Source organism: Lethenteron reissneri, chromosome 29, assembly GCF_015708825.2.
Source record: "Lethenteron reissneri isolate LAM-NWPU_2019-01 chromosome 29, ASM1570882v1, whole genome shotgun sequence".
In the NCBI taxonomy this organism is placed as follows: domain Eukaryota; kingdom Metazoa; phylum Chordata; class Hyperoartia; order Petromyzontiformes; family Petromyzontidae; genus Lethenteron; species Lethenteron reissneri.
Genome location: NC_083807.1, coordinates 11875135 through 11997030, shown reverse-complemented (window position 1 = coordinate 11997030; position 121896 = coordinate 11875135). Strand labels below are relative to the sequence as shown.

Sequence of the window (121896 nt, the reverse complement as noted above, 5' to 3'; positions counted from 1 at the left end):
TGTTAAGGGAGAGAGAGGAGCCGTGATAACGAATTCACACGCACACCGGGGCAGAGATCGCTCACGTCCACTCAGCCATCTTGCTCAGGGAAAGCAACGCCACTTCCGCCTCGGCCAACCCATGCGTGCTGACGTCACCCACCGTGCGTGATAACGTCACTCACCCTGCGTGCCGACGTCACTCCACCCCCTGCGTGGTAACGTCACCCACCCAGCGTGGTGACGTCACCTATCCTGCGTTGTGACGTCACCACCCTTGCGTGATGACGTCGACTCCTCCCCCCCCTGCGCGCCGACGTCGCCCACTATGCGCGCCGACGTCACCCCGCCTCCTGCGTTGTGACGTCTCCACCCCTGCGTGATGACATCACCCCCACCTTCCGCTGCGTGGTGACGTCAACCCCACCCTGCGCGCTGACGTCGAAACTCTTGCCCCGCGTAACCATGGCGACGACGGGGACGCGCCCCCTCCCTTCCTTTCCCGCGCAAAGCGAGGCGTGACGTCAAACCGCGCGGGTATGACGTCACATTGCGTGGGTATGACGTCACGCGCGGCTTGACACTGCGAGGCTCACAACTTGACAGGCGGTGGCGGGCGGGGTGCCATGGTCCGGGCCGGCCGCTGCTGCCGCTGCTGTTGCCGCTGAAGCTGTTGCCGCCTGGCGCCCCCCTCCCCACTCGGCTCCCCACCGGCAGAGCCGCTCAGAGACGGCGACAATGACGCTGATAGGAGCGAGCGACTTCGTGGCGGAGGCGATGGATGATTACAGCGCGCCCACCGCCTCGGACTTCGGCAGCCGCATCGCGAGCTGCAGACACACCGTGAGCACGTTGGAGGAGGTGAGCCGTGGTGTTGTGGTGTGGTGGTGGTGTTGTGGTGGTGGGGTTGTTGTGGTGGGGTTGTGGTGGTGTTGTGGTGTGGTGGTTGTGTGGTGGTGGTGGTGGTGAGCACGCTGGAGGAGGTGAGCCGTGGTGGTGGTTGTGGTGGTTGTGGTTGTGGTGGTGTTGCCGTGGTGGTGGTGTTGTTGTGGTGGTTGTGGTGTGTGTTATGGTGGTGGTGAGCACGCTGGAGGAGGTGAGCCGTGGTGGTGTTGTTGTGGTGTTGTTGTGGTGGTGTTGTGGTGGTGGTGAGCACGCTGGAGGAGGTGAGCGGCGGTGGTGGTGGTGTGGTGGTGGTTGTGGTGTGGTGGTGTTGTTGTGGTGATATTGTTGTGGTGGTGTTGTGGTGTTGTGGTGGTGGTGAGCACGCTGGAGGAGGTGAGCCGTGGTTGTGGTGGTGGTTGTGTAGTGGTGGTGTTGTAGTGGTGGTGGTGTCGTGAGTGGTGGTGTTGTGGTGGTGGCGAGCATGCTGGAGGAGGTGAGCGGTGGTTGTGGTGGTGTTGTGGTTGTGGTGTGAGTGGTGATTGTGGTTGGTGGTTGTAGTGTGAGTGGTGTTGTGGTTGTGGTGTGTGTGGTGTTGTGGTTGTGGTGTTGTGGTTGTGGTGTTGTGGTGGTGTTGTGGTTGCGTTGTGGTGGTGTTGTGATTGGTGGTTGTGGTGGTTGTGTCTTTGTGGAGAAGTTGTCTGTCGTGAGGGTTTGTGATATTGTTGGGATCGCGCTGTTTGGGTGGTGGTGGTGGTGTTGGTGGTTGGAGGTAGTTAGTGTCAGTGGAGTTCTCTTACGACAACTGTGATTTTTTTTGGGATCGCGTCTTTGGTCGCGGTAGAAAAAGGTGGTGGTGGTGGTGGTGTAAGGAGGATGGGGTAGGGGGTATCAGTGAAGTCAATGGAGAAGTTGCTGCTCTGAGGGTTGTGATTGTTTGAGTCTCTCTGTGTTGAGTGGTGGTGGAGGTGGTGACGGTGGTGTAAGGAGGAGGGGGGGGTATCGGTGAAATCAATGGAGAAGTTGCTGTTCTGCTGTTGTGATTGTTTGAGTCTCTCTGTGTTGAGTGGTGATGTTGGTGCTGGTGACGGTGGTGTAAGGAGGATGGGGGGGTATCGGTGAAGTCAATGGAGAAGTTGCTGCTCTGAGGGTTGTGATTGTTTGAGTCTCTCTGTGTTGAGTGGTGGTGGAGGTGGTGACGGTGGTGTAAGGAGGAGGGGGGGTATCGGTGAAATCAATGGAGAAGTTGCTGTTCTGCTGTTGTGATTGTTTGAGTCTCTCTGTGTTGAGGGGTGATGTTGGTGGTGCGGGGTTTGTCCGCGCGCGGTCTCCGTAGCGAGATGTCAACAACGCGTGACGCTGTTAACACGTGCGGCTATACGCAATCACTGTGTTATACATAACATTGTGTTATACACAATCACTGTTATACACAATCACTGTGTCATACACAATCACTGTTATACATAATCACTCTGTTATACACAATCACTGTGTTATACACAATATTGTGTTATACACAATCATTGTTATACACAATCACTCTGTTATACACAATCACTCTGTTATACACAATCACTGTGTTATACACAATATTGTGTTATACACAATCACTGTTATGCACAATCACTCTGTTATACACAATCACTGTTATACACAATCACTCTATTATACACAATCATCGTGTTATACACAATCACTCTGATATACACAATCACTGTTATACACAATCACTCTGTTATACACAATCATCGTGTTATACACAATCACTCTGATATACACAATCACTGTTATACACAATCACTCTGTTATACACAATCATCGTGTTATACACAATCATTGTGTCATACACAATCATTGTGTCATACACAATCACTGTTATACATAATCGTTGTGTTATATACAATCACTGCGTTATACATACTCGTCGTGTTGTAACGCGGTTATACATACTCATTGTGTTTTAACGTGGTTATACACAACCATTGTGTTATACACGTATTATACAATGCAGCCGAATCTATAACAATGCTAACACTCGGTGTTCGAGTGACGTGTGTAACAACACAGTTCTAGACAATGTTTGATTATAACAATACTGCAACATAGGTAAAGCATGCACCATGAGAGTACGTGTGACAATTCTATATAAGTTGTGATTTTAACATTGGTGTACTGCAATAGAAATGTACAAGATGGCATTGTATAAAATAATCACGTGTGTGTGTGTCACAAGATGTGAGATCTTAACCATAATTTCGCCAATAGTTATGTACAAAGCATACGACTGGAAACAATATTAAGTGTACGGGTGACACGTAACGTAACAGGTTATACACCATATGATTATAGCGACGCTGAATACGTACTTGCAATTTAGCATGTAAAATATAGCGTGTGTCGGTGAATGTGGAATTACAACTTCAGTTTTTGTAATAACAATACGTGTGTTTAATTATACTGACAAAACAGCATGGTACGTATAGCATGGAAATAAGAAACCCTGGTTGATATGTGAGTGATAACACGTTTCCCTCGCTTTACGTGGTATTAAATGCACACACAGTAGTACACACACAATACACATACAGATACACACACAACACACACACAGATACACACACAGATACACACAACACACACACAGGTACACCACACGATACACACACAGCACACACACAGGTACACACACAATACACACAGTAGTACACACACAGGTACACACAGTAGTACACACACAGTAGTACACACACACACAGTACACACAATACACACACAGTGCACAATGTTGCCCCACGTCCGACCGCATAGCCGCCCGCATACGAGTGAATTCAAACCACAACAAATTTTGGGTAGAAATAGGTGAGCCGCATCTTCGCGAAACCGCAAAAACCCAAACCCGCATGCAGCTATATAGAAACCTGCATTAAAGGTATGGAGCAGTGGCGTAGTGGTTAGCACATTGCGCTATGAACCTGGCCACCAGAGTTCTAACTAACGAGTTCTAACTAATCTTCTTGGTTCTTTCGGTATAGTCACGTAGAAGGGAAGTAATAAAATAATAAAAATAAAACATAATAAAATAAAATAATTCTCACGACGTTTCGGCTACAACGCAAGCAGCCGTCCTCACCTGAAGACGGCTGCTTGCGTTGTAGCCGAAACGTCGTGAGAATTATTTTATTTTATTATGTTTTATTTTTATTATTTTATTACTTCCCTTCTACGTGACTTTACCGAAAGAACCAAGAAGATGAATCCCTGCAGTCACGAAAGCTTTAAATCGAGAGTTCTAACTAACTAACGATGTTTTATTATTTTACCGGTTAATGCCCAGCTCAGCAAAGTGGCTCATGTGGACATTTGTCGCAACGAAATACTGTAAACGCACGTTTCTAAATGTGGAGGGGAAAACTCTGAGGACCCAGAGAAAAATCCACACGACCACGAGGAGAACACGCAAGCTGCAAATATACATCCGTCAGGGTCGGGATCGAACCCTCCTACATACCAGGTGCGGCAGGTCACATATCCGATCCACCGTCGGTTTCCGGCTGCCACTAAAATCAGTGACGAGTGATATCTGAACCTGCCGGGGGTACCCCCTTCATTGACCAGCGTGGTGAAGTACGGTTAAACAGCCCATGTGGCGACACGGAATGGGAATGGCTTTCATGTTATCTCCATATATATGAAAAGCAAAGCTGGGATTATGTGTGTCTGTTCAAAATGTTTAGCGTACTTCCCGACATGCAACAAACTTTAAATTTGCCATATGGGTACTTTCCAGACTGTACACCATGTAAACATTATTAAAATACACTTTTTTTGGGGGGAGGGGGAGCTCAATAATGCATTTATTTTTTGCACGGCAAGTGAGCTGTGACGTCACATCTGTCACGTGACCCGCGCACGTGGAAGCGTAACGCATTGTAGTGTAGTGGGTAGCGCGCCGCGCTACGAACCCGGCGACCCGAGTTCGATTCCCGCTCACGGCCACCACTGGTGACGATTATTTGAATCCGGTACTGGGCCTCCCCCTAGGTCGACTCAGCCTCAAACGAGTAACTGCTGTGGTGTGTGAACATCGCCACTGGGGAGACAAAGGCGGCCGGGCGTCGTGAATCCAAGTCCCGGGCGAAGCCGGGTAGTACAGCTAGTTTATTAGATAAATACATTAAACCGCGCACGAATACTTGTGTGCACAATCAGGTCTCCATTTGAAAAGAGTCTTTGAAACTGTGTGTGTTCTAGCTTGTGGTTGCACAACCATGAAACAACTTGGACTTCAACGGGACGCACACACACATGCCTTGCCTTCACCAGCTACAGCGACTTCCAGTAAAAGCATTACGCCAATGAAATTGTTACCTCGGACATCTCTACCAATAATATCGCCGCAGGATGTTGGTAGGTGTGCGCTGAATTTCTCGCCAGCAGCTACACGAGTTTTGGCTCGTAAGTAACCAAATCGAAGTGCTTGTCATGTCGCAGAGTCAACCGCTGTTAACCAAAGGGTATAGATGGAGCCCTGAAATTCTCTGCTGTGCCAGTGGTCGGGTCTGGAAGCAGAGAATATGGCTTATTCATCCCTTTATGCAATGATGTGTTACATGTCTTGAATAGGGTCATACACGAGCCTAGAACATGTATACCAAAGACATCATGGCCAGGTCTTTTGAATGCCAGGGATGCTTGCATCCTAGGGTTACAAGGTAAACATGCCATACTGTGTGTTGGTAATATTTGCAATTTATTTCCGCTTGCGTGTTATGAGGGTGCCTTGGCTTGGCTCTCTCAAGAAAAAAAATCGTAGATTCTGAACCCTAAGAGCAAATGATGTTACTCCCTGCAGCGTGTGTTGTTTATATGTGGTGTGGACTGTGGGGTCTTGGGTGAAGTGTTGCGCCCGAAATGTCGTGATTTATTTTATTTTCTGCCTACGTGACTTTACCGAAAGAACCAAAAGCTTCAAATCAAGACTGAGTTCAATTCTTGGCGATTTGCAAACATCGTTGGTGGACATTTGAACTGGTCCTGATCCTTCCCTAGGTCAACTGGGTCTGAAATGAGTACTTTGTAATGTGTGTACCATTTTTCGATTTCAAGCTTTCGTGACTGCAGGGATTCATCTTCTTGGTTCTTTCGGTAAAGTCACGTAGAAGGGAAATAATAAAATAATAAAAATTAAACTAAATAAAATCAAATTCTCACGACGTTTCGGCCACGGAAAGACAGCGTCCGAATGAACACCACCAAGCTTGGTGGTGTTCATTCAGACGCTGTCTTTCCGACAGCCCCGTTCTTCACCTGAGGACGGCTGCTTGCGTTGTGGCCGAAATGTCGTGAGAATTGTATTTTATTATGTTTTATTTATATTATTTTATTATTTCCCTTCTACGTGACTTTACCGAAAGAACCAAGAAGATGTGTTTACCACTTGACCATGCACACACACACACCATGGTGTTTTCAACATGGCAGCGTTGAAGCATGTGCTCGTGTCATCTTGTATTACGTAGCCATGGGTGGGGTGTCAGATTGGGGTGTGTTGGTTTTCATGTTTTACTTAGCAGTGAGCAATAATGGTGTTGTCATAATGTAATGTGGGGTGTGCTCCTATAAAATAGTGCTTATTACAACAGACGGATGGCCCATCACCAGCTCTTTGGCCCTGAAGCTGTTTGCCATTCTGAAACGTAATATCACAGGAACGAATTAATGTGTTGGTGGAAGCTGATTTTTAACAGAATGGTGGACAGTGTTGCCTTTACCACCAGCAGTAGCAACCATGATTAGGGTCTCCTTAAGCATCACCCTTTGCCTCACCATGCAACAATCCATTTGTCTCCTTCACACGAGTCGAGTAAATTGTTCCATCTCCATAGTTCTCCATCTCCATCATCTTGGGTGTGTTTTCCCTGTTTGACGTCCCCCAATGACAGTGCCTTTCCTGTAATAACAGAAGTTTGGGACGAAGTGTCCCCAGAGTAAGCTTTTGGTCGCTGTTCAGTGACAATGCTAGTTTTGTGTCACTGGTGTGAATTCCGCACTGCATGGTACCATGTAGGTCTGACCTCTCGCTCAGGAGAGATTGCCTTGGGGTCTTTCCCAATGGTTCTTGGCGCTAGAGAGGAGAGCATGTGAATGAGAGTAGAGCAAGACAAAAGGGCTAGGGGGTAGACGGCAGAGGTCGCAAACGGGTTTTGATTCCTTACCCGTACCCGGCCGCACCAGGGTCGCAAATGGGTACCCGTACTTTACCCGTACCCGGCCGGGTACGGGTAGGGTAGGGTACGGGTATCGGGTACCTGATTGCGACCTCTGGGATGAAGCCATGTTGCAGGCGCGGGTGGGTTGATTCTAGGAACTTGAATTGTGAGAAGAGACGACGTTGGGAAATGAGTGACAAACGGTGACTCACCAGTGACTCACGGCCTACCCGTACCCGGCCGCACCAGGGTCGCAAACGGGTACCCGTAACGTACCCAGCCGGGTACGGGTAGCCGGGTATCAGGTAGGGTACGGGTATCGGGTACCCGGTTGCGACCTCTGGTAGTCCAGTCCATGGAGGACCTTCAAAACACTGATCTTCTAGTTCACTCAGAAATGATTGTGGAGTTATCCGAAGATTGGGGTGGTGAGTCTCTGATCCAAGTACTCATCAGGGTTGACCTGGCTTCACCTCGAGATATGACCGGTGCATTCAGGGTGATCTTTATGTAAGGCAAATTGAAATGTCTTATTTGCACAAGTGTCTAATTGTTATCGAATAGCCTTTGAAGGGCAAAAACGCCATGCTCTTGCCATTTATATTTGTTTGTCTGCTTGGTTTTTTTTTCAATTGGTGCTTCTGACTTTAGATAATGTAAGCGTGTGTATCGCTTAATATTTTTCATACCAGACAATAAGTCTTTTAACTTAGCAGAGGGCTTTAGGTATTTCGTGGCACATATTTTGAATGACTGACATAGGAATGCAACGATCCGGACATATTTCTCATATCCGAACCTAATGCTCTGCCATCGCCATGGACAGCGAGTAGTGTGGGTGCGGACAGGCTGTTCTCAAAAAACATGACGGTATGTGAAGAGTGGTGTTTCATTATCGCGGTTCTGGAAAGGCGGCGTATTGTTGCTGCACTCAGGTTACTGGCCACACAATAGACTATTACATAATAACCCTCTCCCGACAGGTGTGATCATTGATCAGCAGGGTGTCTGTCGTTGGAAATCTTGCACAAGGTTAAGCTGTGCGTTGAGTCTATATCATCGAGGTATCATCAAACATTTACCGATGGCTCATTGACATGTTCCGTCGTGTCCCTAAAGGAGAACCACGATTTAATTATTTTGTGCGAATACCACTTTACAGAGGACGCATCGGACCTCAGGGTTGCTGCTGCTGCTGCTGTGCGTGATTAAGCTACTGCACCGTTATAATCTCTGACAAGTAGGGCAGGAATCGCATAACAACAAAGGCTCGTAGTGGAGGCATTTCGAGTGCCATTAAGCATCGGCGCTTGCAATATCGCGCTGTGCATCTGCTGTTAAGATAGCGCCGTGCGGCACACACACACACACACTGCAAGTGCTTCTTCCTGGCTGGTTTACTCGCCGTGGCACACATTCCGTTGCGCAGCGGGATGATGAGTGCAGCCGTTAACATTTCACTCTGCTAACCACCAGCACATTACCAACTGCGATAAAAAAAATTACCCGCGGATAGTGTGAGAGAGCTCCAAAACAGGATAACATCCACAGTTTCTTTTGAATTGTGCACTGTAAACAGTTTCTTTATGGTGTCACGCTGTGCTTTTTTGATTGGCCATTGGTGTCATGACAATATTTGTAGAAATGTTAGCTCTTTTAAAATGTAAAGCACTGCTTCAGGACGTTAATATGCACCGTGCATTAAAGCACTCACACCAAGCTGAAAAGCAAAGGAGGATTTGCTGCGACGGCCAGTCTCCAAAAGCTTACACCCAAGCCCCACATTCAGCTGGTCACGCATTCCACAGGCGGAAGCATTTGGTCCATCCATTCTTTACACAAGCGCCGAATCAATTGCGTTGCATCTCTTGTCACATTCACCGCGGATTGGTACGCTCCAGAAGCAGCCCATTTCATCCTTGTCCAGTCTGCCTCCGTTTATACATATTCACACGCTCCAATATGTTTGCGTATTTCTCCTTTCACCATGGTGAGTTTGTTCAAATACAGCACAGCGGTGTTTCCCACCGCAAAGTGACTTTAGCACATAGCCTGGGTGGCACGATGTTCATCCTGCTGCGAAACGGATCTAAAGAAAAACACTAGTGTTCTGTCTAATACGGCCCTCATGTATGCACTCTTCAACGTTCATAAGTTTAAATTGGTTTGCTCGTATTCGGGGTGAAGTGGGCTTGTTTGGGCTGGTTTGGTGAGTCCCAAGTCGGTAAATTAAGGTCTACGATGTCGATGTTGCTGATGGTGGTTGCGTGCATTCCTTAGCTGCTTTCAGCAAAAGTGTTTAATTTCATTTGGTTTTATTTACTCTGCTATAATTTGAAATGTTAACCCAGGAAATCCCCACTGAGTGTTCACTTGTGTTTTAGGAGGGCTTCTGCTAAGGAGTTTTAAGCCAATTTCTTTCTGGGTACATTTTTTAATGCTATTTGAGCCTTAGCAGGCATTTCCGCAGAATCTAAAAAATTATTGCATTTCATTTTGGTTCTGTACGAATATTGTTGAATGTAGTCTTTTCCAAAGGCCACTTCCTGCGACCCACCACAGCGCAAGTGTAGGTTCCCTCTGCCTATTTCCAATGCTGACATTATGGAACGAATCTATTTAAATTTCGTTAAGAAGATGTGAAAACTTGGAGGGACGGGCGGAAAGGTTGAGGGAAGAGTTTGTTTTCACCCCCCTCCCCCCCCAGTTAATATTCTTTGGGAATTTCTTTCGATCTTTAATATGTTTATAATATGGCTACGTATCGGGTAGCAGAGGGAAGTGAAGCACTCATTGCATTCTAATTTTAAGCTGAAACATCTATGCTCCTTTCACCGAGCCGCAACTGACTGACCAATTTCCTGAACTGTAGTAAAAATAACCCCGACGATCCGCATGGCGTTGGAAAGGTCCTCATCCAGCAGCGGATTGACGGGGCCGTACGCGGACATGGGCACTGAAGGGGATAATGTTGGTGTTGGCTGTTGTCCTCGGCTAACTATGGGAGACTGGTGGCACCCTCGCTTGGAGCAGCTCCCTGTATTAGTACCCTGTCCCATTGTCACATGGTGCACGTCGCTCTTGGTCCCCGTGACCCCCCGCCCGACACGTGCGCTCCTCTTTGTGCCAGCGGTCGTTGAAGCGCGGCGACTGCTGTGCCGAATGACGAGAGGAAATAACTTAAATTAGACATTAATTCTAGATTTGAAGCTTTCGTGATTGCAAGGATATTCAGGGCCTACCTTGTTTCCTCCCACCCTCAACCAGTATATATACAAATACTGTGTTCTTGGAATTTCTCTCACTTGATACAGCTATCGTGCTGTGACGGTTCCACCTGAAGACGGAGGCTTGTGTTGCCTCCGAAACGTCGTGATTTTTATTTTATTTTACTTTTACTTTTATTAATTTAAATTTTTTACCTACGTGACTTTACCGAAAAAACTTAAATTAGACATTTTATAGTAATGCTCACTGCTGACGGGATGTATTGTCTGGGCAGTGATGATGGGCCATGCAGTCAATTTGAATGAACAAAAATGTGTTTATCCATGAAAGCCTCACTGGGGCATAAGAATAAATTGGGCACATTGCTCTGCTGCTTTTCTTTATGAATTGAGATTTCTTAAAGCACTCCCAACTTGCTCTCGTGCACCTCTTTACTTGCTATCACGTATCAATCAGAACTTTGACGTTAATAAATTAAATGGAATAAAAGCTGAAAAAGTGCTCAAAGAAGCAGGGAGAGAGGAATCTTGGGAGTTCCACTGAGAGACGGGAAGAGGCTCACATGGATTAGATGCATCATTTGGGAGCAAAACTCATGCATACTTTGCGATGACACTCAAAGTTTTACACAGATTGGTTTCCTGACCCACTTGCTGTACTGCCACCTCCCAGCATGTTTGGAGTCAGATTATTTACGGGTCTCTGTGATTCACTAACTCCCCGCCTCCACAGTTCTGGATCACAGGCATGCCTGCCATCATGCCCCAACTTGCATTTATTGGTGGCAGACATCCTCTGCAGGAATGGACAGCAGAAGAGGGACGTGGCTTTGATGCAGGACCGTCATTTAATTAGGAGTTTTGAATGTTTGAGGTTTGCTTGATCGCCTTGCCTGTCGGCTAACAACAGCTGCACTGAGCTCGGTAGATGGGCTCTGGTGGCCCCCTCCAAGTACCAACGTCAAGTGCAAGCCGCTGCATTTAATTAATGCCGATTGCACGGGAAACTATAAATAATTATTAAGCTGAGAGCGATGCTGCAAGGAGATTAAAGTGCAGAGGCTCATATCTCATCCCGAGCTGAGAAGGAGCAATGGGATTGTCTTTACACGGACGCCTTGTGCTATGATTGATTCGATTTTTATTATATCCCGTCTTGTTTATATATATGTATCGCCCTGTGTCACTCAACTGCTAGGTGAGGGTGTGTCTACATCATGCAGGTTGTGGGGTGTTGTTTGACTAAGCCTCACCACACTGGTTAGCACGGGTTTGTGAATGCTGGAGAGCACACGTGTGGATTTTGATGCACAGCCCTCTGCTACCCACAACGTAGCCCCAAAATCGATAACACCTGTTTGTTAAACAGTTTTATTTTATTTTACCAGGTAGGGCCCATTGAGCTCTATAGCTCTTTTTTTCAGAAGCGACCTGGCCACAAATGATAGCTCAACGCAGCTGCGTATCGTGTGGAAATTTATAGCAGCCAAATACTCTGAACGCAAGTTAATTCTAAATGTGGAGAGAAAAACCAGAGGGCCCAGGCAAGGTAGTTAACATTTCGCCACCGTGGCGCCCAAATGCGTGGTGGGTGCAATTTACAACACCTATGCAAACACTGTCCAGGTTGAAATTTGCTTAGCTTGCGAGATCTGATGAGATTGGACGTGGTGATTTGGTCATACGGTATACACCACTGTGTTACAAAACGTTCATTCTTTTCGAGTAATATTTCCGGCTTTGCATTCTTCCTCTCGATCAGCGCAGAGGGGACAAATGGAAACATTGTTCTGAAGGGACGGGGTAAGATAACACTGGTCAACAAAAAAAACATTTTTTTCTGGCCTGGACTTTTGCAGCTGTTTTAGACTAATTTCAGGGTGCTGATTATAAATCTGATCTCAGATTTTCTTTATGACATCTCATTTTTATGCTATCGGCATACCCCATTTTCATTGATTTTACCCGAAATTAACTCTGTCACTTATGATTTCAAGTTGTTGCGAGTCAGTGACTGCTTTAGTGTTAAAATATGGTGCTGTATTTTTAGGATAGTGTGTTTATAATATCATTTTATGTAGATATCCACATTTATTTAATATTTTTCTTCTGCAGTTTTTATTGAAAATACAATATTTTTCGATTTAAAGCTTTCGTGACTGCAGGGATTCATCTTCTTGGTTCTTTCGGTAAAGTCACGTAGAAGGGAAGTAATAAAATAATAAAAATAAAACATAATAAAATACAATATTTGATATCTCAAAAACCTGATGTGATAGACAAAAACTGATGCCAGATTTGGAATCGGCACCCCAAAATTACATTAAACCCGTTGGAATACCTTATGCCAAAAAAAGTGTGTTGACCAGTGTAATGTTTTTGCTCGGTGTGGCAATTCCACGCTGCCCCCCCGGGGTCGCTGACGGTGCGAGCGATAAGAGCTCGCGGCGATTGATGCAGGTGATCTCTCTCGGCTCGCCACAGCTCGAGTGGAAGCCAGAGCAGGCGCTGGGTTCGAAAAATCCACAGCCGTCGGGAGATTTACCACTGTGCATCGGCGCTGCATGGTTAATGCCCAAGCAGGGAGTAATGGAGTCAATAATCGATGGAACGTTTCGTGATTCGGATAATCGGATCATGCGCCCTCTTACAATTGATGTGGGTCACGTGACCCCTCTCTCTGCCTTGTTGCTGTTATCTCATTCGGCTAAACAGTGAGCGGTGTGTAAAATCACCGCTCTTCAAAAGAGATTTTCAGATTCATCTGAAGATGGAATCCAAAGAACGTACAGCTCTTAGCGTGTAGATATGAGCCCAGGTTTTGTGTGTCCAGGCTCTGGGTTTCGACTTTGAAGCTCTCTGATAAGGTATTAGACTTTAAAATCACGGCCAAGCAGGTCACCATAGCTCACTCTCATCGTGTCAATGCGTTGCCGAATCAAGACGTACAGGACTGACGTCACAAAAATGCCGTGAAAGTGTGCCTGACCATGATTTTAAAGTGCGTGTCGTTATTAATGCTGCTTCAAACCAACGTTAGGCACCCCAGGACACGCAGACTAAGTGCGTAGCTACAGAGTAAAAGCTGTTTGTGTTGTGTGCTGTGTCTTCCTTCAAGCATTACATAGACTGTTTTTCTGCTTCCTCTACGGCTTTATTTGCAGTTTTAACCATTCAACCCCGGTGCTTGGATATCCCCGTCGTCTGCACAGTTGTCACTGCGCCAGTTTGCATGAAGCCGTCAGTTTGATTTCTGCATTGGCCGCCAGATAACTTCTGCACGAAATAAATACAGTGCTGTGAGGGTAACAAGTGTGGGTTGAAACCGCACACTCTTTTGCTTGACATGATCCATTTCTCGTCTTCCCTTTTAAACTTCCTCTTTGCAATCCTCTTTGCAATCCTCTTCTCTCATTTGGCACTCGACTGGCCTTCGCCTTGCGTAGCTCGTTAGATCCTCGCGAGTTTCCGTACGTCATGACCAAGGATTACACGGTGATATTTCTCGTATATACTTTCTAATCGTATTAATGTACTGCGTTCCACCGGCCTTTTGTCTGTCATTGTTACTGAACGGCCTAAATAAAAATTTAACACCGTGATTCAGGAATATACTCTGGAAAACTGGATTAGTCTGCAGTTTTGAAGCTGACCGGTTTCATATCTATTTACAAAAATCAGCAACCAGTGACAAATTGATGATTATGGCAATGGTCAGCAGCTGCTGCCCTGGTGCAAAATAAATCGTCTAAGAGGACAATGATCAACTTTGCTGCTGTGCTGTCCGTGGGCTCCACACTGCCGCCCAGTAAATGATGGTTCTGTGTGTGCGGAACCCCGTGACCAGCTGTACTGTATGGAAAGGACGGCATCCTTCCCGCACGTCACCCATGTTTATTGTTCAAAACATTCTTTTTTCCAGGCTTGCGCCCAATCGCTCGGCCACAGGGGCTTGGAGAGGCAGGCACTTTCCGAACATGCGTGCAGCCAGCCCCCAGCCGCAGATAAAGGGCATGGCTCTCGCCGGAAGCGGAGCTTAATCGGCGCCCGCCGAATATTATTCAGTCTCCCCTTAGCTTTTCCTCTTGGGCACGTTTCCCACATTGCAATGCTTCTCACACTCCAAGGCTGTGAGCCATACAGCAGTCCGCCTTTCCGTGTCTATCCAAATTTGTGTTGAGTCGATCGGTGTAAATGGAAATGTGCTCTCGATTTACACTAGGGATTGGTTTGGGAGGCTATGCGGTATTGCTAGCCATTACTTGATTAGTTTTTGGCTATTGCCACCAGTTGGCTTTGAAACATTAATCCTGCCTATATATAGAATGAAAATAATTAATAATAATGTTCTACCCTGTGTCAATCCACTGCTGGATAAAGACCTTCCCACGTAATTATCAGTCATTGCGGTTTATAAAATGTAGCGCAGAACTGCTTCAGATGTGACTGTCTCCGAATGTGATGCAATGTAAAATAAAATGATTATCATTGGCATCAATGCCAGGCATCGTTAGGAATCAAACTCATGTTACTCGTGTCAGAGTGCAGTGGACGCACTGCCACCACTGCTAATGTTATTGTTCTGATAGTCAAATGAGGAATACTTTGTATAAATGCATAATGCCAACCTTGAAGGGTGGGTTAAAATCAGAAACGCGGCTGTTCCAAGTATATTGGTACAATAAGTCGATATGGTTAGACTTCAGGTCACTGCACACAGTAAAAAAAAGAGGCATCATCCCTTTTTAATCCTTGGTATCGAGCGGGATATATGACGATGACGTAACGCTCGTGCCAGTGACAGGGTTTTTGTGGAACGTGCAGTATAAATAATAAATGAGGATGATGGTGGCGGGTCTGGTTGTCTCCACACCCAACCTGTTGGGGGGCATTAAACCTGGCTGGCTGCCTCTCTACAATCCATAAAGTGAATTCCACAGCTCTCGCGCCTTATCTTGACACCGTCTGTTAGGAGAATGCTGCATTTCTTGTTCATTATTTCCCAGCATACTTCTGCATGATGGGGGGGGGGGGGGCAATCTCGCTGCTGTTGTTTGGAGTTCACATGAGTGCTTGCTATCCACTCGACCTGCGGAGCAAGGTAGGAGCACACCAGAATACAATTTGGATTCATAGAACTTGCAAATGTAACCACAGCTCCAAAGCCCTGTACAAAACCAATGTGCGCATATTTATTTTGTATCTAGAAGCAGTGTCAAGTCCACACTTGAGGTTGTAAGTGTGAACTTTGAACAGGGGGGGCTTCATAGCATGGATGGCTAAGGGATGTAAGTTACAGACTGTGCGAACGGCGTAGGTGAATGAGCGACCTCTCACTGGCCGAGTGTTGAGTGGGGGCCTTAGTTGCTGAAGCAGAATGTGCGTGGAGGGGAGTAGAGCGAGATGAGAGGGCGGAGGCAGGAAGGATCGAGTCGCTGGAGGATCTTGAAGACCGTTAGCGGAATCTTGAAATTGATATTCGTAACCCCTTGGGCAAAAATTACACCTCGGTGTCTCACGGGTAGAATCACCTTTATTTTGGTGAACCTACATTTAATTATTTGTGAATGTGTTTGAGCCGATAAAGCATGATGGTGTGCACCACCTCTCTTGCCATGCGAGCTCCGCTGACGCATTTTAAGGTTGGATCAAATTAAATAGCAAATCCGCATTTTGTCATGCGAACCGGGCGGTGGACTATTCCCCAAGGAGCTTCATCCACGTCGCTCCGAGCTGCTCGGTGACACAGGGCCACGTGGCCACCACCTCTGTGCACTCTCCCAGCAGGCCCATTGTCGGTACATGGCACCGTCCATACAAGACCGGCGTGATTGAGGGTTTTCGTTGCGGTTGTGGTGAGTGCTTGGGTCGGGGAGGGTTTCGGGGTTACATAGTTAGACGAGGGTTATATTTACTTAGGTTTTGGGGTGAGGGTTAAGTACGTGAAGTGTAAATGTTCGGGTGAGGTTGGGTCAGGTGTCGAGTTAGAACCGTGGTAGTTGTGACTCAAGTTTAAATCTAATGCCGAGGCTTAACTTGAGCCATGTTATCAATGCATCGTTTTTATCGATAAAAATATTCATGCACTCACAATACGTGCTCCGAGTCCTGCTTGCAGAATCGTTATTTATCTCGTGTGTCCAATTTGTTCACATAAACCCTGCAGCTACCAGAGATGCCACTTTTACTGCAACGGTAAAATGATCATTTACCCTTGAATCAAAAAGCCGTTCAAAATAATGACAATTCCGCAAAACCTTAGGGGGATTTAATCCTTACATGTTGCATGCCTGTTAATGTGAAGGTTCAAGGGTTGGGCTTGGGGTTGCCCGCCGTTCAGGTGACACGGAACCTCGCTTCACATCTCAGAGTCACGGACATTTATGTGTCTGTGAAAAATGGTGTGCGTTTATAAATTGCATTAGCATTAGTATTATAACAAAAAAACACCTTTTACAAGGAATCATATCTGCATTAACCACAATACTTGTGGTCAGAATGCAAACAAAAAACATACTCTGATAAGCAATGCATTGTCAGAGTATGTGTTTTTTTGTTTGCAGAAAAAAGGGGAAAAACTAATTCTCATATTTTGCTACTGGCAAAGGAGGTCCCATGATGTTGCATTAGTATTATTAGGTTCGTTATAGCCACAGCCATCTTTGTTATTCGTAGAACAAATACACACATCAAAATAAAATAAATCTGAAAAAGAAAGCTTCGCTATAGAACATGATGGATGCAGCAATCAAAGGCAGTGTACTGGAAAAGCCTGTTAAGACGTATATTAATAGCCCTGATGCTGATATAAAACTGGCTCTGGTCGACTTGAACAGAACTCACATCACATAGTGATTGCTGCATCCTGCCTGGGGGATATAGAGGGCATATTTTTGTTGTTGCTTTGGTTGGTTCTTTTAGGCGCCTCAGTGGCAAGATGTTAATGACCTCTTCTAGTATACGCGTGTTTGTAGGTTCGATCCTGACCCTGACTCCTGTATATTTGTAGTTTGCATGTTCTCTCTCCCCGTGCGCATGTGGATTTTTCTCCACGTCCTCTGGTTTTTCAACGTGCGTTTAGAACATTTTCCTGCTCTACATTTCAACGATGATGATAAACCATTGTATTGAGCTACCGTTTTGGCCAGGTAATGTCTAGAAAAGAGCTATATAGCTTAGTGGGCCTTACCTGGTAAAAAAAAAAGTTTAGTTTTTAGATTATTTTGCGGGAAGGAACGTGCTTTGTCGTGGGGGCTGTCTGGCCGTGAACCAAGCATGGTAGCCACGCTGGCCACCGCACCCAGGCCCGTGCATGCACGGCCATCTATGCCTGTGTGTCTGTGGCTCCCTGGCAGCCTCTTTTACTGCATTGTAATTGTAGTCGCTGTGCACACGTTGTGGCTTGCAAGAGAATGGATGCTGTACCCGTTGATGGACAGGATGGAGCAGTGGTTGGTGTTTGAGCGAGTGCGCGAGCACCTCTGTGACTTTGAAATTGAGCCGCAAAGTCAGCCACAGTTATGTCATTTTACTTGTTTGGGATTGATTTTTATTTATTTATCACAGTTATTCTGCTGAGTATCTTTATAATGATAGGCGTAATGGAAAGCCTGACCAAATCTTAAGACCCTTTCATCAGCTGTGCCCTGCATTTGAGATATTTCGCCAAATCCTTTTTGTTTTTTTGCATGTGGGAATTTTACCCATTGTACAGAAACAGTGGGCATATTTATTTATAGAGAGAGGCAGTTGGTCATAGACAGATGAAATAAGTAATATTTAAAAAAACTTTTTTAAAACACGCTTTAATCAAATGTACCGTACTAGTAATGGCAGAACTCCACGACTCCAGGAAGTGGCCCCGAGGCTTGCCATAACGTAAGGGACCGTGGCCATTTACAGCCAACGTCAGTTTATCGTGGATCATTAGAGCCAAGCCGAAACATAACATGTCAAAAAGAATGTTTTTAAATATATGCTTTTTTATGATAGAATATAGTATTGTCATCAGTATGACATAAGTATACCAAATTTGTAAAGTGTGATCATAACACCCACACAGCACTGCTGTTGACATCAGAATCTCTATTTATCCTGGAGGAATCCGATGAGCTATAAATCTATTTTTGCACATATGTCCAGTGGGGCTGAGTCAGAAATGTACAACAATAAACCACAAAAACCACGATACGAGTGCAAAGTAGAGAAAAGGTAAGCAAGTCACCAAAGATAAATACAAATAAAGTATATACTTGAAAGTACAAATTGCATGAAAATGTAATGAGCGTTGCTCACATGCCACCACTGATGCGCCCAACATGCACAGGGAATGTGGGGGGGGGGGGGGTCTGCCTACAAAATAAAACGCCCCCACATTTGAATATATAATTCGTATTTTAAAAAAGTACGCCAATAACGATTAATTCCCCCCCCAGTAATTAAATTAATTGTCACCCCAGTCGGGGGCTGATGTGGCTGTCATGCCGATTCAAATATTTTTCTGGTAATCTTTCAGCATTGGGATGTTTGGCCAATACCAGTTGCATTGTATGTGTTTTTGTAGTTATGGGGCAGGAAACCGAAGAGCCCGGAGAGGAAACCCCTGTAGAACAGGGGGAGAACATCCAAAATCCACACAGAAAGATGCCCCGAGTCAAGAATCAAACTCAGGACCTTTTTCTGTGAGGTGCGAGTGTTACCACTGCGCCGAACCTGAATTGTCACGAATCAGCGTCGCTGTTTTATTGAAAACTAAAAGAGTTTGCCTTGCATTTACTTCGTCTCACCGTGGTGGTGAGATGTTAACTACCTCGCCTGGCACGCAGGAGGTCGTGGGTTCCATCCCAACCCTTGGCAATGCATGTATATTTGGAGTTTGCATGTTCTCCCTGTGGTCGCGTGGATTTTACTCTGGGTCCTCCAGTTTCTTCCTCCAAATTTAGGATCAAAATGCATTTAGAGTATTTGACTGCTGTAAATTTCTGCATGATAAGCCACTTCGTTGAGCTATCATTTGTGGCCAGGTTACTTCTGAAAAAGAGCTCAAATGCTCAGTGGGCCTGACCTGGTGAAAGAAAAAATAGTTTATCGTTTATTTACAGTTTTGTATTCGGCATAATTGTAACATTAGCTTATCATCTGCTTGTAATTTTCATTAATCAGACATAATCTGGTCTCGTTTGGGAGGGCCTTCATCCAGCACCCATCACCATTTCTCACGATCTTTGCAGCGTAATAATCCACGGAGCAGCTGCACGTGACATGATTTCGTCGTTCCACCTCCCGCGCCTGGTGGACATCTCCTTGGGTGTGTTCCCACCTTTGGCTGTCACTCTGTCATTAGTGTCAACGTCGCGGCCATCATCACGTCTGGCAGCGCGTTTTGCTCAAGGCCACATACTTTTCTTAACAGTCACCATTTCTCCCAAGTTGCGTAAATCTATCCATTCCTATTTTCGTCTCTCTGTGTAATTCCAAGCGTGCAGTCTTCCATACTTGACTTAGCGTTTTGCAGTTTTTTTTAATTTTCTTTTGTCAGTGTTTTTTGTTTCGGTAAAATATATCTTGGCAAGTGATACAAAGCTAATTTTACACTTTCGGCACATTCATATGTTCCTGATGATGGTAATCGATTGTTATAATTGTGACAAAGTCTCTGCAATAGTTACCAATTGAAATGACGTACGATGCAATAGTTACCCATTTAAATGACGTACGATGGAAAAGAACTCCTGGAAATGATGTGTACTTAATTCTAAAGGTTGCTACATGGGCTCAAGATGGACATGAGCAAGACAAACATCAGTTACAACAAGTTCACCGAGCAGTTGAATGTATCTGACGGAGGGACACGTTGCCAAAACACATTCGCGTATGTTATACCGAGAGCAGTTATTGAAGGTGTACTGGTAGCTTGGCTACATACGGTGTGAAAGAAGTTCAACATACACACGTGAACATTCGGAAATAAAGAGGTTGACAAGAGCTGCTTGGGTTGCTTTTGTAAAATGTAACTTAATCTTGAAAGGCAACAGTCAATATAATATAAACGATTCGAATAATTTAGATTCCCCTGCATCGGCAATTTAATGCACTTATCGTGAACTCACTGTTGGTATTATGTCACTGACACATGGATACATTTGGGTACCCAAAATATACGATTCACATTCGGCCCAAAAATGTCCTTTCCTGCCCCCCCCCCCCCCCCACGTGTTTTATGGGCTGCTGAGCATGCACAATAGTCTCGTTTTGCCTCTAAATATCCAATGGTCCACTTATATCTGAAGTGGAAGCCCCCTTTGACAGCTTGGTGGTAAATTGTATTTGCAGACAGTGATGGGGTAGGGCAGGCTGGGGCGTAAAGGAGTGAGCAGCACAGTGGCAGTAGTGGTGGTGGTGGTGGTGGTTGATGGTGGTGGTGGTGGGGAAATTGATCGCTGCCTTGCTGTTCCACGCTCCCACATTCACTGTGCGTCCCCCCCCCCCCCCGGGAGCGTTCGTGCGTCGTGTTTGACACCGAGCAAGTCCGTGGAATGGTCCGCGCGGAATGAATGTACCGAAGAGAGCTCGACAAAAGATAAATATACAGCAATTGTGATGCTTTCTGGTTATTTTATGCAATGTTAATTGTCCCGCGTTCATGAATGGCTTTTTTTCTTGCCAAAGCACCAAGCAATTCAACAACATTTGGTTAACATGCCCACACCCTGCTGATAAGGTTCTGAGAAGGCGAAACCAGTACACAGTTTGACCGCATGCGCAAATGCTACTTGAACATTTTGATCTAAAAGCCTTTCGGCTGATGGGACAGAAATTGACATCTTGTGTTTTTATAGTGAGACACATTTCTGTATGTTGATTTGTTTATTTATTATTTTATCACAGACATTTCTCCAAGACAGTGCGTGGTGTTTTATGCTTGGCACGTGGTTCAAACCCCATTTATCTACTGCACAGTACGAACAGGCGGCACGTGACACACGAGGCGAACGCAGTTCTGCACGGTGACTGGCGTGTGCTGCGAAATGCAGAGACACATCACTCAACCAGTAGGTACGGGTGGCGCATGCCTGCCTGCCTCAAGCGTTGCGTATGGCATTGTCTACTGCACAGCTTGAGTGAGCGACGCTTGCATGTACTGCACACGGGGGGTGCCAGAGCTTAGGCAGTGCCCCCCACCCTGAATTATGAGAATATTTATTTATACTGGAGGAATCCGATGAGCGATAAAGCTCTTTTTCACAGATGTCCAGGAGGGGCGGGTCAGAACGTTACTTGGGGCTGGTCAAAAAGGTTAAAAGTCTCTTTTTTTATATATAAATAGAGAAATATAAATAGCGAATATTTCCAGGTTAGGGACATTGTTGACTGTTGATGGATATTAGTGGGGCTTGGGAAGGACACGTTGTTGGAAGGGACGCTTGACCGGTGATCGAGACTTGCTTACGATGGAGTGGCAGCCGAGAACGGGCCAGGGGTGGAGGGAATACATCGACTCGTGTGCAGGCACGAGATGGATTGTTACATGGCCGGAACCGTACGAGATGGAGACTGCATTGGAAAGGCCTTCATGCATAAGTGGACTGCTCAAGGTGGATAAAGATAAATCTGTCCTGTATGAATAAAAATCTAAATTTACAAAGTGCCTTAAACAATCTTCCACTGCATCGGTTAATTTAATTTCAAAACATAATTATTTGTGGATAGACAACGAGTGTATTGAATCTTACGTGATAATTGATTATAGTTTAAACAAATAATATGCAAATGTTATGTTGGTATGGCATTTTAGCTAATAGAGTGAGAAGCAACTGTACAAGCAAGACCGGGAATGATGATAAGCGATTACACGATATTGTGTAAACGAGGAAACAGAACCTAGCTTTGAATTTAATTGCATCTCCAAATCGTGGCAATTCCATCAACTCGTAATAGGGGGGGAGGGAGAGAGAGAATAGTTGCTTGCTTACCAATTAGTCTCCAATCTATTACTCTGTAATTAGTATCCAGGAATGCGGTCTGTAACACACTACTCCAAGTCCCCGACTCCTCATTCATACTCCGCTACTACGAAGTCTCAGTACGTACGGCAATGACAACACGGTATGGAGTACACGTACACAGACTTAATGAGTGCGGTTTAACGTAGACACTATAGGAACAACATCACCTAGGCAGGGATGTATAAGTTTTCACTCCTGCACGAGACCTATTTAAACACATTCCTGCGGAGGGAGCTGGTAGGAACGTTGGGTTGCTCGGTCAATGGCCAGGGTCAACGGCGGCGTGGTGTATTCCGCAAACATGGCCGACTGTGAGGGCGGGCACAAGCCGGCGTGAGGAGGTTAAACGTTGAGTTTTATAAGGGCACCACGGAGTGACCAGCCCCTCCTCACCCAGCCCCACCCCTCCCACCCCCCACCCAACCCCACCCACCCCACCCAGCCCTTTTCCACCCTCCCCTCCCCACCCAGCCCCTCCCCACCCTCCCCTCTCCACCCAGCCCCACCCCTCCCATTTTTGGATGCTCGACGGACGGACACAATAATCCCCTGCGGGCTGGTGGAATCAGGTGGTTCCTACCAGTATTATTTACACCACACTTGGATTTGTCCATAAAAGCACGTTTGATGGGTACCCATCCACGAGGCTTAACTGGGTGTCAAGGGGAACGCCTCCCTAATCACCTACACGGTGGCACGAATTACGATGTTGCATGCTTGCAAACATCTTGAACCACCGGCTCCACTAAGAACTTGGGCTGGCAGGTTGTGTGTGTGTGTTGCCTGGTGTCCTTGGGACACTTGAGCCTCTACGATGCAGAATATAATCTTCCGTGTTCTGGGTCTCTTGATCTCAACCCTCACATTCCCTTGCTTATATAGCCAGATCGCCTTCATTATGAATAACAACAAAGATAAAAAGACAATATCTGGTTCATACCTCTGTCTATCCACTTAAAAGTTTGCAGTATTTTTTGTTCACATCACCCAGTGGCCCCACAGCCTTCTGGTAGTGTGTACATTTTAGCAACATCGATTCCATTAAAATAAACCCGAGACCAGTTTCAACACTCATTGTCATTGTCCCACCAGCCACATCAGGTTGAGTTGAATCAAGGCTGGTGAACTGTCAGCTGCTACAGGCAAGGACCGTCTCTTTTAAGATATTGGTTCAAGTCTAGATTTGAAGCTTTCGTGACTGCAAGGATTCATACTCTTAGGTTTTTTCGGTAAAGTCACGTAGGAGAAAAAAAAGTAAATAATAAAAGAAAAGCAAAAAGTGCTCTTTTTTATTATTATTTTATTATTTACTTACTTTTACCTGCGTGACTTTACCGAAAAAACCTAAGAGTATATTGGTTCAAGTTGAAATAAATACGTTGTACGAAGTATATTTATCTATTTCGTTACTTATGTTCACCACAGTGCTGCTCATGACTTGTATTACTTTGTTATGAATGGCTCACGTGTTCACTACCATTCTCCTGTCTTTTTTTTGCTTTGGTGGCTGTGCAGCACTGCTCTCACGATTGGAGGCCCCTCTTGCTCCTTGAATCCAACACCCCCATTTTACCTTCCCATTATTTTTTCTCCCCATTTAAACGCATCTCTGATTAGCATGGTTGGCTACGTGCGGCAGAGGTCGCAACCCGGTACCCGATACCTGTACCCTACCCGATACCCGGCTACCCGTACCCAGCCGGGTACGGGTACCCATTTGCTACCCTGGTGCGGCCGAGTACGGGTACGGGTAGGCCGTGAGTCACTGGTAAGTAACTGTTTGTCACTCATTTCCCAACGTCTCGTCTCTTCTCACAATTCAAGTTCCTAGAATCAACCCACCCGCGCCTGCAACATGGCTTCATCCCAGAGGTCGCAATCAGGTACCCGATACCCGTACCCTACCCGTACCCAGCCGGGTACGGGTAGGGTACGGGTACGGCCGGGTACGGGTACCCGTTTGTGACCCTGGTGCGGCCGGGTACGGGTACGGATAAAGAATCAAAACCCGTTTGCGACTTCTGACGTGCGGTGCGAAATAAATTCAACATACATCCGGCCCTGCAGCCGCCTATAGCAACTAGCCTATGACCAAAGCGCCCAGAATGCACCCACATTGTCAGCCCTCGGAAGCTAAGCAGGTGGAGCCTGGATAGTGCCTGGATGAGCGACCACCATAGTTGCCTGCGATTTACCAGGAATTGTACTTTTAACCTCGCAATTAAAAGCCCTTTTTTTTCCTATGAGCTCGGATAAATCATGGCTCGGGGAATAAGATGGGATACTATATTCTGAAATGTAATTAACATAATGGTTCCATGAAAATCAGTACCATAGAAGTAAAGCAACATTTATATTTCTGTTTCTTACAAAAAAAAACAACAACGTGCAAGCACATGTGTATTTATGTCTGGCCAACATACATTTAGACGCGACTTTCGACAGCATAGACAGAGTCGGGTCATTGGAGCTGAAACGGCACTCGGAAATACCCAGAATGCATTATTTATGTTGTTGTTTCGCTGAAGAATTTAAAAAAAGGCTGAATCGTGCAGGAACCCAACGCTGCTTTTAAAGCGCATGAATACTCGCCAGGCAGTCCACAAACGGTGCATGCAACACCGCGCGTTATTATTTAGAGTGCGTGGGATTATAGCGGCTTCTATAAGCGGCGCATGCATTAGTGGCGCGCACATGCGCTCCAAACCGTATATCAGCCGCGTTGTCGCATTCAGAAAATACGCCCCGGCATATGCTGCACTTAACATCCAGTAGTATTCTGTGTGCGGTGAGAGTACGTGCGTAAAAATGTCCGTGTGTACACGGTACGGCGTGTACATTTCTTATTTATCGCATGCATACAAGTTGGCGTACCGTATTACACCGCGCGTTTGCATTACGTGGGGCAGGATAATTGATTTTAGTTGGGTTTGCCAACGTGATTTTTTTCGTGGCTGCCAAAATGTCTTGGATTACTGCACCTAGGGAGGTCTAGCAGCGATGGCTCTTATTGACATTGTGATTCAAGTACAGTACGTGTGGCGGGGCCAATTGAGCTCAAGTTTATCTGAATGTCACTTTGTAAGCACTTTTTTTTTTACCACTTACACATTTCTTTAAATATCAACCTTCATTGTGAACTTTGGAACCACTCGACTGAAATTTAGCATTTACGTTAACTATGCGTCATCGTGTAGTATTGAGAACAACGCTTACAAATACACGAGTCCCATTTGTCCATTTTAAAATTAAATAACAATTTTAGCTCGGTAGCCTTTGAGCTTTCGAGAGCAATGTTGCCCGACGTAATTTGTAACAACTGGTCCACACATGGCTGATTAAACAGTCGCGAATGAAAACGTTGGTCCAGAAAGTACATTTGTTGATGGACAAAAATTATATATTTATATGAAAAGACAGGCACTTGTCGGCTTATTAGTATAACTTGTCATAGTTATATAGCCAAACTTATCAACATGTATGGCGGCCAATGAGGGCTCCATCAACGCAGGTATTCTCCCCGAGTTTCACCGAGTCTCGGAATCTCATCGCCTTTCTGAATCTCGCCGAGTCGCACCAAAGTCTCTGAGCCTCACTGCGTCCCACCGAGTCTCTCGCTGTGCCTCACTGCTGCATCTGGTGCGAGCAGAGCCCACGTTGATTGAGTGGGGTGGAACCACGAGAAAAAAACACACTCGGAGAAAAAGCACTCAGGAGCCGTAGGAATGCATGGAATTTGAAAAATGTGTTCCCTTGGAAGAAGCTCGAATGTGCAGGGAAAGAGGCGCAGAATATACGAGGAGCAGCGCGCGTGATGCAACAGAAATGCGTACGCAGTGAGATATCACATTGCACGTGGCAGGGTGGTGTGTGCTGGCAAGCCACTTGCGTGCGGCAGGGTGGTGTGTGTGTCAGAGATGCACACCATGTGGGTGAGCCAGTACAAGCCGTGCATAACAGGGTGGCTTGTGCGATGGTGGCACGCGACATGTGGAGGGGTTGGCGCTGTTAGGAGATGCATCCTGCACGTGGCAGGGTAGCTGTGTATAGTCTGCAGGTAGCTGTCGTGTAGCGGTTAGCGCGCTGTGCTACGAACCCGGGGACCCCACGTCGATTCCCGCTCACAGCCAACACCAGTGATGATTATCTGAACTGATCCTGGGCCCCTTGTAGGTCTACTCAGCCTCAAATGAGAACCTGGTGCTGTGTGTAAACATCACCACAAATGAGACAAAGGTGTCCTGGCGTGGTTTTGGCCACCTACTTCCTCGTGTGCTGTACCGGCCTTCATAGATGCTCGCTAATAGCACTTGCTGGCCCAACACTCTGTTAAGGCTCTACGAGGGATTGTATATATTGTTGTTTGTGAGCAAGATGCATGTGGCAGGGTAGTGAAGTGTCTCGGACGTTCACACTTTCCTGTGGCAGGGTGAATATTCCACAAGCAGCAAACTGCACGTGGCAGGGTGCTGGTGGTGTGACACAAAGGCACGCTGACTGTGGCAGGGTAGTGATGTGTAACTTAAGGCACACTACACGTGCCGGGTGTGGTGGCATGTCACAGCCGTACACCGCGGGTGGCAGTGTGGTTGTGGTTGTGCCACAACACGTGGCAGTGGTGGTGTCACAGGATGGGAGCTGTGCGAGCGATGCGTCATGGTGCGTCACGGCGTGCTCCTCCTGGCTGTGCCCAACTCTGAACTCTCAGGCGCTCCGCATGGCTCCTGTCATCGCCTCCACCCCCTCCTCCTCAAAGCCCCGGCACTAAACAAACGCGGCATCAATAGAAGTGCTCTGTTGGCATCAGTATTTTCTCCGTCATTGGCATTTTTTTTACGCAGACAAACCAAGTTTATCGAACTGGCGTCGTGTTCAATCTGATCTGTATTAATGCGTTTATAGAGCTCGCACTCGTGAACAGGATAAAGATTTTGACAAGTGATGGGAAGGGATGATTAAGCAGTTGAGTATTGTTTTGCTGAAGATGATGGGGCAGACATCTGAAATTCACATGGAAACGGTGTTTTGCAAACAATGTTTTTAGCTTTCAGCGCACTGTGAAGTCATATGAAGCCATTTAAAGTGCAGTCACCTTTGAAATAACTTGAAGTGAACTCGCTCGTAAGAAAATAACTTATGTAGGGGGACACATTGACCTTCACGTCCAACCTTTGTAAATCTCGTTTCTGCCAACTTATAGTTCCCTGCGCTGTGGCATCTTTTCAAACTGACCGCTGAGACGCATGTTTGTGATGCCGTTGGGATCTCGTCTGTCAGCTGTCAGATGAAGATCACAGCTGTATGGCGTGTATTATGTGCTCCAAATTTAAACTTGCATCTCTGTTCTGAAGAAGGACCATTACTAAACACGGATCTTTTTTCGGTTACAATGCGATTGAATGATTTTGACGATTCAGGGTCACGATTTTCTTGAAGAATCACTTTGCTGCCTGTATTTGCTGGATAAGTCATGTAAATCCTTTTTACTTATAAAATATACATATCAAAATCATCAAATTCTACATATTTGTGATATGATGCCTGTATTGTATTGGTGATGGAAGTAAAGTAGTATCAGTTGGTTCCTTTACATAACCATGGATTATTCAACTGGGGTCTTTAAATGTATTTTTGGCTTCCTGCATAAGAGTATCCTGAGCTGATGGGCCATGTGACATCACGGGTCACGTGTACAGACGTTACGACTTCACACGATATAACGTCTGCGCAAGTTACCACCGATGCGTATCTCTTGTCTCCAGCTCGCTCATTCTCTCTCTTTTATCTGGCTATCACCTCACTCATCTGTATCTCTTTGTCAAGGCGAGAAATATCTCTCAGCAGGCCATAGCTCGGCGAACAGCTCCAATGTGGCCTGCGGGACCGCCAGTGCAACACCATCTTGTACAGAATTGCCTTGTCATGCATTTCATGTGTCATGTATTTGCGCTCACTCGCCACTGTCCCCACGCCAGCTTGGACTGCTCTCCCCGCTAGCTAATTGATCCTCGCCCGCTTGTGGCTAGCACCGAGAGCTTGACCGATTACTTTTTTTTACATTTCACTACCTCAATGCAATTCGCACGAAACTTTGAGGCTGAAACCCGCACGGCCTCTCGGAAACGCCAGGCGGTGGGTGATTTTCCCCGTTAAAGAAAGCGCTCCATTAATGATCTTTGTGCATTTTTTGTTCGGCCGTGGCTCCCTGGGGAAATGATCCAATTGCGCCGGTCACGGAAAGCCCCGACGACACTGACCGTGGAGTGGGCGGGTGGGGATGGGTGTGGTGCTCGAGCAACGCCCCGTGTGTGCGTGTGTTTCTCTCTCGTTGCCATGTTTATGGGCAAAAACCGGTCAGTCCTCTTGCAGATGAATGCCTGTTCAAGTAAGTTTAGTCCCGGGAGTTGTTTGGCCATACTTCGCCAAGCTGAATTTCGATTTAAAGCTTTCGTGACTGCAGGGATTCATCTTCTTGGTTCTTTCGGTAAAGTCACGTAGAAGGAAAATAATAAAAATCAAACATAATAAAATAATTCTCACGACGTTTCGGCCACAACGCAAGCAGCCGTCTTCAGGTGGAGAACAGGTCTGTCGAGAAGGCCAAGCTGGTTGAGCGGTTCGTGAAGGGCATGGCCTCGTGCTGGTAAAGATGTCTTTCTGCCGTCGGTGTTAGCTGTGGAACTCAGGTCGCTGGGTTCATAGCGCAGTATGCTGGCAACTGCACTGACATTTCACCCCGGGACTTGTACTAAAGTGATATTCACCTCGGCAGCGTGAGCTCATTATGCCAAACCTAATCACAGTCCACCATATACTTGTATATATTTTTTTATTTTTCCCGAATGAGTGTATTGCAATTGTGCTTTTGGCATCTTGTCAAGAAACTGAATCAATTCTATTTGGGACTCGCATAGCAGTTGCATCATCCTCTATGAGAGAATGGCCTTGGAAAATTACGTCACAGAATATCTTATGAAGTTACTTTAATGGATTTCTTTATCAGCAATAGGGTCAGACTTTTAATATCGATAGAGCTAGTTAATCGCTTGTTAGTCTAACATGAAAAAAAATCTTATGGAATTCAGCCAATTTAAATGAAACCAAATTTCATATCAAAGGCGTGTTTGGTGACTTGGCTGAGACCACCATCTCACTCCACGTAAGAACTCACTCTAATCTTTGGTGGCCTAAACCTGGATTTGAACCCAGGGGCTAAGTTTGTTGTCTCAATACTCTGACCCCTGAGCCTCCTGGACATCTATCTACTTATTAAATCCATATCTTATGCTTATAAAACCTAGTAATAGGTTTTTACCCTTTCAACTGGTACAAAAACCTATTACTATATTTTGCCACTGATAAAGGAGGTCTCATAATGTAAATACTTATAAAACCTGTTAACAATATCCCAGAGTCCAATGCTACCCAGCAGTGTGGGATCCCACCGGGGACACGGTTAGGCGTGGCGATAGTGGGTGGGTTTAAAGCCCCGTGGTCCACACCCGCCAGCGGGATATTGTATTTGACACAGGCGTGGCTATTAACAGTTTAAGTGTTCAGTGGCGGTAGGAGGTTTTAACGTTTTGACTCTTCGGAATGGCGCCCTGGTCCAGTGCAGCGAGTGTGGAGTTCCAGGAGACACGGCGAGGCGTGGCTGTGTGGGGGGTCGCCGTGTTCCGCAGCGGTGGTGACGGCGGCGGCGGCGGTGGCGGCATCCGCACTGTCGTGCGGTGTTTAGGGAGAGGGGCCGGCCGGTTAGGAAACTGCTCGTCTTCTGGCTTCCTGTTGTTTGCTCGTGGGAAGGAAGTGGCCCGTCCTGCCTTAAATGCCGCCCCCCCCCCCCCCAGAGCGAGGCAGAGAGACACGGCTGCGTGCAGTTAGAACCCCGCATGTTTGCTCACACTTTGCGCTCGCTTCAAAAAGGGGGGCGCCACGGTGGTGAAATGTTAACTACCTCGCCTGGTACACAGGAGGTCGTGAGTTTGACCTCCACCCTGACGCCTGCTGCTGTATATTTGGAGTGCGCAACTTCTTCCTATGGTCATGTGGAGTTTTCTCCAGGTCCTCCAGTTTTTCCCTTCACATTTATAAATAGTATTTGGCTGCTATAAATTTCCACATGAGCTATCATTTGTGGCCAGGTCGCTCCTGAAAAAGAGCTACAGAGCTCAGTGGGCCTGACCTGGTAAAATAAAAATAGGTACAGTTTTAAGTTTCAAAATATTTATTATTAATAACTCACTGCTTGTCGTTATTTTATTTTACGTCAAAGCTGTTAGAAGAGAATGTGCTTCCTGGTGCTAGACTTCTCCATTTTGAGCCCTCGTTTTACATTAACATAAAGGGTGTCAGAACATTACCATGCTAACCTTAGGTAGAGACCATAGGCACACAACTGGCCCTTGCGGAGTCGATGGGTTCACTTGGAGTGAAAGCGTTAGGGAAAGTAAACTGCAGTGGCAGGCCTTGTGTTTTACACCTAAGCCTTCAGTGCTATCCTCCCGCAATTAAACCGCCCTCGAATAACCGCACCATGACACTAGGGCTATAGGCTATTGTCATTCGACATAACCACCCCATATTCACAGTGACGGTAACCTTTATCGAGTGTAGTAAAGTGATTTAACACGAGGCTCAAAACCTATGAGAGTTACAATACACTTATTGCAGAGACATGAGTACATGGTGACTGAAACCATCAGGGATGTACCACTATTACGCAGTATGACAGGATGCTGCATCACAAATAGACATCGCATTGCCCAAATCAATGTCATTGCCAAAGAAACCAGAACAAACTCACAACAACCAGTCACATTTACTCATACGACCACCAAGCAAGCAAAAATGCTGTAAAACACCAATAACACAATCAGGATTCAACAGGCTTCCCCACAGATTCCAGCCAAGCTGCTGGGCCTAAACGCACATGCCACCACGCGCACTCAAAGCACAGCCAGGCCACTGAATCTGAATGTCATTCACACCAGCAGCAACGATCTAAAGCAAGCAATCATAATACACAGCTAGTAACAGGCCCGGCGCCAGGATGAAGTCTATCTGTTTATCGATCTCCTCCGAGTTTAAATAAATCTCTGATGACAAAATTTGCGCACGAACGACGCATTCCCGCAAGCACCCGATGCTCCGTTTAGAAGTTTTATCTCATATTATTATATTATTCACCATAGAAAGATCGATAAAGTTGTGCGCTTACCAACGTAATCGAATGTCTGTCCCTGCGACATGTTGATAGTGATAGCGTATGTGGGGAGAATGGGAAATTGTCGTCGTCGTTGCAAAACAAATGGCAAAGTCGTGCCAGTGGCGGCCAAGACGATGCAGATCGATTCCAATGTAATCGAACGTCTGTCCGCGCCCTCTGCATGAAAACGACGGGAAGTGCAGCGTTCCTCACAAATAAAGTTAGGCGTTTATTCTTAGATGATGATGATGCTACTTTACGTGCTAGCTAGTTTTAATTCAGTTATCTAACTGGCCCTCCGATGACGCCACGCGAAAAATGCTAATGTAGGCGGCTAGGCCAGCTAGAAGGCTCCGGCGTGTCAAAGAATACGCCCAACATGGCAGACTCGAAATCTGATTGGCTCAAGAATATGCCAATCAACAACATCGTCCCCATTTGCTTCAACAGCAGAAGGGATTCACTCGAAATTCTGAAGGCCTCAGGGTAGATTTTTCACCCGGAGACAGCACAGGTGTAAAATCTGATTGGGTAAAAGCTCTTATTTATATGAGTTGCACTGGAAGCAGCGCAACTGAGGGAGAGAGTAGCAATGAAATGACGTTAATAGACTGATGGGAACGAGCTTTGTAAAATACATATAGCATTAATGAAAATATATATCTCCATATATATAAAAGAGAAATTTGTGAATGTGTGTCTGTTCGAAATGACTTCCCGACATGCAACAAACTTGAAATTTGGCATGTGGGTAGTTTCCAGACGGTGGCGCAATAATGGATATACAGTATTTTGCACGGCAAGTGAACTGTGACGTCACATCTGTGATGTCACCTGCATGCGGAAGCGTCACGCATCCCCCCCCAACCCTCCGCGAGTAAAGTGCCATACAAAAGTGTTGCAGGTCTAAGGCGTTCTTCACGCAGCATTGCTGCTTTATTATTTGAGTCGTTCACTGCCGTACGCACCCTGAAAGTTGTATGTGTCTGCAGCAAGCGCGTGTATGTGTACCTATGGACGCGCGCGCGTGTGTGTGGGGGGAGCGGTAGTGTCGTGGTTAGCGCGCTGCGCTACGAGCCCGGCGACTCGAGTTCGATTCCCGCTCACGGCCACCACCAGTGACGATTATTTGAACCGGTCCTGGGCCTCTCCTAGGTCGACTCGGCCTCAAACGAGTAACTGGTGTGGTGTGTGAACATCGCCACTGGGGAAACAAAGGCGGCCGGGCGTGGTGAATCCAAGTCCCGGGCGAAGCCGGGTAGTAAAGCTAGTTAAATTATAAAAATATAATTTTCTGATTCTGAAAATGTCTAGGCCAGCAGAGAAGGCCTTGCTGGCCCCTGACGGCCCGCCTCTGCGTGACCCAGAGGTCGCAAACGGGTTTTGATTCCTTACCCGTACCCGTACCCGGCCGCACCAGGGTCGCAAACGGGTACCCGTACCCGTACCCGGCCGTACCTGTACCCTACCCGTACGGGTACGGTACGGGTATCGGGTACCCGATTGCGACCTCTGGGATAAAGCCATGTTGCAGGCGCGGGTGGGTTGATTCTAGGAACTTGACTTGTGAGAAGAGACAAGACGTTGGGAAATGAGTGACAAACGGTTACTCACCGGTGACTCACGGCCTACCCGTACCCGGCCGCACCAGGGTCGCAAACGGGTACCCGTACCCGTACCCTACCGGGTACGGGTAGCCGGGTATCGGGTAGGGTACGGGTATCGGGTACCCGGTTGCGACCTCTGGTGTGACCCCTACAGCCACTTGTTCACCGCAGCATTCATAAACAGATTGATTCTTTAATTTAAAAAATCATGGCCCTGATTCGTAATAATTAATTGAATCTCCGGGAGTGAACTGATTTCAGCCGGAGTATTTTACAACACAGCGAAAAAGAAAGGGAAACATGTTTAGCTTTGTCGGGGTAGAATTGTTGCTCCTACTTAAAATTTTAAACGCAGCTCGTGGTTGCAACGCGTGCCCATGTAATCCATCGACTTGGCGGTGGATTTCGTTGGACCTTGCAGTGATCTCAGCCCTTGCGGTGCCTGCAGCAGTCTGTACAACCAACGAGCAAGGTCTCTGGTTTCTGACAGGCGCGGTCAACGTCAACGGAGCAGCAATCCTGCCGACCGACCGAGCGAGCGAGTGCCGTGCGTTTGTCATACGCCGGGCAAACAACGGCATGGGGGCACGCACGTCGGCACGGGCAGCACTCGCCGGGTCAGGGCGAACAATGGCGAGGAATTGCGCTTGGGGGAAAAAAGAACGGGGGAAGTGGGAGGATGGACGGAAATTAGTGTTGTGCACAAAATCGACTGGAACGCGCCTTCTGGGAAGGTGTAACGTGACCTCCTGTAAAATGCGTGGAATCTTATTTTATTCTTTATTTGTTCTGCTCTTGCGGCATTCAAACGCTGTACAGTGTAAGGGCGATTGTGCGTGCGCATTCTGTGGGCTTGTGACAATGCGTCTATTTAAAATGGGAATCTGCTTTCGCGACCTGCCCATTGAATCGTGCGTGTGAGAGTCGATTATATTCGATTCATCTCTATCGCATCTCGTTTGTTCAAGCCAACCCTGCAGCTACTGCAAGTGGCCACAATGGCACACAGGGAATCACTACTTGCATGGAATCATGACCCCAAATTGTGGCAATTCAATCTAATTAACGGCACAGCTGACTGTAAATAAATAAACTTTTCCCAATCCACTGCTGGATGAAGGCCTCTCCATGCCATGTTGGTCATTGTACCAAGTTTTTACATGCTGATCAGTAGGGGTTGGTGAAGGTGGGGAGCATCGACTTACAAGCATAGTAATGTACAACTAAAATAAAATGCATTTCCCCCTGTTGACAACATCAAGTTCAAGTTCATTTATTAGGTATAGCCCTGTGAGCCATTCGGCTCTTGAATCGGGTGCAACCGCAACAAACAAAAAACAAAAACATGAACAAAAAAACATCTTAAAGTGAATATGTGACTGAGTGCAAACAGAAAATCCAAGAAAAGACAGCAAAATATTGCAGAAAAAACACCGTACACCAACGCTGTGTGCAAAAATCCCAGTGGGATGCAAGTCAAACAACAACAACAAGACAACTTAGATTAAGGCCATCAGTCTAACTCTGTACTACAACAAACAAACATGGCTAAACCAATACACTTTTCGAAATCACCAAAATAAAGCCATGAAAGCAATGAAACAGTGAACATGGCCCCCCAGCAGCCTGCAACACCTTTTCTATGCTTGGTGGCCATCCATCCAAGCATTATGGAGACTCAATCCTGCTTAGCTTCCGAGATCAGGCACATAGCAGGTGATTTTGTGTCACAGACATCCCACACCCTTACCCAATTTAACCAACTTCTTAAATAAATACATAGAGCGGTTAAAATCAGCTTTGTCGACAGAAGCGTTCCATTTCTGCCCATTTAAACGACGAATCAACCCTTCGTGGTTTGACCCTAAAGTTTAAATGTAACTTTCCTTCCCATTGATGGTGGCACCGAGGCCAGGCCGGGCCGGGCCAGGCTGCCCAAGTTAAACGGCGTTGCGCTCGACAGCGTTTGCGGGGACTCTGCAGCCATGTGCCGGCACGGCTCCTCTGCCAAGGCCGTGGTTTTCCTGCCTTCTCCGCACTGAGCTAAGCGCCATTTCCGGCGCCATAAGAGGCAAGCCCGACTCGCTGTGCCGGGCCCAGCTGTCCCGTGACCGCCACCGCCGCTAAAAACTAAACTAAACTAAAATACATTTTTATTTTACCAGGTAAGGCCCGCTGCACTATCTAGCTCTTTTTGCAGAAGCGACCTGGCCACAAATAGTAGCTCAACGAAGTGGCTTATCACGTGGACATTTACAGCAGCCAGATGCTCTAAATGCATGTTGATTCTAAATTTGGAGGGAAAAACTGGAGGACCCGGAGAAAAATCTACACGACTACGGGGAGAATATGCAAACTCCAAATATAATAGCAGGCATGAGGGTCGTGATTGAACCCACTACCTTCTGTATACCAGGCGACGTAGTTAACATCTTGCCACCGTGGTGCCCTTGGCTGGGCGAGAGGAAGGCGACTGCTGTGTGTGTGGGGCTTGGGCATCTGATAAATAATAATTGTAATGATAGTCGTCCTCGCCATCATCAGCCATGATCAATCCACTGCTTGATGAAGAAGGCCACATGGAGCCGCCACCTCTCGCGGCCTTGCAGTGCCACAGTCCATCTTGCCCCCCCCCCTCGCGCATTCTTTGACACGGAGGGGGGTGCCACTGCTCTGCGGCAGATCTCAAAGGATAATTAATCTCATGGCGTGACGCCGATGGCGCAATCGGGATAAAATTGTGGGCAAATAATCAAAAGCATATTTTTACTTTCTTTACGTGTGCATTGGTATGTTGATTTGAAGCTTTCGTGACTGCAGGAAACCATACTCTTTTTGGTTCTTTCGGTAAAGTCACGTAGGTAGAAAATTAAATACAATAGATCAGCAGCAGACCATGCGATCCCACCTGATGACGGACGCTTGTGTTGCGCCCGAAATTTCGTGATTTAATTGATTTTATTACTACGTGACTTTACCGAAAGAACCAAAGAGCAATGGCATGTTGCTTTTTATTGTGGAGTTAAGTTTTCCTGACAAAGGGCTGTACACCTTCGTCCCGTTGAGCAATGACTGCGTGAATATTTGTGTCCTTGGTTGATGTATTTTTTTTTAAAGGCACACCCCACATAGCATTATCGTTTAATTGAAGAGTAAACAGGACGTAGCTAAAACGGGCAAACTGCCGCTTGCTGTAAATAACGGGCCTAATCAGCGCGGTGTGTTTATATTCAGAAGTGTCTGGCACGTCTTGCTGGGTACATCGATAGAAGCACGGCGCTCTTCATCATCCACACGATGCCTCCCGCTGTCGTCGCCTGCTGAAGCGGGCCTCTGTTGCAATTTTGTCATAAACCGATCACTCTTTTTCAATCCTTAATCCACTACTGGGTAAAGACCTCACCATGCCATGTAAGTCATGCGGGGGTCGTTTGACTTATACTTCACCATGCTGGTCATTGCGGATTGGTGAAGATGGCCTGATCTAATGCCACTCGCAATGGCCGGGAATCAAACTCAGGGGGCCAGGTTCATAGTGTGGGTGTACTAACCACTGTTTCACTGCTCCACTTTAAAACTAATTTAACAAAGTTCCTGAAAAATATTCACCGTACTGAAGATATTGAGCAGACATTGTGTAACACGGGACTGTGGGAATTTGTTGGAACAAATAAATAAACACGCATGATTTATGTTTACAATACAGCATCTAATTTGCCACAAGAAGCCAAACATTTTGATTGTTTGCTGCCACTGCAAGTAGGTTTGCAGTTTTAGCCAAATAGCTGTAACGTGCGCACAATTTTTGGCGATGGCTCATTGTGCGTGTGGGTGTGCTGGCACGTACGTCATCGCTGGTTTAACATTTTACGTCTCACCACGTATGTCATAAAATACTCGTCCCTTTGTAAATTCACTGCCGGATTTCGTCCTCCCCGTAGCTTGTCAGAGATGGAGGTTTGGACCATACTTCACCATGCTGATCTGTGCAGATTGATGAAGGGGGAGAACCCACGACTGTTTTGGTTTTCATTCGCCCCTGATGGTAGACGTGGCTGGGGATCGACTTGAGGTCATCAAGTTAATAGTGCAGCATACTAACCACTGCCGCCACTGCTCACCCAAATATTTAATGCTTATCTTTGAGCAATGTTGCATTACCTTGTGCTTGTGTAATAGAGTGTATACCAGGGGTAACAATGCATAAAATCATGCATTATTATTAATTGTTAAAGCTCAATACATACAATCATGAATTTGAGAATCAGTGATTTTTGATTTGTGCTAATGGTAAGCATCCAAGCTTATGCAATAATTAAAACAATGAGATGGGAAAAATGAGAAACGCAACAAACGGAATTGCAAAACCAAAACTGTTAGATTCTTATGGAATTGTGGCCCTGAATCATGACAATTCAATGAATCACTGGGGAAGCGGAAGGGTGAGTTGGCGCCCCCCCCCCCCCCCCTAGTATATACACGCTATGTGTGTGTGTCAGTTGCTCATGAGAATTGTAGTGTGTGGGTGTGCGTGTTTATATTGGGAATCGTCGGCTTGTTGTTATGTCCGGGGTCAAGTCCGGAGCTTTCGTTGCGTCAGACGTTTAGCGATGATTTAAATGTTGGGCGCTATCACGCACATTCCCTGAGGGGCGGAACGCTGTCGCAGTGTTTAACGTACCGCAACATTAACCCCCGGACCCCTGAGTTCGATTCCTGGCCATGGCTAACATTAGTGGCAAGTGATATCTGAACCGGTCTTGAGCCCCCTCTTCCCCCCCTTCACCAACCCAAACTCACCAATATGGTGAAGTATATTCAAATAACACCAGCTTCCAATATGGCATGGAGTGGCCTTCACCTAGCAGTGGATTGACAAAAGGGCTGTATGCATATTTCCTGAATTACCAGTGATGGGAAGCTGGTGAGAAGCCTGGTTTGGCCTCCGTGGTTTATGAAAAATAATTTATCATAGCAGGTGGGACAAATGACCATAACCTTATGCAAAATGTAAACACACACTTTGTTTTTGCTTGGACCCAGCTTACAGCCACACCTGGAGGCAGTGAATACAACATCGAGAGGTCATTGTTTTCTCAAGCTGTGCTCTGAGCCACGAGGTGGATGTTGAGTTCTAGGTCTGGTAAAGCCATATTCGATTTAACACGTAAATTGACGCGATCTAACCCACAAAACCTGTTATGGATGAAGCCACATTGGCGACTCGTTTTTGCCTTTCGCTTGGTGAGATGCCTGCACAGGGCCATGGAGTGTACTAGAACCCAAACTCACCTGACCGCATATTTACCCCTGTGGCTAATGTGGGGATTTGTATACGTACACACTCCCTATATTAATGACAATTCGTCATGCTTAATTTTATTTTCACGTCTCTCACACACTCCACCATTGTAATGTCGAATGCAACATCACTCTAATGTATATGTTGTACCTTTTGCCTTTCACTTATAAACCATCCCGATGATTAAAGGGATTCTATGCTGTATATTAGGTACGTAAAATGTAATGTTTTGAGTGTTATATCTATGAAAAAAACTCTTTAAAATCCCACGTGTCATTGCAACTTTGCATGTCGGCCAGTTTGGGTACACAGATGTCCCTCATATTTTGTGTTGTCATTCATGTCAGTTTTAGTACACACGTTTGATCAGTAAAGAGGCTTCAATTGCCTAGGCTATAGTTTTTTTCCCTGAGTGACTGAGAAATGGCGACGGTTTCGGGAGACCTTCATTCAGTAGTGGACAGATCATGGCCGATGATGATGATGATGATAGCTGGACGGTGGTGGCACACGCCTGTAATCCAGCACTGTGGAGGAGACAATGGTTGGCAGATCACGCAGATGATAAACTCCCTTCCTGTGGGCTTCGAGGTGTCATCCTCTTATTTTCCAGGCGAGAACAGTGCAGAAAAATGTGGACTAATATTAATCCCTCTCGTCTGTATGGAATAAACTGTTGCCCTATCGCATGCTTGGGTTTTTTTTTTCCCAGTGCTCTGATTTGCGCCCACATACTAATAGGGTTTTTCCCCTTTTTTCTGGCAACAAAACTGACACCAAAAAGGTGTCAGTTTTATTGCCAGAAAAAAAGGGGAAAAACCCTATTAGAATATTTTGGTACTGGCAAAGGAGGTCCCATGATGTTGCTCCCACATGTTTAAAAAACACATTTTTAAAACATCTTAATATTTTGAGGATCGCAGAGCTTGGGGTAATTGTTGGTGCCGGGTCACTGCCCAACAGCCTTTCCGCTTGTCTGTAGTTCCTCGTACCTCTTGAATCATTCGCTCTCGTCGAGAGTGAGTCAATGCTGTGTGGGCGTTACAAGTTGAAATGATTATGAGTGATTATTATTTGTGTTTCATATATGTGTAGCATATGTGTACAACCCTGCAAACAGCCACAAAGCTGTCGATGAGTACATGCATATAGAGTAAGTGTGTTGTGTCCCTGATGTCTTGTAGACGTTTAAACGCCGCACGCTTACCCCATGCTGGAACAACCAACTCATTGTTGCACCACACGGTTTAGTGAAGTCATGTTTAAAATGTCTCATCAAGGAAGCTTGCTTGTTCCTGTGCGCAGTGACCTCACATCTCCCCTGCATGAAGTAACTCTTATTTGCTCTGCATTGCGGTGGGTGGATGTTTGTTTTAAGACTCGAACTGACTGGTCATTGGCTTTGTATGGAGATTGCCAATCACACTTTCTGTGGTGCTTGGGGAGGCTGGGAGAGATGGCGGCGTTGAGGAATATGAGATGGTGAAAGGTGGGAAGGGAAACGTAAACTAAAACACTATACTGAGCACAAGAGTTTTCACATTTCATCGTAATTCCCTCAGTCATGCGGAGGCGGCACGTAATAACTTGCTAACTTTACAGCCAACTCCTGGGGACCAGTAGCTAATTAAATTTAACCATTCCGCCGTGAGGCATGTATGATTAAACATCCATTCATAATTAATCGTTAACATGACACCACCACCATGAGCGAGTCCTTGTTTGCGTACACATGGGAGGGAGCGTGAGAGAGTGGGCCGAGCGCGTTGAGTGTTCGAAAACGGCTGCTCGTTGAGTTTGCGGCGTTCCCTGGTGTGCACACCGCCTGGCTTCACTGCTTGGCTTTGCTGCTGTCTACGGCTAGCGAACGAGCGCGTGTTTACCACTCTCCCTTGGCCCCGAACAACATCTGGCTTCCCTGCCGCCTAATGCAGCTGGACGCATACCCGTCGCCTGCGATCTACTTCACGCCACTGCACGCTCGAGATAAGAGGGCTCGCTTGGGGACCGCGGAGGATTCCGCAGCCAAATCGCTCTTTGTGAAGCCAAGTGGCCTTTTTTGATCAAATAATTACGTTGCGTTTGTTTTGCTGAATGAAAACAAAACTTTTGTTTACCGGGTAAAAAACCAACTGAGCTATTTTTCAGAGGCAACCTGGCCACACGTGATAGCCCATTATCGAAGTGGCTTATATCATCATCATCATCACACGTGGGAATTTCTAGTCGTAGCCTAATAACGTAAATGCATATTTCTGAATGTGGAGGGCAAAATTCGGAGGAGCCGGAGGAAAATCCACGTGACCACCACGGGAAATACAAGCGTCAGCGGCATGATTGAACCCACGATCCCCTGCTAAGCAGACTAGGGAGGATAACAACGTCTCCCCACCGCGCTGCCCCGTGATCATGACCACACATTTGTGGTGTACCAGCTTTGACCCTTTCTCGGGATCATCAGCACTGTGTCAGGTTTTATTGCCACGATGCTCATTCTGGCTGCTAAACGACTCTAGAGTCTACTGTGCGTTTGTTGGCCTTCCCCGCACCTACGAAAAGGCACGTTTGGCTAAGTACGGTGCGAAAAGAAGTTCAACGTACATCCTGTCATTACACGCAAATCCAGCAGCGTTCTCTTTGACTGTAATGGTCTGCAACATTTACCTCTTTGTTATCCAAGTTACATTTCAGATATTCTACATTTATTCGCTTATCAGATGAATAAAGTTCAAATTGGGTACTCTTGCAATGAGCGGTGTACCACATTGTGTTTTGAGAGCCCTAAAAAGGTGGCTTTACAGAACTATTCCCAAGGTCTCTCCAATAGATCTCCTTATTTGCATTTGGGTAAAACCTATTGTTGCTTTGTAAACAGTGTCGAATGAAAACACCGAACATTTTTATTCTCACAGGTTGGAGTGTGCTATAAGTGACATCAATGACAAATGTAATACGTCGTGTTTGTGCAGTAATTGCTGATGGGTTGACCCCATCAACTCCACTACAAGTGAAAAACAGATTTAATCATGGGTGGTTGCCCTCATTGGCACAATCCCAGTGGTGCCAGCTCAGGCCTCTGACATGGCATTCGTCCCCTTGCGCCACCTGGCCCACCTCTACAAACACTCACTTTTGGCAACGCTATAATTTCCTACTGCCCATAATCCCATGAATTGATCCTTGGTCTGTAATCCTAATGCTAGTGTAGAGGAGTAATATGGGGACGTGACGTCATGCGTGCTGTGTGGTGCGATGACGTCATGTCTCCTCGTGGTACTTAAGGGGGGGGGGACCCCGTGACGAAAGCGGGTCGTGGTGGGAGCGCGGGATGGAGAGCGGTTGAAGACACAGCCGGGGGTAGAGCTCGGAGAGTCTGGAGAGAAGCCGGCTGAAGTCGTAGAAGGTGCTGCTCTCCCTGGTCGGTTAGTGTTGGCTGATCCCCCGATCCGACTCGAGTGAGAGAGCCCAGGAGATAGCCGAGGCTAGGGACAGACAGAGCCGAGGGTCCACGTGAAGGACCCAGTGTAGGGCACCTTCCTCTAGTGAAGTTGTCTCAAGTCTTATTAATAAACCGGCGCAAGCCCTTACATGAAGACCTGCCTCCGCATCGTCGTTAAGCACACAACACGAGCATCAGCCCAGCCAACAGCTGACCAGCTCTCTCTTCATCCCTTAATGATATTAGTCGTAATGACAGCTGCGATTGTTTTTGCTCGGGGTGGCTTGCAAACAAAGCGGCGCATTAAATACACGGCGGTGGCGAACAGGAGCCCTGGCAGCACAGACACACGCCGGGTGGAGTTCATCGAAGCAGTGCTAATGATGAAGGCGGCACGCCGTTCTAATGCGAGACACGGAGGGACGCCCCCAGTCGTCTCGCTCGCGTTGGCCCCCGAAGCGACGACGTTCTCAGAATGTCCCTCCCCGTCGTCTGCATTCACACGCGTCAACCTGTGATGAGCAGATCTTGACGCTCGCTCCCCATTCGCAAGAAAGAATTGTTGAGATGTAGCCGAGGGTTAATGGGAATGGTAAGCGTGTGTTTATGTACGTATGTATGTTGAACCAGTTTAAGTCATAACTGGCTGTGATGTTTCCATCCTACCTGCCGATGTTAGTAGTTATTTTCGACTCTGGTGTTACATTAACAGGTTGAATGTCTCACTAACACAGCCACCATTGCTCGTTTTCCTCGATGTGGCGCTGCGATCGAACATTGACATGCTAATCTCTGACAAGACAATGGCCACCTCTGCAGCTTCGTCGTCGTGGAGGTAGCTCTCCAATTTACCAGATCTTACATTGACATGCAAATTTCATCAATAGCTCGCCCACTACGCTTATGACCCTTGGGCGACACCCATCTCAAACCTTTATAACAGCCTGCCTCAGCAGCTCTCCCGCAATTTTTCACCTGATGACGATTGCTTGTGTTGTGATCGAAAAGTCGTGATATTTTTATTATTATTTTCTATCTACGTGGCTTTACCGAAAGACCCAAAAAATACATGACCTGTATTTGGAAGAATAATACATTTAAGGGACTACATAATTTTTTTATATTGCATTTGTTATTAACATCCCTTTATGAAAGAACTTTGTACAGGAGGAAAAGGTAATATTTTCTTTTAACCGAATACATTTACTTATGTTCTAAGGCAGCGTGAATGACAAACATGGTGATTTTCTTGTGTCCACATTTGGAAGTTGGTGAGTGTAACTCCTGCCTGGTGCCCATCTTTCATCTACAAAAGCACTGCTTTGTGGGAAGACAACAGTGGTGGTTCTGTGATGCGACTGGTGATGATTATGAATATAAGTGCAACGCTTTCCCAAAAAATAGAGCACTTGTTAAATTGTAAATGAGGCATGCAAACAGACCGTATTTAATTTAAATGCAGTCGGTGTATGCTTGACCTCTGGGCCCACTGCTCTTCCTGCCTCTTCTCCACCCCTCCCAGCTCCTCCCAACCCAACCCATGTATACCGTGTGTGTGTCGTGTGCCTGTGTTTGTGCATGTGTGGGGATCGGTAGTGTAGCGGATCGCGAGCTGCGCTATGAACCCTGCGAGTTCGATTCCCGCTCACGGCCGACACCAGTGAAAATTATTTTAACCGATTCTGGCCCTCCGCTTGGTCGATTTATCCTCAAATTAAAGTACCATGTGCAGTGTGTAAACATCGCCACTGGGGAGACAAAGGTGGTCGGGCGTGGTGCCAGCCACCCACCCTCGTATGCCGTGCCGGCCTTCATAGGTGCTCGCTAAAAGCACTTGCCCCAACAGTCTGTTAAGGCTATATGGGGAATCTTTGTCTTTTTGTTTGTGCCTGTGTTTTTAGTTGGACTGGTGCCGATAGGGCACTTACGGGAAGTGTGCCGCTTCAGATACCAGGCTGTATCGGTCGTGTGTGTCGAGCCGCCTTCTGTGTCCCATTTGCGTAACATTTGACGTTGAATTTTCACTCCCGTCGCTTTATCTGGTGTGGCCTGAGGGTGGATCGGGCATGGGCCTCTTGCTTCGGGATAAGCGTGAGAGAGAAACGGAGAGTTTTCATTTGCACAAATGCGCCTGCTGATTCTTAACGATTAAAGAGTTCCAGGATTAGTAAACTTGAATTCTGGATCAGCGGGCACTTTCTGCAACATTCTGGTGTATACTTAGAGGCATAGCATTTGCCTTATTAGTCTTACTCAGTAAGAGATTGCACTGATCACTAACATCGCTATTATTAAGCAAATCAATATATCACATGGTGCTGTTTACATTCAAATATGGACCTCGGAATGATGCAATGGAAGGGGCCATAACGGCTTTAAAGAAGCTACCAAAAGTGGCCGCGTCTGATCAATCAACCTCATTGTTCTTACAAACCTAACTCTCTGATGACATCGTCGACATCATCAACAGCCATGATCTATCCACTGCTGGATCAAGACCTCCCTTATGTCATTGCCATTCCTCCTGGTTGTCGTAACGCCTCTTGCTCCTCTCATCTGAATGGGAGAATAACACGCTCCGCATTACACTTCCATTTCATCATCAGCGTTGCCCATCGTGCGTTACTCCTGCGAGTGATGTGTCCTGCCCAAGCCCACTTACTCCTTTTAGCAGTCAGTATGATTGACTGCTGTTCCTGATTTAATTTGTCTCCCGATTCCTATGTTCCCGTCTCTCGGCGTGCAGTAGTTTTCAGCTTTTGTTTCATTTCCTGTGTCAGTGTCCATATATCACAGCAGAGTAAATATATATAGGGTCATTCATGAAGGCAGACCGAGGTCGAAATTATGAAATACATTTGCAATCAAGAGCAAGTTGAAGTGATGTCTAAAAAAAAGTGAATTTGACGATGAAAAGCGACATAGGAGCATTCATTAACGGGAAACATATCAATCAGTGCGGATTACCCGCTACAGATTCCTGATGTGTAATTCACGTATGGCTATACAGCCAGAGAAGGCTGAAGCCAGATCACTGGGGGAGATATTGTGCGTAACCTGCCTTGGGTGGCTCCCTTGTTAATGTTTGTCAATCGATCAATCAAATCAATCCTAATGTATGTATGCTGAACTTCTTTTGCACCGTACGTAGCTAACCTGATTGGAAGCAAGTTGAGAGCCACTCACTATGCTTTTTTTATATCACAGTTGATGAGCACAGGCCCAAAGGCCCCAAATTCCAAGCGATCAGAAAGCAAGCAACACAACTAAATTTGTAATAGATGAGAGTTGATAACGTTTCTTGAATTGATCAAGGTTATTTATACTTGTCGCATGTGCTGGATCTGATGAATCCCTTGTCCCGGGCGTCAAAGTCACATGTCCATACACTTGTCTGACTGTCGAAAGCACGCACAACCTCGCTGATGTTGCTGAACATGAGTCGAGCAATAACCAGCCGATGGGAATCTCTTTTAAAGGAAGACACTGCCCAAGAAACAAACAGCCCTTACCATTTATAAGCGCACTGAGGCTGTGTGACCTACACGAGTTTCTATATTTATTTTTTGTGAGAACAAAAAAAACTGTGTCATGTCATGGTCAGGCGCAGCAGTGTGATCCTTGATGTTGTGACGTCACTCCGTCGACAATTTATTGAAGTGAATAGAAGCGTGGTCTTAACTATAAACTTTAATTTTCTCATTCGTGTACGTTCGAACACGCAGCCAACCAAGCCCAGGTAGTTGATAAAGAGTCTGTAAGATGAGGCTTCATTGCTTGCTTATTTCATTAATAATGCTGGGTGATACAGGCATTCTTAGTGCAGTATTACCTTATCAATCGCGGGGGTTACGTTCCTGGAAAATTCCGTGTTGGGAAAAAAATGCTTTCGACAAATAATAGGCCTTATGGGAAAAAGTGGGTTACGTTCCTCGGTCCAACATTATCACCCTTTGCCTCTATGTTTGACTAATTCTACATGATTTTCCCCCAGTTGGTGTCACGTAAAAATAAAAAACAGACGCACAATACGTGTCTAGAATAAAATAAAATATATCAAGACGTAAAATTTATTTTAAAAAGTGACATTCAACATTTTTACTGATGATGAACGATGGTGGGGGTGTTGGAGAGGGCTGGTGACGCTTGGAGCGAGCCTGAGTAAGAGTGTTGGGGGGGGGAAGATGGAGACAAGATATCCATCCGCAGCGTCTGCTGTACTGTACAATCGTACAGTGTACTACTTATACTCTTTGGTTCTATGTGACTTTACCGAAATATGGATTCCTGCAGTCACGAAAGCTTCAAATCTGGAGTGTACTACTTGTCAACGTGGAGATGAGAATCGTAGCGTCTAACCGCCTAGAGCCGAAATATCACACCCACGTTCCGGTGAACATACCTCAATAATTAAACCGTGTATAGCCGAAACACACCTTCTCTAAAACTGCGTTGGGCAAGGTATGACTGTACCATATATCTAGATATCTACTCCATTACATTGCATTAACTGTCCTGCATAGGGATGTTCGATTCCACATTGAGATGTTTTGCCCAGTGTTGAGATGTTTTGCCCAGCGTTGAGATCTTCGGCCCAGCGTTGAGATGTCTGTTACAGCGTTGAGATGTCTGTTACAACGTTGAGATGTTTGGCTCAATGTTGAGATGTTTGGCTCAACGTTGAGATGTTGGCTTAGCGTTGAGATGTTTGTTACAGCGTTGAGATCTTTGTTACAGCATGGAGATGTTTGGCCCAGCGTTGAGATCTTTGTTACAGCGTTGAGATTTTTGTTACAGCGTTGAGATGTTTGTTACAGCGTTGAGATGTTTGGCCCAGTGTTGAGATGTTTTGCCCAGCGTTGAGATCTTTGGCCCAGCGTTGAGATGTTTGGCCCAGCGTTGAGATGTCTGTTACAGCGTTGAGATGTTTGGCTCAGCGTTGAGATGTTTGGCCCAGCGGTAAGATGTTTGTTACAACGTTGAGATGTTTGGCTCAATGTTGAGATGTTTGGCTCAACGTTGAGATGTTTGGCTCAGCGTTGAGATGTTTGTTACAGCGTTGAGATCTTTGTTACAGCATGGAGATGTTTGGCCCAGCGTTGAGATCTTTGTTACAGCGTTGAGATTTTTGTTACAGCGTTGAGATGTTTGTTACAGCATTGAGATGTTTGGCCCAGTGTTGAGATGTTTTGCCCAGCGTTGAGATCTTTGGCCCAGCGTTGAGATGTTTGGCCCAGCGTTGAGATGTCTGTTACAGCGTTGAGATGTTTGGCTCAGCGTTGAGATGTTTGGCCCAGCGGTGAGATCTTTGGCCCAGCGTTGAGATGTTTGGCCCAGCGTTGAGATGTCTGTTACAGCGTTGAGATGTTTGGCTCAGCATTGAGATGTCTGGCTCAGCGTTGAGATGTTTGGCCCAGCGGTGAGATGTTTGGTACAACGTTGAGATGTTTAGTCCTGCGTTAAAATAAATGCAACCTGCAGGGGTCACCCAGGAGGGACGTTAGCCTCCGCACTGACTTGGTGGATTCCCTTTTCTCCGCAGTACTTGGACGTCGACCGCAATATCTTGCAGAAGATTAAGAAAGCCGTGAAAGCCATCAACGCGTCCGGACTGGGTGAGTCGAGCGGCTTCCACCACGCATGGTGTACACGACGGCCAACCTGAAACGAAGAATCAATTCGACTATTAAAATCAGTTTTTATTCATAAGGGGGCACCGTAAGTCTCATAAATGTCAATACAATTTTAGTGAAACTTTAGTAACGTTAAATATGAACATTAATGCCTCTAATGTATTTGCTGTTTAAGCCAATTACTTACATTGTGAACATTTATTGAAGTAAATTGTACCAATTTGCTGACCCAATTGAAAAATGGCAAAATAGATCAAAGGGTTGCCCAGCATACCCACTGGAGGCAAAAGGGCTATTTGTAAATATACAGCTTCCATATTGATAATGAAACACATCCGGGTATAAATGCGTGTTGGAACTCTTTACATAATCCATACTTATGGATCTTATTTTATATATAGATTTATATAGGACCATTTCCAAGGCGCTTTCGGGCAATTATAAATAATATTTAAAATGAGAATGGTTTGAGATGGACAATAGCCGTATTAAAAGTGGTGGTATCGTTTTAGTGACAGTAGCACAGACGGGAGTCGTTAAGGAGGGGTTGCTGTAGGCCTGGTCGTAGCTGGGTTAAGGGGTGGGGGGTGATGGAAAGCTGAGAGGCGGAGAGGCATCGAGGCATCGCATTGGGAAGACGAAGAGGGTCCGCCAGGGGTGGGTGCCCGGCGGTGGAAGGGGGAATACCGCAAGCAGCATTTCTCTAACTTCATTCGCATTCTCTCGTCCCCACCTCCTCCTGTCCCCTCTGACCCCGTCAGCCCACGTGGACAGCGAGGATGCTCTGTCACAGGCTCTGGACAAGTTTGGGAATACGTTTCTGGAGCGGAACGAGATCGATCTGGGCGAGGCGTTCACGAACGTCGCCTCGTGTACCAAAGAGATCGCCGCCGTCCTCAAGAACATGGTGCGCAGGCTCGGGCCCACTCCCACGCGCCGCCGTGTGGCTGCCGTGTCCTCCCCCCCGCCTCCGCCTCCGCCGTTCCCCCTGATTGCTGCTCGTTCGGCCGCTATAGTCGGCCGCCTTTCAGTCGGCCACATCGCGATTGTGCCATTCCGTCAATTTAAATCGATGCTTATGCGTGCATTGAATTTGCTCCAATTAATTTACAACGAAAAGAATGAAACGTGCGAGTCGAGTAACTAAAGCGACGCTTGTGTGGAAATCAGTGTCTGACTCGATGGGTAATGTGAACCCTGATTTGTACAATATGTCTACTCCAGTAGAAGTTTCGTGTCATTGTTTTACTGCATCACTGCCACTCTGCGAGTCCTGGTCTGCATTTCATCACTGGATGAGCTCATGCATAGAGTTTTTGCAAACTACGTCATCTCAACCTCATGAATCAATTTTTTTTTATTTCCAAGTATGGAAAAGAAATATTCGAAGCACAAGAGTTTCAGTTGGGTCATGAAAACCCTGCTTTACAGCCACCTGCACATATATAATAAAATAAGGCTATCAAAGACTATTGTATACGTTTGGTCTCTGGCCTTGGCATTCAGTCAAGAATTTGTTAACGAGCATGAGAAACTAGGTCTGCAAACTCCAATGGAGTTAAACAATTGAACTCTAAAATACTCTTGCGTGAACATTAATGTCCGTAATTTATCTGTTCATAATAGCGCTACGTGTTGTGTTGCGAAACAGTTATTAAAGTCTCAGAATTTATTTTCCTTCAATTTAAAATAAATTGTATTAACTACTTTAGAAGTAATACTTCACAACACCCAACTTTGTTACTTTACAGTAAAACAGGTTTCTGAATAAAAATGTGCTAATTATTTTATGAGTTTAAATCGTTTTTGGGGAGTTGGCAATGATTCCCAAAATCCAGTTTTTACCAAGGTACAGGAACCTCCTTTAGAAGTATCCCACTGTACAATCTTTCGCTCTTAAGAAGAGCCATTGCCCAACACTTTGGCTTGTCGTGGAGTGTTTTGAACACTTTCCAACTAAGGTTTAAATTGTAAATGCGTCAGCTCTATCTTGCCCATCTGCCTGTAAGTCAGGCACGATAATAGGAACACGACTTTAGAATAACGTCATTAAGAAAGACGCTTGAAGGGCCTGCCATCTGAAGCGCACCCTTCCCAGTAAATCCTCTGTCCAAGCCCCCGTCGTCGCATCGTGGCCCACGGACGCCCTGCCTCCTACGCGACTTCCACGAGCGCCACCGTCGCTATCCATAATTAAATACTCCCAAGGACAAGCGCGTGCTAGAAGGCGTTACATAATCCACGCACGTGCACGACGTCTTATCTCACCGCCCATAGAGCGAGAGGCCAGGAGGCCGGCTCTCCACGAGCTCAACAGGGACCCTGGTCACCCTGGGTTGTTATTGTTCCGCAGATCTGCAACATGACCAACATCTTGGTGTTTCCGCTCGAGTCCGTGCTCAAGGGTGACTTCAAGGAAGTGAAAGGGGTGAGAGACGCTGGACGCATGCGGGCACCATTTATTGGACGCGGGCGAGTTGTATCAATAATGGTTTGGGCGGCGCGCTCACTAATGACTTGCCGATTGCACAGTAAGGGGCCATCCATTTAGTACATACGCAAAAATCTGTCAACTTGACCCCTCCCCCCCCCCCTCCCTGTATGCACGTGTACTTTTTACACCCCCCCCCCCCCCACCTGCTTTACGTACGCTTGACGCAACCCCCCACCGAAACCTATAAAACGGCCGATATTTAATCCACGCAGAAACGATCAAGGATGAATAATATTAACGTGTTAAAGGAAACAGATAGTCTACCGCCGGCTGCATTAAACAATTAAGTTGCGTAGCCTTTGCCACTTATTGTTCTGAGCTGCGTGATAGCTGCAGTCAGGGGCACGGTGGCACACGAGTGACACCTCTCCCAGAGTCCCACTTCTCCCGGCAGGACTTGTTGTCTGACAGCTGAAGAAACTGAACTGTGGCTCATTTGAAGGCCAATGCAGACAAATTATTATAGAGGCTTCACACCTCCCCCCCCTGTTTCCTATGCGTACGGACATTGTCAGTAGACCCCCCATACGCAAGCGTACGCATTCGAGTTAACCCCCCCTCACCCTCCATGCGTACGTACTAAATGGATGGCCCCTAATGGACCGGTGAGGCTAATGGATGATCCAATGGTGCTGTACTGACAGATTACTAATAAGTTACTTGTGTCAGCGTATCTCAAATGCAACGCGGCACAAAAATGCCCATTTCCACTCGTGATTAGCTGGTGCGATTGTCCAATGAAAGTGTTGGTAAAAGCAACAAAGGTGGACTGTTTGCCGGGTGAGAGGGACTGCCATTAATCAAATTATGGTCTAATGACTGCAGACAGCTCAAATGCAGTGCAGTAACAAGAATTGCAGTGGTAAAGTAGCATGGCTCACTGTCGTAAAATTACAAGTTCAAGTCCCGGTCGTAGGGTGACTTAGACCTTGACTTACCTCGGGTCAATAATCTTTGCGACCACTTTTATGGAAAGTGGCCGGTTTATTATATGGATTCACTCTTTTCCGAAATCTGAAAGTGAAATTTCCCAAATCTCAAAACTGTAAACAGGATATGAGGGGCCACTCCAAACTCATTTGAGTGAGAAACCACTTCGGATTTTTGTTATTTTTTCAAAGCACTTTTTTTACATCCATATTTTTGTTATTTCGTTAAATTAGTTTTCGCATCAAATATACACATCATGTAAAAGATAGTAACAACACCCGCAGCTCGTTTGTCTGTACGGTGTTTTGTAACGCACCCAGTGGCTCCAAGGCCTAGACACGAGTCTAAAATAGCGTGGGACTGCGCCGCTTGCCAACACGGGCTGTAAACAAGATAATGCATCTCCACCGTGCATCCTGGCCAGACATAAATACACATGTGCTTGCACAGTTTTTTTTTTTGTAAGAAACAGAATTTTAAGCTTTACTTCAATGGTAATGATTTTCACGGAGCCCCATTATGTAGTTTACATTTCAAAATATATGTATCCTACATTATTTCCCCGGCCATGATTCATCCGAGCTCATCGAGATAACAGGGCTTTTAATTGTGAAATTAAAATAAAAATTCCGGGTAAATGGCAGGCAACCATGGTGGCCGCTCATCCAGGCACTATCCAGGCTCAACCTGCCTAGTTTCCGAGGGCTGACAAGATGGGTGCATTTCGGGCACTTTGATAATAATAGGCTGGTTGCTGTTGGCGGCTGCAGAGCTGTATGTTGAACTTCTTTCGCAGCAGATTGACAAAAGGGTTGTTCGTTTTACAACGCCAAGCACTGCCCACCTATTGTTTGAGCATTGACTTTTGACCTGACTTACATTGACCCCTCCGTGTACTGCCGCAGGGGGGAGAAGACGTAGGATGCTGCGTCTACGTGTAGCTATCCACACGAGGTGGGCGAGTCACATGGCGGCTAACAGCCCTTGCCCCGAGTAGTCAGTAAGGCGTACAACTATGGTTGTGTCTGTGCGCCTTTTCCTCTGCTGGTGTGTGCAGGAACTAAAGAAGCCGTTTGACAAGGCTTGGAAAGACTACGAGACGAAATTGTGAGTGCGGTCGTCTGGTTTCGATGTGGTCAGATTAGTACATTGTTGTTTATTCATCACATTCTATAGTTTTGCTATTTATTCTGGAGCTAAATCGATTGGTTACCTTTTAAATATATATAAAACCAGTTAAGAGCCCATTCAGATCGGAATTATATTTTCATAGCGAGACATGGGTGTAAATACCAACCTGGTTTAGGCCATGTGTCCGTGTTCAGTTCAGTTTCCCGAATTATCCCAGGCCATCTATAACGAGATAATCAGGCCACACAAGCTGTTGTGTTGTCACGGGTTTTTTATCACTACCACAAACAAATTTATTATTTCACACATGTCTGTTTTTTTTTTGCTTAAAAAAAATCACTATTTTCAGTTTGCATTAACTACACCCATGTATATTGATAATTTTTTTAATTTACCAAATATGAAGCACTTCGCCACTGAATCTCGCCTAAGAGTTTACCTAGCCCAGGGGTTGGCATCCTGTGGCTCCGAAGCCGCATGCGGCTCTTTAAGGACTGCTCGCGACGTTATTTAATAAGGAGCACCGTCACGTATTCACATGCATTGCAGCTCTTCAAAATATGGAGCTTTTTACCGAATTAGAAAAAAAATGTGTCGTTTTATTTGCCGACCCCTGACCTCGCCTATTGTCAGTGTTGTTTATGGGTGACAAATTGTGACTGTTGTTGTTGCTGCGTGTGTTTTTGTGTTGTATTTGTACGTGAACCCGGCGACACGAGTTCACTTCTCACTCACGGCCAACACCAGTGACGATCATCTGAACTGGTCCTGGGCCCTGCTGTAGTTCGGCTCAACCTCAAATGAGTACTTAGTTTGATCTTTAAACATCGCCACTCGGGAGACAAAGGCAGTCGGGCATGATTCTGGCCACCCACCCACCTCGTGTGCCGTACTGGCCGTCATAGATGTTACTCGCGAACAGCACTTGCCCCAACAGTCTGTTGAGGCTTCACGGGGCGGGGGGGGGGGGGTGTCGATCATTCGTGTGTTGTCAATGTGCGGATCGTGTACGTGTTCCGTTCCCGTAGCTTGAAAATTGAGAAGGAGAAGCGCGAGCAGGCCCGGCAGCACGGCATGATCCGCAACGAGATCACGGGCGCCGAGATCGCCGAGGACCTGGAGAAGGAGCGCCGCATGTTCCAGCTGCAGATGTGCGAGGTATCCGTTCGCCCGTCCAGGGGTCTCTCCTGCCCTTCTCCCGTTCGCTTGGTTCCTTAACGAGCTCCTGCACCCGGTCGTGAGACTGCGTCCGGCCTCTGTTTGTTGTGTGGATTCTGGCTGCTACGGCTTCGAGACCGGGCCCATGGCAGGTTTAGCGAGCGGTGGGCAGCGCTCCTCAGAACTGCAAAGCCGGAGTGTTTGGCTGAAATAGCAACTTATAACAAAAATAATATTTTCATTGTTGTTGACATTTTTTCCCCAGGTGTGTAGAGTCTGCCTTCCTAATTCTAGATTTGAAGTTTTCGTGACTGCAAGGATTCATACTTTTTGAGTTTTTTCGGTAAAGTCACGTAGGTAAAAAATTTAAATCAATTAAATCGCGACGTTTCGGGCGCAACACAAGCGTCCTTCTTCAGGTGGGGACAACTTAGCAAAAGCACACCGCTTAAGTGTGTCTCAGAGACACACGAAAGCACACCGCTTAAGTGCCCAAAACGTCGTGATTTTATTTATTTATTTTACCTGTCTGCCTTCCTAGTTCTCTTTCTCCACCCATTTCTGTCCTGGGCCATCTCCACATCCACTCTATAGTCCTTCATACCCTGGCTCTCACCCACTTCCAACAACCTCTCTCTCGGACTACCTCTCGGCCTCTCTCCGAGTGCTTCCATGTCCACCACCTTTCTTCCGACGTGGTGTTCTTTCTTCCTAAGACATATCCTAGCCATCTGAAGGAACTTACAATAATAATAATGATAATGATGACAGTAATTCCCTTTACTTCCCACAGGAGCCTTACTTAAGTTGCAGAACCCTTTTTCAACAGGATTCTGCTTTGGAACGTTTGGCATTTTCCATAATTGAGTGTTTGGCTTTATGTGGGAGACAACCAGAATAACAAAATAACCCGTGCATACGTTCAATGCTTTATGCAGACAGTTTACAAAATCCATTGTTGTGAGGCCTCTCCTTGCCAACATGGAGCCCTCCCCTACATCACCTCTTATTCCCGGGCAGTCTTCCACCAATGTACTAAGAAGACTCGAGTTTGCTTAAAATTCCAAGATCTGCTGAGATTACGGTTATTAGGGTGATTTGGCCGGGGCAACTTCACAGGTTGTGAAACTACGAGTAATGGAACCGGCCGGTCCAGTCTACATACCACGGTGATGGTGTTGTACGTGTGCTGCCCATTGATTTTTGGGCGCTGTGACCCGTCACTTATGTTGCATCGTGAGCGCTGCGATGAAGATGAACGGTGGCGTCCTTCCTCCTGCCCCCTCCGCAAACTGCGACAGCGGACTTGGTTGTTTGTGTCTTGCAGCAGCTGATTGGCATTCAGAGTAACCGCGAGAACACTTAAAAATAGTTTTTCCGAGGAAGAACAATGCATGGGGAATGCGGTGGTTTTAGCCGTTGGTACTGCAGCAGAATAGATTTGGGCAGACAAGGGGGGGCGGGGGGAGCATGAGCGGGTTATAGTTGGCAGAGTTTGGCATTCAGCCCACGCTGCTCACATCAATACGGATCAAGAATCAGTGCCCTGCACACATTCACTCCTCTGGGAGACAGATTCGGAATAGTACAAGAACAAACTAGGCACAACAAACCAGCCATGCACCCTCACCTACAGCCATGCGTGTGATGTTTTATTATTATCGAACACTCCAACTAAGGTTCAAATTGGTAATGGATTTCCTCTGTCCGTTTATCTGTATGTATGTGATGTGGGTCATGATAACTCTGTTAAAGAACATCCAATAAAAATTTATAAATGTATTTAAAATATTCTTGCTGTTATGGATTTACACTATTTAAAACCAGGCAAATTGCTAAAAGGAGTTAACTAATGCTTGGTGATGAATAAATAAAAAAACAGCAGTAAAAGGTCAGCCTTTTTGGCCAAGACAAAGACACCACGCCGTCGGCGAGCTTGCCTACCCATGACGTAATTGTGTCATGTCACCTCGTGATGTGTCATGCCGTGTAATGTCATCTCATTTTGCGACTCGCAAGCTAACATTTTGGTTGTTAAACGCACGTTTTGAAAGCATAATAGAATCCATGCATGTGCATGAATTTCCTGCCTTGTTTTTGTAGTGATCATCTCTGCGGTGCCTGCTGAAGGCTTTGTTTATTCTGAGCGTACGGAAGATATTCAACAAATCTCCTTCACATATTTTAAATTACGTCAGGTTGTTTGTTACATATCCGATCTTAGGCTTTGATCCAAAATTTAGTGTACAGCCTGTTTGTGATTGCGTGATATTCGTATCTTATTCTCTTGTATAAATTTTTTTTACCTTTAATGCTTTTGTAATTGCTTTTCAAACTCGTGACTGCCTGCCAGGTTGACTTGCCTAGTTGATACAAACAAGCGTAGTTGATACAAACACTCTTCTCCCTCAACACCCCACTCTGCCCCTCTTTGCCACGAGGAGGTTTTTGGCAACAGAAGATGGCACTAAGCCATCAAAATGATAGTGCCAGAGAGTGACTGTGTGTGTGAGTGTGTGTTGAAGCTATCACTTTTTCACTACTATATGACATTACTTACAGATCAGCTACAAATGAAACACTGAACAGACGTTACCCGCTCTATCGTTCTGCTGTTCGATTTGCCCTGGATGGACCATACAGGACCCACTTTTGTGACCTTTATTTAAATTATAATCCCATATCACTCGCTGCAAGAAGACATTTACATTGGACCCTGTTTATCCTTAAAATATTTTTTGGGAAAATCTACTATTTACTTTGTGCATTCATTAACACCATTGTCAAATCCAACAAACCTGAGATATCCATCTCATTGCCCTTTAACTATCCCTGGAGCGAGAATTGGATGGGATGACAAAGCTTTTGCCATTGCAACACCAACGTTTTAGAACAACCTCGTTTCTTCTCTAAGCTATTGAATCTTCATTATAAAAAATATCCTTAAACAGAAGACCAGTGGCAGACACAGCCACATTTGAAAATGTGATTTTAAACTGTGAACCTTACCCATGTATGGATAGTTCAAATATAAAGTGCATTCTAGTCGAGGGACTGTATTGTCTTGGTGGTGTCTTGGATTGTTGTTGTTGTTTTGCTGCCTTGCCTAAGCTTACATTTAGTCTTGACAAATCTGCAGGAATGTACGTACGGTTGCGATTTGTACATCCATGCTATATCTATGTTTATTTCTTACTTATTCTTGGGTCTTTCCCTAAAGTCACGTAGATAGATTCAAAGAAATTAACAAAACAACGATGACGTTTCCATCGCAACAAAAGTGATCGTCTTTCTTTTCCTGAAGACGACCGCTTGTGTTGCGATGATCGAAACGTCGTAGTTTTTTCTTATTTTTTGTTATTTTCTTTGAACCTATCTACGTGACTTTACCGAAAGACCCAAGAATATGAATTCCTGCAGTCACGAAAGCTTTAAGTCAAGATTTATTTCTTACTTTATAAACTTTTCTCTGTCTTACTCTTGTATCCTGTATTGTATTTTTTTGTTGATGTAACTTGTCGGCCTGCTTCTACTGGACATCTGTGCAAACAGCTTCATAGCTCATCAGATTCTTCCAGGATAAATAATCAGATTCTTAAGTGAATCTGGGAATGCTGTTATCGTGGTTAATCCACTGCACTACAAGCCCAGCTACCCGAGTTCGATTCCCAACCATGCCTAATGTCAGTGGCGAGCGTGATCGGAACTTGCCCCGGGCCTCCCAAAGGTCGACTGTCTTGAGTGAGTGCCTGGTGCGCTGTGTAAACATCAGCACCGGAGAGACAAAGCGGGGCTAGGCGTGGTGCTTGCTGACAGGACTTGCCCTCAGCAGTCTATGTAGACTGCATAGGTAATTTAATGTGTGAATAAGTGAGTGTACAGCTTGGGAACATACATTGGTAAAGTGCTCATTCGCTGGCCATCAACATTTGCCCTCCCATCTATGTATTCGATATCTTCTAGATTTGAAGCTTTCGTGACTGCAAGACATTCATTTTCTTAGGTTTTTTTCGGTAAAGTCACGTAGGTAAAAAATTTAAATTCATAAAAGTAAAATAAAAAATAAAATAAAAATCACGACGTTTCGGAGGCAACACAAGCCTCCGTCTTCAGGTGGAACCGTCACAGCACGATTGCTGTATCAAGTGAGAGAAATTCCAAGAAAATAGTCCTGTTTACTTTTATTAATTTACATTTTTTTACCTACGTGACTTTACCGAAAAAACCTAAGAATATGTATTCGATATCCTCCAGATGCTTCGGTTTACTCCCACATGCAAAAAACTCAATAAAGAATTGGCTTTAGAATAGGATGTACGTAACGATTTTCTGAGAGTCGGGTCACGCTTTCTTATATTACTTATTCAGCGTGGCGGTCAACGTTCTGAAAGCATCTGCGTGAAAGTTTATCTGAAACGCCGATGTGCTAATGTGCTGAAAATAACTATAAATCGTGGCCTAATGCATGAGTTAGAGTGCTCAGTTTGGCTGGACGAGGTTTCACAGACGCGCGTGATCACCTCGGGACAACGATTTACATTTATAGTGCGTTTAAATGCCCCAGCATCTCAGAGCACCTTTAGTCTCGTCTCAACGTCACCATTGGCCTGCGGCAGTCGAGCCTTGGGGGATCCCACAACTCATTTCTGCACCCTCTCCGCGTTCTCTCTGCTTGTGATGGTGCAGTATCTCATCAAGGTCAACGACATCAACACCAAGAAGGGCGTGGATATCATGTACAGCTTCATCTTGTATTTCCAAACGCAGTACACGTGAGTGGCCCAGTACACGCACAGAGATGCACACACACATGCTAACATTTACACTTGTACACAATGACAAACACCATTTTGCCATACACTGTTGAGGCAGATGATTTCTGCTAATACTGTTGAAACGGTCATTTCCCCTCTCATGAAGTTGCGTGTCCTGTCAGCACTGCGTGCCTCGTCACTCACGCTGCCTACTCTCTGTTTGGTATCACAGCTTTTTTCAAGATGGTCTCAAGATAATGGACAAATTCAAGATGTGCATCGACAAGGCCAAAACTGTGCTGGAATCCGTACGTACAGCAACAAAAACAAGTCGTCAAAATGCGACCGCATCTCACGATTCAGTGTCCTCTATCGTGGCAAAGTTTGTTTTTGCCCCGATTATCTTTTTTACTTCATTGCTGTATTTTATTTTATTTGTTATTTTTCCGTTTGTTATGTTGGTGACCCCAGGTCACTCTTGGAAATGAGATACATCCGGGCATCTTGAGTTCTTACCACCTGGTTATACAAATACATTTGACTCGACAAAACTTATTGACTCAGGAAAGCTTCACTGAGGTTCACAGAGAGTGCCCACTACAATGCATAATCAAGGTTTTTGGGTCAGATGGCGTTATTTATAAATGTGTCGTAACCCTCCACCACCCGACATGGCCAAACAGTAAAAAATGTTTCACGTTTTTCAAAGGACAAAATAATTCACTTCTTTAGCCCACCGGTGTGTTGAAGAGAGAATCAACAGCATTTAAATATGTGAGTAGTCCGACGTTTCGCTGATAATTACAATCAGCTTCATCGGGCAAGAATGGTGAAGCTCTCCTGTTGCTTCCGGTCTTAAATAGAGCAGCAACATCAGGGTGACGTCATCATTCAATTCAGTTCAATCTGGTGCAGTGATTGGAGGCAAAAAGCGGGAGGGTATTGTAATTATATAGATTGGTAATTAATCAATTGTTATTCATTGGTATTTGTTTCCCTTATAAGAAATTGTAATTGTATTTATTTAATAATACGCTTCCAGGCCGCACAATGGGACGTTTGAACAATCCCATTGATGATGGAATTGTCTCTGCATGCTCATAACTGATTCCCGATTACTATATTACTCTATTAGATGATGTGATTGTAGGCTTGCAGCAATTGCCCCCACCGTGCAACTTCCCAAGCAGTTACATCTATTGATGATATTTGAGGTCCCACATGAATTCAACAATTGTTTACTTTTCTACCTTCAAGTTGGAATTGTCTGCCTCGTTTTTTTCTGTCTTTTTGCCCATTCTGGAAAGGGGCCGTCCATAAATGACATCACGCACCTAGGGGGGGGGGGGGGGTCAGACATTTGTGACGATGTGTGACGAGGCGAGGGGGGGGGGTTTGAGAAATGTGACGTCACATCAAAATGTGGAACTTTAAATAAATATAGATTTGTTATAACAACACTGATTGTTATAACAACACTCCTACAACATCAGAGTACAGCGCCACATTAAATACGCACTACAATGACAATAGTTAAAGCGATTTGAAGCATGTTTTATTTTCAAAATGGAAATATGGTTTCGGGGGGGGGCAGAGCTTAATGACGTCATATTTGAGGGAGGGTCTGACTTTTTGTGACGCCGTGTGACGAGAGAGGGGGGGGAGCAAAAATCGTCCAAAATCACGTGACGTCATTTATGGACGGCCCCAAATGAGCTTTCTTCCTCTTACTGACATTTCCCCACTCGTGTGTGGGCTCTGCCTTCTCTACTTCATTCCAGAGAAGAACAACAACACAAAAACAACTTATCTTCTTTCGGAAGATAACTGCAGTTTACATGATTTCAGAAACCTCGTTTCTTCTCCCGCACGAGGCGTATGTGCAGGACACGAGCTTGCATGTACTATTTGTAGTTAATATGAACATTGACGTGAACACGTATTCTTCCGGAAACGGGCTTGTATGTTGATACAAATCTACTTGGTGTAATTTGCAGGTCAGTATATTTAGACAACCTAGTTGTATATTCATCCACCATTTGTACTGCAGTAATACCCCAATTTACGTCTCCACCGTTTGTCGTTTCGCAAGTACGTTGTCACTTTATTAACACCACCATCTGATTTCCGTTGCCTCAACCCACACTTACGTCGCTGACAGCATCATCCGTCCTTGCTCGTATCCATCACCTCGGCCTTCGCTTCCACTAACCCCTCTTAATTGCTTCGATTTGTGGCGTTTCGACATTCGGCATCGCACCTTTCAGGATCGCATCCCCGAAGTAAACCGAGGTATTACTGTACAATGTGAACAACAACATCGAAAGGACTCGCTTGGCACAGCTAATGCCGGTGGTACACGTTGCTGAAGTCAAACCCAAGAGCTCTCGTCTCTCACCGATCCATTCCGTCGCTCGATCTTCAAACCCGCCCTGTACCCTGGCCACCTCCCCGCGTGGACAGAGCAGACGGGAGGCTGCACGCTGGTGAAACGAGCATTTACTTTTCAAAGCATGCACCCAATGAATGTTATTTATTTTAAAATCCATACACGGGACAGCTCGGTTAACCGAGTTTTACAGCAAGGCTGCCATGGGCATGGTGTTAGCTATAAAAACACAATTTTTTATTTCGACAATAGCTGCATTCAATCTTAAACAAATATGGCACTCGTAATAATGCTGTGAATGGCTGGCCACGCGTGGGGAATGAATTTCCAATATTCTGTTAATACCGTGAAATAATATGAATTTGCTCGCTGCAATCAAACTGAGCCTTGCTGCTCTGCCTTTGAAGCTCAAGTGCTAATGTGTAAACCGTGAGGTTCGCTGATTCCCTGTGTTTGATCTTTTTTCGTCTTTTTGATTTGTAAGCTGTAGTGATTGCAGCTATATGAACTGAAAGGCTAGCTAGACATTTGCTCACGGTATAGATTAGCGCGTTGCGCCAAAAACCCAGCAACCCGGGTTCGATTCCCGCTCGTGGCAAACACCAGTAACGATTATCTGAACTGGTCCTGGGCCTCCCCTAGGTCGACTCGGCCTCAAATTGGTACCTGAGGTGGTGCGTAAACTTCGCCACTAGGGAGAAAAAGGCAGCCAGGCATTGTACTGGTCACCCACCCCTTCGTGTGCTGTGCCAGCCTTCATAGCTGCTCGCTAACAGCACTTGCCCCAACAGTCTGTTAAGGCTTTATGGGGGATCTCTGTCTTTTGTGTGGTGTATTAGCTCGCATATTGCACTGATTCTGGAAACTTAAGTTTGAGTTCCAACCATGGATAACATCATTGGTGGATGGTATCTAAACCGGTCCTGGGCCTCATCCAGTTTTACTCAGTCCTAGATTCAGTTTGCCCTCTGAGCCGAATGCTATACTGGCCTTAATAGATGCTTGCTAACAGTACTGTACTTGCCCCTATGTTTTTTAACATAGGTGGGGAACCTACAGGCAATGACTTAATTTCAAACGATCTGTGACCACATGAGGAACCTACCACTTCAAAACAGCCCGTAAAAAAGATTGATCCGAAACTGCGATCATCGTCGCCACACTACACGAATCAGATACCCGAGGGGAATATTTTCGAAATTAAAACCAACACTTCGCTTGCAGTCTTGGCATGCGACGCAAGGGCCTCTTGTACGTATGTTTGTTGAACTTCTGTCGCGCCGTACGTAGCAAACCGCGTTAATTCGAGGTGCGATTGACAGTCGGTGACAGCCTCGAGCGAGGCGTGCCTTCAACGTGTGGTTACCCCGCCAAGAGGCGTTCGACGCTCCCGTCCATCCCTCGGCAAGGATGAGGTTCCGCAGGCCCCGTTGTGTAAGGTTAAGTGGGGGCGATGCTTTGCGTCCCCTGCCTTTGGTGTTGCGCGGCAGGTGACGCAGATGCAGGACGAGGAGCGGAACCAGCTGTGCGTGCTCCGAGACGTCCTCAAGACAGCCATGCCCAGGGAGTCCCGAGAGGTGAGCCGTGACGTGCGTCTGCCTCCTGTGTAGTTGGCAACACCCACCGGTGGCTAAGAGATGTTAACTACCTCACCTGGTATGCAGGAGGTCGTGGGTTCGATTCCTACCCAGACGCCTGTTGTCTCTCTCTCTCATCATCACGGTGGCGAGATGTTAACTACTTTGCCTGGTATGCAGGAGGTCGTGAGTTCGATCCAGACCCTGACCTCTGTTGTATAATTGGAGTTCGTGTGTCTCTCATCGTAATCATCGTCACAGTAGCGAGATGTTAACTACCTCGCCTGGTATGCAGGAGGTCGTGGGTTTGATCCCGAACCTGACGCCTGCTTTATATTTGGAGTTTGCATGTTCTCTTTGTGGTGGTTGCGTGGATTTTTCTCCGTGTCTTCCAGTATTTCCCTCCACATTTAGAAGTAACATGCGTTTAGAGTAATTGGCTGCAATACATTTCCATGGACTATCATTTGTGGCCATGTCGCTTCTGAAAAAGAGTTATATAGCTTAGTGAGCTTTAACTGGTAAAATAACATTTGTATAGTTTAGAAGCAGTAATAGATTAGCACGTTTGTTCATGTGACAGCGTTCTTACTTGGCTGAGCCGGGCGGAAGAGGGTTTACAACGCGCATTTTATTCGCACGGTTATGATCCAAAGATTAATTTTGAATCGTATTGCATTGGTCGCGAAAGCCTGCACGCGTTTTGCATGCCCCAATGTATGTTCCACTCGCATCATACGTCCCATCGTGCGCCCCTCATAATCATGACCGCTCTCATACCAGCAATGCACAAACAGAAATGCTGTGAACTCAAAGACATACAAGATTAATCGTTTTACAACTTGATCCTCACCTACAAGATAGGCGTGTCAAATTGGGCGTTTTATATATAATCAATTATAATAGATTGGTGGAACATACCAAGATGAAACAAATGATACAGACAATACAATACAAACATGACAGAACAAAAACATGTATTCTAGAATCGAATCTTGACCCTGAATCATAACAGTTAATTTCATATTGAATCACTCTGAGTGGTGGGGGTGGGCGGTTTGGCAGGGGATGGGGTTGAATCTTTCTACGCCTGATCTCTAAGATGCAACTTTGCCGTGCTAAGTTGGCTCCAAGGTTGGTTCCCAACTTTATTTCTAGGCGCTTATTAACAACACTGGTCAGACAAAGGCAGGCAAATGTTTGTGTTTGTGGGCATATGTCCCGGCTGATGCCAATTCACGGATCGCTGTCCGTGTGCACAGGAGTCGCAAGCAAAGTTGGCCGGATACAACCTGCATCAGCTGCAGAGCAACAAGAACTTTGGCAATGAGAAGACGGGCTTCCTGCTCAAGAAGAGCGATGGGTAAGGCCAACACAAAGACTCATGCTCACTCGGTCACCAACCCATGCAATTGGCACTTGCACAATCACCCACCAGCTGACTCACTCGCTCCGATTCTTTTACCCACTCAGCCCCCAACCCACACACCCACCAACTCACTCTCTCACTCATTCACTCACTCCCCTACTCACATTTCTAGCCACTCACCGATTCACTAACTCATCTACGCCCCCACACCCTTATCCACTCGCTCACTTCAAATATATTTTCTTTATCGTCTGCACACTCATCCTTTCTCAGTGTGTAATATTCACCATAATAGGTCCTCGCTAACATCACTTGCCCCAATAGCCTGAAAAACATAAAATAGGCTTCTTGTAGATGTATGAGTGTGTGTGTCTATTTCAAATACTCACTTGCGTGTGTTCATCTTTGCACGTATTTGTGTGCGTTTCTTTTGAGTGTGTGAGAGTGCATATGTGCACGAGAATGCGTGTTAGCGTGTGCGCTTTTGTATATCATTGTACACATTGAAATGTCCATCATTGCGGCTGTCTTTGTGTCGGGTGCTTAAATTCTTACTCGACTATGCCTATAGTTGCCTGGACATAACCCCTTTGTCTCTGCGTGCATCCAAGCCTGCAAGTGCCATTCTTTGTGCCGCTTGTTTTTCTGCACGTTCGCATGCACGTTCGCCAGCGTGCATGTGCGTGCACGTTGTGTGCACGCACGTCACCGCCACTCCCCAATTGAGCGGAGTCATTCCACATCACGGCGCCATTTACTGCCGCCCTCCCCACCTTTAAGTGTTGACATTTTCTCGGAAGTCTACGTCCAAAATCCCCGGCTCCACACCACTGTTCTCGGAGCCTTGACCTCCTTCAATAAATTGCCCGCTATATTTAGACCTCTCTGTTTTCCTTTGGGATGCGTTTCTAAAATAACAGGAGGATGCCCTCTGACCCGGGTAACGTGGAGTCCAGACCACAGCAAGGCGTTGGAGTGCAGTCAGAATAAGAGGGCTGGCCTTTTTGCCAAGTCGACGTATTTAGAAGGGCGCTAGCACGGCCCCTGAGCACGTGTGTGTACAGGATTGTCGGCCGCTGGTTCTTCGGCTCGTCAACAACACGCAATTCGAAAACATTATTCAAAAATAACTTTCTTAAGTAAAGGTTATTGTATGTTTTGTTATGTCTTCCTTCGTGAGCGTGTGGGCCAGCGCGGCATCGCTGCAGAAACGCTGCCACTCAGCGGCCTGCTGCACCTCTATTACGCACGATGGGTTGTTGCCCTATCCAAGCTCGATATCTTTGCTCAACCCTGCTTAGCTTCTGCGAGCTGACGAGACTGGGAGCATTCTGTGTGGTTTGGTCACGAGACTCCGTTGTGGGTACCATCAGGCAGTGCAGGAATATCAGCTGGTTTACAACGCGCCGATGTCCGTTCTCCCCCCGCCTTCACCAACCCACACTGAGCAACCTGCCGAATAATGGTTAAATTAATCCCTGCAACCCACGTGGCGAGGTTAGGCCCTCGCCCACAAAAGTTGAATATTCCGGGTTAACACCGTGTCCGTGCACTGAACCAGCACCACTGAGACCCTACGTTCGAATCGAGGCAGCTTTCGTATGCCAAATTGAATGAAAAACTAAATCTGGATAACCGTAGCACAATTTTAATATCACTTGGAGATTAAACTAAATGAAGGATTCTTATAAAAGCTCGCATTGCCTATTGTACACCTGTTGCTTATGGGTTGGTGAAGGCCCCTCCTAACTGCTAGGTTCTTTCAGTTTGTTATCAATTCTGTTCGTTTATCAGTGTAGAAGTCGAGACTGAATGCGATTTCACTCTCCCAGCTACATGAGCCATGCCCGTGTGATCGATGTGGTGTCCTTGGCCAACTGATGCGACTTGTTAACCTCTTACAGGATACGGAAGGTTTGGCAGAGACGGAAGTGCGCCGTGAAGGGTGCATACCTGACCATCTCGCATGCCACGGTAAGGGCTGATATGGAACCTACGTCCCATTCTCTGTGTGTGTGTCTGTGTAATCAACGTGCTCGATTAAAGGGTGGCTCGTTGGGTTCAAAATTCGGGTGTCAAGAGCACTGAGCTGTGATTGATTGATGCCGGGCAGCCGATCTGTGGATATAAAAGCTCTCAAGTGTCGAGCGAGTGGTTGGCCTTTCAGCCGGTCACCAATGAGCACACAAAGTAATATCACAGGAGTGTGGTTTCTCACATGAATCTTAATAGGCCTTGCCCGGCTCGAAGAGTGAGTTTGGCAAATACACGTACAAGAAGTATAGTCTTGAGATTGTAGCAAGGTAAATTTAAAAAAATAGGCTATCCACTTAAATACTAAATAAACAACAGGCCAAATTCAATGGTAATTTATGAGGCTATAGAGCTGAAATATATCTTTGTGAGGATGCTTGTGTGTGTGTGTGTGCGTGTGTGGGCACACGTGAGGAGCGGTAGTGTAGTGGTTAGCGCCCTGCGCTACGAACCCAATGATCCGAGTTCGATTCCCGATTATCTGAACTGGTCCTGGGCCTCCCCTAGGTCGACTCAGTCTCTAATGAGTACCTGATGCGGTGTGTAAAAATCGCCACGGCGAGAAAAAAAATGTGGCGGGGCGTGGTGCTGGCCACCCACCTCCTCCTGTGCCGTGCCGGCCTTCTTCCTAGATGCTCGCTAACAGCACTTGCCCCAACAGTCTGTTAAAGGCTATACGGGGGGGATCTTTGTCTTTGTGCGCACGTCAGGCGAACCAGCCGCCTGCCAAGCTGAACCTGCTCACGTGCCAGGTGAAGCCGTGCCTGGACGAGAAGAAATGCTTCGACCTCTTCTCCTGTAAGTTGCCACTCCTCACCCGTAAACGGGGCCCCATCAGCCCAACACTCCAGTTGCTCCACGGGATCCCAATCCAATCCCACACGGATTCCAAGATCACGCTCACTGTCTTCAAGATCCTCCACCCCCTTCCTAGGTCTCATCCCACTCTACTCCCCTCCACACACCCTCTGACCTCCCCCCCCCTTTCATCCCACTCTACTCCCCTTCACAGATTCTCCGCTCCCATTCAAAATTTCACTTGGTGAGAGGTCACTCGCTCTCCGCTGCTGCCCCCGTGGTCAGGAACTCCCTTCCCCCAGCCCACTGTGCTGTCAGCGCCATGCCCCTGGTGAACTCCTTGCTCAAGACCCTCCTTTTTACCCCGGCTATGATTGATTGACTGCCTTACTCCCTAAAACAAATCTGCGCACTGGTTCTGAACAGCGTCTTGACATTTGGTCAAATTCAGATACCAAATAAATCCAACTGGTATTGTACTGTATGACATCCAGCCCCTATGGAAATTACCGACCAGCATAGCCGAGGGATAGTATTTTGTTCAGTGTTGTGTGCTAATAGATGCTTGTGTGGTTGAGTTGCTTGCCTCTCAATGGCATCGTCTTATTTGTATTTTTGCAGACAACAGGACATATCACTTTCAGGCCGAAGATGAGCTGGACTGCTTGAAGTGAGTGTTTGTCTTTTAATTCAATCATTTTATTTTATTGTTATGCTGGTTAGAGTCCATGCTGAAAAGACAGATTCATTCCGAAGCTGTAAGTTTTGGGCTGTCTGCCGTGAGTTTTTAGCTACATGAATTCGAATGAAGCATACTCTTTGGGTCTTACGGTAAAGTCACGTAGATAGGTTCAAAGAAAATAACAAAAAGCTACGACGTTTCGACCACCACACAAGCGGTCGTCATTGGGAAGAAAAAAGAAATGAGTGTTTGTCTCATTTTTCTTCCTGATGACGATCGTTTGTGTTGTGGTCGAAATGTCGTATTTTTATTACACACTTTTATTTAACTCACTCTGTCTGTTGTTGTTGTAGTATCCTCAAATATTGTAACTCAATTTTAACCCACTTCCCAATGTGGTATCGACTGCAAACTTGGTATACTTATGTCTTACTGATGACAATACTATATATTCTATCATTAAAAAAATAAATTAAACCATCTGTTTTATATGTTAAGTTTCGGCTTGGGTCTAATTGTCCACGCTCAACTGATGTTGGCTGTAAATCACCACGGTCCCTTACGTTATGGCAAGCCTCGGGGCCACTTCCTGGAGTTGTCGAGTTCTGCCATTACCAGTACAGTACATTTCATTAAAGCGTGTTTTTTAAAAAAGTATTTTAGATATTACTTATTTAGAATTTGTTTTGTTATTTTATTTGAACCTATCTACGTGACTTTACCGAAAGACCCAAAGAGTGAATTACTGCAGTCACGAAAGCTTTAAGTCACGATTTCGAATAAAGCAATTCACGTCATGGCATGCACTGCCCTCTGCCGACAACATAGCCCCATAGCAGCCTAAGACTTCAATTTTCATGAATGGCCGTGACCCATCAAAGCCCTCTGTAGGCACTGCTCTGCTTAGCTGCTGAGATGTGCGGATATCGGGTGCCATTCCCTGCGTAGGTGTCTGCTGTATAGGTGGGTCTTAAAGGTGCTGCCACTGCCTGCACTAGAGGGAGCTCAAGCGAGCCCCCCCCCCAGACGGCATTGTAGCGTGTGTAGGTTCGCGCTTTGTGGTTAACGCACAGTCCATTCTCAGCCGCTGTTTTTCACCCCTGCCCATGCGCTGCGCCCCCTCCGCCCTGCCCCACTCTGCGAACAGCTGGATCCAGGTGCTGGTGAACGGCAAGGAGGAGGCGCTCAACAGGGAGTTCTTCAACGACAGCGGTGGAGGCGTCGGTGGCGGCTATGTGGAGGGCAGCAGCGCCGATGACCTCACCAAGGCCATCATCCTGGACGTGCAGCGGCTGCCCGGCAACAACATGTGCTGCGACTGCTCCGCACCCGGTGAGGCCCAGCCCTGTAATCACAGTTCAGACGTTATTGAACAAAAATGTGTGCGTGCGTCCGATGGGGAGCAGTAGTCTAGCGGTTAGCACGCTGCGCTATGAACCTGGCGACCCGAGTTCGATTCTCGCTCACGGCCAAAATCGCTGATGATTATCTGAACTGGTCCTGGGCCTACTCTAAGTCGACTCAGCCTCAAATGAGTACCTGGTGCAACGTGTAAACATTGCCACTAGGGAGACAAAGGCGGCCGGGCGTGGTGCTGGCCACCTAGCCCCTTGTGTGCCGTGTCGGCCTTCATAGCCTGTTAAGGCTATAGGGGGGATCTTTGTCTTTAGTGTATGTCAGTGGCTATGTTTGCGTGAGAGTCATCATTGAACAGTGGTGCAGCGATTAGCACGCTGCACTTCGAGCTGGGAACATCACAGCCAGTTATGACTTAAACTGGTTGATAACGTCCTTCCAATGATTGCTCAGTTTGTACCCATCTTCTCGGTTGAAATTGTGTCTGTGTCTATATATATGGATGGCTTCATGAACAAATCTTTGTTGATAGCCAGTGGGTTTGTAAAGTACCTTCGTCTTAGAGAAATCAATTTCGTGTGAGCCCACCGCATTAAAACAATAATCAGCTACGGCCGAGGTATTGGTTCTACCGTGTTTCAGATCTGCCTTCTGTTCATGAACCTGGTCCGAGACATGTCGGTTAGTTTCCCCAATGTAACTACTGCCGCAGACACAGCTTAGTTTGTAGACGCCGGGGTATTGCATGTTAGGGATCACATCCTTCACAGATGGGATCAGATCATGAATTTTATGTACTGTGTTAAATTGAACTTGGAACTTGTGTTTGCTCAGGTTTTTTGAAAAAATTTGGTGACCCCTGCTATGTATGGCAAGGTGATGGTTTTGATTGGGTCCTCAGATGGTTCTTTCTCACCGGTTGGGGTGATAGCTTTGTGGATTGTGTAGTCTGAATATCCATTCTTCTTGAGAGCTTGGTGTACGTGTTTCAGTACATCGAGCTCTATGGTGTAGTTTTGATAAGGGAATTTCTTCTGGGATGGATGGTGGTGGGAGTCAGGTTTAGATATGCATCCGTATGGGTGGCTTTCCTGTAGACAGAATGTCCCATTGAGCCATCTGGTCTCTTTTTGATTAAAACATCCAAGAATAGTAACTTGCCATCCTTTTCCACCTCCATGGTGAATTTGATGGCTGGGTGTATGGAGTTGATGTGGTTGAGAAATTGGTTGAGAGCTGGTAGGCCATGTGGCCAGATGACGAACGTGTCATCTACGTACCTCTTCCACAAGGACGGACGTAGAGTGAATGCCTCGATGGCATCTGTCTCAAAATTTTCCATGAAAACATTGTCTACAACTGGAGATAAGGGAGAACCCATTGGGGTACCTTCAACTTGTTTGTAGGATGTTCTATTTCAGGTGAAGTAGGTGTTGGTGAGGCAGTGTCTCACCAGGGCCCGTACATCAGCATTCAGGTCTTTAGAAGCTAACCCCCCTTTTCCTGATGACGACTGCTTGTGTTGCAATCGAAACGTCGTGGTTTTTTGTTATTTTTTTGGTTATTTTCTTTAAACCTATTTACGTGACTTTACCGAAAGACCCAAAGAATATAAAATCCTGCGGTCACGAAAGCTTTAAGTTTAGATTGATCATTATTAATATTATTATCTTAAATGTTCCCTTAAAATACAGGGGGGAAAACGTGCCCGCCCTTATAACGTGAACAATACGGTCGTCGTGGTCGTCGGGATGTCGTCGTCGCGTCTCGAGCCATTGACGAGGTCCTCGCCGGTGGTTTTGCTCACGCGCGGTGAACCGTGTCGCACAGACCCGACGTGGCTGTCCACCAACCTGGGAGTGCTGACGTGCATCGAGTGCTCGGGCATCCACCGGGAAATGGGAGTGCACATCTCCCGCATCCAGTCTCTCAAGCTCGACCGCCTGGGCAACTCCGAGCTGCTGGTATGGGGCAGCAAAGCGCGTGCACACGCACAGTCACACGCACGCTCACACATTTACGTGTTCACACATACACGCACAAATGCACACACACACACGCGCTCACACAGTCACGTGTCCACACATACACGCACAAATGCACACACGCGCACACACAATCATGTGTCCACACATACACGCACAAATGCACACGCGCGCACACACATTCACGTGTCCACACATACACGCACAAATACACACACGCACGCGCACACACAATCACGTGTCCGCACATACACGCACAAATGCACACACACGCACGCACACACAATCACGTGTCCGCACATACACGCACAAATTCTTGCACGCACGTATGCACACTGACTCACAAGCACAAAGTCATGATAACAAACGTGCATGCACCCGCGTATATTCACATATATACCGTACTCCACGCACCTATGTACGTGCATATGCAAATGTGTTTACTAGTGTGTATACACAACACACATAGGAGTACATACACACACACGAGCTCAGTTTTTCCATCCGTTGAGGCTCAGTCACCCCCCTCATCCCCACATGGTCAGCCCCCCTCCTCCAGCCCCCTCCCACCCTGTTCCTATGCTGAGCAAGTTCCTCCTCCCCCAAGACCTCACAACAATGCTCAGGAAATCTGCAGACCTCATCCTGGGGCTTGGAGATCAGGTTGCCAATCTTCCCCTTAAGAAGTGCAGTAAGGGGTAGCACTACGAGTGATTTTTTTTTCCCACGGTTTCAAAGCGTGCTTTGTGATTGCGGGCTACCGATGCGGTTTTCATCTCCGCGGCAGTCGGCGACCCTAGCTCATCCTCGCAGCGCCGCACGGCTCTCCGAAGGTTGCGATTGAGCCTTCTCATTCTTGAGAGCGGGCAGTTGTAGATGCTGAGGACAGCTCCGTTGCTGTTCCATTCCAGGTGAAGTAAGTGTTGGTGAGGCAGTGTCTCACCAGGGCTGGTACATCAACATTCAGTCCTTGTTGGACCAAATCTGCAAAGATTGCAATTGTGTCAGGCACAGGAACTTTAGTAAACACCAACACTTCACCTGGAATAGAACATTCTACAAACAAGTTGAAGGTACCCAATGGGTTCTCCCTTATCTCCAGTTGTAGCCAATGTTTTCATGGAAAAATTTGAGACAGATGCTATCCAGGCATCCACTCTACGTCCGTCCTTGTGGAAGAGGTATGTAGATGGCACGTTCGTCATCTGGCCACATGGCCTACCAGCTCTGGGCCAATTCTTCAACCGCATCAATTCCATACACCCAGCCATCAAATTCACCATGGAGGTGGAAAAGGATGGCACGCTACCTTTCTTGAATGTCCTAATCAAAAAGAGACCAGATGGCTCAATGAGCCATTCTGTCTACAGGAAAGCAACCCATACTGATGCCTACCTAAAACCTGACTCCCACCACCATCCATCCCAGAAGAATTCCCTCATCAAAACTCTACACCATAGAGCTCGCTGTATTTCTGACCGTCACCACCTAGCCAGTGAACTGGAACACGTACACCAAGCCCTCAAGATGAATGGATGTTCAGACTACACAATCCGTAAAGCTATCACCCCAACCGTTGGGAAAGAACCATCTGAGGACCCAATCAAAACCATCACCTTGCCATACATAGCAGGGGTCACCAAAAATATTTCCAAAATCATGAGCAAACACAAGATCCAGGTTCGATTTAACACAGTACATAAAATTCGTGATGTGATCCCATCTGTGAAGGACAAGATCCCTGACATGCAATACCCCGGCGTCTACAAACTAAGCTGTGTCTGCGGCAGTAGTTACATTGGGGAAACTAAGCGACATGCCTCGGACCGTGTTCGTGAACACAAGGCAGATCTGAAACACGGTAGGACCAATACCTCGGCCGTGGCTGATCATTGTTTTAACGCGGTGGGCTCACACGAAATTGATTTCTTTAAAACGAAGGTACTTTGCAAGCCCACTGGCTATCAACAAAGATTCGTTCATGAAGCCATCCATATATATAAACACAGACACAATTTCAACCGAGAAGATGGGTACAAACTGAGCAATCATTGGAAGGACGTTATCAACCAGTTTATGTCATAATTGGCTATGAAGTTCCCATCCTACCACCTTCCGATGTTAGTTGTGCTTTACGCCCATTTCAAACTTGCGCTTTCACAGTCACTTCGTGTGCTGACCCCTTGGCTGCGGCTCTGCGATCTGCCATTAACTTGCTAATCTCTCTTTAACATGCTCATTTTCAACGAACCACCGCCAGGCTCGCTGACGAACACTTACTCATTGGCTGCTGACATTTGGGCTACGCCCATTTCAAACCCTTATAAACAGTTTGCCTTGGAAGCTAACCCCCCTTTTCCTGAAGACGACCACTTGCGTTGCGATCGAAACGTCGTAGTTTTCTGTAATTTTTTATTATGTTCTTTGACCCTATTTACATGACTTTATGGAAAGACCCAAGAAGATGTAAGAAGCGCGATAAGAGCATCGTCCGATTTGTCAAACATCGGCAGATTATGATTTTCGTTGCTCAATAATAGCTCTAAAATAACAGTAAAGTTCACGATAACAGTGAAAGTAAAAAACAGTATTACTGTAAGCCATTCAGTTAGTGCTTTGTATAACATTTTCCATAGTGATGTCATAATTTTCTGACAGAATGTGCATTTAAATTAGATTATCAAGTATCACTATTTAAAAAAACCTGTGGCTGGATTATGTTACGTGAACTTGCAGTTGAATAACAATTTAAGCATCTTTATTTGTACTTGAAATAAATGGTAGCAAAAAAACAGGGAGATTAAACAGTGAAATACAACGGCAAATTTAAGTATAACCAATATCACGATAATAGTCGAATCGTGAATATCCAAGACCGTGTCGTTAAAAAATGACACCGCAACAGCTTTACCAGCCACCTAACGATCAGCGCCCATAGAAGGTGTCTACGTGTGTTGAGGAGTTCCCACGGACGCACTCAGAGACGTAGGTAAGTTAAGGGCTTTCGCCGAGGGTTTATTAAAGGCTTCACAATACACACAAGGGTACACAACTCCCAGGGGCTAGAGGTCCTACTCTGAGTCCGGGTCCCTGCCGGCTAGCTCCGGTCTCTCTCTCTCGTGTCGGATCGGGGACTCTGCCGACTCCACGGACCGGAGAGAGAAGCACCTCTACGGCTACCACCAGCTTCTCCCCAGACTCACCACTCGATCCCTCTCTCTACCCCTGGTTCCCTCTTCACCCTTCGTACTCTACCCGTTCCCACAGTGACCCTGCTTTCGTCACGGGGTCTCCCTTAAGTACTCTAGTAGACGTGACGTCATCGCACTGAACGACACACCTGACGTCACGTCCTCATTTTACTCCTCTACACGTGCGTGCGCGGATCCAACCTGGCAGCGCATTCTAGTGTGAGCAAGCATATGTGCCCGGCAGCGTGCAACAGCGCGTCATTGTGTGGGCGCGTGTGGGTGGCTTCGCGCACCAGCCCGTCCGTGCGATTGCGCACGTAACGATGGCAACGCGCGTGGGGCAGAGCGATGACGACGTGCTACGCGTGTGTTCCCCCTTCCCAATCCCGCGCAGTTGGCAAAGAACGTTGGCAACACGAGCTTCAATAAGGTCATGGAGGCCGAGCTGAAGAGCACAAATACGGCCAAACCCACGGCGATGAGTGACATGTGAGTTGCCTGCTACTGCCTCTGTTTTGGCTGCGAGCCTCGGAAGGAAAACGGCAGGTGACGCTCTCCGTTTTCCAGGGTTGTGGGGCGAGCGGTGGCTCGGATCAAACAGTGAACACGAAAAATGCAAAATGTATGCGACTGGGGCTGTAAAATGTACGCATTGCTAGCTTCATAGAATGGGATTGAATAACCCGGATTTCAGTTGTCTGTGATCGGTTTACTTGCCGTCATGTTTGTGGCCACGTGGTTATCTAGTCACTGACCATCAATGAGTGTGAGGGGTAGCTGATAATTCAACAAGATATTCTATGAATGTCTATGTAGGCATGCGAGAGTTGATGGCGGTGACATGGCCCTGCAGTGGCGCATTCGCCGCTTGTTGTTGCGGAGGTTCAGGTTTTAAATCAGGCAGGCCGCCCTGGCTAATACTGCGGTGTATGTTTTAACCTTAAGACACTCCGTACCGTCTGCTTCACAGCGGACATTCAAGAGCCCATGCCAGCAGTTCGAAGAAGAGTAGGCTGTGCGTGCTGGCATCAAGGTCTAAATTTGACAAATTTGAAAAATTACTCCAAAATTACCGAATTGGGAAACGCATAGCGCCTCCTACTGTGACAATATTAGCACGACCCACCTGAAATACAGTTGAGGCTCTGTGATGCTTTTCTGGGTAAAACAAATGCTAAACTATAGGTAGCTTCTCCATCCATCGTGAGTTGCTGCAGAATGTGGAATTACCAGCGCTGGTTCAGGACCATCAGCAGAGAGAGAGACAAGAATGCCACCCAGCGCTCCATCCTGCCCTTTGACCTGAAGCCTGTGTTGCGTGGGATGGCACAGGGAGGCGAGGAAGGGCTTCATCATGGCCAAGTACTGTGGAGCGGCGCTTCGCCCAGAAGCCCGAGGCGACTGCTCAGGACCTGCGCGTGGCCTTGGTGGAGGCGGTGCACGAGAGGGACGTGCTCAAGCTGCTCGTGGTGTCCGCCAGCGGGGTCGACCTCTCCGCCTCGCTGCCCAGCACGCGTGGACAGGTGGGGAGCGCCGGGCTGCGTCGGCGATGCATGTGCAAGTCTCCCAGTCGCCCCCGACACGCTGTGTAGGCTACACGAGGGGGGGTGGATCCTTCTCTTTGTTTTTGTCTCTTGCGTGCTTGTGCAACACCAGGAGGCGGGCGAAACTCCACTGCACTTGGCCATCCGGCTGGCGGATGTGTCTCTGCTGCACATCGTCGACTACTTTGCGCAGAACTGGTGAGGAGCATTTCGATTTAAAGCTTTCGTGACTGCAGGGATTCATCTTCTTGGTTCTTTCGGTAAAGTCACGTAGAAGGGACATAATAAAATAATAAAAATAAAACATAATAAAATAATTATCACGACGTTTCGGCCACAACGCAAGCAGCCGTCCTCAGGTGAAGAACAGGTCTGTCGGAAAGACAGTGTCTGAATGACACTGTTCTTCACCTGAGGACGGCTGCTTGCGTTGTGGCCGAAACGTCGTGAGAATTATTTTATTATGTTTTATTTTAATTATTTTATTATGTCCCTTCTACGTGACTTTACCGAAAGAACCAAGAAGATGGTGAGGAGCACCTTGCACCCGCGGGTGGCCTTTCTGGAGGCTGGAGCCAAGCTGCACGAGTCAGCCTTTCTGTGGCACTTCGTGTGCAGGAGCTCACGAGCCGAGAGTCCATTCGCGATCAGTCTGCAATGTTTAAAACAAAATACTGCAATGGACTCTAGTAACTTTTCATCCGAATATTGTCCGGTGCTTGACATTTGCATTTCCCGCTGTGTTATAGAGAAGACTGAACTTCATTTTATGACCAGAACTCCAATTAGCAGAGCCTCCAGTCAATCAGCGAAATATATTGTTACCCGCAAATGAATTCTTATTCTCTGCGTTATTACATGGATATGAGGATTTCCCCAGAAGCGGTCTGCCGGAAGTAATATTTTTGTCCTAGGATCCACATTTTCACGGATAAACGAGGTCAAATTTTCACTTAAAACTTTCGTGACTGCAGGAATTCATATTCTATGGTTCTTTCGGCAAAGTCACGTAAATAGAAAATATAATAACAATACAATTATACAAATAAAAATGTAAAAAGTGAATAAAAAATAATACAAATATCACAACGTTTCGATCGCAACACAAGCAGTCGACCCCTTGTGTTGCTTGACTTTACCGAAAGAACCATAGAATATAAAAGAGGTCCGTTTGAAGTGATGGCAAATTCATGAGATTGCTTTTAGCCACAGCTACTCGCGCAGATAGAGCATTTTTTTACGGCGAGACTCTTGTAATAGAGCTCTCCCCACATCAACGTGGATGAGAGGAGTGTCACTGTGTCTTGTCAGTCTTGCTGGAGATTAAACACGTTTGGCACAGTGCTAACTTACGCGCGATCCAAGTCGGATGCACTTTAATAAAACACTGATGTTGCTTTAGTAAACACTGCCTCCTCCTCCTCCCTCTTCCCCGTACGCATTCCTGCCGTCGTCGTCACGCACAGCCACAACATGGACAAGCAGACGGAGAGCGGCAACACGGCGCTGCACTACTGCTGCCGCCACAACCAGACCGAGGGCCTCAAGCTGCTGCTGCGGAGCAAGGCCCACACTGACATCAGTACGCGCGAGCACAGCGGGACGCACAACCCCTGAGGACTGCCGCGATGCCAAAATAAAACAAAACCACGGTTTTAATTGTTTCAATCGCAACACCCCTGAGGTTGGGCTACGCGGTGGGCAGCAGCAGCAGCAGACGGCAACGCAGCGCAGTTGTACCGCACTTTTGAACGCCTTCGCCTGTGCCAGAGGTCGCAACCAGGTACCCGATACCCGTACCCCTACCCGATACCCGGCTACCCGTACACGGCCGGGTACGGGTACCCGTTTGCGACCCTGGTGCGGCCGGGTACGGGTAGGCCGTGAGTCACTGATGAGTCACCGTTTGTCACTCATTTCCCAACGTCTTGTCTCTTCTCACAATTCAAGTTCCTAGAATCAACCCACCCGCGCCTGCAACATGGCTTCATCCCAGAGGTCGCAATCAGGTACCTGATACCCGTACCCTACCCGTACCCGGCTGGGTACGGGTAGCCGGGTATCGGGTAGGGTACGGGTACACGTTTGCGACCCTGGTGCGGCCGGGTACGGGTACGGGTATGGAGTCAAAACCCGTTTGCGACCTCTGGCCTGTGCTCCCCGGCTTCACCAACTCGCATGGAAGCAGCGCTGGGGAACTACGGCGGAAGAGCTGTCGCTGTCGCGCAGCATGAGGAGGCCTTCATCCAGCAGTGGGATTGACAAAGGGCTGCGCGTGTGCTGTATGCCATGCTGTCTCACATGAGTTTGAAGCTCTGTTAATGGGAAATAAGTATTGAACGTGACGGCATCGTGACCGTTCTCATTTGTGTCCCGCTGGGTGGGGAGGTGATGTTTGGGGGCTTGGTGACATCTTCAGCATCATCAGCCGCTTCACCCTGGGATCGTATGGGTTTTCCTGCACGGCTTGTGGGGGGTGGCTGCCATTGTTTAACTAAGCCGAGTAATCAATTACGGATTAATCGACTTAATCATCTCACCATCCTATCTCTCCCTGTAGCTACCACCACACTTTCTAAACGAACGGCGCTTTGGTTTTTTGTAATTCCCTCTGCACAGAAAACGCCGATGGAGAGACTGCTCTGGATGTGGCGCGGAGACTCAACCACTCGCAGTGCACGGAGCTGGTGAGATCACACGCGGTTCAGTACACTAGAGTCGCAGTTCAACACTGTGCAGTTGTAGCCGGTCTGCCCTGTCCCCTCCTCCCGTCGTGAATCCATGCAAGGTGGGGACCGGTTGGCCGCAATTACGATCAGAGACACCCTCCACGTCACAACACCGCAGATGAATTTCTCGGTCCGGCGGTCAGCCCAAAGCTCAATTTGGGACGTGTCTCGTACTCCACCGTGCGTTTGGGTGCTCGGGGTCCAATCCCTGGTCACCATCGCCTTCTCTTAAATAATATTTTTTTTAAAACGCAACTGGCTGTCTGTAGCTGTGCAACATCGTTTCTTAGTTTCCCATATGCTACCGAGTGCACAATTATATACATGCGATTCATTACAGGCAGCTAAGCCTACACAAGGTTACCATGCAATTGGCCTATGACTAAATCACCTGAAATGCCACCCCCCCATCCCATCCCATCAGACAGAACCCTCCTTAAAAAGGCCTTGAGTCTAAGTGAGGCTTCCCTGCACATATAAATATTGTAATTATGAATACAATTTTTATTTCAACACGGCCATTTGTCCCAAATACAGCGGCATGTCAGAATCAGAATCGGCCACTATGTGAAGGCACTAGAGAAAGAAACACGTGCATTGTAATGAAATTGTATGTTTGTTGAACTTCTTCCGCACCGTACGTAGCCAACCGTGCTAATCGGAGTTGCCGGGGGAAGGACAACAAACTAAACACAAGAAGCAGTTGTAAATAAATTCGTTTTCAATCTAGATCTCAAAGTGAATAGCTCCAGTGGCTTCCTAATATCGGAAGGAAGAGCATTCCAGACGGCCGCAGAAGCGCATCTGAAAGCGCGCGCGATGCAGTGACCGTCTTTGTTCCATTGTGCAGAAGATGTAGGATTTTATTTGAAAGACAATGAGAGAAATCATGCAGAGGTGAGGAATTGTGGACTCAATGAGGCACTAATAGATGGAAGCCAAACGCATTGTTTGGTGGTGATACTGCGTTGGCAGGGGTGCACACAAACAAGCATAACAACAACAACAAAAACTCAACACATTTGTAAGTAACTCTGTGAACCTTATGAGGAAAAATATATAATTGGTGACATGTCAAGCAAAGGCTCTTCTATAATTATTTATCATTGAATAAATCATTTATGTGCTATGAAGAAGGGCCATTGCCCTGAAGTGTCGATTATCAAATATATATTTCCTTTTAATCCAACGTTCTCAACTAATGTTTTGAGTTTTTGTGTTCAGGCCTTGATATTAAGTGAGACGAAGTGAGGCAGCTGGAAGTGGTCAGTCATTGGCTTCATCATGAATTAAACAAAAAACAAAGCAGTACCCTGCAGCCTGTATGTTGATTCATCCCAGTCTAACACAGCATCATCGTACTTTAAAGCAGGTGCTGTGTGTATCCCATTGTGCGGCGTTGTCCCTGATACTGAGATGTCTGTCTCTGCTGTGCCGCTCGCAGCTGGAGCAGGCGATCGCAGGGATCTTCGGCACCCGGGTGCACGTGGAATACAACTGGAACCTGCAGCAGGATGACTTTGATGAGAGTGACGACGACCCAGATGAGAAGGTGACACCTGCCGTGCGAGACCGCCAGTTGTTGTTGCATCGCTGTTCACTCAGATTGTCTCTCGGCACTCGTTCTGCAGTGTGTGAATGTGTGGGTGTGTAACTCGCTGTAGCGGTAGCACGCTACGCTACGAACCCGGAGACCCGAGTTCGATGTCTGCTCATGACCAACACCAGTGACGATTATCTGAACCGGTTCTGGGTTTCTCCTAGATCGACTCCACCTCAAATGAATACCTGGTGCAGTGTGTAAACATCGCCACTAGGGAGACAAAGGCGGTCGGGCATGGTGCTGGTCACCCACCCCCTCGTGTGTCGCGCCGGCCTTCAAAGGTGCTCGCTATCAGTACTTGCCCCAACAGTCTGTTAAGACTATATGGGGGATCTTTGTCTCGTGTAACTTGCACGCACTTATGTAACACCTATGGGCAGCAGTGGTCGAGTGCTTAGTGCACGGTGCTATGAACCCGGCGACCCGAGTTGCAACTCCCGGCCAACGTCAGTCAGAAATGTCTAAACTGGTCCTGGGTCTCCCGTCTATCAATTGAGGCTTAAATGAGCACCTGGTGCGGGTGGTGTAAAAATCGCCACTGGGGAGACAAAGGCAGCCAAGCATAGCGCTGGCCGCACCACCTCTACGTGCACCGCGGCGGCCTTGATAGTCGCTCGCCAACCGCGCTCACAAGTCTGCTAAAGGCTACACGGGGAGCTGGTGGTGGGGGGGGGGTGTGTCTCGTTGCGTAACTCGCGCTCGATGCCACGCGTCGCTCGCAGGTGAGCCCCGTGCGGCGCGAGCGCGGCGCCCGCCCCGTCAGCTGCTACCACTGCCCATCGCAGCAGCACCTGAGCCGCGAGCGGCCCGGCTCGACGCGCGAGCGGCGCGCCCCGCCGCTGCACGGGGTCGACCCGGCGTCGCGGCAGCTCTCCACGCTCGCCGGCGCCACCAAGCGGGTGGCGGCCGAGGTGGCGGCCGCGGCGGCGGCTGCGGCGGCGGCGTCGGCTGCTGCTGCTGGGACGGATTACAGTAACGGCGGGCAGCAGACGGACGTCTGCACGGCACCTCCGCTACCTCCTCGCATCGTGGGCAGCGCTATCAAGGGCCCACGTGAGTGATGCAACAGCGTCAGGAAAAGAGGCAGGGAAATGGTTCGATAATGCGCGTTTCTTTTATTTGTCTTGACGGCGGTGCTTGTAAATTATGCTCTTAGTGTTTCCTAACAGCGGTTCTGTCTGGGATACTCGCTTAATGTTTTTATAACCGGTGGTTCAATTTGTGGCGCTTTCAGCGATCAAAAGAGCGGTCCCGTCAGTGGTGTTATCACTAATTGATTGAATGAGTGAGCCTAACGATTGATTGGTGATCTCGCCAGTGATGGGATAGGAGACGATTTTTACATCCAAGTGGGCGATTAATACAAAAAAAAAACCCCACCGACTGAGCACCGCTATTCCTGATTTACCATCACCCCCGCTGCGACTCATCCGGTCACCCGTCTCTGTGGACTCCCTGACGCTTGGGTGCCGTGCGGTGTCGCTGGGTCGGGTGCCTCTTACTCTCCGTTGCGCTGCTTTCCGGGCGTGCAGCCGTGCCGGGCCTCCCCGGCCTCGCCGCTAACATGGTGGCGGGCAGCTGCAACTCGATGTCGCGGAAAAAGCCGCCTCCTCCCCCGCCCGCCAGCAGCCCCGGCTCGGGGCACAAGCGGACCCTGTCGGAGCCGCCGGGGGTGATGCCGCCCACGCCGCCCGTGCGCGGCTCCTCGGTGCTGCGCGGTGAGGGCCCCGGGCCGGGCCGAGAGGCTCGCGCGGAGACCCCGGGCCGCGTTTCCCTCCCGCGACCGACCCCTGTGGTCTGTGGTCTGTGCGGCGAGCGCAGAATCGGCTCGGATCGTTAGCCGCATCTGGCATTCGTTGGCATTTGTTATATCTACGACGAGTGTAGTCACGGACGAGTTGAGTGTGCCAGGAGTTGCACAGAAGGGGGCGATGTTGAGATGTGGAAGTTAGATAACACTGGTCAACACACTTTTTCTGGCATAAGGTATTCCAACGGTTGTAAGGTAATTTTGGGGTGCTGATTCCAAATCTGGCATCAGTTTTTGTCTATCACCTCAGGTTTTTGAGATATCAAATATTGAATTTTCAATAAAATCTGCAGAAGAAAATAAATATTAAATAAATGTGGATATCTACATACAATGATATTATAAACACGCTATCCTAAAAATACAGCACCATATTTTAACACTAAAGCAGTCACCGAATCTCAACAACTTGCAATAATATAATAATACCCAAAAGTGTGCTTACTACTTGCTGCCCTTCAGGAGGGTGTCCACCAAACCCGCCCCCACTTTCCTGGGCTACAGGCGCGCACCACGACGGCAACACAACCGGCGGTTGTCTGTGCGGCCGTGGTCTTTGCCGGCTGTGGGTTTTGTACTGGTGAACGGGGTGAGACGCAGTGTCTCGGCCTCCTCTCGTTCCAGGGTCCAACGAAAGCTCACCGCCTCCGCCCCCTCCCGTGGCCAAGCCAGCGGCACTTTGCGACATCGGCAATCGGCAGCCAAGGTGAGCCCCCCCCCCCCCCCCCGAACACCGGATCGGTTAACACTGCCACGCACAAGAAGAAAGAGCCCCCGTGAATATTTAGCGACGTGCACCCGATGTCTGAACAAGAACCCCGTTATCTTCACGTTCGCCATAATCTATCCGCTGCTGGATGAAGGCCTCCCCAAGGCTGTCTCCATCCCTCATGGTCCCGCGGTCTTGATTCTGCACACGAGCCGATTTCATCGCTCTATCTCCTCAGTGGACATTACCTTGGGTGTGTTCCCTGCTTTGGCTGCCACTCTTTTATTGATCTCGACCATCATCATCTCCTCTCTCTGTGTGCTATAAAGAAGGACCATTGCCCAAAATGTCACGTGTTATATATTTTGTTTTCATTTAAGGCAGTGTTATTGACGAATGTTTTTATTTGTTTTGTAAGTTGTGCTTAGGCAATGGGATTAGTTAGGGTCATTCAGGTTCGGCTTGACGATGAGTGAATCGCGTGTTCCCGTGGACAGCCCTGACAACAAGCTGCAAGCTGGGAAACGGCCAACCATCCACGGCCTGCGTGTCCTGCCCAAGACGCCTCCTTCCGCCTCAGGTAGTGACAACATTTGCTGTATGCCAGCAAGCTGACGCACCACAATCTAGCGATGGAACAATTTCTTGGCTTAACGCTCCGGTCTCTCACCAGTGACTCATGCTGCAAGCTATGGCTGCAAAGTTTCGTCGTACATGTATATCGTTTTTTGTTAAATTTGAATCAGCAGTTCCTATGATCACTGTACGTTGTTTTTATAGCTTTATTTTGGTGATTTCGAAAACTTTTGCATTAGCCATATTTGTTTGTTGTTGTACAGAGTTAGACTGATAACTTTAATCTAAATTGTCTTATGGTTGTTATTGTTTGACTTGCATCCCACTGGGATTTTTGCACACAGCGTTGATATTTCTGGAAGACTTTGCTGTTTTTTCCTGGATATTTCTGTTGCGCGTCGTCACTTTAAGATGTTTACTTGTTCATGTTGTTTGTTGCGGTTGCACCCGATTCAAGAGCCGAATGGCTCACAGGGCTATACCAGATAAATGAAACTGAAACTGAAAACCAGAAAGAACATGTGTCCCATTACAACAGGGCGTGGTTTTGGCCATTCTCTCCCAGTTATACACTGTGGATTTTTCTCCGGGTTCTCCGGTTTTTCCCTCCGCGTTTAAAAACATGCACCTAGAGTATTTGGCTGCTAGAAATTTCACAATCAGCCACTTAATTTGTGGCCATGTTGCTTCTGACCTTACCTGGTAAAATAAAAAATAGTTTAGTTTTTAAGTTTAACGCTATCGGTATCACATCATGAGACAAATACTTTATCAATTGGGATTCCTGCCCCTAGCATTGCTCTTGTTTTTCCGAGAAGCCCCAAAATACGATCACAGAACTATGGCTCGAATTATCAGGCTTTTTTTATCCGTACTATCGGTCCGTCTTTTAAATGCCCTGCACGATGCTCATCGCATCTAAATCAAACAAACATGTTTTACACCTCGGAGCTGGACTAAGCCCCTTAAAACAAAAAACACAATGATATTTATCACCTAGGCTTTCGCGACCTATATTATTGATAATATACGTTTTTGGGTTAGATCGCGTTATTTATAAATGTGTCGTAACCCTCCACCACCCGACACGGCCAATCCGTTAAAAAAGTGTCACGTTGACAAAAAGACAAATAGTTCACTACTTTAGCCCACCAGTGTGTTGAAGAGTGAATCCACAACATTTACAATTTTTGAGTACGACGTTTCGCTGGTAACTACATCCAGCATCATCGGGCAATTTGCCAGAATGGTGAAGCCCTCCACTTGCTCCCGGTCTTAAATAGAGCAGCAGCAGGGTGACGTCATCATTTAACTAATTCAGGTGCAGTGATTTGAGGCGGAGGGGGGGGAGGTATTGTAATTATATAATAGATTAGTAATAAGTTACTTATTATGATTAGTAATTAGTTGTAATGTGTGTTATTGTAATTATATGCTACGTTAGTAATCAGTTAATTAGTATGTGTTTCCCCTATAAGGAAATGTAATGTTTTATTTAATTATATGCTTCCAGGCCGCTCCTAAGCCTGTAGCTATTCTTGAGAGCCTGGTTTATAATCACAGGTGGCTGATTCTATTGGATATTGTAAGCTAAGCAGGATTAAGCCTGAATAATGCTTGAGTGGGCAAGCACCATGCACACAAAAAACAGGTGTTGTAGGCATTGTGAGCAGCAGAGGGAAATGCAGCAAAATCAAAAATCGTTCCGTATTATACCCCACGTTCACCAACCCACAAGCACCAGTGTGGTGAAGCATGGGCAACTCACCTCTCATGACACACACTACGTGGGGAGGCCCTCGCCCAGCAGCGGAATGACAAGGGGCTGTACGTGCTGTTACGTGCTCATGTTCTGTGCAGCGCTGAGGAGGAGGTCAGAGACAACGGGGAGCACCGAGTCCCTGTCGCAGCAGCAGCAGCAGCAGCCGCCGCCTGTCAACCCGGCCGCCAGGCCCGTGCTCCCCGGCACCGCGAGCCGCACCCCACCGCTGGAACGCCTGGGAGCCAAGCCTCAGCTGCCGGACCACCCTGGACACAAACCGCTGGCTCCAGATCCTGGGACGAAGCCACAGTCTATGAATCACCCCATGCCCAAACTGATTCCGCCCGACCCTGGTACGAAGCCTCACCTCCCGGATCTCCCTGGAGCCAAACCTCAGGCCTCCGAGAACCGGGCCAGACTGCAGATGCCAGAACTTCCTCCGAGCAAGCCGCAGACTCCGGATCCTGGAACCAAGCCCCAGCTTCCGGATCAGAGAAGTAAGCCGCACGCTGCGGACCAGAGCCTCAGGCCGCAGCCGCTCGCGTTGGCGCCCAAGCCTCAGCTGCCAGATCCGGCGACCAAGCCGCAGCTCGCCGAACTCACGCCGGTCCGGCCCCGAGCCCCCGAGCAGTCGGCCAAACCGAGCCGGTGGAGCACCGAGTCTGAGAGGGCGGCGAACAGGATTTTCCCGTGGCCCCGATCCTCCGATGCGACCGCAGATGCCGCCGCCGCCACCGCCGCTGCAGCGGCAGCAGCACAGCAAGCGCGTGTCGGGATCCACGGAGGAGGTGCAGGCGATGGAGGAGCAGCTGTCGCCCTCCTCGCCGGCGCCACTTCCTCTGCCGCGCAAGACCGTGCAGGTACTGAGTTTATCCAGCGTCGTGTGTGCTGGCTGTGTGCTGGCTGTGTGCTGGCTGTGTGCTGGCTGTGTGCTGTGTGGGCCTCGCCCTGCCGCGTTGTGCCCCTGTGCTCTGCTACTTCGTTACTTACGTTCTGCTCTGTACTGGGCATGTAAAGGTTCCACCCACACACAGTAAATCGATAGATTTTCACAACTTGTCAATTTAGTCTGCGTTGTACTTTTTTGTTGCATTATTTTTAAAGTCTCATTGTCCGTCTCGTATTTTGTGCCTGACTCATTCCGCCTCGTTTGTTCCACTAGCCAAAAGAGAAACGCCTCTCACCCCACCATGCTCTCACACAATTGACCTCTCACGCCACCATGCTCTCACACAATTGACCTCTCACCCCACCATGCTCTCACACAATTGACCTCTCACCCCACCATGCTCTCACGCAATTGACCTCTCACCCCCGCCCTCCGCGGCCGTCGCCCCACAGCGAGTGAAGACGAAGAAGCGGCGCGTGAAGGCCATCTACGACTGCACAGCCGACCACCCCGACGAGCTGACCTTCCACGAGGGCGAGGTGCTGCTCGTGGTGGAAGAGGAGGATGCGGATTGGTGGGTGCGTAAATCCACCTCCTCTCTTCTCCTGCACACGGCTGGAGCTACCACATGTCCCAGTTGGGGCTGTATGATTCAGGCCACGCCAGCTATTCTGCCTCAAAGCTCCCATTCTAAAGACCCCTTAGGATAAGAAACGCTGTATTTGTTTTATCGCTGTGCTGATGAAATGGGGAGGAAGGGAGGGAGTCACGTGGGTGCTGCCCAGGCCTGCAGAAATCTATTTTTACTCGAGCAGGAATTCTTATATTTCTGTATGGCCTGGCAGAAACCACAGCCATCGCTTGTTGATGCAGTGTCTCCACCAGAGCAAGAGCTGCGTCGCTATGAAATTAGAGCGGAGAGCACCACAGCCTGTAAGCCGTCTCTGCCAAAGCCAGTGTACGTGTAGAGCCCGTTTTATTAATCCATTGCTGGATGAGGGCCTCCCACCCAATGCGGGCAGTGAAGGATATTTGACCACACTTCGCCACGCTGGTTAGTGTGGGTTGGTGAATGTGTGCTGAGCAATGAACTTTTCTGCACCGTCCTCTGCTGCCCACGACATCCCTTCTTACACCTGTATTTTGTGCTTGGTGGTCACCCATTCAAGTGCTATCCAGGGCTAAAACATGCTTAGATTCGAAGGTCTCGGGCGCAGTCCGGATATTTGGCCATAGCTGAAGCCAGCAGATCCAGCCCGTGTTGTTGGATGATCGTATGAGGTGGTGCCAAAGCGATATCTATAGATCCCACTGAACCCATGAGGTCACTTGTGTGTTACTCCTCCACGCTTTCCCATAGCTACAGCTGAAATCCATTTAGCCATGAGGCTGCTTCGCCCGTTCCATTTTGACCCAAACGAGACGAACGTTTGTTCACCGCACGTCAAGTCGCTGTGGTGCTGTGCTGGATCGTGACCGACTGATTCTGTATCGCCAGATCGGCCACGTGGAGGGTGAGCCGGAGAGAACGGGCGTCTTCCCCGTGTCCTTCGTCCACATCCTCTCGGACTGACAGCGCAGCAGGATCTCACGTCCGTCTGAATCGTAGCTGGTCTTAGATTCAGGGGACACGCTCGCCCGCACACGCAAGGGCCACAAACACACGAGCACACAGCAAGACTTCAACCAGCGTACCTACGAATAATAACACAAACGAGTGCAAACAATATTAATCTTTCCACATGTGCTCTCACATGAGGAAGTGACATGGGAATTAAATTCAAATTCCATCCAGTCCTGTCTTGTCCCTTTAACATTGACCCTACCCCCAAGTACCCTTCCCAACAAACATTGTCCCATCCTGCTCTGTAAGCCTGTCGCGCACACACACACCACAAATACTACCACAACAACAGCCACCATTCGCTACTAAGTGGCGGTGACGTCACCACGGCACTTGTGCCAGGCCAGGTGCACATACACAAAGACGCGTCTATATTTCACCATACATCCACATACTAACAAAGACACACGTGCCATGCACACACAGAGGTGCACGTAAATAATAACATGCATACACATCGTAACATGCGCACTCACACGCACACGTACTTACGTGCACACAAATACCCAATGTTCCTCCCGTCCAATCCCTTTGCTCAATTCCCATCCATTTTCATGGGTTTTTATTCCAATTCCTGCATGCCCATGTGGTGCATGTTCTCATTCCCACAGCACTTCTGCACGGTTCCCTTCCTAACGGCACTCTCCAAATGCACGTGAGGCCTAGATGGTTCCAGCATGTTCCACCACGATTTATAGCTGATACGTTTAATAATTTACTGCCCTTTTCGTTCCACTGCTGTTTGAATGCTTCCTATCGCTGTGTCGCTCATGGAGGTTGTTTGACCATACTTCACCATGCTGGTAAGTGCTGGCTGGTGAAAAGGGATGACCCAGGACCGGTTGAGATTATCACTCGTTACTACTCTTCTTGCGTATGGCAACATATTCAGGGGGCTGAATGCCATTGTCGATCTTGCAAGCCACGAGAGGGCTTCTTTTGAAAGAGCGCAGACAGTGGTTTACCGCATGGTCCATAGTTACTGACGATAGCCGTGAGCTGGGAATCCAACTCCGATGGCAGTGTGCGTATAACTGCGCCACCACGAAGATTATGAAGAGCCGTGTGCATTTAAACGAGAAAGGTTGCATGACCAATCTGGCTGCGCGATGATGAAGCAGCAAAGACCGCAAAGTCGATCAAAGACGCCGTCTAGAGGTTCGCTTTAACCACGGGCCTGGCGTGTATATGTACAGGTGTATATGCTGTGTAAATAGAAACGGCCTTTCCATTTGCAACCCGCTGCAGATGCTGCCTTTGACTCCAGTTTTGGCTGGTCACCGAAACTCGCCTGTTGTATCCGCGTCGCAGTAAGACTTGGGGGGTGGCCAAGCTTTCCCAGTCAATCGCCTTGTTTCCACGTTCAATGTGAATTATAGAAGAACAATAATGATTATAAGGTAAAAACAATGCAATGCATACGTATGGGTGATCATTTGTAATCTCTTTCCTGCAATGCCTCCCACGAGCCTCCTTAGTTGTGATCGTACCCTTGCTGACCCTTGCCCCATCACACTGGCATCTCAACACTTGAGGGCTCAATGAAAGTGATGGGGGCACAAAGCACAATTAATTGTGGGAGACGCCACCATGGTTTTTTGCTTTAGTATTTACAACCGGGGTTTAATCGCTTACGTTAAACCCAGTTTTCATAACCCTCCTCCAGAAGACTTGAATCCCGCCCCGACCACCCACCTCCCAGCAATCTCTTTGCAAAAATAAAAACAAAGTGCTGCCTAGGGGCGTCGCCATAGCCACAACGTCGTAGCCATTTGATTATCACTGCCATGGGGCTCCGCCGTTAGTCACGTAACTAATGAATCCATCGTTGGGAAGAAACTTTGCGAGCCCCATCACGTGTGTGATCGTTCGAGTGAATGAACATGGAGTAGCGTAGGTTCTTCAACTGGCAGCCCCGTGGGTCAGACCTGATCCGCAAAGGCTCTTACAAGTGGTCCACTGAACTGTGGCCTGCCGAGAGATGTTGACTCACCGAGACCTAAAGAGATTAAGATTCATGTACTGAAAGCGAGGTTCACGAGAGGTATGCGACTTGGAGATAGGAGGTATAGATTTGTGGTCACATGCACAGACGTTATAATATCACGACGCCATGTGACTTTATCCCGAGTGTATACATGACATAAGGTCATGTGATCCACAGCAGACGCAACATTTTTTGGCCCTCCATAAAATGCAGTTGAAGAGTCCTCGAGTGAAATGTGTATGTATGTTGAACTTGTTTTGCACCGTGCTAAACGGAGGTGCAGGAGATGGAACATGGGGCTGATCCTTCATTGCACTGCACGCATTGCCTATCGGAGATTTAACAGCTCTTACATTGTCTCGTCTGTTGTAATTATGTTTATGTCAATTTTAAATGTATGTTGACTTTGTGACCGAGTATAAAAATCTCGCAGTTACCCAATAACTTGCTGTTGAAAAGTCAATTGCAGTTTGAAACGTACGAGGAGGGGTTTTGTGAATTAGAAGATGTGGAGAAGCTACCCAGTGATGAGCGCTGTGCATCATTAATTTTAACAAAATTCAACCAAATTGTTTTCCGCCCTCGAGTGTCCACGTTGTACCGCATGTTTGTTCGGCTCCACGTAGCTTCCTGTGCCGGGTGGCTCCTTAGCATCGGAGAGATCCACCACGTGGAACGAAACGCTAGACATCAGCGCTACACGGCAGCACAAACCGTGACAAACCTACGGAGCCTAATTTGTTTTTCGTCTGAGATTCAACAGGTCAAGGAGCTCGGAGCACTTTGAATTGTTAAGCTGCCTGTCACCGTTTCACCACTATTAGTGTTTTTACATGTACACATTTTTAATGCCAGCTATTAATTTCATTAGAATAGTTTGAACGTATTCCTATTCCGTTTTAATTTCCCCCCATTATCATCACATTATCTCATAATTATCATTGAATTGTTGTAATAAAAAACACATTGTAAACAATGTCAATTAGTACATTTCAATATTGTTTTTGGTCCAATAATTACGACCTTTTTACCATCGACGACATTGTCCGTAATTGTCACCGAGTTTTTTTTGTTCAATAAAAATGCCATTGGCATTGTTATAATTGTCACAATATCATGATCAAATTATCAGGCCCATCTTCTGGCTACGTTTACGAACTATCATTGCATTATCATGTGCATCCATCCATATCAACATCATCACGTCGCGATGAAATAACATTTAATGCCTTCCCCTTGTACATAGCCATTTCCTTTATTGTTTTAAAAAATCCCATATCGAAGTTTGAGTAAGCTCTTGTCACTCAGCACTTACATATTCAAAATCCAAGTCTCGTCGTCGTCTAGTGTGCATACATATACATAGCCGTTCCCACTCACACGGTTTAGTTTGATCCCTCCCCTCCGTGGAGAGTTGATTGGGATCGATCGCAGAGTCGACCCGCGTGTACGTAACGCAGCGCGGAAGTGTTCCGATGATCACGGCGCACGCCGCACATGAATGAAATATTAATGTACGTATGTATGTTGAACTTCTCTCGCGCCGTGTACGTAGCCAACCGAGGTATTGATACAGTACCTGTACATTGCGTTCGGTTATTATTGTACTTGATGGCCCAACAGTTGGGAGCGCGGTGGGACGCTGCTGTCAGACCTCCCGTGTGTGCACGTGTTGTATTCAAACGCCTCTTCCGACTGCACTGCGTCAGTGCTTGAGCATTCTAAGAATAGGCGGAGAGAGCCTGGGCAGCACACGTGTGCACCGTGCACACACTTGCTGAACATGTCGTGGAGACAGTTCCAGACGCCAAACCCACGTTCGGTTGGCACGTCGGTTTGTAAATGCATTTGTGACGCCTGCAAGCTTGCCACGTCGTGTATACAACGCCATTTGTGTCTGCGTCCCGTGCCCGATTTAAATTAACCTCTTGAGTGTCAAGCTCGTCCCATGAATATCATCACTACACGGTCCCCAATCCCGCTGACTGAGAGAGGCTGAAAGCGCTTCTTCCTCTACGTTAATAAGCTAAGTCCGTTTATGTTTTGGGCGCCTGATCAAAACTCTTTGTGTGTGTGTGTACACACCACAGCCAGCTTAATTGCCTCGTGTGTACAAGGTATTTGGGCTCTGTTGGTGGCAAGCAAGCCCATGGTTTACACTGTGTGGGCAAAAGCAATACTATTCAAGACACGGAGAACACATTGCCAGTAAATGAACAATCCATGCAGTCGCGAGGCGGGGAGGGGCACGAACCCCCCGCGGATGCTGTGTGTTGTTGGGCACGGTTAGCGTGAAGCATGTTAATGCCTGTATCCTGCCAAACTTTGTACATTGTATTAAATGCATTAAAAGGAAGCATATGTTGCGATGCAAGGTCCTGCCCGTGCCTCTCGTCTCGTTTTGGTGTCTCCGAGTTTGATGAAGTCCACTTCAGCCACCATTGGAACCTCCTTTCAAGGACAGTGCATACATTATCAGAGTTGTGTTTTTTGTTTGCATTCTGACCGCAGGTATTGTGGTCAATGCAAACATGACTCATAAAAAAGGTGTCAGTTTTGTTGCCAGATAAAATGGTAAAAAAAATTATCATCCACTTCAGCCGCTGTGTTGATTTTAAGTGATCGCCCCAAGAAATGTGTCTTATTAGCCCTATCTCCACCGCAAACCGACACCATTCGGTACAGCAAATGCAAGCGATTAACAGACTAGCATAGGACCCAGAGACATTTATCGCTGGCGAGTGTGCAGGCGGGGCAACTCAAGGGCGTAATTATCATTTATATTGGGGGGGGGGGCACATCTTCTCCAATATATTAAAATATGCTCAAAATTCCCCCCCCCCCCCCAATATATTACTATAAAGTAGATTTCTTTTTATGTGGTTATGGTTGTACTTTATAAATCCCTAATCTCTGCCATTACATATAATGAAACAAGAAAAGGTAAAAAAAGGAAAAAACAGAGCAATGTACGGTAATACAATACACTATTAGACATTATTGTTAAAAATATAAAAAAAGTCTATCCCATGTGTTGGTAAATTTTTTCATATTTTAGGCAGGAAATAGCAGGAAATTCGTTTTCAAATTTAGATTTTTTTTTTCTGGGGGGGGTAGGGGAACCCCCAGCCCGCCTGGAAGATTTGGGTCCCCACCCCCCCCCCCCCCATGTTGACCCCATGGCTCCGGTCTTGGTGCAACTGCATCCGTGGCCAATGGACCAGAGTGGCCCAGACCTCGCGCTCCGAAGAGAATTTGTACAGGGGGCGGCCCCATTTAATTCCTTGCCGGAGGGCGCCTGCCAAGCGCGCTCCGCCACTGAAGATGGTGGTGAGAAGAATAGCAAAGTTTGTGATGATGATCACAATGGTGAATGTTATGCTGGTGGTGGTGATATTGATGGATGTTGATGATAATTGATGGTTATGATGATGTTCAGCCGAGCATGCCTGGCCCATGAGTTAAACTCAATGAGAAGCACTGCTCCGTGCCAAGTCGACACTGCTGCTCTTACGGATGTACCATTTCCTGTCATGGACACGTGGAATTTCCACCAATAGCACAGTGAGGAACTGACCTTTTCAAAACAATCACCAAGACCTTTACCATTGTTTAGTCGTTGTTTTATTGCCAGACGTCGGGGGGAAAATAGATCACATTCCAGGAAATGTAAGCGTTTACTGTAAACCCAAAACGTGTATTTTAAGTGATGTGTTTACCTTCCCTCTACTTGCAGCTCATCGGATTCCCCCACTACAAATAAACATTCCGAGTGCGATTCTGGGTCCCGGCACGCCGAGCCTGCGATGGGTGACGCGGCCGCGTGTGCCGATTGGGGGGCGGGGTGCCCATTGGGGGTGCAGCTGGTTTGTGGGGGGGGGCTGGTTTTGGGGGGGGGGGCTGGTTTAGTGGGGGGCTGGTTTAGTGGGGGGCTGGTTTTGGGGGGGGCGGCTGGTTTTGGGGGGGGGGCTGGTTTTAGGGAGGGGGGGTGGTTTGGAGGGTGGGCTGGTTTTGGGAGGGGGGGCTGGTTTGGGGGGGTGGTTGGTTTGGGGGGGTGGTTGGTTTTGGGGGGGGCTGGTTTGGGGGGGGGCTGGTTTTAGGGGGGGCGGCTGGTTTTGGGGGGGGGGCTGGTTTTAGGGAGGGGGGGGTGGTTTGGAGGGTGGGCTGGTTTTGGGGGTGGTTGGTTTGGGGGGGGTGGTTGGTTTGGGGGGGTGTTTTGTGGGGGGGGGTGTTTTGTGGGGGGGGGGGCTGGTTTTGAGGGGGGCTGGTTTGGGGGGGCTGGTTTAGGGAGGGGGGCTGGTTTGGGGGGGCTGGTTTGGAAGGGGGGGCTGGTTTGGAAGGGGGGGGCTGGTTTGAGGGGGGGTGGCGCCCCTGCCCTTCCAACCCCGGGGGATGGGAGGGAGGGAGGGGTCGCGAGCTTGTCGGCGCGTGACAGCTGTCAATCACAGTGACGAAATGGCACAGAGAGTGAGATCGTTAGGAGAGTTGAGTTTCTGGAATGGAAGGGCGTTAGTTGTGTTTTAGGCGAGCTCTTTAGAAGGTATGCAGTTACATTGCTTAGTCATTTATGTTAGCTTAGGGACACGTTTATTACAGCTACATCATTCATATTGGGGGGAGAAAACTGGTTTTGCCCATCCTGGCCTTGCCCATCCTGGCCTTCATTTAGAACAGTTGCTCTTAACCTGGAATGCGAGACATCCCAGAATTGTTTTCGAATGTAAATCTATAAAACACAAGTTAAGAGCCGGCACGTAAGTACACTTACACGATGTTTTAAAAAGATGGGACCAATTTCAAAGCATTATATTTTAAGATGGCAACATGTTACAATCACACGAAAAGTTACAAGCGGTTTAATGAGTTATCTAGTTTTACTAACCATTTTATATATGCACTATGTGCCCTCCACCTGCTGTACGGACAACATCGAGACGATAGTTGAATTCGTCCCAAACGCCTCTCAAAGTGTCTTCTTCCACTGAAGTCACCGCTGCCGTGATTCTGTTTTTGAGGTCATCCAGATTAGTCGCTAATGGTGGCACAAAAACACCACGGTCTTTGACATATCCCCACCAGAAAAAGTCGCAGGGTGTGATGATGTCTGGGGATCTTGGGGGCCAAGCGTGTAGCGCCAAGTCTTGGTGTCCCGTGCGACCTATACAACGTTGAGGCAGTGTGTCTTGTGAATGACTGAGGCTAGGGGCTGTTTGTGCGCTGGGATAGGCATCGAGCGGTAATCAATTGAAACTCTATGCCCCGCCCTCTCTATGCCCCGCCCTTTCAAGTGGTAAGAGTTTCATTCATGGGCGGTTCGTGGTTGCAGAGATAACGATTTCAAATCGGGTCCATCTTTTTAAAACACCCTGTACTTTGTTTCATTAAACCCTATATTTATTAACATAAAAAATACGAATTAGAACCAAAGGGATGCAAGGCTGCAGAAAAGGTAAAAAAAAACACTGATTTAGATAAGACCGTTTACGATAGATACGATACACGGTTTTGTCCATGATGACCATGGCATTGCTCTTGTCGGCTGAGGATGACAATATCATCCCTCTTTTTCAATTGAGATAACTCAAAATGCTCTGGTGAGACACTGCCTCACCAATACATACTTCACCTGGAAAGGAACATTCTACAAACAAACTGAAGTCACCCAATGGGTTCTCCCTTATCTCCGGTTGTAGCCAATGTTTTCATGGAAAATTTTGAGATGGACGCCATCCAGGCATCCACTCTATGCCCGTCTTTGTGGAAGAGGTATGTAGATGACACGATCGTCATCTGGCCACATGGCCTACCAGCTCTGAATCAATTCCTCAACCACATCAATTCCATACACCCAGCCATCAAATTCACCATGGAGGTAGAAAAGGATGGCATGCTACCATTCTTGGATGTTTTAATCGAAAAGAGACCAGATGGCTCAACGAGCCATTCTCTCTACAGGAAAGTAACCCATACTGACGCCTACCTAAAACCTGATTCCCACCACCATCCATCCCAGAAGAATTCCCTCATCAAAACGCTACACCATAGAGCTCAATAACACTTGACCAGTAAACTCAAACACGGACACCAAGCTCTCAAGGCGAATAGATATTCCTACACAATCCGCAAAGCCATCCCCCCAACCGTGAGGAAAGAGCTATCTGAGGATCCAATAAAACCATCACCTAGCCATACATAGCAGGAGTAACCAAAAAGATTTCCAAAATCATGAACAAACACACGATCCAGGTCCGATTTAACACAGTACATCAAATTTGTTATCTGATCCCATCTGTGAAAGACAAGATTCCTGAAATGCAATATCCCAGCGTCTACAAACTAAGCTGTGTCTGTCTGTGGCAGCAGTTACATTGGGGAAACTAAGCGACATGTCTCAGACCGTGTTCGTGAACACAAGGGAGATTTGAAACACGGTAGGACCAATACTTCTGTCGTGGCTGATCATTATTTTAATGTGGCTGGCTCACACGAAGTCTATTTCTCTAAGACGATGGTACTTTGCAAGCCTACTGGCTATCAACAAAGATTTGTTCATGAAGCCATCCATATATACAGACACAATTTCAACAGAGAAGATGGTTATGAACTCAGCAATCATTGGAACGATGTCATCAACCACATTGGGTCATGACTTGATTTGTGTTTTCTTGTCAACCTTCACCGTCAGCAGTGTGTGTGGAACAAGGTGCAATGATTGCCTGGCGGCCCTTTGATTGGTGTAGTTGCTTGTCTTTCTCCTACATTAACATCAGCTGCCCCGCCCATGCTGCTGACACACTTGGGCTACGCCCAGGGTTGCGATTTCCGCATGGAAAATGCGGAAGGAGGGTTCAAATTTTCCCGCATTTTTGCTAAAGTCAACCGCAAACGGTGGAAAGACTACTCCTATGACCGCGCGCTTTTAACAACACGTTAATGCGTTCTATTGGAAAGGATACATGCAAGGCCCAGCATCACGTAGGGCTTCGAGTTACTGATTGGAATGAATATATGATTTCCGCATTTCCGCACAAGAACCACATACTTTATTCAAATGCGGAGCCGTGATTACGAGCACATGTACATGATGTATCCTTTCCAATAGAACGCATTAACGTGTTGTTAAAAGCGCGCGGTCATAGGAGTAGTCTTTCCACCGTTTGCGGTTGACTTTAGCAAAAATGCGGGAAAATTTGAACCCTCCTTCCGCATTTTCCATGCGGAAATCGCAACCCTGGCTACGCCCATCTCTAAACCTTTATAAACAGTTTGCCTTTCGAGGCTAACCCCCCTTCTCCTGATGACAACCGCTTATGTTGCAATCGAAACGTCGTGGTTTTTGTTTTTATTTTATTTATATTATTTTTTATTCACTTTATTTTTTATTATTATTTTTCTTTTTACCAAAAGAATCAAAAGAATATTAATTCCTGCAGTCACGAAATTTAAAAAATACTCAGCACCCACTCACCGATCAATCACCAAACATTTATCTAGGTCTGCAAAGTGTTGTATCTGTATGTTTCGAAGGGTATTGAATCAAAATAATGCAACACATTTTCAAAAAAAAATTAGATGTTTCTGTTCTCCCAAATGTGGGAGGCCGAAATGTCAAACGTTTAATTTTCTAACTTACACCGATGTAAACATTATTGGTATTTTGGGACCTCCAACATTGGGGTGGTCATTACCTTTGAATTTTTTTTATAAGTGTTTGTGCGAAATACAAAATAGACATCAAATAATTACATTTCACAGGTGGGTTCATGACGACTTTAATGCTGATAGAAATCAGGGGTGGGCGATTGCTACGAGTGAAAACAGGACCCTGCGGGGTGGGCTGGTAGGAATAATACTTAGTACCGGTACAGGGATATCGACCGGGTATAGAGGAGTTAAAGAAAAAAATACTGTATTCTAGTGTAACGTTAATTAAGTGTTTGTTTTGACAAGAAACGCTTAGCGAAGCCTTCTGCACTAGGCCTCGCGAAGCCTTCTCTGCAGTAGACTTAGCGAAGCCCTCTGCACTAGGCCTCGCGAAGCCTGCTGCACTAGGCCTCGCGAAGCCTCTGCAGTAGACTTAGCGAAGCCTTCTGCACTAGGCCTCGCGAAGCCTTCTCTGCAGTAGACTTAGCGAAGCCCTCTGCACTAGGCCTCGCGAAGCCTGCTGCACTAGGCCTCGCGAAGCCTCTGCAGTAGACTTAGCGAAGCCTTCTGCACTAGGCCTCGCGAAGCCTTCTCTGCAGTAGACTTAGCGAAGCCTTCTGCACTAGGCCTCGCGAAGCCTTCTCTGCAGTAGACTTAGCGAAGCCTGCTGCACTAGGCCTCGCGAAGCCTTCTCTGCAGTAGACTTAGCGAAGCCTTCTGCACTAGGCCTCGCGAAGCCTGCCGCACTAGGCCTCGCAAAACCTTCTCTGCAGTAGACTTAGTGAAGCCTTCTGCACTAGGCCTCGCGAAGCCGCGCTTTTCGTGCACAAATAAGGCGATTAAATGTATCTCGTCTCTGTGTTAAAAAAACATGCTGCGTTTCAGTAAAGTAAATTTGAAGCGAAGTTTAAAGTTTCGCCGTGAGGCGCCGGAAGCGACGGCCATCTTGTTTAGTTGACAGATCGCAGGGGGAGCGGGCGGCCATCTTGTCGGACAGGGTCATGCCAAGTGTTTGCAGTAGGGGGCGATGTTGATACACGGACGGACGGACACATTAATCTATTGGTGGTCTGGTCCACTTCGTTCCTACCAGTAACAGGACCCTGCGGGGTGGGCTGGTAGGAATAATACTAATACCGGTACAGGGATATCGACCGGGTATAGAGGAGTTAAAAAGAAAATGATTTGTGCATGGGGGGTGAGCGATGACGTCCACACCCCCCTCCCCACTGACTCGCGCGCACACAGAGCAATGACGTCAACACCCCCCTCCCCACTGACTCGCGAGCCCACGGAGCAATGACGTCACCACCCCCCTCCCCACTGACTCGCGAGCCCACAGAGCGATGACGTCCACACCCCCCTCCCCACTGACTCGCGCGCCCACAGCAAGGATTGCAACAGGCGATGTCATTGGCTGCGCCGGATGCGACGGCCATCTTGTTTAGTTCATTTAGTTCACGGATCGCAGGGGGAGCGGGCGGCCATCTTGTCAGAGAGACGGACGGCCTCGTGAAGCCTGTCGCAGTAGGCCTCGCGAAGCCTCCTGCAGTAGGCCTCGCGAAGCCTTCTGCACTAGGCCTCACGAAGCTTTCCCTGCAGTAGGCCTCGCGAAGCCTTCTCTGCAGTAGGCCTCGCGAAGCCTTCTCTGCAGTAGGCCTCGCGAAACCTTTTCCGCAGTAGGCCTCGCAAAGCCTGCCGCACTAGGCCTTGCGCCGTGCTTTTCGTGCACAAATAAGGCGATTAAATGTATCTTGTCTCTGTGTTAATAAATGTATCTTGTCTCTGTGTTAAAAAAACGTGCTGCGTTTCAGTAAAGTAAATTTGAAGCGAAGTTTATTATTACACTTGTTAAGCCAGGAAAGCCCCACTGAGTCAAAAGGTTTTTGTAGGGTCCTGCCAAGTGTTTGCAGTAGGGGGCGATGTTGCTACACCAAATCGGACGATACGAAGGGAGAGATTGAGGCCTAGTTCTAGGCTTTAGGCCTAGCTGTAGGCTTTAGGGTGCTGTGAGTTAATTTTTTATTTAAATGTTTTAATGATTTATGTAAAAGCTTTAAATGTAAATGTTTCTATTTAAAAACATGAGGGAATGTAACATTGTTAAACATAACTCCCTTTCACACACGCGGGGGTACGATACGAAGGGAGAGTTTCAGGCCTAGTTCTAGGCTTTAGGCCTAGCTGTAGGCTTTATGGCGCTGTGAGTTTTTTAAATTTAATTTCAAAGTTTTAATTAAAAGCTATCTAAGGGAATAAGGGAATGTTACACTTGTCATGCCAAGTGTTTGCAGTAGGGGGCGATGTTGCTACCAGGATAGCGTCACTGAGTCTAAAGGTTTTTGTAGGGTCATGCTAAGTGTTTGCAGTAGGAGGCGATGTTGATACACGGATGGACGGACGGACACATTAATCTATTGGTGGTCTGGTCCACTTCGTTCCTACCAGTATAAACACCGAGTATCATTTCCAGTCTTGAGAGTTCAGGTTATCCTATCGTTTTATACTTACACAGTCAATCGACAGATAACATGTGGTGGAGAGTAAGGGGCCGTTCATAAATGACATCACGCACCTGGGGGGGGGGGGGGGTCAGACAGGGGGGGAGGGTTGATAAATGTGACGTCACATCAAAATGCGCAACTTTAAATAAATATAAACACGTAGAAAGAAAAACATCTTTCTGTGGATTTCACACTTGATGATGATGGCTTGTGTTGAAGTCGAAACGTCGTGAGAATTTTTATTGTTTTATATTTATATTATTTTATTATTTCCCTTCTACGTGACTTTACCGAAAGAACCAAGAATATGAATCCCTACAGTCACGAAAGCTTTAAATCACGTTCTACTTAATTAAATATACTTTTTAATAAATGTTTTCTCCTACAGCATCAGAGTGCAGCGCCACATTAAATACGCACTACAATGACAATAGTTTTAAGCGATTTGAAGCATTTTTTATGGTTTGGGGGGAGGCAGAGTTTTGTGACGTCGTGTGACGAGGGGGGGGGGTCAAAATCGTCCAAAATCGCGTGACGTCATTTATGGACGGCCCCTAAAGCGTTGGTCCTCGTCTCCCCCACCCTCACCCAACATGGCGCCCTCCGCGTGACACCGCGCGGCCATCTTGGGCAGGGGCTACGGCACAGCCACCCCTTTCCCACCCTCACCCAACATGGCGCCCTACACACGTCACAACCGCGCGGCCATCTTGGGCAAGGGGCTGCGTTACAGTCACCCCGCGGCCCCCACCCCTCACCCACCCCCTCACCCAACATGGCGCCCCCGGAGCTGCACCGCGCGCCCTTTCCTCTCTACGCCGTCGCCGTCCTCTCCGACAGCCTCGTCGTGGTGGGCGGCGGAGGCGGCGCGGCGAAGACGGGCATCAAGAACGCGCTGGTGAGGAGGGCGACGAGGGAGCGGCGGCCGTCCGAGTTCGCCTCCTCCCCCCCGTGTACACGAAGCGAGGGCGAACGCCGGCGGCTTTCAGATTTCGCACAGCGCATCGGGCGTCTCGCCGCAACGCCGCGCCCCCATTGGTTGCGGCGCGACCACGCGGGGCCGCGCAGCCAATGGGGGCTCCGCGTTGCGGCGGGCCGCGCTAATGTGCGCTGGGAATTGTGGATGGGGGGGGTCGGTGCTGTTGATGTTTCTTGCACGGCGCTCCGGGGTTGAACTTGGGGGGGGGGCCCGGCCCCCCTCGCTCCACGTGCCCCCCTCGATCCTCGTACCCCCCTACCCCCCTAAGAGCGGCTGCCGAGGAGGGGTTGGTTGGGGGAGAGGCCCACGGGGTTGCCGCTGTGCTGACGTGGCCCCCTCACGAGGCAGGCGATGGGGGCAGCAGCTGTTGTTGATGGTTGTTGATGTTTGTTGTTGTTGATGTTTGTTGTTGTTGATGGTTGTTGATGTTTGTTGTTGATGATGGTTGTTGATGTTTGTTGTTAATGTTTGTTGTTGTTGATGGTTGTTGTTGATGTTTGTTGTTGTTGATGGTTGTTGATGTTTGTTGTTGATGGTTTGGGACACGTAACCCCCCTTGTTGTTGCTGCTGTACGACTCGTGGGTGGAAAAAACCCGATTTTTCCAGCGGCAGGCATCGGGTTTTTTTCTTTAATACAATTAAACCCGATTTTGGGGAGTTAAAACCTGGTTTAATGAAAACGAAGCTCTGATCCAAGGCTTAGGCTGCTTCCTCGTCGTTGCTGCTATCATCGTACTCGGGGGGCCGTCGGGCACGGGGTAGTCGTAGAATGCGGCGGGCAGGTTGGTCTTGATGAACACGAGATTCTTCTCCACAATCGTGGGCGCCGCCAGTGAGTTCCTTAGCTTGGAATGGATGAAGCCCATCGTTGCGAAGTGCGGTTCTGCAATTAGAACCAATTAAACCGGATTTCTCCCAATCTCAGAGGATCGGGTTTAATATAAAAAGACAAACCCGATTGTAAAAAACCTGACTGTGCCACCCTTGGTACGACTCACTCTCGGCGGCGGACTTTGTCAACCCCACCCACCCCCCACCACCACCCCACCCACCCCCCACCACCCCACCCACCCCCCACCACCCCCACCCCCCACCACCACCCCACCCCCCACCACCACCCCACCCCCCACCACCCCCCCCACCACCACCCACCCCCCACCGGATGAGAGCCCTTTCGTCCGCACTTGAACCCCGGCGGGTTCCCGGGTGGAGGAGGAGGGTTGGCGTAGTCGTGGCAGTCTGTACGTGACCACTGTGGAGTTGCCTCCACTGCCACTAACACGGCAGCAATGTGCCGAGTGCGTGGTGATCCGTCGCGCTAACGAGCACTGTCCAGTTGAAATTTGAAGCTTTCGTGCTGCGAGGATTCATACTCTTAGGTTTTTTCGGTAAAGTCAAAAATAAAAGTAAATAATAAAGTCAAAAATAAAAGTAAATAATAAAAATAATAGAAATAAAATAAATATTATTTTATTTCTATTATTTATATGAATTACTATTTTATTTCTATTCTATTATTATTTCTACTTATATTATTTTTATTTTCACCTACGTGACTTTACCGAAAAAACCTAAGAGTATGAGCACTATCCAGTCTCAATGCCTCGCGTGCTTGGCTTCTGATTTCTGAATAAGTCGGGCGAATTCTGGTTGATACGGACAATAGCTACTGCAACCTCATCATGCGCACTCGATTAACAATCACGAGCGCCGCCGTCATCCTGCATTGTTAATACGTCCAATCGGAGAGGGGAGCGGTGGTGCAATGGTTGGCGCACTGCAGCAATGTAAACCGGGAGATGTTTTAAGTTTTACTGGTAGGAACCACCTGGTTCCACCAGCCCACAGGGAATTATTGTGTCCGTCTGTCCGTCGTGCATCCAAAAATGGGAGGGGTGGGGCTGGGTGGGGAGGGGCTGGGTGAGGAATGGCTGGGTGGGGGGGTGGGAGGGGTGGGGCTGGGTGGGGGGTGGGAGGGGTGGGGCTGGGTGGGGAGGTGCTGGTCACCCCGTGGTGCCCTTATAAAATTCAACGTTTCACCTACTCACGCCGGCTTGTGCCCGCCCTCGCAGTCGGGCATATTTGCGGAATACACCACGCCGCCGTTGACCCTGGCCATTGACCGAGTAACCCAACGTTCTTACCAGCTCCCTCCGCCCTCCGCAGGAATGTGTTATTTCCCTGCCACGGCTGACATCGATGGCGAGCGATGTACACGGCATGTTGCGCATTCGGTACAGAGGCACACTCCTCGTTCAGCGCGTTGCCGATAGTCACTCGTGAGAGATGGAGGCGGCTTGGAGAGGCTTCATCCAGCAGTGGATTGGCCATGGCTGCTGCACGTACGCTGGACTTCTTTCGCACCGTGCGTGGCCAACCGTGCTAATCGGAGGTGCGGGAAGTTCGCTGATCGAATTCATATTTATAGAGCAGCGCCTTCACTCAAGGCGCGTGGCATCGCTTACAGAACGATGACACTACATTGACACGTACAACTTATACTATGCTCATACGTTTACCATAAACAATGATTCGCGTATCGTAGATTGCTCTTTACACGCAATAAGCGAATTGCATCACATCGTATCTCATTTGGAATGGGCACCCCCAGTGGCAGCTGGCCCTGAGCCCATAGGGCGACTCGGCATCGGCCTGCGAGCGGGCATTAGCTCCCAGTAGGGGGCGATGTTTTGCTATTTAATACAATACAATATGCTCCTTATACGTGTACAGTACACCCAATACGTACCCATTAGGGAGGTTGTCGAGATGAACGACGGTGGTGGTGAGATGTTAACCACTTCACCTGGTATACAGGAGGGTTAGTGGGTTCGATCCAGACCCAGACGCCTGCTGTATAGTTGGAGGTTTCATGTTCTCCCCGTGGTCGCGTGGATTTTTCTCCCGCCACGTTTAGAAACGTGTTTCGAGTATTTGCTGTAAATTTCCACATGATGGGCCTACTTCATTGGGCTATCATTTGTGGGCAGGTCGTTTCTGAAAAAGAGCTATAGAGTCCAGTGGGCCTGACCTGGTCAAATAAAACATAGTTTAGTTGAAGAATATCGTCGGCAAATACGCCACAAACTAAAGGTTGTGATTTTTATTCAGCCGCTCGGCAATTTAAGCCGACAACTTCAGCGTTGTAGCCAAAGGAGGGAACGCAAACGAGAGTACGGAAAATGCAGAGATGGAGCAGTGAAATCAGCTCGTGTGCAGGAGCTACATGCATTCATGTGTCACTGAACCATGAGAGGTTGCGAGGGTTGGGGGGGGAGGGGCGCTTCATCCTGCTGTGGATCGATCATGGCTCATGATGATAGCTCAATACCATACACTATCCATACAAAGATGCTAAATATAATCCAGTATACACACACCCAATAACGTTTATATACATATTACATTCTTGATGCTTAATCTATATATATAAAATCGTTCATGTCTGTCTGTCTGTGTGTGTGTGGACTTTGGCCCATACGCACTTTCATTGGACGGCGGTTGCCCCTGGCAACGGCTAGCCACGCCTTCGCCGCTTTCATTGGACCTGGCAACGGCTAGCCACGCCTTCGCCAAGGGCTGCAGTTTCATTGAACGGCGGTTGCCCCTGCCAACGGCTAGCCACGCCTTCGCCACTTTCATAAGCTCCGTATTTAATTAAATAATAGCCATTACACAGTATTGTTGGAGCGCTAGGGGGGGGGGAAGGAACGCCACCCGTACCCTGCCTCTTCCAAGCCGACAATTTTAGGCGAGGCCGCAGGCTTTGCACGCTACTAGGCCTCGACACCCACCACGCCACTCTGAGGTAAATTCATCAAAGTTTTTCCTACTCTTCACTACACCCCCACCACAATGTGTGCTATTAATATTACTTTTAAACCCAACGCGCCAACAATCGATTACTTTAATGTTCACTGTACAAATACTCATTTAGCTGGGTGAGCGTACTGCCAGTCTATCATGTACACTGTAGCCTGCTTATTAAGCTCGGTGAGCGTACTGCCACTCTATCATGTACACTCTAGCCTGCTTATGAAGCTGAGTGCGTGTACTGGCAGTCTATAATGTGGACTCTTGCCTGGTTATTATAATCGATTCTTTATATGTTCTTTGTACAAACAGTCATTAAGCTGCTTGAGCGACCCCAGTTCGATTCCAACTCACGCCCACCACCGCTGACGATTATTTGAAACGGACCTGGCCCTCCCCTAGGTCCACTCAGCCTCAAAAGCGTAACTGCTGTCGTGTGTGAACATCGTCACTGGGGAGACAAAGGCGGCGGGGCATCGTGGATCCAAGTCCCGGGCGAAGCCGGGTCATGTGTATGTGTGTTTGTGTTTATGTGTATGTCTGTGTGTCTCTATGTATGTGTGTATGTATGTGTATGTATGTGTTTGTGTGTATGTGTGGTGTATGTATGTGGGTTTTTTTTATGTCTTTATGTGTATGTCTGCGTGTCTCTATGTATGTGTGTATGTACGTGTGTGCATGTGTTTGTGTGTATGTATGTGTGTGTCTATGTATGTGTGTGTCTATGTATGTGTGTGTATGTGTGTGTATGTATGTGTGTTATGTGTCTGTCTGTGTCTGCATGTATGTGTGTGTGTATTGTGTATGTGTTTGTGTGCATGTATGTGTGTGTTTGTGTGTATGTGTATGTCTGTGTGTATGTGTTTGTGTGTATGTGTGTATGTATGTGTGTGTATGTGTTTGTATGTGTTTGTGTGTTTACGCTCGCATTACACAAATGTGTTGCTGGTCTAAGGCGTTCCTCGCACAGCATTGCCGCTTTATTATTTCTGTCGTTTACTGCCTTACGCACCCTGAAAGTCGTGTGTGTCTGCAGCAAGCGCGTGTATGTGTACCTATGGACGCGCGCGCGTGTGTTGTGTAGGGGGAACGGTAGTGTAGTGCTTAGCGTGCTGTCTGTGTCTGTGTGTGTGTGTCTGTCTGTGTCTGTCTGTGTGTGTCTGCGTGTGTCTGTGTGTGTGTCTGTGTGTGTGCGTGTGTGGTGTGTGGGGAGCGGTAGTGTAGTGCTTAGCGTGCTGTCTGTGTGTGTGTGTGTCTGTCTGTGTCTGTCTGTGTGTGTCTGCGTGTGTCTGTGTGTGTGTCTGTGCGTGTGTGGTGTGTGAGGAGCGGTGGGTGTAGTGCTTAACGCTACGCTGCGCTACCAACCCGGCGAACCCAGTTCCATTCCCGCTCACGGCCACCACCGGTGACGATTATTTGAACCTCCCCTAGGTCCACTCAGCCTCAAACGAGTAACTGGTGTGGCGTATTAACATCGGCACTTGGGAGACCAAGGCGGCTGGGCGTGGTAGATCCAAGTCCCGGGCGAAGCCGGGTCATGTGTATGTGTTTATGTGTATGTCTGTGTGTCTGTATGCATGTGTGTTTGTATGTGTGTGTATGTGTTTGTGTGTATGTCTGTGTGTGTATGTATGTCGGTTTTGCCGCCGTGGTGGATCCAAGTCCCGGGCGAAGCCGGGTCATGTGTATGTGTTTATGTGTATGTCTGTGTGTCTGTATGCATGTGTGTATGTATGTATGTGTGTATGTGTTTGTGTGTATGTCTGTGTGTGTATGTATGTCGGTTTTGCCGCCGTGGTGGATCCAAGTCCCGGGCGAAGCCGGGTCATGTGTATGTGTGTATGTGTTTATGTGTATGTCTGTGTGTCTGTATGCATGTGTGTATGTATGTGTGTGCATGTGTTTGTGTGTATGTATGTGTGTGTCTATGTATGTGGGTTTTTTTGTATGTGTTTATGTGTATGTCTGCGTGCCTGTATGTATGTGTGTATGTACGTCTGTGGATGTGTTCGTGTGTATGTATGTGTGTGTCTATGTATGTGTGTGTATGTGTTTCTGTGTTTGTATGTGTGTGTATGTATGTGTGTTATGTGTCTGTCTGTGTGTCTGCATGTATGTGTGTGTGTATTGTGTATGTGTTTGTGTGTGTTTGTGTGTTTACGCTCGCATTACACAAATGTATAATGCGGGTCTAAGGCGTTCCTTACACAGCATTGCCGCTTTATTATTTCAGTCGTTTACTGCCGTATGCGCCCTGAAAGTCGTGTGTGTCTGCAGCAAGCGCGTGTATGTGTACCTATGGACGCGCGCGCGTGTGTTGTGTAAGGGGAACGGTAGTGTAGTGCTTAGCGTGCTGCCTGTGTGTGTCTGTGTGTGTGTGTCTGTGTGTGTGTCTGTGTGTGTGTCTGTGTGTGTGCGTGTGTGGTGTGTGGGGAGCGGTAGTGTAGTGGTTAGCGTGCTGTGTGTGTGTGTGTTTCTGTCTGTGTGTGTCTGCGTGTGTCTGTGTGTGTGTCTGTGTGTGTGTCTGTGCGTGTGTGGTGTGTGAGGAGCGGTGGGTGTAGTGCTTAACGCTACGCTGCGCTACCAACCCGGCAAACCCAGTTCGATTCCCGCTCACGGCCACCACCGGTGACGATTATTTGAACCTCCCCTAGGTCGACTCTGCCTCAAACGAGTAACTTAACTACTGTAGCGTATTAACATCGCCACTGGGGAGACAAAGGCGGCCGGCCGTGGTAGATACAAGTCCCGGGCGAAGCCGGGTAGTACAGCTAGTAATGTAGTATAATCATTATCAGCAATTTGTGTGGGTTTCTCTGATTCTAAAACTAGATTGATATTGTAACCTTGAGCATTATGAAGAGTATTGGAGATGCAGCATCTGCCTTCAATAGCCCATGTGTACGTATAATAGAATGTGCCTATGTCCTTTCATTATATCCGTCAAACACACTTCACCTGCTCGTGCATGTCCATAAGTATTTGCCGATTTTTCAGGCATTCGTGAGATCAATAATTTAATGGGACACCGAGTCGAATGCCTTTGTGAAATCTACTCAAGTCAGACATTCAGTCTTGCAGTCTATTCTGAGCTCTTTTTTAAAAGGTTTATTTGACTGCCATGCTTCCTAGGCATCATCTCTTTGAACATAGTGCCTTTTTTAAAATCTGGTATACATTTCCTTTGTGAGTGTGGAGTAATAATATTTAACACAGAAATAAGTTTATTTATACATTGTATTCAAACTACATATTGGTGGGAAATCCTTCAGCATAGTGGTTCCTGCCTACTGTGGCATTAAGTGGGTCAATCCTGCGGTAAACCACTTTTGATGGCTTTGTGAGGATTTTATTTCGTGGCTCTGCTATTGGGTCTTAGCTTGATGTCTTTTTATAGAGTAACCTAATTCTCAGTAACCTAATTACATACATCAGGTGTAGCCCAAAACCTACATCTTGTGAGCAATTGATTGACTGCCGTCACCTGTGATTTCAGATGTATGTCGTTTTGTGGGGTCGTTTTTACTAAATACGATCCTTTTACGATAGAGCTGCTTCAAAAATGATTCACGTAATTGCGGGTTGTTTTGTTTTGGCCTTATTCATGTTCATTGCATGTCCATGTTGAGCAAAGTCTGCTTGCCCTTTCGTACTCTAAATTGATCTGTTACCCCACAAGGCAGGTGCATTCTGAAATGTAATTCCAGGTTTCTGCTTTCACAACTGGGTTTGCCACCAGCGATGGCAGGAGGAAATAAAAAGTGTAAGATAATTGTTTGAGCAATGCTGACATTCATAGGTGGCTTTAAGGAGCTCTGGTGACATAGCTTGACTGTAAGGTGCAAGGTTCAGAATCTGGGATGCTGAATTGACTGTAAGACACTGAATTATGAAGTAGCTGTAAGGAAGTGCAATCAGGAGATGACTTGTGCCTCTTTTTCCCCTGCACAACCCAGTCATGTCGTGGCCATGCGGAGCCAGCACGGCTTGGGATCACGTCAGGTTGATTTTTCATCGCAGAATCGGAGCCATGCGGCTGGCATCACATGCACTGACTAAGTCGTGATGCACGTAGATCACCAAGTGATGCCGTGAGTTCTACTGACATGCAATGAATACGCCGTTTACCCCGGGCGTAGATCTGCTTGGCCTATAGTCAGATTAAAGGTGTGTTGTGAGGTGAGCATCATACGGTTTGGTTCTGGTTCAGCTTAGCAAATAACCTGTGGGAAGACCCACGCTGGCTCAGCTCAGATGCGCCAAGGGCTAAGGGGGCACCAGATACCGGTGAAGCAAAGAAGAGGGGGTTGTTGACGCTTCCCGTGGCCTGTGCCGACAGCACTTCCTGCGCGTGGAATGGATCTCGGGGCGACCCTCGGCCTCTCTCCTCTGCAGCCACGACACGCAAACGCGCGCCGTCATGAACCTGGCAGCATGCGCGCCCCTACCGCCCTCCATCGCCAACGCAAACAACGCCGCTCACGCTGCTGCCAACAATGCCAAGGGCCAAGGCAAGAAGGCAGGGGAGAAGGCGAGTCGCTTTGTACAACTATGATCTTCTGCCTTGTTGAGCATGTGCTGTTCTCTCAAGCTATTGCCGCATGCTACTTCGTGCAATTCCTGAAGATCAAGTTTCTCCTTTCTGATTTGTTTTTTGTTACTGCATGTTCTCTCGGTGTGCCTGTTCTATCATTACAAATGGTTTATATATTTTTTTTATGTATATACAGTGGTACCCGGTATGCGTCGTTAATTCGTTCCAGAAGGTAGGACTTATACCGAAAATGACGTAGACACCAAACGAATTTTTCTCATAAGAAATAAAGGGAAAGGAAATAATCCGTTGCGGAGTATAAGAAATGGTATTTTATATGGCATATTATACATTAATGGGGTTGTATAAAATAATTTACACTACTTGTTACTAAAACGCATACATAAATTAAAATAAATGCATAAATAAATTATAATAAATTGAAATAAAAAATAAATTTAACATCACTTTACCTTGTTGAGAGGAGTTGAATGAATTCGCAAAAAATTCACGTTAAAATGACAAAAAACACGTGAAAATTCAGAGTTACAGCAAGGGTTGTGCACCGAATGAGATCTCCTGTACAGGCAGACTGAGGAGCGGCGCTTTGTTTCAGTTGTGAACGGGGCATACGCGGGTACGCGGTGACTCATCCCGACCCATACAAGTTCTAGCAAGTGCGTCGTATCCCAAGCAAGACGTCGTATCCCAAGAAATGTTTTTCTCGTCAAAACACGACGTATACCAAATTCGACGTATTCCAAAGCAGTCGTATACCGAGATATGACTGTACTGTAAATATATGAAGGCATTTATTAGAGCATGGATAAATGCATCAGTTTCCACTTCATCAATGGTAGAATAAGTAGAAACTGGCAGGCATCATGGTGCTTAATATTAATCTGCTCTCATGGTTGGGTGGCTTCTAAATTGATCGTCATTCAGTTCTGTTTGAGCTTCACGAAGCGTTAGTCTGTGTGATTAGAGGCTACACGCACGTGTACAGCCGCTCTGTCAAACTACTGCTGGATGAAGACCACCCCACCCCATGTGGGTTATGGTGCCTATTTGACCATACTTCACCGCGCTGGTTAGTGCAGACTGAAGGCAAGGAGGGCGTAGGTTACGCAACATTAGTATGATGTATGTGTGTGTGTTGAACGTCTCACCGTACGTAGCCAACAACAATGGATGTTTGTGCTCTGCCCTCTACTGTCGATGATGTTGGCCACCAATCCAAGCACTATACAGGCCCAACGTTGCTTGGCTGTCGAAATTGGACGACTTTGGTCGCACTTTTAAATTTAGATTGAAGACTCATTTCTTTAGAGCTGCTTTTCGTGTTTAGTTTGTTGTCCTTACCCCGCACTTTACCATTAGCACGGTTGGCTCCGTACGGTGCGAAAGAAGTCCAACATACATACACTTGGTCGCTTAGGCTCATGGGACATACACAACTGTACAAAATAAGACAGCAAATTCCAGAAAGAATAAAAGTATCGGTCTATTGAATCGAACCACGATGCCCAATCGTGACGAGTCGTCGCATCGCTGGAGCGAGCGAACCTTCACATCCCGAGAGCGATGGTTATTGTTGATGATGTTAGCGCTCCTGCTGCTGCTGCTGCTAGTTGTGAATGGCGCTGTGGTGGTGGCGGTGGCGAGTAGGGCGCTGCGGCCGCGTTGGAGAGCGGCGTGCTGGCTGTCGGCATGGACGGGGACTGCCACGTCCTCCGCTATGACGAGGTGCCCGCCGAGAGCCGCGCAGCGCCGCCCGCCGGTGGGTGTCTTTCCCCGGGAGGGGGGGGGGGGCGACAATTGACCGTCTTCAGGAATTAATGTTACTTTCTCAAGGCCTAGGGTGCCTGCATGGACCCACACAGATCTTTCATCAATCCACTGCTGGATGAGGGCCTCCTCATAGATGGAGCATCATTTTCTCCTAAATAAAGTCACGTGACAAAGGAGAGGTCTGTTTGCTCAACCTTAGACCATATAACGATGAATCGTTTAATCCATTTATATCTATTGTCACATTTATGATACAACATGTAATCATCGCTTCTTATTTTTGGAACTTTAATTTGCTTTAGCTATGCTAAGAATTCACCACGGGGATGAAACAATTACATGCTTACTAAACATAGAAATCATTTATTTATATATCCTGCTCCATGCTATGATAACAATAAACAGCATGGCACACCTCCTGGAAAACCACATTGCTTAAAGCGGTCGACTATGAAATGCTTTCCAACCAAGGTTGAAAGGGTTCATGCAGAGCTCTGTCAGTCCGTCAATCAATCTGTCCTTAACTGCAGGGGTGCATGATGACTCAATATTGACCAAATTGGTGGAAAGTTCTGTTGCTAGGAGGGACTTAAACCCTGTTCAAAACTGGAGAATTTGATCAAACGGGTGCCCTAACCTAGGAGACACAATCCAGAGCAAAAAATTACTATTTTCAAATCTGCAAACGCATATTGCCTAAACAGATGTCCGTCAGCTTCCGTGCTGCTCATCAAATAAAATTCTTCCGAGAAAACACACGTTGGCACGCGTTACGAAATGCACGCCGATGCCTGATCCTTCCTGACGTGCTTCGTTTGAATGCCTTACACAGAAAAGGGGCGGCAGAGGAAAAAGGGAAAAGCGGAGGGCAAGGCGGAGGGGGGTAAGGCGGAGGGCAAGGCGGAGGGCAAGATGGCAGAGGGGGGCAAAGCAGAGGAGGGCGAGACGCGTAACGAGACGCCGCAGCTCCAGCTGGAGAGCCTGCACGTGGTGCAGAGCGACGTGAGCGCCGACAGCGTGCAGAAGTCGGTCCGCTTCAACGCCGACTCGACGCTGCTCGCCACAGGCGGTGTGGACGGGCACCTGCGCGTATGGGAGGTACATCCTCACGCGGTGGGGGTAGGACGGTTGTTCGTTTGCCGTGCGCGTCGATAGGGCGGCATTTGCGCTTCTCCGATGCTTAACGTGCCGCTGTGCTGTGCTTGTGCAGTTCCCCGACATGAAGCTCTTGCATGACATCGAGGCTCACAAGGATGAGGTGGAAGACCTGGATTTTGGACCCAGCAACACGGTGGGGCTATCGTACCTGTCGCACGTTCTGTTATTTATGGGGTATGCACATTGTGGGCGTTGTTGAGAAATTTAAGTGGGTTGGAGCAGGACATGCCTGAGAGGACAATATCTGCAGAGGTGTAGCGATGAAACCAGGTTCAGTTCATGGACAGGAGCGTGATGGATTGTGGCATTTCAGGACCATGACAGATCACAATAGAATGGGGACGCCTGCATTTAGCGTCAGATGGACAAGGTTTTCACATCTCCTGTCGAGTAGCGCCGCAGTTCTGCAGGTTTTACAGATAACTTTAAATCCCTGTCCGCTTAACAGCTGAAAATAATTAAATAGTCTAACTGAGAAAATATTTAGTTCAATCAAGGATTCTATTTTAATTAGCTCCGTTTCAATAAGTAGACAGAATATACTGTGGCCCTTGATGACCGGAGTTGTGCATCCCATGGGTAGACCGTCGCTGATGATGTCTGTGTGTGTGTTTCTTTGTCTTGGCACCTGCGCATGTGTGTGTGAACGTCGGGAGCGATAGCGTAGTGGTTAGTGCATTTCACTACAAACCCAGCGGCTTGATTTCAATTCCGGGTCATGGCTGACGTGAGTGCCGAGTAATCTGAACCTCCTCGAGCTCAGCGGTGGCCAACTGCGTCTCCCGAGCCGCATGCAGCTCTTTGATCCACCACGTGGGGCTCTACCGTAGAGGCACAATGTAGAACGTGCTGTCACAGTGGTAAAGCATAATAATGAATGTCTCCCGTGCTATACAGAAAACTGTCAATAATTACACTTGTACATAAACTTGGCTCTTTGCAGAACTCATGGGTGCTCTTTGGCTCTTGGTCTGTTACAGATTGGCCACCCCTGCTCTAGGTCGACTCCATTAATTGCCTTCCTGGTGCAGTTTTAAATCAGCATTGGGCTGTCAAGGGCAGCCTTGCGTGGTTGCTGGTCACACCACCCCCTCATGCCGCAATGTGTGTCTGTGCGTGTGTCTGTGTGCGTGTACGTGTGTGCGTGTATCTGTGTGCGTGTGTCTGTGTGTGCGTGTGTCTGTGTGTGCGTGTGTGTGCGTGTGTCTGTGTGCGTGTATCTGTGTGCGTGTGTGTGTGTGCATGTGTCTGTGTGTGTGTGTGCGTGTGTCTGTGTGCGTGTGTCTGTGTGTGCGTGTGTCTGTGTGTGCGTGTGTGTGTGTGTGCGTGTGTCTGTGTGCGTGTATGTGTGCGTGTGTGTGTGTGCGTGTGTGCGTGTGTCTGTGTGTGTGTGTGCGTGTGTCTGTGTGCGTGTGTCTGTGTGTGTGTCTGTGCGTGTGTGTGCGTGTGTATGCGTGTGTGTGTGTGCGTGTATGTGTGTCTGTGTGTGTGTGCGTGTGTCTGTGTGTGTGTGTGTGTCCGTGTGTGTGCGTGCGTGTGTGTGCGTGTGTCTGTGGCGATGCGCGCGACCAGTTGGTGTCCGTGGGGCGCGACTTCTCGTGCAGCGTCTGGCAGAAGGGGCTGCTCATGCTTGGCCTCGACTGGAATAAAGCCAAGCCCGACGTTCCCGACAAGACGTACCGCTTCCGTGCCTGCAGGTGCCGCATCCGCTGGAAGCAACAAGTCCCTACAGCGGTCACACGTGGAAGGGCCGGGCAGCCTCCGAGCCTATATCCATGTCAGCTATTTAAATACGAGATTTGGGATTTGGCTGCGTTATGCTTTTCAGCACTGGACCCAGCGCCTTGGCGGGAGTAACGATGGTGGATTGGTGGAGGATAGGAATGTAGCTTAGAGCAGACTTATATTCATGTCTGGCCACATTTCTGTTTATTTAAATTAGCGGCCTATTCTCAATGATATTAACATCCGGACTCTTTCAGATATTACCACTCACAGATCTTAGTCGTGACCATGAATCGAACTCAAGTTGCTGGGTTCATAACGCAGCGCGCTAACCACTGAGTCGCTGCCCATTCACCGACCAGCACTGTGTGATCAAGCAGCCCCTGTCACCGTCGAGGTGTGGAGTGGCCTTCAGCAGGTGGTTGACAAAGGACCACAAGTATTTTTTACACGCTTTTATTTAACTCTGTTGTTGTTGTCGTATCCTCAAATCTTGTAACTCAATTTTAACCCACTTCCCAATGTGGTATCGACTGCAAACTTGGTATACTTATGTCATACTGATGACATTACTATATTCTATTATAAAAAATATAAAATATATATTTTTAAACATTCTTTTTTATATGTTATCTTTCGGCTTGGGTCTAATTGTCCACGGTCAACTGACATTGGCTGTAAATGACCACAGTCCCTTACGTTCTGGCAAGCCTCGGGGCCACTTCCTGGAGTCGTGGAGTTCTTCCATTACTAGTACGGTACATTTCATTAAAGCGTGTTTTTAAAAAAGTTTTTTCAAATATTACTTTTCATATATATACACAAACCTGGCAATGACATCATGCCACTCAATGTGGTCGCACCACCACCAACATTTAGTGTTGCGTCAATAACATAAACCCAACCCCACTCACTTTTTCCAGGAGATTAGTTTGTGAACAACAAACAAGTTTTAAGTTTTCCAAACCGCCAAATGAAGAACCCTCATTGTGGCTATATTACTTTGTAATGATAATTTACAGGCCTTTGTCAATCCACTGCGAAGTGAACCTCAGGACTGGTTCAGACGTCACTCGCCACTGATGTTAACCTCGGTTAGGAATCAAACTGCCAGGTTCATAGAGCAATGCACTAACTACTGCGCCACCCCGTTACATCAATTACTATAAATCATATTGAAACTACATACAGTACTGTGTAGGTATTGTAACAATAAACCCCAATTTCCTGCACAGCATGGGTAGGCCCTAATCCAGTGGTTAATTGACACAAGGATGCTGTAGCAACGTGTCTGTCCATAACTTTAAAGTTTGTTTACCCATTACTAAAGCTTCACTTTTGTGTGAGGAAACCCAGGACACAGCTTTTGTTTAGCGGGTTACGTCCTTTTTTAATCCCACCACGGGCAGCTTAGTCAGGCTATCGACCGCGGTCTTGTTGCCGGTAAAGCCGGTTCTATCGTCGGTAGAGCCGCTGACGGCGGTTGTGCCGTGGCGTTCCTCTGCCCTCCGGCGCGGGTCTCCAGGTTTGGGCGTGTGGCCGATAGCCCCGACAAGGTGCGTCTCTACACGGTGCACATCCCGCACAAGCGCGAGCGCCGCCCCCCGCCCTGCTACATCACCAAGTGGGAAGGGCAGAGCTTCCTGCCGCTCCTCACCGCGCCCTGCGGCACCGAGGTCGTGTCCACCTTCACCGTCAGGTACCAGTACCGGAGGTTCGGGCCGAAGGGCACAGACGCACCAACGCTCAGAAACGTGCGAGGAGGCTGAGGGTAAAAGCCAGGCTCGCAGACGCCTGGACACACGTGTGGACACACATGTAGCTGTTCGTTGATGTATTGATTAAGATGTTATTTTTTACACTCGCAATGCATGCATTGAATTGTCAGACAGGTAGACAAAGCCCTTGTTGTAAAAGCAGATACAAGCCTATTGCCTTGGACCAAATCATACAGAATGTGACCAGTCGTCACAGATCAATATAGTTTTTTTGGGATATAAAGAACATTGCACGTAGGTAATGGAGCAAATAAAATGATAATAAAAATGTGACAAAGGTGCTCGATTGAATTTAAATCATCATAAAATAAAATATATTCAGAGAAAGGTTGATAAACTGTAAACTATTTTTATTTTACCAGGTAAGACCCACAGCCATACAGCTCTTTTTCAAAAGTGACCTGGCCACAAATGACAGCTCAACGAAGTGGAAATCTATAGCAGCCAAATACTCTAAACGCATGTTTCTAAATGTGAAGGGAAAAACCAGAGGAGTTGGGATTGAACCCACGATCTCCTCCATATCAGGCGAGGTAGTTAACATCTCGCCACCGTGGCATTTTTTAGGTGCCTGTCTGCTTCCTAAAACGAGCCTGGGTAGGCTGCTCGTGCGAGTTCTGTTCGTGAGCAGGCACGCAACGGGGGGTGGTGAAGCCGGCACTGTTCATAGGGATGTGATTAGATTTTGTATTAAATGGAAATGAAGACGTGAATTCACCGTGGCTGCTGCTGTTACCCTAAGTACACCCGCCTGTGGTCTGTGTGCAGCGAGTCGGGCACGTTCCTCGGACTGGGCACAGTGACGGGTTCCGTGGCCATCTACATTGCTTTCTCCCTGCAGGTGAGTCATTCATAACCGGAGCGCACACCAGCCCCCCCCCCCCCCACTCACCTTCAGTAAAGATAGCAATAAGAATGCTCTTTAATAACCCAGCCTCAATACATTTCGAGATAATTTTTGAATAGGGATCTGCATTGGGATGTTTGGTTAATTCCACGAATGAATGTTTGGCACTGAGGAAGAACTCACAGCAAGCGGAGAGAGATACCCATCCAGACGAGGAGATAATGTGGATTGAAGAATGCAGCACGATACGTTGCCGCCTTCTCTTGGCTGTCTCGCGTCGATCTGGACTCTAATCTCCGGCCCATCTTTACACACCAGCCTCTCGCCTGCAACTATGTATTTGTGGTTGATTGGATCCAGCAGAATTGTCACACATTCCTGGAAACCAAACTAAGGTGCATTTTCGAGGATTCTGTATTGGATGGATTGTTATATCCACATAACGGATGAGGCTAGTAGTTTAAGTAAAAAAATCACATACACCGAATGCTGTTTATAAACCAGTCAAATCATGTTGTCACCTACCAACTAATATTCATATTAAAGCCTGCGCCGCAAATTTACTTAGAAGATAGACAAAGATATACGCATCGCACGAACATCATCATCACCCGCAACATCATCTTCATCGACGAATACCGCCGTGACTGAGCCAGCGCGTGTCTGTGCGTATCGTGGTGGCGGGGGCGGGGCGGGGGGAGCACCACGCTGAGCACGCATTTGCCTCGCATGTGTCGAGCAGCAGGCGTACTACGTGCGCGAGACGCACGGCATCGTGGTGACGGAGCTGGCGTTTGTGGGCGACAAGGCGGGCAGGGGCGTGGCGCTGCGCGGAAGCAACGACGCTGCCATGCTGAGCGTCGGCGTGGACAGCCGCTGCAAGCTGCACATGCTGCCTCGACGCAGTGAGTGCCGGGGGAGGCGGGGATGGGGGCAGCAGCACGAAAGGGACGTAGGGGCACGGGTGGAGGAGGGGGGGGGCCTCCAGGGACCAGGACCACGATCGGTCTCTCAGTTTCTAAGACAGTGGGTGTGCAATGAAGCATCGATTCATCAATGATTTTGTATCGGGTGGAGTGGTGGTGCGATGGTGAGAGCACTGCATGATGAACCTGGCAGACCTGGCACGATGAACCCCGCACCTCCGATTAGCACGGTTGGCTACGTACGGTGCGAACTAAGTTCTACATACACGCGGCAAGTAAGAGTTCCGTTGTTGACCACAGCCAACATCAGTGGCAAGTTACACATGAAATGGGCCTGATTACCTTCCCTTCTTTACAAATCCACACCTACCAGTGTGACGGGTCAAGCAACCCCCGTGATCAACATTTTATGGGGAGACCTTCATATAGGAATGGACTGACAAAGGGGAGTTAATTTATTTGAATAATTACCGTAAATATTGCGTGTTGTATGGACTGTGAGTGATTCACTTGACTTGTGTGGCTACCAGAGGCGCAACATTCACCACAGCAGAAGTTAACTGATTCCTGAAGAGAATCACAAACCCGAATTGTGAATGTGCATGCAATGATGAAGGTCGTATCATTTTGCAGCCACTGCCCTTGGAGTCATCACTTAATTGTAATATTTTATATGAGAACCAGCTCCAGCTTGCTCCAAGACTTATCTTGAAATGTATCCATTGTACGATTAACTTTGCATCATTGTTCATGAATCTCTTGCGCGGTCTGCACTGTGGGATCGGTGGCTGGTCGTCTCACTGAGCCGTGTGACCGTGTGCTGTGTCTCAGCCATGCTGCCGGTGTGGCTGGTGCTGCTGTGCTGTGCCGGCCTGCTGGTGCTCACCATAATGCTCATCCAGCACTTCTTCCCGGGCTTCCTGTAACATCCGGCAGCACCGCAAGCCCCTCTCCTCTCATCATCCCCGCCACAACCCCCCGCATCCGACACCACCTCCCGCTACACACGGATGCAGAGATACGTACACACCATGGCGACGTGGGCACACGGACGTGGAACAATGCCGATGCACCATCGGGCAGCAGCAGCAGCCAGGTGGCGGAGGATGTCTTAACCGAACCCCACGGATACTCGGACACGGGGTCACGCGGACACGGGGTCACGCGGACACCCGTACGAAACGTGGCTGCTTGAAACGCGCAGCTGCCAACGGAAAACAAACGTTCTCACGCGCTGACCCATCTCACGCGCTGACCCATCTCGCGCGCTGACCCATCTCACGTGCTGACCCATCTCACGTGCTGACCCATCGCAGCCGCGTGGACGCACAGCGAAGCGTCGGTGTAAGCACACACACGCAGGCGCAGCTTGTCTGCGGCAGAATCTCTGGGCGATTCGCGTTGGTTTCCTACGGCGCTCTGTATGGAGCCTTTCTGAGAGAAATCGCCCAAATGTGGTGCGCTCTCGGCATTGTGCGGCGGGTGGCGGTGGCTGTCGCGGTCGAACCGGGGGGCCCTATGTGGCACAGACGGCGGCCCGACTCAGTTTGGCAGCTTCGCCGATTCGCACTAGCACAGGCCGGAGAGCCACCCTGGATACAGGGTGCGAGTAAAACCCACCTTTACAAGACTCCGAATTCAGGAAAAGATATGTAAACATTCTAAGTGAAAAAAATGCAATCTTTTGATTACGGATAATTGTGTTGTGAGCGGTGAAATTTTACCAGCGCACCGTCTGGCGGCTGAATTTTACGATCATAATTCTAATGGGGAATTCACAAGCCAGGTCTCAGTGCCCAACTTCTCAAACCACTTTAACACATAGGCTTTCGCGACCAATATCCATAAGAGATTTTTTGGGGTTAGATTTCGTAAATATAAAGGTGTCGTTAAACCCGCCACCACCCTCCACAGCTAATTAGTAAGGATTGTGTTGGGTGGTGGTGGTAGTTTGACCGACACGTTTATATTTACGCGATCTAACTCAAAAACCTCTTATGGATTCCCAAACCACGTTGGCAGATTGCTGCCACGATCCAAACATTTCCAGTAATTAGCGCCTTGTTTGCTCTCATCGCACGACACTGGGCGGGCTGCGTGTTATGAGAGAGGCATCTTGCCTCTGTCAAGTTGTTGTTTTTGTAGTTCTGAGCCTTACAATTCGAAGAAACTCCTCCACGGCGGAGTGGACATGTGACTAACGTGCACCCTTCCCAGCGCACAATCGTAGAGGGTGTCCGTAAGTAAAACGTGTCGAGGGGTTCGCCGGTTCGAAGCGCAGCTTGTGCACTTTAACACCTAGTGTGGCTGTAAAGGGCCAACTTGATATTGGCTGCAATTGGCGTTAAGTGTCGTCGCCAGACTTGTGGAGTTGTGTTTGCAGCAACACACCGGATTGTTTACAGACGCTTGCTGCTCTGGGACGGGAACCCCGCGGGTGATAGCAAGTGCCGTTCGAGTGTGGCTTCTGTGACCAAGAACCCTCACGCGAGGACTATTGAGTGTATTGGTGACAATTATCGACGGTATTTGCATGTTCATAGCTGTTAGGTTCATGATGGGGGCAGTCGAGAAAACAATGGGAATCTTTAAATAATGGCGTTATTCTTATTCCTTGCATGGTAAGAGTATTGAAAACTTCGCGATTACTTTTAACCGCCTGATTCTTACATTTTGACTGCCCTCTCGTGTTTCCCAATGCTGGCGCAGGTGGAGAGCACAGATCCGGGAGCGTAGAAGTATAGTACAACAACGGAATTCGCTCCACTTTCATAGCTTTGTCAATTCAAATTCTATTCTGAAGTCAAGTGGAATGATCAAGTGGAATGATGCACATTTGAAGTGTTAGCGCTTAAAATGCCCAACCCTTGCTCCAGTACCTGTGCCGCTTGAGCTGAGCCAACGTAGCGGATCACCCCTCAAAGGGGGGGGGGGGGGGGGTCGGGGGTGGGGGGTGTGATTGTGGGGGGGGGGGGGGCAGCTCCCAGTATCAACATTCGTCACAAGGGGGCGCGTGCGCGCGTCCTTAGCGTGCCCTGTGGGTTCACTTTTTCTTGAGGGTTTCGGCGCGAGTGGTAGAATCCCTGGGCAGAGCACAGCAGGCGATGCCACTGCACCAGGGGGCCGCAGGCTGCGGGTCACGAAGAGATGGAGAGGATTGGGCTACGGGGGCTTTCCTTCTAATTCCACGCACCAGGTTTCCCCGAGCCAAACCGCGCTACGACCCCCTGGATATCCCCTCTCGCGTTATTGGTTTTTTTGCGTGGAGTTCTCGTTACGCAGTCGCGTCTCCCCCGAATGGTAATGAGGACTTTCCATTCCACGTTTGCGGGAGCACAATTGTGTTGCTAGCGCTCCTATAGTTCCTATAGTTCCTATAGTTCCTATAGTTCCTATAGCCCCTATAGTTCCTATAGTTCCTATAGTTCCTATAGCCCCTATAGTTCCTATAGTTCCTATAGTTCCTATAGCCCCTATAGTTCCTATAGTTCCTATAGCTCCTATAGTTCCTATAGCCCCTATAGTTCCTATAGTTCCTATAGTTCCTATAGCCCCTATAGTTCCTATAGCTCCTATAGTTCCTATAGCCCCTATAGTTCCTATAGTTCCTATAGTTCCTATAGCCCCTATAGTTCCTATAGTTCCTATAGTTCCTATAGTTCCTATAGCCCCTATAGTTCCTATAGTTCCTATAGCCCCTATAGTTCCTATAGTTACGACCCTCCGGTTTTCTCCAACGTCGTTCACAGCTAGGTCACTGCTCCTCACCTTTGACCCCTGACCGCAGCTAAATGGTCTCTGAACCCCCGTGACCTCCCCCCCCCCCCCCCCCCATTGTCCCTCGTCCCATTTATCACAGATAACCACATTCCTACTAACGCCCCCTCCGCCCCTCCCCCAAATCTCCAAGAATTCCACGCACCTGCGGGGAGCGTCTGTAGTCATATTTTGCCGAGACCCCTTTGTGCAATGCACACACAAGCGGCACACGCTGCTGCCAGCTGAGCCACAAATTGATTGCAGGTGTTGCTAACCCCGCAGACACGTGCGCGTGGATGACAGACCCATTGTCGGTGTTTGACAGATGTCTGCAGATGTGAAATGCCCCGAGGTGGTTGGTGTCTCAGGGGGCTAAAGTTGTGTCTTGACAGAACACTGAGCCAGCACTTTTGAGAAGGCTTGGTTCAATCACTGGTCAATTGGGTCGAGGTAAGATCCAGTGGAGTGGAATGTGGTTATTCTGTCTCAATCGTGCCTGCCACAACCGCACAAAGAAAACGAGAGTGGAGTTTTGATTTAAAGCTTTCGTGACTGCAGGGATTCATATTCTTGGTTCTTTCGGTAAAGTCACGTAGAAGGGAAATAATAAAATAATATAAATAACAATTATTGTTTTATAGAAGGGAAATAATAAAATAATATTAATAACAATTATTGTTTTATATTTATATTATTTATTATTTCACTTCTACGTGACTTTACCAAAATAACCGAGAATAAGAGTGGAGTTTGTTTCTTTGCACAATGTCACGTGGCCCATCTTTGTTTAATCTGTAGATATTCACGAGATGAACAGTTGGCCACTTGCCTGCCTCCAGATGACAGCTCAGTCTCGCGGTATCGTAGGACAGAGCCGTGAACGATAATTGGAAGCCTGGGAAGCTGTTTCCAGGTTGTTGCAACATGTGACGTTTGGCTCTGTCTGTCGGGAGCTCTAGAATGTATAAAACACTTCACGGTGTCTAAGTTGTGCGAGTACTTTTGGAATGTAATCATGTTTATCGCAGCCTGTTTGTCAATCCGCCGCTGAACGAAGGCCCCTCCCCATGACGTATCGGTCGCGACCGTTGTCTTATCATGCTTCGCCGCGCTGGTGTGTAGGTCCGTGAAAAGAAATGCAGATGAGGGTAATCGTCTTGCTCGAGTTTCCAGAGGGTCATGTTTATGTCAAATGTGGCTAGGGACCAACCATGACTCGCACTGCACTCCCAGTCCACTTGGGTTCAGTCCAACTCCGCCTCCTCCCGTGAGGGCACCTGCAAGTCAATTAGACCCCAACTCATTGAGCCACATTTAAAGTCTTACACTATTTATGTGCGTTTGCGTCTTCTGTATGTATTAAAAAATATAATGCGTAAAGGCAATTTAACTGAATTTTAACGATTCCACGGAATGAATGGGTCTAATTACGGCCCGATAGTGATGGTAGACCACTTTGCGTGGTGTTAAAATTGTAAAAAATAAAAAAGTAGTTGTGTAGGCCCTCTGCCGCAGAATACATCTCATCAATAAAGTCGTGATTCTTTACACTCGGGTCGTGGCCTTCCTGTCTCTTCAAACCGATGTCGTTCGACTGCCGATTTAATTTGGGCATTCTCATGGCATAATTGCATCAGAGCCGATTTGTTAAAATAAAAAAAACCAAAGTTGAAAGTCGAGCGAATGCTTCAAATTGTGCACGCATCGTTGCCAAATATTCACGTCTCTCAGAATTCTTGAAAGAACCCACGTAAAAAACAACAACAACAGGGCATGCATGTTCATAGTTATCTTATTTTTAAATCCTCTATATTAAGTTCGCTTGCTTGCGTGCTTGCTTACGACCGTGCAAATCTTTTGGTCGT

The 121896-nt window shown here is 47.5% G+C and overlaps 2 protein-coding genes across 2 annotated transcripts; both read left to right on the top strand.

Moving 5' to 3' along the window:
* The first annotated feature begins 528 nt into the window (after positions 1-528).
* LOC133349252 (arf-GAP with SH3 domain, ANK repeat and PH domain-containing protein 1-like) lies at positions 529-90953 on the top strand. Its single transcript, XM_061562595.1, is given in 30 exon segments — positions 529-840; positions 47401-47473; positions 48253-48398; positions 49845-49919; positions 51973-52022; positions 53075-53204; positions 57891-57976; positions 58191-58266; positions 61838-61924; positions 63187-63287; positions 65198-65267; positions 66038-66125; positions 66747-66795; positions 67955-68139; positions 69994-70127; positions 73734-73828; positions 74672-74705; positions 74707-74862; positions 74996-75081; positions 76350-76465; positions 77503-77570; positions 79057-79164; positions 79938-80268; positions 80748-80933; positions 81650-81731; positions 82232-82314; positions 84171-84757; positions 84759-84932; positions 85414-85539; positions 86460-90953. Coding segments are annotated over 30 exon segments (3780 nt in total). The 5' UTR covers positions 529-717; the 3' UTR covers positions 86535-90953.
* An 8520-nt stretch (positions 90954-99473) lies between these two features.
* Positions 99474-121581, top strand: PREB (prolactin regulatory element binding). Its single transcript, XM_061562594.1, has 10 exons — positions 99474-99618; positions 107853-108044; positions 109716-109827; positions 110671-110936; positions 111049-111129; positions 112569-112693; positions 114247-114420; positions 115268-115340; positions 116089-116251; positions 117104-121581. The coding sequence occupies exons 1-10, from the start codon at positions 99496-99498 to the stop codon at positions 117196-117198; spliced, it is 1404 nt and encodes a 467-aa protein (XP_061418578.1). The 5' UTR covers positions 99474-99495; the 3' UTR covers positions 117199-121581.
* The last annotated feature ends 315 nt before the right edge of the window (positions 121582-121896 follow it).

Excerpts from the sequence above, each read along its gene's own strand:
- PREB (XM_061562594.1), top strand. The coding sequence starts at position 99,496 with ATGGCGCCCCCGGAGCTGCACCGCGCGCCCTTTCCTCTCTACGCCGTC. Across the intron at positions 99,619-107,852 it reads CGGGCATCAAGAACGCGCTG|CACTTCCTGCGCGTGGAATG; the intron begins GTGAGGAGGGCG and ends CTGTGCCGACAG. Across the intron at positions 112,694-114,246 it reads TACCGCTTCCGTGCCTGCAG|GTTTGGGCGTGTGGCCGATA; the intron begins GTGCCGCATCCG and ends GCGGGTCTCCAG.